The following is a 144,179-nucleotide window of genomic DNA, read 5'->3' as shown; positions in this document are numbered from 1 at the left end:
GTGCCACAGCCAAATGAATACTCAATAAGTCATCCATATGTGTTCATCGTGAAAGACATATATGTATACCTCCCCACATAAAGGGTGGAATAAAAGGGCAAAATAAAAGTATGCCTTGCTTGAAGATATAAGATGAACCAATAAGTAACTACACACTATAAGTCATCAATAAGTTAATCGACAAAGAAAAAACAAACCGTTGGTCTAGCAAGACCTTGCATACACTCATAAATATATATGAGTAGGAAAATGAAAGCAGATGTACTCATCCTGCAATGTGAATTACGCCCATTGAATTGTATCAAAGTGTTGAGAGTTGTGGTGCCATGAGCACTTGTAGAGCAAAGGTATGAGTAAAGGGCAAGCTGCCACATGGCATGGAGGAGATATCCCACATGTGAGCAAGCAAATGGATGTAAGTACCCTCACCTATAAAAGGGAGGTTCATTTGAAGTAATATCAATCAAGCACTTTGCACTATCTCAAGATTCTCTTTATGAGTCCAGGCTAATCTATCTTGGAACCTAATTGACTTGAGCTACATGTCATGAGCACTCTCTTCATCATGTCTCTGCATAGGTTCCATCCACCTTAGAGTGCTCCATAGATCCTGAGGCACACATGTTTTGTCATGGTATCAGAGCATAGGTTTAGCTCTCCAAGTTTAGCTCATTAGTAGCTCACTAGGATTGCTCCCATTCCTAGATCAGTTTTAGTTTTTAGATTGAGAAAATTCCATTCTTGAGAGACTTTGAGATAAATTTTTCGCCACTGTGAGATTTCCATCCATGTGAGAGAGACAGATTTTGATTGTTTTCATTATTGAGAGAAGAGTGAGAGAGCTTTCAAAGCTTGGATATAAGGAGAGTTCATTGAGAGAAAAAGAGAAAGGACCATCTACAAGTCTTGAGAGGTTAGAGCTTGCATCTAGCCTCAAGCAAGCCATCCAACACCAAAAGCCAACGCAGACTCCAGCAATTAGCCTCACCAAATGATGGCTAGATCTCATGGCACCTCCACAAACAGCTAGTCCACAAATGACTTGAGGCGATCTCCAACGCCCACGTGACTTCCATCGCCAATGCCCTCTGATGTGAGTGAGCTCCTAAGCTACTTCCAAACAACTTAGCATTGCCCCGACTGCAGCAGCCTACCTCTATGAACTTCACAAACAACCTATGGCTCTACAAGCCCCAGCAATGTCCATCGATTTCTTCCAATAGCTCTCGCATCAAATGATGCAGTAGCCTTTGTCAGCGATGCCCGCGCTCCAAAAGCCTCAGCTGAACGAGTAGTTCCAACACCTTGGTAATTGACTCAGCCTAAGCAGTGCCTCTATCAATGAAAACATCAACAGCCTGCAACAGTGGCGGGTCTCGGATCCCTCAGTGCCAACGCCTCTCCTCAAGCGACGCCACTAGATCGACGGACGGAGCCATCTCTTCTCCAAAGTCTCAGAAAAGACACATGGAAGATAGAAACTAACCACGGTTAGGTGTATTTGACCTTGGGTCAACCAATGGATAAGGTTGGTCAAGCTAACCTTGGTCAGATCAACCCAATATGCCATGGTTAAGTTAGAGTTAGGGTTAGTTAAGCCACATCAGCATGCACAGTCAGCAATGCCTTCTAAGCACACAGCCTCTTGCTAAGCACAGTGTGAGTGCAGCATGTGAATCCCTCTGCCACATCATCATCAAAGGCCTCTTCTTCACAAAAACTTCGACAAGCCGTAACTTGCAATCCAGGAGGAATTTGGAATGCTCCAAAAAGGTAAAGTGATCACCTTTTTGAGTTCTTCATGCCTGTCAAGTCAGAATCATTGTATGCGATTAGACATGTGATTAGACACTGCCAATATTGAAAGTAAATAATTGGTAAGACCTTTGCAACAAATGGAAAATTGACGCATGAATGCAAAAAGCATGCCAAAAGTACAAGTGCATGAGATGACCATAGCACAAAGCATGGCATCCACACATAAAGCATCAAGGCATATGGAAGAACAAAGCATCATGCATGAAGCTACACAAGGAAGAAGATTGCAGATTGAAGAACTAGCAAGTCAAATACATAGCATCGTCATCAAGCCATGAGCCAAAAGGTGATATCAATGGAATGTATTGAGAAACAAAAACCTTGCCAACCTTGCCTATATTTTGTAAATCAAACCTGACCACCTGATAGTAGCTATGTAAGCACCCAGGGGAGGATTTGATCTTGTAACTCACATCTGACCACCTTGCAGTAGCCAAAGGATCATGGCACCAAGGGGAGGTGTTGAGAGTTGTGCTGCCATGAGCACTTGTAGAGCAAAGGTATGAGTAAAGGGCAAGTTGCCACATGGCATGGAGGAGATATTTCACATGTGAGCAAGCAAATGGATGTAAGTACCCTCACCTATAAAAGGGAGGTTCATTTGAAGTAATATCAATCAAGCACTTTGCACTATCTCAAGATTCTCTTTATGGGTCCAAGCTAATCTATCTTGGAACCTAATTGACTTGAGCTACATGTCATGAGCACTCTCTTCATCATGTCTCCACATAGGTTCCATCCACCTTAGAGTGCTCCATAGATCCTGAGGCACACATTTTTTGTCACAAAGTACCTGTGCAAACCTACATATACTCCGGAGACACAATTGAGTATGATGAAAGAGAACATATGAGCTCAACTTGGAAACAAACGAGTGCCTCTAGCCTTCAAAACAACACATAAGATTTTGGAAGCTCCTTTGAATCAATCAGCTCACACTGAAAGTAAAGCTTGATATAGAATATTTGGCAAATCTCTTTAACCAAGATTCATGGAAACTTGAAGCTGCAGCTCAACTTGTTAGTAGCAAAACATAATAATACATGTATCATCATTGTGAATAAAACGTCAAGCATTAGTAATGTAATGGAATACAAATAACATAACCTTTCAAGTGGAATATCAAGGAAAAAGCAGTGTACTAAACTATGATGATATCATGGTTCCCAATCATTTACAAAATTAAAGGAAGTTGATTTATCTCTATACCAACAGGCAAAGAAAAAGTCCAACACATAGATGTATGTCATAGTGGTTAGTGAGCTTGGAATTAACCATCATCATCTCACTGAAAAGCAATCAAGTTTTATGAGGTACCCGAGTATAGATATTGACAAAGATCTTTGCTTGAAGGACGTTCTATGAATGCTAAGTAGCAAAGTACTTACACAAAGACTCAACATGCGATGCACTAAATAAGAAGTTGGTCAGTAAAGGATGTGCTAAATAAAAACTAGCTTAATAGATGTGAAGCATCATTGGCTTTTACTTTTGCAAAAGTAGCATGAAGCCATAAGTGCTAAGTGCTAAACTATTGTTTTTTTTAATGACCTAATAGAAAATAAAAATTTGTTTCATATGGGAGATAACCTTTTGTCCAAGTGATTTTCCCAATCAACTTTTTGGTCTGTTGAATGTATATAATTATCAGTAAGCACTTGCCTATGCAGACAATCCACCTCAAATCCTTACTCCATGACTATAAAAAACATAGCATTCTCGACTTGACACACTCTTCCAATATGTACATCTCCATTACTTGTATCGGATTAGATTAATAGCTAATTAGATTTTTCATTGTCAACATGAATGACAATGAAATGATGGTCTCTACTATTTGTAGTTAGACTATATTTAATTTGTTTGATATGTAAATAGATTTTTTGTGGTTAATATGATGCCATGTAGCAATTTATAATCTTTTATGATAGCATGGATGATGCTATTCTATATTGACATTTTGAACTTCCCAAAGCAAAGACGCCTAGTGTGTCAACACATGGCACCCCCACTAGAGACCTTGGAGGGGAAGACAAGAGGGGTACTACAAATCTTGCAAGGGGAGAGGAGACAGTTAAAATGGGAGGAGAGGAGATGAGAGGGAAGCAAAGCAAGTGAAGATGAATGCGTATGGAAGAGGACAATGTTTGAAAAGGAAGGGGAGGATGGGGGCGGGGACCAATAAGGGCCTATTCACTTGTCCAAGGGTGATTTGAAACCTCGTTAGTAAAAAAACCCAAGGTTTTGGTTTCTTTTTAGTGCATGTTTAGATGATTTGCAAGTTAGGTTACTATTGTTGCTAGTTTTCTTTAAAGTATCAACCCTTCTCCTGCTTGTAGACCAGGATCTATAGAGAGGCTGTTGGCTCCTTGACTCGCAATCAACCCAAAAAAAGAACCACTTGTGTGAACACCTTGACTTGCAACCGGCCTTATAAGAATTGCAAACCCATTGCCATACATGAAGAGGCTCTAGGATAAAGGAGCTAGTAAAGAGGCGGGTGCCTTTAAAATGTGAGCATCCCTCCTATTTTCTCCATGGAAAGACCCAATAAAGAGGCATAAAAATGGAAAAATATGCTTAAGTGTCAAGCTAAAGTTAAATTAGTCATACCAACCCGCCAGTGCCTTAGTATTTGGTACGTAGGTTTTCCACCAAGTTACTTTATTTCTCTCATTTTTTTAAAAACTTATATCCTTTCTCTATTGCCATTCATGCAATGCCCTTACATTTTTTAAAAAGTCAAAAAAACCATAGGCGCAACCCCTTACTCTATGGGAAAGATAGGGGTGCACGAGACTAGCCCCTTTACCCTAAATAGAAGAGCGCACAGTGTTAATGCTTACCTATTTGTCATACATTTGAATAATCCCATCCTTTTGTTAATACTTTAATAAAGTCCTTTCCTTCAAAAGATGCTCTCCTTTACTATCCACTCACTCTCAAACATCAAGTTCGTGACAAACCCAATGGCCTCAATGCCTCTCTCTCTCTCTCTCTCTCTCTCTCTCTCTCTCTCTCTCTCTCTCTCTCTCTCTCTCTCTCTCTCTCTCTCTCAAAGTAGGAGGACAAAATACGAAGAAAACAATAGATTCTATCAATTTAGAGGTGATTTACGCATAAGGGAGCAAGGAAATGACAAGTTGACGGTGGTGAATTTGCAACCAGCAAGGAAAGTCTATGAAGCAATCGAATTGGGAGAGGCAAATATTTTGATTCATGCTCGAAGGTAGAAGGAAACAAATGAAATCAAGAGAGAGGAATCGCAATTGGTGGACACCCTACCTTTGCTAAGCCTAATAGCAAAAATCCACCTCCTCTCATTTCTACAGCAGAGCGTGCAAGCATAGTTCAAGCCGTGCTGCAAAAAGGCTAAGTTATCGAATCGTCTCTATGGCCATACTCCTCCCAGACTTCAATGAAGTAGTGGATACTAGGAGCTATCCTACTTAGGGCCTTATGTCATGGAAGGGAAATACATAAGAAATAGCTATTTCTATTATGTTGTGCAAATGCACGATGGGAAATAGAAGGGAAATAGGTGGGAAATAGGGTGGGACCATGGGAAATAGCACTCCATACTCTAGACCTCAAGGTGCTATTTCCCACACTCTTGAGAACCATTGATGTGACATTTCCTTTATAGCATGTCTCATTTTCCCTTGGATTATTATGTGATGCATCATAGGAAAAACATCAGAATTAGGCTCTTTCAAGGGAAAAGCATCCAAAATAGCCACGATTATTTCCCCCTTTTTCCCCTCCATGACATAAGCCCCTTAGTCAATGCTACCGCTCAATAACGTAAATTATCCATCTATCATGAGATGGCCTAGGTTTTTCGCCAAACAAAATGCTCTCTCCTATGTAGAACTTCCAAAAATAGTGAGATGCAATTAACGAGTTGTTGCTACTCTAAAACCTGCACACAATCTCCACATTCCTACAAAAGTTGAACATGCCTAATTAATTTTGAAGCAACTCGTGCTGATTTGGAGCTCATTCTAGAGCAACTTGTGTTGATATGGAGCTATTGCTTGTTGTCATTTGGAGCTATTTTTGCAACCTTAAGATAGCAACAGTGCACAATGCTTTTGTTATCAGTGAGTTATATCCGTCAACTATTGTTATGTCTTGTTGTATATTTGCAAGAAACATCCAGGTACAAATTCAAGGGTCATATGTTTTTTTTTCCAAAAGAAGATAATACATTATAGAAAAGTACAAGAAGCTAAACATTATAAGGGGAAAATGTTGTGCTTGAGAAGAAGGGTGTAAGTGGAAAGTTATGCTTGAGAAGGAGCCTCTAAGAGAACATTCTCATGCAAGCAATTGGATGATTCTAAAATGCACTATTACATGTTTTCTTTCCAAAAAAGAGGGGGAGTATATTAAGATGTCAAAGTGAACTATTATAAAAAATACAGTTGTTCCTTTCAAGTATCTAAGACCATCACTACTTAGAGAATCTAGTTTTCCTCCTTTAGGATAGGCATGCCAGAACGAAAGGTAACAAAAACTACAATGGTGTCAGAAGAGTGCTTGGCATGTGTCACCTGTGCATCTCTTGGCCGCGCATGCGCTCAGGCTCATCATGACTCTGAGGGGTATCTTGGAGCGAGGCATTAAGCAGCCATTGGCTTTGCATGATGCTCTCCATTCGAACTCTGTGCGTAGCACTTCTAAATTTAGATATGGGGTACAGGGTGCTTGTATTGCCCATAGGGAATTAGGGGAGAAATGGGGTCTCAAAAGGGCCTGCAATTAGTTTTTCCTAATTTCAAGGGATAAGAGAGGGATTTGAGGTGTACCAATGAGAGTGCTAGAAGGTGTGGGGCAATGGTATGCTGAGGTGGAGGGTGGGCAAGCCTGCAGAGAGCCCCTATTGGTTGCTCCCCTTACACTAGGGAGCACCCAAACCATCCCACCCACCCCCCCCTTAACCCATGTTTGACCCTCCTACCAGGTGCACCTCCCCCACATGAGTCCAAATCTGCCTTCAATCATACGGTAGGCCCCTTGTGGTGGATTTTTCTTCTCCCCTCCCTCTTTCCAGGGACTCTACCCCCCACTGTTCTGGTCCAGCCTACCATTCCCTCCATTTTTGAATTGTGAGGCTGCCCTCCCTTGCATTTGCCCTCTTCCCCCTCTTTCTCTGCTCCCTCCTACTCTGGCCCACTTGTTGTAGCTCCTCTCTCTCTCTCTCTCTCTCTCTCTCTCTCTCTCTCTCTCTCTCTCTCTCTCTCTCTCTCTCTCTCTCTCTCTCTCTCTCTCTCTCTCTCTCGCTCACTCCCTCTCCCTCTCCCTCTCCCTCTCTCCTCTCTCTCTCATGTGCCTCTGCTGGTACTGCTATGTCCTTCTCCATCTCCCTCTTTTGTGCCTCTGTTAGAGCTGCTCTGTCCCTCTCCTTCTCCCTCTCCTGTGCCTCTATTGGTGCTGCTTTGTCCCTTTCCTTCTCCCTCTTTTGTGCCTCTATTGGAGCTGCATTGCCCTGTGTAGGAGTCCCATTCTTCCTGTTGCAAACTCTGCAAGCATGGTGAGGAGCAAGGCTACAAGACCATGAAATGTTGTGACCTCTTGTGTCTTCCATAAAACCAAAAATGCATTGGATGAGTGGATCCCTTGCACCTACAGCTTAAATGGCTAGATAGTGATGAAAGTATCGGCCAAAGGTCCACATAAGCTTCCCAAGAGCAAGAGAGGTGATATCTTACATGAGTGGAAGGGGTGCATCTTGAAGTTCAAGTTTGGGAAGAAAGGATGGCTAGTAAAAGATATGAGGCTTCCTCCATCATTCAATCAATCTAGGATATTATCACACCGTGAGCCTTTCTATCTATGTACCTTTTTCACCTGTAAGTGTAATGAGTCCATTTGGAAATTTTGTGTTTGGTTTCTAAGAGCCCTTATTCATGGCAGATGTTTATCCTTCAGACTTTGAGGAGTGGGAACCAGTTGAGTTATTTATAGGCAAGTTCACTACAATTCATGAGGATTTAGGTAAGCAAATGTATGCAGGGGAGAAGTTTGCCTCCTTGCGAATGAAGAATGTGTATTGGTATAATGCAACATAAATCACTCCAATGACATCATCAAGCTATGGTTGGTTTGCAAACCATTGCGCCACCAGTAGAGCAACAATTTGCATCAGAGTCCGATGACCCAGAGTAGACTTATGGTCCTTGACCCCCCTCATCATTGATGGAGAAGAGTCTGTATTCCTCCATGACATAGAGGTCCTTTTTGGACTACAAGAGGATGAGGCACTCGGAGTCCTATCTGGGTTTGATGTTGACACAAGTGTCAAAGATCCTGGGGTTTTTGGTTCCGAAGACCTGAAAATGAAAGAGTTTCTCTTGACGATGCTGGTTTCAATGAGGGGTGCAGACATGTCCATATATGATGCACAACCCTCTCATGCAGAAGCTTCCACCTCCAAGATATAGGTCCGGAGGAAGCTTCCACCTCCCAAATGGAACATCACATATCACCTGGTTCCATCAACATTGCAAATGAGGAAAGGATAGAAGCCAATGATGCTGTAGTGGTAGGTTCAAACAATATTGTTTATTTTGATGTTCTTTCGGTATAATTTGTTTTGCCAGTCTTCTAATGTTTGTTGAATTGTTGCAGGAGGCATTTGAGATTGATGAATTCTCATCTCGATGGGGTAATGTTTGTAGCGCATTTGGGAAGGATCATTTTGTGGCCCATTACCTTGGCGAAGTCGCAAAGCACCTCGTGGTCTTCCATAGAAAGTTTTCTCCTCAAGGGCTTGCAGAGCTGCTGAAGTGTAAGGCATTGTCATGCACTATCGGATACTCCAACATTACTCGGAATGCCAACAAAGTGATTTTGGTACACCGCATGACTGCTATCAATGCTTTTGGATCGAACATTCATGGCAAGGCATTGATGGCAACAACTATGTCTTTGGCAACATGAGAGGAGGATATTAGTGCTATTGCAATTTGTGGCTAGGTTTATATCTAGGAGTCCCCTATTCTGAATCTAGTCGAACTAACCAAGAAGAAAGATAGCCTGTGAGGCCTCTTGTAAATATAAACATATATTTCAATGGATACATCACTTTAATGACTACATGTCTTTCTTATATGTTAAGTCATCGTTGCTCATCATAAATTCATAATATTTATTCCACTGTATTTTTTTAAGTCGATGATGTGTTTTCTCCATCCTTTTAATTGTGTTAATTTAATGCATTTCTAGCCAATTTAGTATGATTTTCACCAATTTTGGGTATCCAAAGATCATTTCTGTCAAAACTTGGAGGAATTTCATCGTGGCACAGATGGGAAAAGTTTTTGAGATGTCGCGAGGAGCTCAGAATGCCCTAAACCTGCCACGATGTGAATTTGGGCATTCTGAACTTCAGAAGGGAAAAGTGTCCGAGACATGGTGAGGAGCCTAGAATGCCCCAGAATGCCCAAATTTATGCCGTGGCGGGTTTAGGGCATTCTGGGCTCCTCGCAACATCCTGACCACTTTTCCCTTCTACGCGATGGTGAAATTCCTCCAGGATTTGACAGAATTCAAAAGATACATTAAAATGAACAGTAGCTTTAGTCATAAACATGGAGAATTCACAACAATGTGATAGTGTACAAAATGTAGATATATTTTATAAAAAAATATCAGCCCTTGGGACTCAGATACAAGATTGTGCCTTCAAGGGAAGGGGGTACTCTAAGTCCTAAGGCTAGGCTCCAAGAGATTCTAGGGCTTCAAGCTTGGGTCCACTATCCATAGCCGCTTTGCTAGATCCATGTCTTCCCCCCCCCCCCCCACACACACACACATACTTCCCTTCCCCTTGCCCAACATAGGCTTGGATCTTGGGATGGATGTTACCCCCATGGTAGGAGGAAGTAGAGTTTTATTATCGCTAGAATAATATTATTATTTCTTTGCATTTCATGGACAGACTATGGGTATGAGCTTATGAAAAAGGAGAATGCTACTTTATTATGGTTTGATCACCCCCTTATTCCTCTAACTTGGTCTAGAGGGAGCTATTTGTGGATTGAGTGTATGGGTCACCCCCTCACTTAGCCCATGTGGCAGTTCCCCCTAGTAGAGATATGTTGTGGGGGGATACCTAATTAACAAATGTATTGGCCATAGTTCGACACAAGAATATTACCATGGGTATGGAATGTTTTTGCACCCCCTTTATTAGAGTTATTTGATCTTATTGGAGGTACCTTGAGAAGATGTTTGTGAGTATACAAATGGGGGTCTTTGGAAAAAAGGGAATTTGATCTCGTGGCCTTAGTGTGATACTATCCATGCAAGGAATCTGCCTTGGGCATGTGTTGATGCATGGCCCTTACATAGGGATTAATTGAGACAAAGTGTAAAGGAGAGCCAGTTTTCATAAGGGAATGACTAAGACTATTAAGCCTGCAATTATACTTGTTATTTTCTAATATGTGAAGTTGAGACTGTCAGGCTAAACGAGCCCAGTGGTTGAAATTGTGGCTGCCTTAATCTAGCCTGGTAGTTGAAATTGTGACTGTCCTAAATGTGTCCTAAATCAGCCCGATGATTGACTATCCTAAACGTGTCCAAAACCAACTCGGTGATTGAAATTGTGACTGTCCTACACCAGCCCGGTAGTTGAAATTGTGACTGTCCTAAACGAGCACAGTGGTTGAAATTGTTTTGCTTCTAGTAGCTTGATTAGTTCAATTATAAAATGATTAGTTCAATTTAGATTCATTATATTCTTTAATTAGACCATGTTTTTTCATGTACTATGTTTTCTCTTGTTTTAGTAGTCAAAAAGCAGGATCACTGTATTGTTGTTCCATTTAAAAGAGGGCTCACTGTTCTATTGTTCCCACATGTTGGGTCAGCATCTCAAGTTTAAAAGACGAAGTTGTATCTCAAGTTTATGGATCAGAATCTTGACATTTTAGTTGGGCAGAGGAGCTTTGGGCATTGTAAGCCTTGGTACATCAAGAAATTCAAATACAGGAATGTTTGTTGTAGCAAAACACACATAGACTTTGACCTAGACAAGCTATGAATGGCATGAGATCTAGTCGTGTTAGAGCATTGCTCCATGGGGATCAGTTTATAGGCCACCTGGATACTCATCATGTGTTGCAAGGGAGAGCAAGTTCTCTAGCCTAAGGTCTCTATGGGAGCCATTGGTTTGTCCAAAGGGAGACCATGAGTGGCACCGCATTGAATGCATTCGTGGCACATGCAAGCATTGCAATCTAAAGCTAAAGAAGAAGGCATTTCATGTCTATCCAAATGAAATGAGGGAAGACAACCATGTTTCTCTAAAATGGAGGAGATTTGAAAATGTCAATGTTGAAGGATCTGATAAAAAGATATGGTTGTACTATTGTACAAGAGCACTCAGTCGAGGGAACTTATAGGTCACATGGTTCAATCCATCCCAAAATATGTGCTTTACAATTTCATGGCCAGCTGGCAGGATAAGCAGTTCAGGATGTGCCTTGCCAATTTTCCCAATGACACTATTGTCATTGTCATAGATTTTGCTAAAAATTATTCATTTCAAGAACAAGATGAGATACAAACTACTCACTAGTACAACAAGCATATAAAATTCTTGTGCATATCACATACAGTCATTTGCTTGATTCTTCTACGACTGATGCTAATCTACTTGTGCTGACTCACAGGAGTCCAAGTCACTACAATGCACTTACCATTTCTACATTTCAAATGATAGGTAACATGACACCTTATTTGTGCAGCATGCTTTTCTACTACATTGGGAATGGCTGAAAAAGGAAAATCCCCATGCAAAAAATATAAAACAACATTGGGTGTGGTTAGATGGTGCTGCCTCTCAATTTAAATTAGCCCGTGGATTCTACTTTGTCTCAAGGTTCAAATCGCTAACTAGTCTACATATGATGTGGAATTTCTTTGTGTCTAGCTATGGCAAGGGTGAACATGATGGATGTGGTGTTGTTATTAAGAAAGCTTTGTTTAAACACTAATTAGCATGCCCTCAAGAAAATCTCAATGATGCCCATGATGTTGTAACATGGCTTACAGCCAACCTCTCCACCACAGGTGCACATTCAACATACAATAAACAAAGCCCTGAGAATAGTGTAGTATGCAAAGTGTTCCATGAAGTGAAAGTGGATGAAGTGCAAAGGAGAAGCTGACATGATTGCTCCATGATTGCGAGAAAATTAAAGGAGTTCGTGGTTTGCACAACATATGGGGCTTTTCAAAAAACCACTTGATTAAAACAAGAAAACTTTCTTGTTTCTATAGTGCATGCATCATAGGGAATCTTGACGATTGTGAGGACAACCATGGGAGTGAGTTCAAGTTTTTCCTCTACGATCAGATGGAGTGACAAACAATGACTTGCCATAGTTTGGGAAAAGTTTTGATGACCTCACTGACTTTCTAGAAGAGGGGGATAACTTTGCAATTGTCACTGCCTCTGGGGAGAACGAGGAAGGTGGCCCATACTTTTTGTTACAATGCACAAAACCTAAGCACAAGGTTGAGGAAGCATTTAAGGATAATTGGGGAACAACCTATGAGAAGTGGGATGTAGTAGTCAGAGATTTCGGTACAAAAAAACATCCAAGAGAGGTCGCATTTATGAATCGTTATAGAAGATTCCATAAACATTTGTGTACTCTCATCTAGTAAGAGCTATTAAGTTCCAGATGCGACCTGTACCCCACAATAAAAGAAGGGCAAGAGTGTCTTCAAATTGGATTTAGACATGCATGAGCACATCTTGGGGTGTCTTAGAGTGGTGGACGAGGACGAGAATGTAGTCTCATTACAAGGAAACAATATTTCACTTATTCTAGAAAATGGAAAATGTATTTGAGACTACGCTTCTTTTAGTAAATCCCAAACTAACCACCGTGCTTGTCTTTGTCAATCACAAACGATAAATCCCATGCTTGTTTTTAGTATATCCCAAATAATCACCGCACTAGTTTTATTAAATCGCATAATGAATCCACAAATCCTAAACGAATAAATCGTATGCCATTCATCTTGTAATAATAGAAGCAAACCACCATGCTGGTGGTTGTTAATATCCTAGTGTGCAACCAACCACCACACTACGACCACTTATCCTACACTACCGCTGTGCTATCCTAAAATTTGTTGCAAAGTGCTATACTAAAACAATCCCCTTTAGGCTAGTTATCTTTAACTGTCATATTTAGCCACCAGGCTACTTAAGACATTTAAGTAGTCCTATTTAATTGCTCCATTTTATTTCATCACTTCATCCACCTCATGTATTAAGCAGTTGTGTATAAAATCAAAATCCATCCGAGTTTACTTTGGTTGACTAAAATAACATTTTACTCAGGAAGACCTGAGATAATTTGTATATGCTCACAAAATATTACGCTCACATATTATTGACACTAAGAATAAACCAATTGTCTTTCCAGAGACATTTAAGTATTAACATGAAATCAGGTCGACACAAAATCAGGTATTACGAGCACCACAGATCATGGATGATGGCAGTCCAAGAAAGTCCACAAGTCCAAGAAATGCTTGCAAGATTTTTACTTTTTCAAAAATAAAATGACATTTTGCGGCTCAAGGAAATTCCAAACTCCTGACTATCTTATCAACCTCTCTATATCAAGCATCTCCTAGCTCTTTAGGCTAGCTTGATGAGCTATTGCAGACCTCATTACACACTTGGACCACCAATTGGTTGCTTGTCTCTGCCAACTTGTATGCCCATAGTAACTCCTCATTTTGCAAAGGGTCCTCTTCATCCTTGTATTGGTGCTCTATACAATTTCGTGCTGCCATCATGTCCTACTAAAAGAAACCTACATCATGAGCTTCACAAGTAACTTAAAGGAGTAGGAAAAATGATAGCTAGGGAAATTAATATTCACCATATTTGCTGACTCCAAGTCATATAGCCGATTTAAAAGCATGTCCTCCTTGTAGCTATTATACTCCCTCTTTTCTGGGTCTGGTTCTACAAGGAGGTCATCCAACATTGTTCTTAGATAGAACATGAGCATTCCAAAGTCTTTTGGGTATGCCATAAATTTGTATTAGGTGAATCAGTGTACAGAGTTTCAGGGCTAGCTTTCATAATGGGCTCTTAGTTGTGTCTGCACTGCACTTAAATAGGGAGAGATTTCATTGAGCCCGGCCTTCTCATTCTTCTTTCATACAACCTGACATGTCCACCTCTCATCATTTGGCTGAGGTGGGTAGTCTTCTCTATCAACGTGTTGGAACTCTAGCAAAAGATAATGTGTGAACAATGACTTCCATACATGGAGGTTACAAATAGAATCACAAATACATGGGGTGATGTCACAAGAATATATGTGAGGACCTATAATTACTCACCTACTAGTTACCACCACCAGGCTTGCATGATCAGTAAAGTGTAGTTAACTACCAGTCATTGGGCTTGCATGCTCAATAGAGTGCAGTTAATTACCATTCATCGGGCTTGCATGCTCAGTAGAGTGTAGGACAATAGGTTGAAGAAATGCCATTGCTACTATGGCTTTCCATCTATGTTCCTTCACCAGTTTGTATCGAAGAGCATGTAAATTTCAGCGATCTTTCTACAATATATAGATATCTAGATTGGATTATACAGACATATACATATATATATATATATATATATATATATATGTAGATATTCAGTCCGACATTACGGTCCTTGGCCTATCTTGAACTTTCCAGACTTAGAGCATTCTCCTGTCGTACTGCTACCATCATCTTAGCAACATCTCTTCCTCTCTCATTAGCATTATCCAACCACTTTATTTCAAATCTTCAACTCCATTTAATCGAAATCTTTCATCTCACAGTATGCTGTCAAAGGACACTATCTAGTCACATAGCTGAGAAAACATCACTTCAGTCACTTGGAATATTATAATATTGCATATATATACATATACATATATTATTATATGTATATATATTTATATTTATATATGTATATATGTATATGTATACATGTATATGTGTATATGTATACATGTATATGTGTATATGTATACATACATACATACATATATATATATATATATATATATATATATACATGTATACATATACACATATACATATATACATATACAAATATACATATATACATATATATGTATATATATGTGTGTATATATGTATATATATATGTGTGTATATATGTATATATATATGTGTGTGTGTGTGTGTGTGTATATATATATATATATATATATGTATGTATGTATGTATGTATGTATGTATGTATGTATAGATCTTAACAATTGCACTTACATTGAGAAATATGAAATCCCATAACTAATCCACAATTCCACAATTCCTCAACAAATGAATTGTATGCCATTCATCTTGTCCTATAATAATAATAATAGAAGCAACCCACTATGCCAGTGGTAGTTATATTCCTACTGTGGAATGAACCACCACGCTCGTGGGAGTTAAGTTAATATCCTCATAATAATAGAAGCAAACCACTGCGCTGGTGGCAATTAATATCCTAGTGCACAACCAACCTCCAAGTTGCAACAACCAACCAGTGCTATTATACTAGAATGAATCGCATTACTGCAAAGTGTTATCCTAAAATAGATACATTGCCCAAGTAAACTCTGGAGAAAATTAATAATTCAATAGATTACATACACAAAATAGTTAAATCTTCTATAACAAGCAATCCAAATGTTCTTCTTGTTCAATCAAAAGACTTGCAATATGATCCATGAATATTTGCAAGCTAAGTTCCTTCCTAGTTGGGAGTTAAGTTCCCTTAAGCTTTACCTCACAGGAGGAATTCTTGGTTAGAGCAATCAGTAGAGGTTAGTAATGCAAATAGTAGTGGGGAAAAGAGTATGGCAGACCATGAATTTTGAACCCTACCGCACAACAAGATAGGCATTTGATTTAACTACTGTGGCCATCAATACAACACTCTTGCTCTGTACATGATGAAGTTGCTTCTTGATTGCTTCCTCCCTCATCCTAAGGCTGTGGATGTTCTCTTCATCTCCTCCACTCTTTGCTCACTCTGTGCAACTACTTCATCTAATTCCCTCAACATCTCTTAAAGCTGCTTAAATTGCTCAAAAGCATCAACGTCGGCCATTTACAAGACTTCCACTCTATTTTGGAAATCTATCATGATGACGGACTGCTTTTCAAAACTTTTGAAAGCCACTGCAAGCTTGTGCAGAACCCTATGGTAATCTTGTTGCAGGGACTTGTAGCTTACTCTTTGAACTTCCACTAGTGTTTCTAGATAACAACCCCCACTATGGCTACTGCAATTTGCTCCACTGTGGCTACTCTTTGCATCCTTCCTAGCCTAGAGAGCTGCTTCATTGTCTTCTGCACCCTGACTTCTCTTTGCCCCATCCTTCCTAGCCTAGAGAGCTACTTCATTGTCTTCTGCACCCTGACTTCTCTTTGCCCCATCCTTCCTAGCCTTGAAGCTCTCTTGTAGCTCTTGCATCACCGCTCTGGTTTCTACATTCTCCCTTTTCAGTCCTCCATCATCTGGAATTTTTCAATGTTCAATGTGTTATGCATGTTGCAGATCCATTTGTAAAGAGCCTCCTTTTTTGCTCTCTGATCTTCAAGCTTCTTTTGCATCATTTACTAGCTCCTTGTCCGCGATGTCCCCATCAGTTTCTAACTTCTTCAAGCCTATCTCGGAGCTCCTTGATGCACTTCTTTGCTTCTTCTCTTCTATGCCTTTTTATTTCAACCATTTTTGTAGCAGCCTTAGCTTGCTCTCATGCCTGCAAGGCCGTCGCTTCTACCTCCTCTACCTTGGCTTTCGCACCCTCCTTGAGAATTTCTCAAGTTGCGCTACCTTTGCTGCATTAGTGGCTTTCTCTTGTAAAAAAGTCACCTTCTGAGACATCTTCTTATCGTATTGCTCAAAAATCACTTTGAGGGTAGATGTCAGCAGGTGCATTGCAACTCCAGCAGATTGAGATGACAATTTGGATTTTCCATCCATGCAATTCTTTAGGTTGGTTATCACTACGTTATCACACTCTTGGAGATCGCCCTTGACAAAGAGACACCACGTCCTTTCAATTGCTCCACCGATGCTTGAACCTGCCAAAAATTCACGGTTCCTCTCGTATCTACAAGAAAGAAGTGCATTGTCTTCTTCAGCACATCTTGGAGATCTATTGGCAAGCTAGAAAGTTTGACTCCACCATCTTTACTAATCTGAGCATTGGGGTATACATCTAGAATATCATGTCTCTTCCATTGCTTCTCAAAGAAGTGTGCTCGCAAAATTGCCTGAGGAATGCCTAGAACATTTTCAATCATGCTTGCAATGATGGTAATCTTCTAACCTTAACAGACTATTTGTCCCTCCTTCACGTTCACCTCCTATACCAACCTGGTGAAGTTGCTGAGAACATCCAAATAGGGCTTTTGAAGAGTGAGTGAGGAGCTCCTAAGATGTCATGATTTCAAGATCAGGGGAGGAGAGTCTCTCACACTATGCTGCAGAGGGGAAGGAAAGATTGTGCGAGGAGCACCGGGACTATGTAGGGAGGGAGGAAAGATCATGTGAGGAGTTTCAAACTATGCAGGCATGTTTTAGAGCTTGGTGTGTCCAAGGGGATCCATTACGAGAGGGGATATAAGTTACAAGAAGAGTGCAAGGGACAAAGAAATGGTCAAGAGGGATAGAAGACAAAACAGTGACAAAAATGGAATAGTGGAGGCTTAAGTTTGTAGTCCGAGTGCAAAGGAGAGAGAAACGGTTGAGAGGGAGAGGAGACAAAACAATGAAGGGAATGGAATAACGAAGGCTTAAGTTTGTAGCCCAACTACAAGGAACTATCAAGTTGAGAGCCACTACGGTGGTTGGCTCGAATTTTGATTAATTCAAGGCGGCAGTATTACCTTGCATGATAATGAGTGATTAGAGGTGATTAGGCTTCATGATTTACATCTGTGGTAATAATTGCCATCTTTCATTAGTGGTGGCATCTAGGATCACCAGCCACACGTGTGGTGGCAGTTAAGATTCCATCGAGATGGTAGTTAATTACCAGCCACTGCAATGGCCCGCAATTACTCACCTACCAGTTACCACCACAAGGCTTGCATGCATGATTACTGTGAGTGTAGTAAATTACCAGTCACTGGGTTTGCATGCTCAGTAGAGTACTAGAGTGCATGGTAATGAGTGATTAGAGGTGATTAGGCTTCATGATTTACTTTTGTGGTAATTACTTCCTGATGGTGGTGGCTTTCATCAGCCACCACGTATGTTGTGGCTAAGATTCCACCAGGCTAGCAGTTAATTACGAACCACCATAGTGGCCTGCAATCACTCACCTGCCAGTTACCACCACCAGGTGTCTGCTTCATGATTACTAGCCATGTTGTAGTTAATTGACATTGCCCATTTGGGGTGGCACCTAAGATTCCACCGCAATGGCCTACAATTAATATGGATGGAACATTGGGCCTCCTCGCCTCCAGCCACCATGGTGGCTCAAACTTTATAATATATAAGATTCGTGGCATTTGGCACTTTACTATGTTGCTCTCATCTACCCCTGCTCTACTACTTTGCTCCACATACCCTCCTCCATCTCTCTTCCGCCCCTACTCTACTTTGCTCCACACTCCGTCCTCCAACTCTCATCACTCATCTACTCCCTTGCTCATCCGCTCCACTATTCACCCACTCATTTTCACCAATCCTATTATTGTAACTACTACCACCCTTCGATGCAATGTGATCCTAATGTTATTTGCTTCTCGTATAAGGTGATTGTGTTGCACTCACTTGGATTAGAAATGCTAGCTCTAGTGGACACCCTGCATTCCCATGGTCGATTCCCCCCATATATGTATGTCACAACCTTGAATGACATGGTCATAGAGGGCCTCTATATCACTATGCTATATGGGTTCTCCCTAGACATCGATGAAGGCCTCAAGAATTTCATAGCAGAGTTTGTTGGGAAGGCCGTAATCTAAGCCCTGGAAATGTGCATGGCCTTCAGCCTCTCCATCGTCTCCTCCATTGGATCCCTAAAAAGACTTATTGCAACAAGTTGGGCTGGCAGTAATACTAAGTTGTACAAATTTTCTCTTGCTCAACAAGGCCCATAACCACTCAGCAATGGTTGGATGTAATCTTTTGGCCTCTAAGGCTCTTAGCAATCTTTTGGCTCACTGGATGTAATCTTTTGGTCTCTAAGGCTCTTAGCAATTGCTGAGCTTTTACATTTATGTAATCTCTTTTATCAATTTGAGGCTCTCAGTATGCACTGTTGTTAGCTTTTATATTTGAGTGGGTATGGTCACTAGATGTAATCTTTTGGCCTTTCAGGCTGTCAGCAATTGTTGAGCTTTTATAAATGCAAGATCCTCTGTTCAATTTTTTCTCAGTATAAGTTTTTGTTAATTTTTATATAACCTGTTATTGGATGTAGATGTAATATCTTTTACTCAATTTTCACTCGATGAATTATAGTTGATTATCTAGATGACAACACCGGGCCTCTAGTTGCCCTCATTTAGGATTTACTGAAACAAGGACTAAAATACTAGTAAAGTAGGACTACCATTTCCTTGGTTTAGGACCAAAATAGCACTAAACTAGCTCCAAAAGCCCACCGTTGTGGTTGCATGGAGATACATCTAGAAAAATACAATTAAACTTTTAGAAAGTGCAATTGATAATATGGCCCTTAAGGGTTCCCCTCTAGGGCAAGGGCCATATCGACATGAATTATACAATATCCAGGATGCCACTAGACAAATATGGCATGTCAATATGGCCCTTGCCCCTAAAGAGTACCCCTCAAGGGCCATATTGTCAATTGCCTTTTCCTGGGTTGCACAAGGAAATACATTTTCCTTGGTATACAAATATATAACTCCAAGAACTGGTGCGATCTTTGTCATAGATCTCCTTCTGTTTGCCAGCATGGTGGTCGTCATAGATCTCCTCCTATAATATGTAAAAAAAGGTAACGGGGAGCCATGACTCCAAGAATCAACCTTGAATTCTAGGTGATAACAGGTGGTTAGGCTAGAGACTATGCTATGACGATGTTCAAAATGATAGATTGTGTCTCATTATTATGCCAAGAACGAGCGTGGTGGTCTCTCCAAGCCAACCTTGAATTTTCATGATCTACATGGGTGTGTTGCCCAGTGACAAGTGGCAAAGCTATGGCAAAAGGCTGCGCAATGATAGGTGGTCAGTTTTGCTATGACGGTGGTGTTCAGAAAGATAGATTACATCTCATTATTATGCTAAGAACCAGCATGGTCCAAGCAAGCCTTGAATTTTCATGGTCTGCATGGGCGCGTTGCCTAGTGACAGGTGGCAAAGCTATCGACAAAAGGCTACGCAATGACAGGTGGTCAAGCTAGAGACTGCGCTATGGCAACGGTGTTCAGAAAGATAGAAGCAGTATTGCAAATGAATTGAGAACATTGCATAGCTTCTCAAAAAAAGGTTCTGTTCAAAATCCAAGGACTATTGGCCACTTTTCTTTTCTTTTTTTAATCTCATTGGTCCATCTCCAAAAACAATCAATTCTACAAAAGGGCACAAATTTATGCAACACAACTTTTTAAGATGAACTAGATACATATACTTTAGCTTTCATACTTGACTACACATGAATATCATCTTCAAAACACATGCTAGATTATTAATTTTATTTTAAAGGTTGCCAGAAATATCTTACATCCACAAAGTCACCTTAAGATGAACATCACACAGTATAGAAATTTAATTCAAATCAAATGAACATGAAAGATATTGTTATTTATATTATAACAAAGAAACGAAATGAAGTACATGTGAAATATGTACCAAATGGGAAATCCATATGACAATGAGAAAACCAAATTATTTAAATATCTTAAAATATGTCCATATATCAAAATTTATATGAAAAACCAAATGTCTAACTAAACATCAACACAATCTATGCCTGTCTTATCAACAGTGGTAGCATTATATCTTCTTGTACAATAGTTGAACCTATTCTAGTTTCCTCAATAGCTTCATGCTCTAACCCAACAAATTCACCAACCAGGGGAGATTGAGGCTCTGATGACAATGCATGCACCGGATCATTATTAATTATAATTTTTACGTGGCTAAGATTAAAAATGAAGCTTGGAAGATCATAAGCGACTCTCTAAGAGAGGCTTGAATATCATAGGCAATTTTTATGTGGCTAAGATTTAAAATCAAGCTTGGAAGATCATACGTGAATCTCTAAGAGAGGCAACCAAGGAAAAAACTTGCAAAAAAGAGAGGCGATTAGAGAAAAACTTGCAAAAAAACTAATTTTTAACGTGGTTTCATAGTCCGCTTTTTGCCCAAAATGTACCATAAACCCTTTTAAAATTCACAAATTATGACATAATTTGATGATATCATCGAGCCATGTCATAAAGTTCACCCTAAATTTGATGACATCGACTTGTAGCGAATGTTATGATGAAAGTCGATGATATCATCAAATTTTGGAATGAGTGTGATAGAACTTGATGATATCATTAATTTTTGTCATAAGTTATGACAAAAATCGATGATATCATTGAATTTTGTCATATGTTACATTATTAAATTTTGTCATAACTAATATAGAAATAGTAAAGCAATGATAACTTTTGAATCAGGACTCCATTTTGGGAGCTTTTGGCTCAAAATTTAGAGCACAAATGGCTCTACAATGGTGTCTTGGAACTTTGTTCTAATTTAAAGTTGAATGCACTCCTAAATTGGGTGCAAGGTAAGGGGGTCATTATCTACTACAAAATTTCCATCCAACCAACACATATACCATACAAGTACCAAGCAATAATCCTAGCATAAATATAGCTCTAATTGCCCATTTTCAAATCATATTATGGCTCATTGCTATTTTGCACCAACTTATGACATAACTTGATAACATCATCAACTTCTGTCATGAGCTATGAGTCATAATAGCATCAACTTTCCTGATGACCAATAGATGCCTTTATCATAGGATGGAGATCAAATTTAAACTTTCACAAATAGATGAGGATGCAATACATGTTGGCATTATCCAGGAATTACAAAATATGCTCTTAACGAGAAGAGAAAAATGCGCAGAGAGTATGATGGGTAGCTTCTTCTTTTATTTTGATATGATAAATTGCAATCATGTTAACTTTCTTCCTTGTGTGTACATTAGTTTAATGGAGAATGTGCTCAATTTAATGTATTCATGCAAATAGATTCAAGTCAAGAATTCCATTTTTCCAATGTTTTTTTTGTTGGGATGTATGCTAGGAAGCCAGTTTTTTAAAAATGTGTTAAAAATGGCAATTTTAACGGTATTAAAAAGAATATTCCATTTAGTTCTCGTTTCTACATAATAGTTATCACTTCATCTACAAAAATGTTTAGATTGCATCTCATTATTACGCCAAGAACCAGTGTGGTGGTCTCTCCAAGTGAACCTTCAATTTTCATGATCTGCATGGGCGCATTGCCTCGTGACAGGTGCAAAACTACTACAAAAGGATGCATGATGATACGTGGTCTGTGTTGCATGAAGCAATGTAGAGATGCACGATGTAGTGCAAAGCTACCATGTATTGAGCTCTACGGTGTTCATAATAAATAGATTGCATCTCATTATTACACTAGTGCGACATCATGACGTCAGGAAAATTTTTGGCGATAGCATAGGTTTGATCAAATGTTGACCCACTAGGCTTTATCCGTTTTTGTTGGATTTATTGCATAATACAGGATATGAAGATTTTGGGTAGGGTCAACTAGCCAAAAGACATGGGGCTTTGTAACATAAGGTCATGGTAAGCCGAGAAGAAAGATACAGGGCGTGCCATGATAATCCCTTGGCCAAGGACCCATTACTTGACCTATAATCCAAATATGGGCACACTGCAAAAAACGAAAGGACAACAAACCCTCGGTCTTGTACCATTTTGATTCAATAATGGAAAATCTTTGAATCTTGTTACATTTTCATTCTACACCTCACTTGCTTGTTTGGTTTTGTCGAGTATAACAAAAGAGAAGGGCAGTGTACTAAGCTACTAAACTAATGTGGGGACTGGACAATTGTTTTGGATTACTGATCTAAATGGTAAAGCATAGAGTTGTTTACATAAGGAACTTTTTTGTTCCTCTATTGAATAAACCCTTACTAAGCTCCTAGGAAATTTTTTAAGAAGGTTTTGTGGTTACATTGATGATAGCTATGCATAGGCGATGATTCCTACCCTCCCTTTATAAACTAACCATTGGTTGTTTGTACTGGATGGTGGCAGGTGAGTCCGTGCACTTTTCTACTAGGTTTTCTTGAAAAGGCCTATGGATGCTTTATTGGAATGAAAAGAAGGAACTATCACACTCTACTTAAAGGATATTATCATGGCTCTACTTTGGAGCAATCGATGAGCCACCTTGCTTTTAGCAACTAGGCTTTGGAGCTATTTTGTGGCCTAGTTTTGGACCTTTGAGGAGTAGAAAGTTTGGTATTTTGTTGTTTAGGATTTTTTAAAATAGCAAGCACAATTACCAACTTATGGAATGTAGTATCCTTGCACTTTTGGAGGTCTTGATGTGGAGCAGAGATAAAACATGGGAGTCCTTTTGTTATACATTTGTAATTCTTAGTTACAAAAAACTAAATGGTATGTGTTGGTGGAGAAGGGTCCATGGATAATTATTGTATGGAGGTGAAATGCTTCTAACTATTGACTCTTGCTGCTTGGTGGGGTACAGGCTTCAAACACTTAGTTCTTGGAGAATGCTTTTGATATGTTTTTATAAGGAAAATTTGGGAGTGTGGGCTTGAGCATTAAGGGAACAGTAGTGGATAGGGCACACGCATGCATGCACACACACGCGCGTGCACACACACACACACACACATCATACAGATACCACACAAAGACAAATACACAATAGAGAGCAAGAAAGAGAGATGACCTACAACGACCGACTCATTGCATTGAAAAGCTGCCTATAATAGATTATAGCAATGACCATCAATGGCAATGATGCAGCCCAAGAACTTGTCAATGCATAACCCACGCTTCTGAACTGCCAACGGGCTCATTTGAGCTAGTGGCCACATCACATCTTTCCCCCCTTAAAATTTGGGTTGCTCTAGCATGGAATGGCTTGATCAACTAATATGGGCTATTGTATTGGTTTTTCAGCTATCGATGATGCATCTTTGTAGGGCAGAGCTAACTGGCTCAACTATTTTATCACTTTGTAGGGGATGGGCCATGGTGGAAGAAACTATACAAGACCTTTTCTCCTCACGAGGCAGTGAGCCATCACCAAACTAGCTGAATAGAACTAAACTAGCATGTGTCCTTTGTTGTAATGAAGTTTTTGTGCCTTCTTCAAATGTTAAGCTGAATTTTACCTGAGGAATGATAGAGCATCGTCTAGATAGTGCACCCATTAATTATCCTCTTTGTGTCATACTATGATCAGGTTAATGAGACAAACTTTAACTAGAAACTTCAAGGGTTTCTCGTAAAGAGCCTCAAAGGGACTTAACTATGTAGACTCTTGTATTGCCATGTTATAAGCTGCTACTAGAAAGGGGAGTGAGATATCCCAATTGGAATTCTTTGGATCCTTGTACATTTTTAGCATTAGCTTTACTATTGTTTTTTTGAGCCTTTCTGTCAAGCCATTACAGTCGGGGTGATTTGGACTTATGAATCGCTTGTGATTTTGAGCATTTTTTCTACAATCTGCATGACTTTTGATTTAAAGTTCTTATGACAGTCTGGAACTTTGAAATCAAGAATGAATTTATATAGGGAAGTAGAAAACTAAAGTACGGTAGAAAAAGACTTTGTATTGAATAAAAATCGCTTACAATCAATTATGGAGACATAATACTCCATGTACGGCGCTCGAACAACCCAACCACCCTCGAGCTATTCTCATCTCACTCAAATTAAGGTGTTGCAATAAATCTCACTCTCATTCAATATGATACAACAATAGATGGAAGATGAATTTCACTCTCACTCTCAATCTCAGAGCTTCTTGGATATGCTACCTTGCTTCCTCTGTGTATTTTGAGTTTTTGACTTAATAGATCACCCAATTTAATTTTGACCTCTTCTGTAAAGTTGTAGATCTGAATCTCAGCTTTGTAACAAAAAATTGTCTTGATTTGACAATAAGTGCTTTGGGAAGCCGTGAGGCAATATCAAATGATGAATGAGAAAATTTGCTATGTCTGTTATGAAGATTGTTTTGAGGGGATGCACAATTGTCCACCGTGTGAGGTAATCGATTAGTACAATTATGTACTTGTTGTCTGATGCTGAAGGAGGAAAAGGGAAAATAATATCATAGGCAACCAATTCAAATGGTCGTGTGATAGAGATTTATTGTAGATCCCTGTCGGCTTGAGCATTGGTGTCTTAAAGGATTGACACACGGGACATGATTACAAATAGAGATGAACATCTCGTCTCATTTTAGCCTCAAGAATTTCGCCTTGAGCTTTGTAAGGACCTTGAGTAAGCTGCAAACCATGGAAAAGAGGCTAGCTGTAGTGGTCAACTATAACACCAACGTGCATAAGGGTGGCATCTCTATCAGCTTCATCCAACGTGACACTGGCCAAAGTAGCTAGAGTTGTTACCCTGCTAGCTCAAATCCAGCTCATGAAGCATCACAATGCCTCCCCCTCTGCATAGTCTGAGAGCTTCTCACACAATATTTTCTCCCCCTCTGAGCACAATGTGAGAGCCTCTCCTCCCCTGACCTTAAAACCGTGACATATGGGAGCTCCTCAGTCGCTCTTCAAAATCCCAATTTGGATGCTCTCACCAACTTCACCAAGTTGGTACAGGAGGTGAACATGAAGGAGGGACACATAGTCTATCAAGGTCTGGATATTAACATCACTGAAAGCCAAGATAACTATCGAATGTACCATCATGGAATTGGTGCAGATATCAAATTCTGATTGAGAATAGCATCAAAATTTATGGGCTTGAAAGGTGGCTTATGGTAATAGAGAATACCCTCAATTACTAAAGAAAGAATTGTGGAGGCTTCTTTGACTATAACTACTGTTGAATGAGAAGCACTTCTGGATCTTGGCTTTGTAGAAAACATAGTTTGTCAAGTGTGGGTAAGAGAAGATCGAGTTGGGGTATTGGCAAGAGAGTTTGTTGTGCTATCGGTGGGTAAGAGAAGATCAGGTTGGGGTATTGGTAAGAGAGTTTATTGAGCTATCGATGGGTGATCTTGAATGATTTGGGTCACCATTGTAGAACATCAAGCTAATGCATCTGCAATCTCAACGTCTTTTCCTGGACAACTAGCCTTCCAAAGGCATTGTAGATCCCCTCTTGGAAGTAGCTGTCATAATGCTTGGCATTGAGAATTAGAGTGGGATGGAATACCTAGGTAATCAGATCCTTACAAACTAGTACTATGGAGCCGTTAATCAGGAGGGTGTGATCACCATCATCAAATGTGTCGACAATGGATGTTGCCTCAATGGAGGAAAACTTGATTTGATGCCCTCACATGAGTTGATCATTCTAAATAATGGAGCCATTTGGCACAATCATGCACATGACAATCAGCCATTCAAAATTGGGGCCCTCCATGCACCCTCCATGCACTATGCAAAATGATAGCACTCTAGTTAACAAATGCCAAATTTTCATGAAAACTCCTACAGTTATTCAATAGCCATTGCCTTCACTCTCTCCAACTTCCCACCAGCACTCCCTTACAAACTTTTTTGCCTTATCAGGAATACATAGCTCCATTTCCCAAAACCCCTTTCACCATGTCTTCTTCGTGGACTACCCTTGAACAACCCATGACTATCAAGAAGATGCTACAAAAGTAGCTCCCTTGTGTCATTCCTCCCCATCCATTTGACTCTCTTTGACTGGACTCCGATGAGTTAGTCAATGCTTAAGGGCAACAAGCTCTAAGACTTTGCATAACTCACATCCCTCCCCCTCCGATCAACTAGACTCCCATGAGCTAGTAAATGCTTAAGAGCAACAAGCTCTAAGCATTTTCACAACTCACTGGGTCATGACCATGAGCATGCCATAACGGGGAGATGTGAAGGGTGGCAGTGTGGTAAGGCTTGAATCTCTACCATTGAATAGCTCGGGAATTAAACACCCTTGTAACTCAGCCAAATGGATAGTGTTGTTGGTGAAGACCTTGGTTATGTAGACAAGTCTGTTCCATCCTAGCTTGAGATTTGGCTTAAGTGGACCAAGCTTGGCATTATAAAGTAGAACAAGCATACGCTTTTTGAGATCCTTATGTACAATATACCTATCATGCCAAACTTTTGTGCTATTGGATCACCTATTGGACCATATTGCTCGAGCTTAGAGTTTGTTGAGATCTTTGAGCTGTTGGAGTCACCTATCAAGAGCATCTTGTTCTTTGATGTGTGTCACTCAGAGGCTCAAGACTAAAAATTCCAAGGGCACCACTACCTCAATTCCATAAGCCATTCTAAACAAGGTCAAATTCATCATTTCCTTCTAGGTGGTCATGTATGCTCATAAGCGCACGTGCAGCTTGGTATCCTAGTCACATCGGTGAGTGCTTATCATCGTGGTGAGGATGGACTTTGGGCTCTTCATGGAATCCTCTTGGCCACTGCACCATGGGTAGTAGGTAGTCATTGCACCATGGGTAGTAGGTGGTCACTACTCGATGGATGATCATGAACTTCTTAGTGAGGGCACTAAATACCTCATTCATGAAGTACATGACTTGGTCACTCATAAATTTGAAGGGCCAATGGTACTGCAAATTATATTTTCATAAATGAACTTGGCCATGCTCTTAGGCCTAGTTTTCCCTCAATGCCTTAACACCTACCCACTTAGTTGAATAATCTATGGCAATGATGATATACTCATTTTGGGTATACTGGGCAAACTATTTTTATGGTCCCATGAAGTCAAGATCCAAACAATAGAATTCTTCCCAAAATGCACTTAGATTGAGTGGCATGTGATGTGGTCTAAGAAACCTTTTGGAACACATCTCATCCAATGAAATGAGTATGGTGAGAGTGCTCTCAACGAAAGCAAGAACGGAAGAGGGAGAGAGAGAGATAGAGAGCCACACAAGTTTTGGTGTGTGCAGAACACCCTAATCTTCTTTTTCATTCATTTATATATGTGTTTGAGTATTGTACATAATCGGGGTAAAGGCACAGTGACCTTTAACCCCCACAACCTCCCACTTAAAGGACAATGTGCCTTTAAGGGAGAATGACCAGTGAGTACTCCATTGCCTCCATATGTGAAACTGAGTCATACAGATAGTCCCAAATCAGATGAGGAAAGGGCCATGATGGCCAAGGTTCCTTATGCATCAGCAGTTGAGAGTCTTATGTATGCTATGATAGCTACTAGACCAGACATTGCATTTGCACTGGGAGTTGTTAGCCGGTATATGGCTAATCTAGGAAAGAGGCATTGGGAGGCAGTTAAGTGCATCATGAGGCACATGAAGGGTACCAAGGAGATGTGCATTTGCTTTGGTCGAGGAGACATGTGTGTACTTGGGTACATAGATTCACACTATGCAGGGCATGTAGATAGTAGGAGATCCACTTCTGGTTATGTGTTCATCTTTGCAGGTGGTGCAGTGTCATGGATGTCTCGTGCACAGAAGTGCATTGCTTTGTCTACCACAGAGGCTGAGTATGTTGCAGCCACACAGGGTTGCAAGGAGGCTATATGGCTTGATTGGCTAGTGGGAGATTTGGGGATTCATATAAGTGTACCAACATTGCATAGTGATTCCATGAGTGCTATATTCAGCTAGCACGGATGCAAAGACCAAACACATTGAGGTCAGGTACCATTTCATCAGGGAGGTATTTGAGGGCAAGCGCATAGAGCTTGTCAAGGTTCATACAGATGATAACCCTATAGATATGCTGATGAAGAGTCTACCTAGTCAGCGGTTTGAGTAATGTCGTGTGTTGATGGGCATTGGATAGTATGCTCATTGGTTGTTCTCCCTTAAAGGCACATTGTCCTTTAAGTGGGAGGTTGTGGGAGTTAAAGGTCACTGTGCCTTTACCCTAATTATGTACAATACTCAAACACATATATAAATGAATGAAAAAGAAGATTAGGGTGTTCTGCACCCACCAAAACTTGTGTGGCTCTACGTCTCTCTCTCTCCCTCTTCCGTTCTTGCTTCCGTTGAGAGCACTCTCAACTGGTATCAGAGCCACACAAGTTTTGGTGGGTGCAGAACACCCTAATCTTCTTTTTCATTCATTTATATATCTGTTTGAGTATTGTACATAATCAGGGTAAAGGCACAGTGACCTTTAATCCCCACATATGGGAGTCTCTAAACAAGGGGCTCCACCACAAGCCCACTTAAAGGACTTTCCTTGCCATGATCTCTCCATTAAAGTGGCCTCTAGCAAGCCCTGTGCACCTCAATGAGCATGACTACTCATTCATGTGAAAGGACCCATTGTCTTGTAGGACCTCATTTACTTCTTGGTGATAGAGTTGTCTTGCACTCAAGATTTACCTCCAAGCCATCAATGCAAGCTGCCTATGCATGTCTTGGGGCAAATTCTAGGGAAAGGTTGCCTTATACTAAAAATGTCCTCATACTAGGTCTAGAGGATGTCAACTACAAACAATTGAGCATTTGGTAGCTCAATGTTGACCCCTGTTGTACTCTAAGTCTCCGGTACTCCCACCAAGATTCACACCTGGGTCACATCATGGTCACCTCAGCAACATGCCAAGTTGTTAGACCTTGGTCATACCTAGATGCATCATGTTCACATGTGTTCACATCTTGGTCACTCTTAACATAGTATATGAGTTGGACATGACATGACTTGACTTGGACATGACTTGACATGACTTGACTTGGACAAGACTTGACATGACTTGGACATGACTTGACTTGGACATGACTTGATATGACATGGACATGACTTGACAGTACATGACTTGTAGAGGACCTGAACATGACTTGGATATGATGGGAGCAATACATCACTGAAGAGTACCAAACCTCAACCTCGACCCACCATGGTCAAAGTTGATAAGAGGGAAGTACTGGCGCAATGGTGCTACACCTATTGGTGCACATGGGAAGCAGTCTAGTTGGCGTAATGGTGCACGGGGTACACCTATTGTTACACATGGGAAGTAGTCCAGTAGAGTGCACAGCTGCACAGGCGGTACTCGTTGGTGCACATGGGAAGCAGTCCCAACAGTGAAGAGGTATAGGTGGTGCACCAACCCTCGCAACCAACTAGTGTCAGCAGTGCATGGAATAGATAGGAGAACACATGGAGCATGAGATTCACTGACCCAGAATAGGGTGGAGTGTTGCGAAAGCCATCAAGGGCAAAGCGGCCCACAAACGATGGAATGGCTAAGGATGCAAGAAGACATCCAACAGGAAGAAGGAAAGGAGATTGGCAATGGGGGGGAGCAGAGGAGGAGAAGGTGAAGAGGGGGAAACGGGGAAAAGGGGGGACATTTTGGTAGGGGCGGGAGGCATGAGTAAAGGAGTGAGAGGCTAGAGTCAAGAGCTCGCCTCGTGTGTATCTTTTCCTAGTGTATCAATCATCTTGCTTTCTAATGAACTATGCTACTCCCCGTCTCTGCTCGCTTCTCTAAGATCTCTTCCCCTTGTGTTCTCCTCCCCTCCTCTCCCTTCACTTGGTACAATGGGCCCTGTGTCATGTGGTTGAAGTTCTTTTCCATTCATGTCGAGGGTTGGCTTTTATGATGTCATTCTGCTTTGGTCTTCTTCTTACTCACATCACTTCAACACTTGTACCGCTTGCACATAGTTGACACCATCGACTAGCACTCGCGTACGTACCATTAGTGACACCTATGGCATGTCTTACTTGCTTCTCGCACCAATGGCCCTAGGCCTTTGGTAATACTTCCGAAAGTGTTAGGATTCCCCCCCCTCAGACAGTTTATGGCGATCACGGTGGGACACTGCTGGTGATGAGTAGCACAAGTGAAGTGGTGATCTAGGGTCCTAGAGAGGGGTTTTATGCCGAGTAGTTCTGAAACATTTGAAGGAGCTAGGGAGAGAAATAGGAGGTACTGGAGGAGAGTGGAGAAAAGACTTTCGACAAACCAAATGCAGTACAAGAAGCATTACGTGCGATGTAAGTTTGTGAAGTCCTCAACTCGAGCACAAAGTGAGCCCATTGGAGCAGTAGCCAGAGCAAGTAACCTCATCGACACTCTCATTGACTTGGATCAACAGGAACCCTGGTGGTCAGGATCCAGACTCTGGAGAAGAAAAAGTGCAAAGCGGAGAACATGTGAAAGAACAGGTTACGAAGGACGAGGGCTCCTCAGGGACTCATCAAGGTCAAGGCAGCCCCTCTCCTCCTCTTGTAACGATGTCTTCATCAACCACCTCTTCTGCCGGAGTGGTGACTCCATCTGCTCCATCTGCTCCTGCCTCATCTGGACAAGCTGCTACCTCATCTGTTATGCATAGCTCTAGGCTCCTAGCTAATCCTTCTTCCACATCTATCCCAGTCAGGGGTACTTTTACTCCGGCCATACCTTTACCTGCCATGATGGTTTCATCTCCCTTTCCATCCACAGCAGTACTGCCTTTTCCACCACCCCCTCCCTTCCCTACTGCCTACTCATCCATGACTTCAACTCCATCCCCCTCTTTCCCAAATGCTCTCCCATCCTCTTTAACCCCTACATCTTCTATGTTTGCACCCTTTCCCTCTACAACATCGAGACCCTTCGTGTATGCAGGACCATCTGTGTGCACTTCCTCTATGGCTACATCAGTAGTGACTTCCCCATTGTGGTCCTCCACAGGAGGTGTTGTCGATGTAGTCTCCTCCTCTGGAGCACCCACACTCATTACCGCTCCATCGGGACTCCCTCCAACTCTTGCATCTACTTCAGCCTCTCGGGTGTGGATGGCCATTCTCACTCCTGTAGATAGAGCTAGACTTCTTGAGCTACTCAACAAGGTCCACGTGATGACTCAAAAGTTCAAAGGCCACCTCCATGAGGATGTGGAAGCTCATGTGAGGAAATTCCTCACAGCATGTAGAGCTAAAGGTGTGGAGAATGAGCATGCGTTCCTTCACATCTTCCCCTCGTCATTGGAGGATGCCATATGGTACAGTGAATTTCCCCTTGACCACTTCCAAACGTGGCAGACCTAAGGGAGGAATTCTTATGCACTTTCAAGTTGGAAAAATTCAAACACATGATTTTTTAAGAGTTATCCATTGATACCATGAAGCCTGGTGAAAGTATCTTGAAGATGTACATAAGGATGAGGGTCCTAGCCACAAAGCGCAAGTATAAACCACATTTGCCCAGAGATAAGCTCTTCACCCCTTTCTATACCGCCATGATGTCCCAGGCAGCCTCTGTAGTGCACATGACCTCATCCATGCCTGCAGCCTCTATAGCAGGGCCGACTTCATCAACAAGGCCGAGTTCATCAACAGGGCTAACCTCATCAACAAGGCCAACTTCATCAACAAGACCGACTTCATGAGCAGGGCTGACTTCATTATCAGTGTTGACTTCATCAATGATGAATTCAACCTTGCATCTCCATCTTGGCCCAGACATCACTATCATCTCGGATGGAGAGCCACTGCAATCAAGACAGGATTAGGAGGTTCTTTCCCACTCTCAGAGCTCCAGTGCCTCTTCTTCTGACTATGGAGGCTTAGATTACACCCCCTCTGCATGGAGACCACATTTAGAAGGGTCGGGTGGGCCAACAAAGATACAGAGCCCTTTGATAACCACCCCTCCTCTCTCCCACATTCGGGTAATGTTTAAACCTCTTTTGGATCCAAACCTCAAACTATCCTCGGTGTTGACATCTTCAGAGATCCAAACCCTCTGTCTAACTGAGTTCGACAAGGTCATCTTCCCTCCTGTGGATGTGGAACTATGTACAGAATTCATCAGATCTTATGACTCCATCACCGACACTTTTGAGTTCATGGGCTCCAAGCAACTTCTCACACCCAATTTGGTCTCACAGTACATGGGTTTCCCTGCTCTCCCTATTCAACCTCCTTCCAACAATTCACCACATCTCCTTTCATTCCTTTCACAGTATTCGTCTTGCTCTGAATGCTCTCTTCACCATCACTCAATATGATTTTGCATCCCTCTTCTATTCAACATTCCAGGCCACTGTTCGAAATCACACACACAGAGGCACACACACATGTACTTGTGGAGCTCACCTCACCTACCTCTTGCACCAGTGGTGGGCTACAACACCTGCACTTTTTCCTCCACCTTCACATACTTCACCTTCTCCTCACCATCCATCTTCTGCCCCTATGGTTCCCCACTTGAGATTAGCTCCACTAGCTCTTAGTGCAGCCCCAACATCCTCAACCTCTGCTACATCAGTCTTTGTCCCCTCTTCCTCTCCTATCTCCACACCCACTCTTGCTCCACCCACATCTGCAGCAGATGTTTCTAAGCCATCCCTTCTTGGTCCAACCTCTAGAGCTTTGTCATCTGTTGCTCATGCAGGAGTTGCCTCTCCATCCATCCCCTTTAAGGTAGATTTGAATTTCCCTGATGATGTTCTTCTAGTCACTCCTCTGCCCTCCTCAAGTCTCACCCACCGTGGCATGACATTACCACTTACCTCCCCCGCAGTCATGACCATCCCCCCTCCAATCATCTCATCAGGGTTAGTATGGTCAATAGGGTGCACAGGTACGGACATTGGCCCCACAGCTCAGGGGGGTCCATTGACAGTAGTTATGGCAGCAGGGACCTCTGCCTTAGGATCTCATGGTGGAGAGGCATCAGAGCAACATAGGTTATTGAACTTGAATCTTACTTTGGGAGCCACTGGAGACACGAAGACACCACCCCGGGTGTCTCGACGACTGACCCCTGATCCGAGTATGGAGGATGCTGAATAGGACCCACTGGAAACTCGACCTAGCAAGGTTATTTTTGATGGGGGGTAAGATACCTTTTCAAGTTGATTGTCCTCCACTGCCTCGGAATGATATGTTGGATATCTACTTTGCATCCTCCTCAAGAGATCTATTCACTTATGAGGCTCAGATAGAGGAACAGAGCCAGGAACACAAACGGCTTCTGTATGCATTAAAGCGGTCTCCTGTTTGCATGAGGAGGAGGACCTGGACCAAATTTTCACACTTCCCTTGCAAGAGACAATTGCTTTCAACAAGAAAGCATCTCAAGCTCCAAGTTGCTACCTAGACATCCACACACTAGCTTCGATGGCAGCTCTCAAGGACCCAGAGCAGGAAGGGATGAAAGTAGCCTTTGAGAATATGGCAAACTCATTGACATGGCTAACCGAATGACCTATTGAGATAGGTATGCATGGGCTAAAAGATGCCTTCATATGGCTCAGCGCATTATAGATGACAGCTTCATTCAGATGGGTGCCTCCCTCTTTAATACTACGGGTCAGGTTTGCAAGCTTCTGTCACAGAAGCAACACCTCCACTTGGAACATGAGAAGCAGGTAGCCAGCATGCATAAAGAATGGGATACAACATTATAGGTGAAAGAAGCAAAGTGGGGAGCAACTCTATAGGCAAGGGAGGCTGTGTGGAAAACTCAGCAAGACGAGTTCCAGTAGTGTCTTGCAGTGAAGGAGGTAGAGTGGACAGCCAACAAGAAAGTTTTGGAGGACAATCATTTAGCCCAATAGGCTGAGATCCAGAGGGAGCTTGCAGCCCTAAATGACAAATACAGCTCACTAGCAAAGGACAAGCATACTGTGGATCAATAGGTGGAGGTGGTGTAGAGTCACATGAAGCAGATTCTCGAGGAGAAGGACCATCTCCAAGTTTCACATTCCAAGTTGCAACACGACTTCCATGGGCTGCAAACTGAAAATGCTACTCTCAAATCTCGATGTGATCATTACAGGTCTGGCTACCACATATATAAATCCAAATATGAGGACATCTGCAACCTCATGGACACAGTGGAGGAAGAGGCAAAGACCACCCCTAGAACATTAGCACACCCACCACACCCTCCCCCTCCCCCTCCATGACCTTCATCCAGCAAGCAGTAGCTCCTGGATCTTTCATTTTGGCATTTCTTTTTGCGAGCTCTGTACATTTGGATTCTGCAGTTCTCATGTAAATAAAGGAATTTTTGAATTGTATGGTCATGAGCCAGTTTTATTTCAATATTACAGTTGTAAGGCCATGAGCCCTTTCCTTTCAGTTTTGGGATGTCAGCCACAAGGTCACTTTCTTATTTTCAATTTATACTTAACTTTCTCTCATGCTGACCCTCACTCATTCACCGAGACGGTGAATGATAGTGGCGGGGGATTTGTTGTACTCTAAGTCTCCGAGACTCCCACCAAGAGTCACACTTGGGTCACATCATGGTCACCTTAGCAACATGCCAAGTTGTTAGACCTTGGTCATACCTAGTCGCATCGTGTTCACATGTGTTCACATCTTGGTCACTCTGGAACACAGTATATGACTTGGACATGACTTGACATGACTTGGACATGACTTGACATGACTTGGAGATGACTTGACATGACTTGGACATGACTGGACATGGACATGACTTGACTTGGACATGACTTGATAGTACATGACTTGTAGAGGACCTGGACATGACTTGGATATGACGAGAGCAATACATGACTGAAGAGTACCAAACCTCAACCTCGACCCACCATGGTCAAAGTTGATCAGAGGGAAGTAGAGGGAAGTACTAGCACAATGGTGCAATGGGTACACCTGTTGGTGCACATGGGAAGCAGTCCAATAGAGTGCACAGGTGCAAATGCGGTACTCGTTGGTGCACATGGGAAGCAGTCCAACAGTTAAGAGGTATAGGTGGTGCACCAACCCTCGCAACCAACTAATGTCAAGAGCACATGGAATAGATAGGAGAACACATGGAGCACGGGATTCATTGACCCAAAACAGGCTGGAGTGTTGTGGAAGCCATCAAGGGCAAAGCAACCCACAAACGGTGGAATGGCTAAGGATGCAAGAAGACATCCAATAGGAAGAAGGAAAGGAGATTGGCAGCAGGGGGAGCAGAGGAGGAGAAGGTGAAGAGGGGGAAACGGGGAAAAAGGGGGACATTTTGGCAAGGGCGGGAGGCGTGAGTGAAGGAGTGAGAGGCTAGAGTCAAGAGCTCACCTCGTGTGTATCTTCTCCTAGTGTATCAGTCATCTTGCTTTCTAATGAACTATGCTACTCCCCATCTCTACTCGCTTCTCTAAGATCTCTTCTCGTTGTGTTCTCCTCCCCTCCTCTCCCTTCACCTGGTACAACGGACCTTGTGTCATGTGGTTGAAGTTCTTTTCCGTTCATGTCGAGGGTTGTCTTTTATGATGTTGTTCCGCTTTGGTCTTCTTCTTGCTCACATCACTTCAGAACTTGTACAGCTTGCACATAGTTGACACCATTGACTGGCACTCGCCTACGTACCATCAGTGACACCTATGGCATGTCTTACTTGCTTCTTGCACCAGTGGCCCTAGGCCTCCAGTAATACTTCCAAAAGTGTTAGGAAACCCCCCCCCCCTCAGACAACCCCCCTTGATTTTGTTTATTGGGGTAGTCTTGAGAGGCAATCTACTCCGACATGTGACTTCCCAAGCTTGTGGATTATTTTAAAGTTGAACTCTTGCAGGCATCCACCATACTAGCCTCCCTTGGATGACTATTTTGTTCATTAAAGAAAGCAATGCTTAGTGATCAACATAGAAAACAAACAAGTTATCATGAAAATAGTGCTTAAATTTTTGAGCATTATAGACCATGATCAAGGCTTCCCACTTGGTGGCATATAATTGCACTTGGGGGGGTCATGAGGTAGCAAAGATAGTTTACCAGGTAGTCTATGCTATCATTTGACTGTGCCAAAATGATACCGATTGCATATGATGTGTCATGTACATGGAAAATGACATCCCACCTTGGTTGTCATAGAATGGGTGTTGTAGTTGCTCGTTGCTTCAATGCATGGAGCTCTTCCAATAGCTCCTCATTCCATTAAAAATATACATCCTTTCTGGTCAGCTCATAGAGTGGCACAACTATCTTGATGAGGCTAGTGAACAAGCATAACTATGTTAGGGTCTTTGGTTATGGAACTTGCTCTACGGCCTCAATCTTGGATGGCTTGGTTTTGCACTCTTTTTTGGATGCCAACTCCAATGCAAAAGATGCATTTGGCCAGGTTCAAGGACAGGATTACCAAAAGCAAGCGACAAAAAGCGAGTGAGCCAAAAAAAGTGAGCGATAGAAAACAATAAAATATTTATAAATCCCCTATTTGAATATCAAAAAAATATAATTGATTCAAATGTGCATAAGTTTCCTCAATGGTAAAAGGTTAAATATGCATATAGCTTTAAGCCACTAACATTAATTTCACATCCCCCATAAGAGAGCTGATATGTTTCATTGCCAAGTCATCATTAGTCTCAAAGACAAACCCTAAACTTCTCTCTTTCCACCATAGTAATTGAGATCATCAATGCAACCTTCAATAAAAGTGGGGCATTCCAAGGAATCCTTGAATGGATTAGTCTACATTCCATGCATATGTAAATGCTTAGATTTATTAACTCTATTCACTCTTGGAACAAAACCCATGCTTCTTTGTTACTGCAAAAACATCCCTTCCCAATGATTCAGTCTTACATCCCTTTAGTCCAACTAGTGCAACAAATTGAACACAAATTCATATTTTGGCGCATAATATTTTACTAGATGGTGCAAAAAGGCATAATAATCATCTAAATCATGCCTTGCCATTTTATTTGATATGTAATGTGACCCCGTTTGGTGGACTTGTGAATCAAAAGATATAGGGATGTGAAAATTGCCCAAAAGATGGCATTTTCACATCCCTATATCTTTGCAAGTTGTCAAAATTTGGTTGTTTGACCCAAAAGATGAGTTTTTGACATCCTTGCATTTTTTTATTGTCAAATCCAAATGGCATAACATTACATATTGAATCAAATGACAAGGCACAATGTAGATGAATATCATGCCTTTTTGCACCATCTAAACAAATTACGTGCATCTGAATATAAAATTTTGCATTTTTAGTCGATTTGATGCAGCAAATTTAAAGAAAGGATTCCCATAATAGGGATCGATAAGACACTGTCTATTTTGGCCCCAAAAAAAACCAAATTTGAGCATCCTCTACCTTTTAATTGCGCTTAGGGGTTCACTCTTCATAAATCCATAAAGCATGTGTTAAAAATCACCCCTATTCTTGCATTTCTACATTTTCTCATGTAATTGGTTGAACCCCTCTATATGTTTACATTTTCAATCTTAAAATTGTGACACCCCTTCATAAATATACATATGTAAATTACCTTAAGTTGCTTTTTTATAAATCCCCTCATGCACATAAATTGCATGTAAGTACCCCCATTAAAAAATAACCCCTCAATACACTAAAATGCTATGTTACATGTTTATGAGTGACCCCCCAGGTAATTGCCAAACCCAAATGGGGTCACGTTAAAATAGTCCTTAACTTTGGACTCCTCAATTTCAAGAAATGTGACACATAACCCCTCCTTTTTGAATACTTTCTATTTCAAGCAATTATTTTTTGGGAAATAGATTCTTTCTTTGCTTGCTTGATTTTGGGGGTTTCCATTTTTCGAGCGAAAGCCCTTGAGCGATGAGCAGACAAAAGGTGGGAGGAGTCAAAATATATCGGCCCAAGTCATGTTTAGGGAGCACAAAATTCCAAATTATTTCAAGGAATATGTAAGTAAATATGAAATATTGATGAATAGAGATAGATATAAATATACCTTTATATAATATACGTATATAATGTCCAAGTGGTGACTTATTTTATGACTTTCAAATCTCCTTTTTTCCCCTTTCACCATTGGTTGGATCATGAAATTTTGAGCAAACATCCACTTTACAGTTCCTCAGGATGAGATAAGAGAAATATATAATGCTTTTTTAATAGACCCTCTACGTGTATTCTACCAAAGGAATATGGTTTGAAGAGCTTTGCCCCAACCCTATTCCATCAGCGGAATACCCTTGGAGAGCCTACAAAGAAGGGGTCATAACTTTTGCTCCTTAGCTCGGATTGAGGAGCTGTAAAAAGGGAAAATGTTCAAAATTTCATGATCTATGCAATGATAGTCTTAAAATTATAATTTTAATAGGTATGGAAGAGATAAATTGGAAATATCAAGATGTATATGAGAGTTACAAATTTCTCCTAATTCATACTCTGGAAGGAAGGAGTTCAGTAGGGACCACATTTCTTTAAAAGTACTTAGGTTTGGAGAATTGGGAATATTTTGAAAATCCCTCCCTTGCCTTCCCATATTTGACAATGTATTATAGATTAATTTATGATCGATTATAATGGCTTCAAGTATGAGGTTTTCAATACTCATCCAAGGAATATGGTATACATTGTTATATGAGAGCTTCTAAATACTTCAAATATGGGATTGCGAAAGCTAAGGGAAACTCTTTTAAATCAATTGAATTACCATAATACTCGAACGAGAGTATGGCAGGGAGGAATTTATAGGAGATTCTAAAGTGTTCACTATTTGTTCACATATAGATGATGTTCTCTAAAATGAGGGTTATAATGATACATAAGTAAGTATATGATTCCATAAATGAGAAATTCCTTTGAGAAATATACTAGCATGGTTGGTGTCAAAATTATTGCTCTAACTTTTTTGCTCGTAGGTTTTTGCTTAAAAACTGTGCACATCCATTGATTTTTCCGCCACTTCAATGAATTCCTGCTCGCTTTTTTGGGCTCACTCACTTTTTCCCACTTGCTCCATGGACTGCCTCATTCAAGGAAATCCTTATCTCCCCGCACTTATCAAAAACCTTTTTAAGGCAGGTGAGGGGTTTATTTGAATAACACACAAAAATTATCTAAGTTATCTAAGTAAATTGTGAGGAACTTGATGCAATACTCCTAGAATATTTCTACCATGAACCTCTAGAAAGTTCATGGTCCATTTATAAGAAAAATGGCATGACCTTGCACATATATGTGCCCCACTTGCTAATGAGTCCATATTTTGTTTATATTTTAGTGCCTAGGAAATTTGGTTGTAGCCACTGTACCCATCCATCCATGAGTACATCTTGTGGCTTGCTTCTTGGTCTAGGATACTATTAATGAAAGGGATTGGGAGTGGGTCCAGAGTGGTTTGAGTATTAAGCTTCCTATCATCAACACACCCCTTGAGTCTCCAACTCTTCTTAGGCACCACCACGATTAGAAACAACCAATCACCCCTATCAATTGCATAAATGGACCATGCTCTAGTCAATGTGTCTACCTCACTTGCTTGGCATAGTTGGAGCTCATTTTATACCTCTATTGGCATATGAGCTTTGCATATGATGCTAGGGGAATCTTGTACTGGTAGAGCTTGGGTGGAATATGTACAAGCTGGTGTCAAACACAACTTTGTATCTTGTGAATAATCTTTAATCTTTTGAAAGTTGGATCATGGTAACATTTTGAATTACCTTAACCATTCTAGATTGAGTTCCCATGTTAGTTCAAGAACCCTGTTCTATGCATCGAGTCAATTGGTCATCATCTTGGGCTCATCCAAATCTCATTCTCTATAACATCTTCCAAAAGGTGATTGGGGTAGAGGTGTTTTTATTCTTTGAGCATGTCATGTTGTAGCCTTTATTTGAGATCTATCACCAATTGGAAGATGTTGATTTCTCCCGTGGGAAAGATGTGCATTTCCATGAGTCTAGATTCTACATCTTATGGAATTGATCTTCCACTTCCAAGTCGCAACTCCTCGGGATCTTGCTGAGGCTCATTAAGATTTGTACCTTGGTGTCCCTAGTCTTGATTGTCATGACTTCTGATCCCCAATTATGAAGAAGTTTTGCACTTTTGAGCCATGGCTACCCAATAACAAGGGAATAGGTGTTCTTGTCCATGGTGGTGACTATGAGACTCCCTATGTAGTAGACACCTTTGACTGTAGCAACCACATTCAATAGCATACCTTGGGGATCCATGGGCATTTGGGTTGCTATGCACACTTGAAAAGGAGATTGCTTCAAGCTCTTGAGCTTTATCTTCTTTACTAAAGTCTCAGTAATGATGTTGACTCTTGATCCACCATCCACAATGACTTCCTATATGTGAAGAGCTTTCAAATTTTGCAGACACGTTTTGGAGGTCGGTGTGTCCAGGGGGATTCATTATGAGAGGGGATAGAAGTTGCAGGAAGAGAGCCAGGGAGAAAGGTTGAGAGGGATAGAAGATGAAACACTAAAGGAAATGGAATAGTTCACAACTTACAACTTTGGCAAATTTGGAGGCTTATTATGCCATTTAAGTGTGGCACTTACACATCTAGTGTTCCAAAATACCCAATTTACGAGTCTACGAATTGATATTGAGTGGAGGTGACCAATTCAAGAAAAAAACTCCAAACAAAGCCAGAATGAGCAACTACTTAGCCCATATTATTCTAGGAGATGGATGAGATTAACATGGCTCTCATCAAAGCTGCTATGTTCTTTTACATAGGCACTTGGCCAACAAAAGGAAGCTCTAAACCGCGGCCCTTTCTCATATTTGTAGAAACATCTCATCACAAGTTGGTTTAAGCAATAGTCTCAAAACTCCACTTTGATTAAATGCAAAGGGAGCCGCCTCGATCACAAATGATGACCCAATCATATTTTCAAAATCCTTTACATGTGTTGTTCCACGTCTCCTTGGGCAATCATGTGCCACTGACCAATTAAAGTGCTAATCACCTAAGTCCTTATTCCAAAGGTTCTATTAAGGCCCCCCAAAAAAGAGGTTTGCCAACCCTCTAAACATAATGGGGCTTCGAAGCACAAGTAGAACAATTCAAAAGACCATTTGCCAACCCCTGCCAACAAGAAGAAACAATTGGACCAAAGGTGATATGAAAATACGTGCTAACTAAAACCATCAACCAAAGTGATCACTCTCTAGATCCAAAAAAGGTACCATACAATCCCTAAAACATTACAATTCCTAAAACATCTAGTCTTCATCGACTTCATTAGCTATAGAAAACACGACTTTGTCATCTGAAGCTGAATCTTCCATGACATGCGGTGCTTCTTTGTTCTTCTCATCCCATTTTCGTTTGTAGCAATACTTCTCTAGATGCCACAATCTTACCATGGCAATTGTATCCTTGCTTGATTTTATTGTCACCTTTCAAACCTCTTTTTTTTCATTGGTTGTATATGCAAGTTCGCAGATCCGCCTCCATTCTTCTTTATTGCTAAAAAATAATGCAACTAAATCAAGAAAATCATGGCTCTTTACACTCAAGAATAGAATTTGTACCAAATCTAGACAAATCTAGAAGCAAGATTGTTTTTGCATCCTCTTCATAAACGTTGGAACCAAGAGTTGCCAACTATTTCATAACTGCTTGCATTCAATGTAAGCAAGTCAAGATTTTTTGAATCACTTCTACTAAAATTGAATAGTTCGTGCTTCAGAAGAGCTTTAGAATTCTTCATTTTAGTACCAAAGAATGACTAGAACTATCCAATTTTTTGACATATTCTTCATCCACATCCACATGGAGGGAATATTTTGGATCCAGCGCTCTCCCTAGCATGCCCATGGCCTTTTCATTTGCTTCCACAATAGAATTTTTGTCAACTTCACTACTATTGGATTTCATTTCTGAGCCCAAAACAACACCCCATGACCCTTTTGCATAAAATAAAGGTGAGTTGAAACTACCAGGAAGCAAAGTTTTGGCCATTGAACTCTCCAGATATCCATCTCCATGTCCTTTCCACAAAGATGTAGATGTATGGCTTCAACTATTCTACCAGACTCTCAATTGCTTTTGCAAGAACTTCTCATGACCTCACAAGGACCCTCTCAACACCAAGAATTATAACCACCCTTTTGTGAACTCATAGACCACTACAAGAATCTAAGTCGTCACTCAATAGAGTTACACAAGACCTCAAGAACCTGGCTTTGATACCAAATGTGAGATTTAGATGCTTGTAATACTCACACTAGGTATGATTCCAATCAAGTGCATCACATAAAATGTCAAATGAAATGATAGAGGTAAACATAGCAAACAACCACCTGAAATATGGACAATGCCAGCTCAAGTCAAGTTTCCATGGCTCGCAACTCATAGCATTTGATAAAAGACCCGAAGCATTCATAGCTCTCTCTCACTCAAGTATGGAAAGGTGATGCTTTCAAGATGCAATATTACATGGATTTGTAGCACAATTTTGCCACACCCCTATCATGTTTGTTGGCTACAAGGACCTGGCTCAAAAGACTCTCTATAGACGCTATGAGCAGCTACTCAGCACAACTCTAATCAAAGCCATTGTGTTCTTCTACATAGGCACATGGACAACAAAAGGAAGCTCTAAACTAACTCTTCTCAGTATTTGTAGAAACCCTCTAGAAACGTCTCATCATAGCTTGTTCCAAGCGATTGTGTCAAAACTCCACGTTGATTATGTGCAAAGGGAGCCATCTTGATCACGTATGCTGGCCGATCACTTGTTTAGAAGCCTTTGCACATGTTGTTACACATCTCCTCGGTCAACCATGTGCCCCTAATCAATTGGAGTGCCAATCACCTAAGTCCTCATTATTTTAAAGGTTCCATTGGGTCGCCCTAAAGACTCATATACTCCAAGCCTACCTTGGATTCCCATTTCTTCTTGGATTGCACAGCATCCAAGCTTTTAACAAGATGAATTTTATTCATGTGGCCTGCCAAGAGAGAGAGAAAATGAAGAGAGAGAGGAGGAGGAGGAGAGAGAGAGAGAGAGAGAGAGAGAGAGAGAGAGAGAGAGAGAGAGAGAGGTGAATCTTGCCCAATGTGAGAGATGGAGAGAAATGGAAGAGGAGAGAGAGGGAATGTTCAATGAATGCATGTCCAAATTTTAACAAAAACGTGGACGAGGAGAGAGAGGGAATGAATGCACTTCCAAAAAAGCAAACCCAAATTTGAAAGAGATGCTCTAAAGTCAACACACCAACCAATCAAAGAATTTGAAAGAAAAACACATTTGAAAAATGCTAGATATTAATTTTACTTTTGAAAGGGGACGAACCTTCACTAAGGCCTCCGACGGCAGGCCAAAAATAGGCACTACATTTCGAGTTAGATAATTGAACGATCCAAAAATGCGCATTGTTGGAAGACCGATGAGATCGCGCGATCCACAATAATCGTTGTGCAGGAGCCGATTGATGAAGCGCTTGGACGGTACACGTGGCAAGCCTAATACCTTTGCAGGTAAGAAAGTGCGTGGAATCCGGCTCGCAGCCACCTCATCTATTGCCTGATCCCGGACAGGACTCCGGCCTATGACCTGACCTGATTCCGGGCACTTTCCTACCCAGAATGTTCGTATTGAGAATGTCCTCCCGAGAATGTCCTCCTGCCATTCGTTCCCCTATATAAGATGATGGGGGCGTGAAAATGTGAAATTTGAATCCTAATGCTATGATCAGAAACTCGTTTGAATTTGGAAGATGGCTCAAGAGAATTGCAGCTCCGCGGTGAGGGTAGTTGCTCAAGTTCCTTTGATCGATGGCTCCCTCACACCTTACTCTGAATTTAGAGATAAATTCATGAGGCCCAACCTCCCTGTGCTAATCACCGGCCTCATGCACAATTGGCGAGCGTCCACCCAGTGGATTACGGAGAGCGGTACCCCCAACTTGGGTTTTATATCCAGTCACTTCGGCAGCTCAAACGTACAGGTTGCCTGCGATTTTTCAAGCCGCTGGCCTTCGATTGTTTCCCTTTGTTTTCGTTAACGTTATCTCTCAGTAGCTGCCTTGAGCAGGTTGCGGAATGCGGCACGAGAGATTTTACCGATCAGAAGAGACTGGACATGACTGTCTCGGAGTTTATTGCTTACTGGCACCAGATTAACGCAAATCCACAAGAAGGCAGCTCGCTCTCTTTGCTGTACCTAAAGGATTGGCATTTTGTCAAGGTAGTGCATAAATTTCTGTTCATGCTCTTTAGCGGCAGAGAAAATAAGGTGCTTGTGTTTTGATCAGTAATATATACAGTCGCCTAGATATTAATAACTTTTTTCCCCTAGATTTATGAGAACACTAGGATGTACAAAAGATAACAGTCTCTTTAAAAGGGACATACTGCCCAGGCTTCCACAGTGTTAAAGAGTAGAGCTATATTCTTTTTCATTAGCTAGAAATTCCAAGGGGGGGTCGAACTCCCAAGCGCGGCTAGCCAGGGCTACAGTTGAAGTAAAATGTCATGCGACCCCGCTCCATTTTGCCTGCCATGGAAGATTTTGACAGTACCCTTCCTAACCTTTAAGGTTGGCATCCCTTATCCACAGCTTTGGCCAAGACTCGTATGATGTGATGGGACCTCAGATGGCACTTGGATCCTTGATAACTCACATACTTAGTAAGACTCATTTTATTACATGCGTAGCTGACCATCGTCCTTCAGCATGTCCCAAAAACTCAATTGTAAGACCATGAGGCCCTAGTCAACCTGACCGCCTCTCAGAGCTCATCCCAAAAGTACATATAGCAAGCTGACATGGAAGGGGGATGCACCTCTTCATGGGGATGCTACCTATGAAGAGACGGTGGGGTAGGGCGATACATAACTCTGAAATCTGTCCACAGAGCTGTCATTAAGCACAACGAACGTCCCTAAACAGAGAAAATATGTTGGGTGGATATATTACATGTGAGGTCCAAATGCAAACTTTTGCAAGAACATGTGCAGTCAATATGCAGTAATGGTAAACGACGTGACGTGAAATCTAATGTCGAAAATGAGGGAAAGATTGTCTGGAAATGGCCGAAAGACTCTACTGTGGAATGGACAAGGGAAAGCCCTATGCTGACTCCAAATGACCTTGAGTTTAGCCAATGGCATCATGAGGCTGTAATCAACTCAATGTTAAGCTAGTTGGATCCGGGACTCGTGGAATTTGAAACTCAAAATTTTGAATCATCGATAGAGAATGATGTAGGTGTGCCTTGTATGGGTAGCAAGAGGACACCGAAATGATGTAGAATTGCCTAGTCCATTACATTATCTCGTAGTGCGAGGGAGGAAGACCTCAAATTTTCAAAAATAAAGCAATGCCCAAGCCAAGTAGCATGGGAGCAGCTCAAAGAACTAAAGATCACCTTCAGTGTAGGGCAATCAATATAGATAGCTCCAAACTGTAGAAGCATTTAAAAGAACAATTGCAGGAGGGCAACGAGATGGCGGATAGCCTTGCCACAAGAAATCTGTATAGATGAGGCGGTGACGGTGATCTTGGTCAAAATAAAGATCACAACTATGAAAGGCGCCATCATTGATAGAGGATTTGGTCCTAATATCATATTGGAGGATTTGAGGAAGACACAATGGCTGGAGCAACTGAAGCTGCCCCCCGTCTCCATTCCAAGTCAAGTTGGAAGATGATCCTCGACAGTTGTCAAGAAATCACAGGTCGGGGGAATTGGAGATTAAAGGCCAATTCCCTCAAGGTATGGAAACCCAACTAATGGAGATGAGTACAATTCAATAGGAAAAATTGATTTATTCTAGGTAGTAGTCAATCTCAAAGAAGATGAAAGATTGAGAAAATAGCGAAACAGTAGGTTATGTTCCCGTAAACTATACTGAGCATAGACAAGGAGAGCGTGCAAGTTGAGTTAAATCTGTTTATTGAGGAGAGCCTCTTAAAGTCCTAGTTAGTCACATCTTAACTTCTGAGTCTTTGCACAAGTTTATGACCTCTTGACAGAGTAACGAGATGTCTTTGCTTGTGATTACATGGATGATGGAATTGAGGGGTGTAGCACCCAAGTTTAGTCACGCCAAATTCCTATCATACTCGATTCGTGGCCTGTAAGTGTTGGAAGTTTAGGGTCAATGCCCCACCTGTGAAACCCCAAATAGGAGAGCAATGGGGCTCGACATCTACAGGATGTTAGGTGCAGGCTGTGCCACATGTGCACAGGTAGAGGAATTGAGCATGACTGGCACACGGGCAGCAGACAGTCTGCAATGTGGCCAGCAAGCAGGCGTCTTCCTGCTCCGGCCTTGATACAGGCCCCAAAATGGGCAGAAGGGCTGCTACAGGACAGCAGGGAGGCGTCTACATGGCATCACTTGTACAGTGTAGAAAAGGGGGTAGGGGCAGATTAGAGAAGGGGGATAGAAGATCAGAAGGGAGAGGGAGGAAGGGGGAGGAGGGACCCAGCAAGTAGCAGGAAGGAGGAGGGAGAGTAGATAGCATTAGAGGTCACATCAAAAAATCCCTACAAAAGGTGTGGAGATGGGCTTATATAGTCCCCCCCTCCACTATATCTCCTTTTTGCCCCTTCTAGGCCTCAACATCCCCTAGCCACCTAACCCTCACTAACTTGGCCCAATTTTCATTACAATCCACCCTTCCTAAAAAATAACATTGTCCTCAAAATTGCAAGTGATGGTTAGGCACCAAGGCCCCTGGCTGTAAAAAGGACATACGCCATCATGCATGCTCCAGGGTCAAAAGGAAATGTGAAATATCCCTTTGCCTTGGGTGTTGTGGTGCCTCCGCCGTCATGTGGGTGGTGATCTATCCTTGCATGTTCATCATCACAAAGCTCCACAATCACATATGTTCTGGATGTCCCCATGGATTTTGTTCTGCACACCCCATTGTGCTTTGCTGTCCACTTTTCTATAGCTGCTGTATTTGGACTCAAACAGCTCCATAAGTTTCTCTAATCCCCTAACATTCCAAGGATCTGGAGTTCTCACACATGAGACAACATAGGGCTCTCTTACTTGGATGCTTGCAGACATGTCTTTCGGATGTCTTCCAAAGATAACGTCTTTGCTGAAACATGGTGCATCAAGCCTCCAAACAGCGAAATGACCTGAGAGAGACAAATGAGGTCTGCTAGGAGTCATATAAGCATGGTCCCACAGTCGTTCCTTGCCGCCAAATACACCAAAGTCCAACCCCCTAACAACAGAATAATCAAACACATTGTTTGAACCTGTTTTGGTACAACAAGGAGGGGGCATTGGATAAAAACAGGCGAATGCCAGATCCTGTTTGACCTCAATTTGCTTTAGGCTGAAAAGGGTCTGCCGTGTTGTAATAAGAAGACAGTACAAACATGCACATCTCCCCAAAAGCTACCAGCCTTGTGCAACACGATGTGCATGTGCTGACCCGCAGTCTTGCGTATGCATGCATCTTTGCTATAATCCTCAAATACAACTAATCATGATCCAATCAAGCCCTCCAATGAGTACCCCTTCTTTGTTGAAATAGAGGCATGAGCTTGCATGTGTTGATATTCAAGATATGCTGCAACCAAATCTGTAATAGAAATACCATTCATTGGCTGCATGCTTCTGGCCCTTTTCCCACACAACACCAGCAAGTTGCATGGAACGTGAACATCAAAATTGGAATGACAAGGCCTAGTCATACATTCTCTTTGCAATCATTCCTTTCCAAGTGGCTCCCTTCAAGCTCAGTTGGTTCTTTTGCAAAGCTGTCTCTGCTTAAGCTCTCCATACAAGGCAAGTAACTTCATTGTTGATAAGCTGAAATAACTGCATGCGGTATAAGGAGGCATAATGCCCTGATGATAATATGCCAAAATTTGTGGCCCAAAAACCTCAGCAGCACACTGCGTTAGGAATGCAATCTTAATGGATGAATCTCGGGACTTGTCTTGCTGGCTTATGTCTGCAACTTGATGGATAAAGAGCTTTTCAACATATTTCTGGATTTCTAGCTCATAGTAGTCAACCTTGGTGAACTGTAAGTCCTGACATCACCCTCATAGTTTTGGTTCGTCATGTGCACATGGATGTTTCGCACTAGATTTGGGTTGTATGAGTATATGGTGATGCCTTTTGGGTCAACGAATGCCCTGGCTATCTTTAATTGAATTTTGGATGGTATCTTCCGACCTTATAGACAGTTCACAGGTAACTTCTTCGATGACATAATCATCTTCTCAAAGTCCGAAGAAGAGCATAAGGAGCATCTTGCTGTTGTTTTCCAAGAGCTATGTAATCATCAGCTCTATGCAAATAGCAAGAAAAGTGAATTTTTACTAGAAGAGATGCAATACTTGGGGCACATAATTTCCAAGAATGGAATACGGATGGATACGACGAAGATCGAACCATCCAGGAATGGCCAGAGCTGAAAACTGTGCATGAAGTCTGTAGTTTCCTAGGCCTTTCTTTATATTACAAAAGATTTATCAGGCATTCTGTTGATATTGTGTCACGGGCATCCACAGCCCGTGGCCATACTGGACTGCCACGCAGGCAGCCAGCACAGCAGCAGCCCGCACAGCAACCGTCGCAGCAGCAATCGCGGCAAAGGCACCACGCCAGCAGCCAGCCGGCTGCCACGTGGACTGGTCGGGGCCACGTCAGCCCAATCGGTGGGCAGCAGTATGGTCAGCCATTTCGGTCGGTCTATTTTGAGACCCAAGGGGGCCTATTAAAAGCAGCCTTTTGGCCTTCATTTATCATCCACTCCTCAGGCCTTCAAGCCTTCAGAGTAGCAAGAGTCAGGCCTCCCCGCAGTAGACCAGCAGGGTAGCCTCAGCCTCTTCAGGGATCTAGTGAGGATTCACCTCCTCTAGGTAGTCTAGTCTTCTAGTTTTGCAGTGAGGGTTTCAGTCCCTCCATACAGTTGTATTAAGCTCTTTGGGCATTCATTATTCAGTTGTATCTATTTCCTCTTCGGAGGTCCACTACATTCTCTCCCTCTGATTCTCTCACTCACATCCACAGCTCACTTTGTGTATTGAGTGCATCATCTTGCAGTGCAGTTAGTATTGAGCAGGAGAGAGAGTGAGGATAATTCATCTCCTGCTACATTGGTATCAGAGCTTCAGATTCTTTCTTGAGACAGAGGGAATTTTTTAAAGGGGGAATTTTGACCCTACCAAGAACTAGTGGTAGTACCATACTCCATTAGCCGCTCCCTCCCTTACTTCATCACGTATCGGGCCGGCTCTCGTCTTCACCCGCTGGTCTTTACACCTTGCGGCATGAGGGGACAATTCGTTTCCAGAAGTTGGGGGGATCAATTCAGTCAGGGACAGCCCCATCATTTATGGTCCAGACAAGATCCGGTAAGGACACCATGAGCACCAGTGAGCAGTCCAACACAGGAGGGGAGGGTTCAGTGCCTCCACCACCACAGAATCCTGCAGACACTTCCATGTCTGCCATGACAGCCATGTTGCAGGCTATGATGCAGATGCAGCAACAACAGTCCAAGACTCTCTTCGCCCGCATGGCCTAGCTTCAGGAGATGCGGGAAGATCGTGAGCAGGCCGCCAGAGAGTGTGAAAGGCTAGCTCGGGAGGCCAAGGAAGAACGCGATCGAGAGATCGGGAAGCAAAAGAAGAACGCGATCGGGAAGCTCGGGAAGCCGAAAGGGCAGCTCAGGAAGCAAAAGACGAACGCGATCGAGAGGCTCGCGAAGCAAAAGAAGAACGCAATCGGGAAGCTCGGGAAGCCAGGGAACTCTGGGACTGCGAGGCTCAGGAGGCCAAGGAGCTTTGAGAACGTATTGCTCGAGAAGAGAAGAACGGGATCGGCAACGCGATCGAGAGATCGGGAAGCAAAAGAAGAACGCGATCGAGAGATCGGGAAGCAAAAGAAGAACGCGATCGGGAAGCTCGGGAAGCCGAAAGGGCAGCTCAGGAAGCAAAAGACGAACGCGATCGAGAGGCTCGCGAAGCAAAAGAAGAACGCAATCGGGAAGCTCGGGAAGCCAGGGAACTCTGGGACTGCGAGGCTCAGGAGGCCAAGGAGCTTTGAGAACGTATTGCTCGAGAAGAGAAGAACGGGATCGGCAGCTTCTCATTTCTCTACTTCGACCATAGGGGGGAGAAAAGGAGAGACTTCCACCTCCAGCCAAGCCTTCTTTTCCAGGGAAGCTCAACTTCACACGGTACGATGGTAAGCAGGAACCCTTAGTGTTGACTTCATGGCTCAATCAGTTCGAAAGTTATTTTTTAGTGATGCCTACGAAGGACGAGCGGTGCATCCTAGCATCCATGCACCTCACAGGTGAGGCGGTCACTTGGTGGCTCAAGTGGCAGAAGGACCACTATGATGCAGACGAGGAGACATCTCTCTACTGTTGGACGGAATTCGTGAAAGATCTTCGATCAGGGTTCCTGCCACCGCAGTACTTGGACAAGCTTCGGAGTCAGTTCTTCGAGCTACGCCAGGGAGACATCAAGACGGTGAATCATTATGCCAATAAGTTCACTCAGGTGTTTATAGAGTTGCAGTTGGAGGACAGTCTGAAGCTGAGCAAATTTCTCCATGGGCTGCGTGCAGACATCCAGTGGTATGTCAGAAGTTTCAAGCCACATGATTATGAGTGTGCATATGAGCTTGTTCAGAATTTTGAGCTCATGCACAAGGGTCAAGGACCCAAGCCGCTCAATAGTAAGAAGCCCCCGGACTCCTCCGCCATAGATGGAGGAAAGAACGACCTATGCCAAAGAGAACCGCTGCTTCTTTTGCCATGAACAGGGGCACAAAAAGCAAGATTGCACGCATTTCAAAAAGCACCATGCCAACGGATCCATGTCCAGTGGCCCTTCTCCGGCCAAGACAACCTCAGTGGTTATAGAGGAGATTGAAGAAGATCAGTAGAAGGGGGAATCTCACCAATTTCCCTCCATGTTTCAGTTCTACGGACAAATCGGCGGTCAGAAAGTCCTCATCCTTGCAGATTCAGGGAGCTCGGAGGACATCATTGCTACCAAAGCTGCTCAGCGAGCCCGGTTGACTCTCACCCCGTCAGTTACCATTGCCCTCAATGGGGCATTCATAGGACAACATGCGGAGAGCAACCAGGTGGCCTCAGGGGCCACTCTAAAGATAGGAGGATGGGCCGACACCCGTAATTTCCGGGTCGCACCAACTCAAGCAGCGGACGTCATCTTGGGAGCTCGATGGTGGCACTAGTTTGAAGTTTGCCCAGACTATCAGAACCAGGGTTTGGACCTCAAAATTCGTACCACGGGGGTAAGTTCATCGCTTGTCTCAAGGACACTTTGCCTCGCCCTTTGATTTCCGCAATCCAGATAGCACGCGCAATTCGGAAGGGAGGAGAAGCATACATCGTCTATGTCAACGCGACCAATACGAAAGTTCCGAGTCGGACCCCTGAGTAGGAAGCTTTGCTTCAGCAGTACCAAGACATTTTTCTCACATCGAGCTTGCCTCCAGCCTTACCATCCAGTCGGCCAGAGGACCATCGAGCTGTTGTCTGGATCATCACCTCCCCGCAAGTATCCTTACCGTCTTAGCAAGACAATGGAGGAGGAGCTTGAGCAGCAGTTAGAGCAGTTGTTACTTAGTGGCTTCATCCGCCCTAGTAACTCACTGTATGCAGCTCCGATCCTCTTCGTCAAGAAGGACAATTCAGCTCGAATGTGTGTGGATTACCGCGCACTGAACAAGCTGACCATCAAAAGCAGGTTTCCCATGCCACGGATCGATTACATCTTAGAGCGTCTGAACGGAGCCAAGATGTTCACAAAAATTGATCTGAAGAGTGGATACCATCAGATCCAGATTCATGAGCCGGACATTCAGAAGACGGCTTTCTGCACAGAAAAAGCCTAGCATGAGTATGTGGTGATGCCCTTTGGACTCAGAGGGGCACCGGTATCCTTCAATCGTATGATGCTTCGAATCTTCAAACCATTGATTGGTAAGAGTGTTTTTGTATTTCTCGATGACATTCTGATTTTCTCGAAGGATCCAGCACAGCATGTGAAACATGTTCAACAGGTTCTTCAACTTCTGAAGGACAACAAGTCATACATCAACGCCAAGAAAGGCAGTTTTTTCTTGGAAGAGGTACATTACTTGCGCTACATCATCACTCAAACAGGTGTTCGCCTGGATCCAGCCAAGGTGAAGGATATTATGGAGTGGGAGGTGCCTACCACATCATAAGAGATTCGGATGTTTATGGGCATTTGCCAAGCCTACCGGAAGCATATCAAGGATTTGGCAAAAATTGCAGTACCCATCACCGATTTTTTACAAGGACTAAAAGCTAGGAGAAAGCCTATCACCTTTACTCCAGCAGCTCTTTCAGCCTTCGCCCAACTGAAGGAGGCAGTTACTACAGCACCGTGCCTAGCATTGGCACAATGGGATCAACCCTTTGATGTACGGACGGATGCCAGTGACTATGCCATTGGAGCTGTTCTAGAGCAGAACGGTCACCCTGTCGCATTCGAGGGACGCAAGTTGCTTCCAGCAGAGACTAGATACTCAGTCTATGACAAGGAGTTATGTGCAGTCATCCATGCCCTCAAAACATGGAAACACTTTCTCTATGGTCAGCATTGGCACAATGGGATCAACCCTTTGATGTACGGACGGATGCCAGTGACTATGCCATTGGAGCTGTTCTAGAGCAGAACGGTAAGCCCGTCGCATTCGAGGGATGCAAGTTGCTTGCAGCAGAGACCAGATACTCAGTCTATGACAAGGAGTTATGTGCAGTCATCCATGCCCTCAAAACATGGAAACACTTTCTCTATGGTCAGGATTTCACAGTTCGCACAGATTATCAAGCCTTGCGATGGCTTCAGAGCATGCATGCCACTCAGTGGTCCTATCGACAAACCAGATGGAGCCAGACTTTTCAACAGTTTGGCGGCATGATCGAGTATCAGCCCGGCTCAGAGAATGTGGTGGCAGATGCTCTTAGTCGACGAGGGGGAATGGTCACCTCTATTTCCATAGTCCAGGAGTCTTCTATTGAAGAAATGCGCAACCAGTACCATACAAATGCGGATTTCAAGACACTTTGGTACAAAGTCATGCTTGACGAACACCCAGGCGACTATGCTATACATGACGGGTGGTTACTCTTCAAAGGCTGACTTTGTGTGTTGCCCTCATACCGTCCTACCATACTCCATGATATGCACGATTCTCCAACAGGCGGACACAGAGGCGTCTCAAGCACTCTCGAGAAGATAGAGTGCAAGTTTTTTTGGCCTCATTTGCGCAGTGATGTGCATCAGTATGTGTCTCATTGCCAAGTGTGCCAACAAGTGAAGGTATCTCATGGGAAGCTACCTGGATTACTCCAACCCCTTGAGATTCCGAACCAACCCTTTGAGCAGATCAATATGGATTTTGTTACAGACCTTCCACCGGCTATTGGTACTAGGAACAACATGTGCCTGACCATCGTGGACAGGTTTAGCAAGTTTGTCATGCTCATTCCATGCAAAGGTACCATCGATGCATAGGACACAGCTCGTTTATTTCTCCGATGGTGGTATCCGATGTGTGGCATATAGAGAAACGATAGAGAAACCATAGGGTTTGCAGTGGAGCGATCAGAAAATAGACAATACTCAGATACAATTGAAGAACGGAACTCAGAAAACATAGTGCGTGTCGGTAATATGAAAAACTGAATACAAGAACCTCAAGCCGTCGTGTCTGAAGGACCGTGGCTGAGGTGAATCAGAAAGATGATTCCATGTAGAGAGACAGTAGAAAAGATAGCAGCAGAGGGAGCGTAACGCAGTCCTCCATGTAGCTCAATGATGACGAGGATGATGGGAGCTGGAGCTGCCCTAGGAAATGGCTGAAACCAGCATGCTCTGAGGAAGGAACCTTCAGGCTATCTGGAATAGCAATATGATGAAGAAAAGGAGCTGATCTGGGGCAGAAGGAGCTGTTCTGTAGCAGAGGAGCAGAAGGGGACAGATCTGGAGTAGGATGGGACAGATCTGGAGTAGAAGGAGCTGATCTGGAGAAGAGGAGCAGAAGGGGACAGATCTGGAGCAGGATGGGACAGATCTGGAGTAGGAGGATCTGATCTGGAGAAGAGGAGCAGAAGGGGACAGATCTGGAGCAGGATGGGACAGATCTGGAGTAGAAGGAGCTGAGCTGAAGTAGAGAAGCAGATCTGAGCAGAGGAGCAGAAGTTGTGACAGATCTGGAGGAGAGGATGGAGCAGCCAGGAGGCATGAAGGAAAGGCAGAAGAGGAGGCAGCAGAGGAGGCAGAAGTGGAGAGGAGAGGTAGATGGAGCAGGCGGGCCTGCAGCAAAAGATGGAGGAGATGAGGAGCAGCTGCAGGTCCTGTCCTGTGCAGGAAGAGTGAGGCCTGTGCAGGAAGAGTGAGGGCAGAGGCCTCTTATAGGCCAGACCTAGCTGGTCGGCCAGCTGGTCGGTGGGCCTGCCAGCTGGTCGGCCAGCTGGTCGGTTGGGCCTGCCAGCTGGTCGGTGGGCCTGCCAGCTGGTCGGCCAACTGGTCGGCCAGATCTGGTCGGCCAGACCAGCTGGACTTTCTGGCCATTTGTTTGGCTGAGAGAGCTGGCCTTTTGGCTGGCCTGTGAGCTATTTGATTGCCCCGTAAATTGGGAATTGCTCAGTTGCTGAATATGGCATGCCCCGTATAATTGTGTCCGACAAGGATTCCAAGTTTACCAGTCAGTTTTGGAGAGCCTTGTTCGACAACTTTGGTACCAAGCTCAATTTCTCCAGCAGTTTTCATCCGCAGACCGATGGCTAGACAGAAGTCTAACAATAAGTTAGCTTTTGATATTCAGAAATGCTATGTTGCGGATGCTCAGTCCCGTTGGGAACAATACTTACCCCTCGTTCAAGGGATCCTCAATGACACCCATTCTTCGAGCGTGGGTCGGACTCCCTATGAGGCAGCTTTCGGCAAGAAGTTCAAATCCCTTCTCACTAGGACATCGGAGAAGGTATACGAAGCCGATTGCATCACATAGACCTATGAGCAGATCATGGAGTCCGTAAAAGACCGCATTGCCAAAGCCTAGGAGACCTACTGAACGCAAACCAACAAGCACAAGGGTGATGTAAGCTACAAGGAAGGGTAGTGGGTTTATCTGCGGATCATGAAGAAACGTCTCAAGCAAATTGGAAGGAAATGTCCGAAGATTTCTCATCGAAGTTTTGGACCCTTTCCAATCATCAAGGTGGTGAACGATGTAGCCATGAAGTTGCAGTTACCTTCGACATGGACCATGCACCATAGTTACCAGGGAACCCCGTTCCGTAGCTGTGGACCGTTGGAACGGCGTTCCCTTCAGAAATGGTTATGGAACGCCTATGGAACGTCAAACTTCTGTAACGGCTACGAAACACTGGAGAACACCTATGGAACGTCTAGGGAATGTTCCCTATGCCATTCCCCAACCTAAGTCTTGTCTATCATTAGGATCTTGTTTATGTCCTCACTCCAAATTTGGAATCCCGATTCATCTATCATCAGGATTTTGTTTATGTCTTGACATCCCGACTCCAAATTTCATCCAAAAGCCGTTGTACAGATGCTTTTTATTGAGTATGGTGATGTGGCGTTCCCTTGCTGTTTCCGTCCCCTAGAATTTTGGCGTTCTCGTTCCCTAGGGGGTTGGCGTTCCGTTGGCGTGCACGTTCCCTAGTAACTATGCCATGCACCCAGTATTTCATGTGTCTTGGCTCAAATTATATAAGGGTCCGGCACTCACCACAGTACCAGATGTGGAGTAGCCTCAAGTTGTAGATGAGACCGAGATCGTCTAACCAAAGCAGATTTTACTTCATCGGTTCAAAAGGGGAACAAGAAATCGACAACAAGACTGCCCCGTTTGCATTTGCTAGAATATTTCACCAAAGTCTGTATCAGTGGCATAGTGCTCCCTCATGTCTTTGAGATCCCTATGATAAGCAATTGTCACGTTATTAACCTAGGGTCTTCGACACAAAGCATCAGCCACTCTATTTTGTGCTCTCGAAGTATGGACAATCTGAGAATGATACATTGACAGCATATTTTCCCACTTAATATCCTTCTTGAAGTGCTTAGTCTGAGTCAAAAACTATCTCAGACTTTGGTGATCAGTCTTTACAGTAAAATCTGCACCCAAGAGATAGTGTTTCCATGTATTAATGGCATGAATCACAACTAGCAATTCTTATTCACAGATTCCCAAGTATCCCTCGGCATCCCAGTCTCCAGCTTTCGTAAGCCACTACATGACCATTCAGATGCAGTGCAACAACCCCAACACACTCTCCACAAGCATCACAATCTACATCAAAAGGTTGCGATTCCCAAGTATCTCACGGCATCCCATAGTCCCCGGCTTTCATAATCCACTACATGACCATTTTGATGCAATGCAGCTCCAACACTCTCTCCACAAGCATCACAATCTACATCAAAAGGCTGAGATACCGATTAGGAACTATCAGAATTGACTCTATAATCAGCTTCTCTTTGAGTGTAGTGAATGTTTTCTTCTGCAAAATAAACCATTTGAAAGCTGCATTTTTCTTGATCAAGTCATGAAGTGGAGCAGCAATATGTAGCGGGAGATAGACTATCCTCACTCTCTCTCCTGCTCAATACTAACTGCAACTGCAAGATGATGCACTCAACACACAAATGAGATGTGGATGTGAGTGAGAATTAGAGGGAGAGAATGTAGTGGAATAATGAATGCCCAAAGGGCTGAATACGACTATATGAAGGGACTGAAACCCTCACTACAAAACTAGAAGACTAGACTACCTAGAGGAGGTGGATCCTCACTAGATCCCTGAAGAGGCTGAGGCTACCCTGCTGGTCTGCTGCGGGGAGGCCTGACTCTTGCTGCTCTGAAGGCTTGAAGGCCTGAGGAGTGGATGATACATGAAGGCCAAAGGGCTTCTTTTTATAGGCCCCCTTGGGTCTCAAAATAGATCGACCAGAATGGCCGACCGTACTGCTGCCCACCGATTGGGCTGACGTGGCCCTGACCAGTCCACGTGGCAGCCGGCTGGCTGCTGATGTGGTGCCTTTGCCGCAATTGCTGCCGCGACAGTTGCTGCGCGGGCTGCTGCCTACGTGGCAGTCCAGTATGGCCACGGGCTGTGGATGCCCGTGACATCCCCTTCTGCTGAAACTCGAACTAGGGTAGAGAGAAAGCCGCCTTGTAGTTTGCAAGGAGGTCTAGATAGCCTACAAAGATGGGTATTTAATGAAGGATGATTGTTTATGCATCTCAAATGGGGTTTTCCCTGTAGAGCTATGCACAGTATTATTATATGCAAACTCCACCAATAAAAGACACTTTTCCCAATCTGAGTTTTAAAAAGCAAACTCCACCAGTAAAAGGCATTTCAAAATATCTAACACTATTGAATTCGCTTGACCATCTGTCTGGGGATGAAAAGAAGAAGAAAAATGTAGATTCATCCCCATATTATCAAATAAGTCTCTCTAGCATAGGTTGGTCATTCTGGCGTCTTGGTCACTAACAATGGACTTTGGCATTCCATGATGCTTAACGACCTGTGTCATAAAACCCTTCGCCATATAATTTGCCTTTATAGTTTTGCGAACTTGAATGAAATGAGGATGTTATCTATCAACGATAGTCCAAATCCCATCATTTCAAGATTTTGATCTTGGCAAATCAAAAATGAAGTCCATTGCAATACTGTCCCATGGTGCCCGAGGACGGGAAGAGGCATAAGTAAGCTAGGTGCCTTCCGCCTGTCATATTTGACCTTTTGACAAGTGAGGCATTATGTAACAAATGGTGTATATCTTTTCACATAGCTGGCCAATAAAAATACCTCTCTAAAGCCTAAGTGATAGCTGCAATTCCTCTATGCCCAGCATATGGAGATGCATGGCATTCCTCCAGAATATTTTGCCTGATATTTCATGAGATGCATAAACAATCATCCTTCATTAAATACCCATCTTTGTAGGCTATCTAGACCTCCTTGCAAACTACAAGGCGGCTTTCTCTCTACCCTAGTTCGAGTTTCAGCAGAAGGGGATGTCACGGGCATCCACAGCCCGTGGCCATACTGGACTGCCACGTAGGCAGCAGCCCGCGCAGCAACTGTCGCGGCAGCAATTGCGGCAAAGGCACCACATCAGCAGCCAGCCGGCTGCCACGTGGACTGGTCATCCTCATTTCATTCAAGTTCGCAAAACTATAAAGGCAAATTATATGGCGAAGGGTTTTATGACACAGGTCGTTAAGCATCATGGAATGCCAAAGTCCATTGTTAGTGACCAAGACGCCAGAATGACCAACCTATGCTAGAGAGACTTATTTGATAATATGGGGATGAATCTACATTTTTCTTCTTCTTTTCATCCCCAGACAGATGGTCAAGCGAATTCAATAGTGTTAGATATTTTGAAATGCCTTTTACTGGTGGAGTTTGCTTTTTAAAACTCAGATTGGGAAAAGTGTCTTTTATTGGTGGAGTTTGCATATAATAATACTGTGCATAGCTCTACAGGGAAAACCCCATTTGAGGTCATTTACGGAAAGGTGATTTTGCCACCTATCTTGAGGACCAAAGACGAGATATTTGCAGCTCATCAGTATGTCAAAGACCTTCAGACAACTTTCAGCCAGGTTCGGACAGCAATAGAAAGGTCTCAAGGAAAGCATAAGAAGGCTGTAGATAAGCGCAGGAGACAGCTAGATCTCAAGCGAGGTGATTGGATACTTTTAAAGCTCGAAAAGAGCCAAGCTCTGCAAGCTTAAGGCAAAGAAAAAGTCTATGCAAAGTTATCTCCTAGGTATTATAGCCCTTTGGGGGTTACAGATGAGATTAATGAGGTTCTAGGCTGAGACCAAGACCTAGCTAAAACCCTAAGATGGAAACACTAACCTTTTGTTCTTTAGTGGGTACCAGTGAACAAGGATGTCATGACAAGAGAAATCACTAGTCGGTGATTAGTAGACATTAAAACATTATTATATGTTATACGCTGATGGTGTAACATGTATATGTATTTATGATGGACACCAACTGATTTGTTATGGCGGTGGATCATCTTAGTAGACAGGACTAGTCGAGTTGGAGCCACTGCTTCAGACGGCATCGAATTTGGACATGTGACACTTATTCTATTAATAAAAATGTGCACACACATGTCTAGGTCCTAGGGGCAATAGGAAGGGAAGGGTGCATTAAGGTGCATTGAATGGTAGATGCATGGGTCATAGGCTAAGGGTAGGTGTAAATGGGAAGATGGAACTTGAGTGATCTCAAGGAACATTAATTAAAGGGTATCACCCTTTCATTGTGAATCTCACGTAGCATTCTTCATTCAGCTTGCATTCATCCGCCATCTTGCACACACCTTGCATGTAGGTCGAAACAGAAACAAGTACTCTCATGAGGGTGCTCTTCCCCTTTGGAGGGCCAATTGGCATTTAAATTCTGCATGCATTGCACACATTTGCATTCGCGAGAAGTCTGGTTCTTCACAAAGGACTTGACTTCTAACTTGACCTAACAGTGAGAGATTGACCTATGTAGCTCGTGCCTGACTGTCCCTGGACAAGGTCTCACAATGGGGTCACAGCATCTCGCACACACCTTGCATGTAGGTCGTGTTGTATCAATTGAGATCCTCGTAGATCCCATTGGTTAGCTACCACTTCCCTTAGCTGGCAAACGGTTGGCAAACGGGCGAGTCCTAACAGACTCGCCCTTCTTGCACTTCTTGCAATGTATTGAAGCCCTCTTACATAAGAGGCCCATCGACAATCAATCAATTACCATTGCTGAAACCGGCCTCTAATCACTCAGAGGGCAGTGGAACTAAACCTTTAATCACTTTAGCACTTATTTACAGCTCACAAAGCATATATCACAACCATTAACCATTGCATGATCACCATTTGGCATTTACCCATTTGTTCACAAACAAAACCACTGAAAAAGTGATGGAGGCTAGAATGCCCCTGCTCAACAGACATAGACAAGTGCACCCGATTGGCCCCAAACACCGTGGCGCCCCTTTCGGTATTTCTTTATATTTCACAGTGAAATGATTACAAGTTGCATCTGGGAGACCTTTCCTGCAACTGAGCACACAGCCCCAATTCACTAAGCCTTCGCAAGGCTTTCAAGCATATAACACCATCACATAAGTGCACTTAACCCGTAGGCTCAACCCAAAGGCATTCTCTTTTCTGAGTGCAATTCCATTGGCTGTCCAGATGCAATCACACTGCACCCCAGCTGCACTCTCTTTGAGTGGTTTCCAGATGGCATTCACAAAGCTTTTCAAAGCTCCAAAATAAAATCAGCAAAGTACCCAACCAAGGAATGACTCATGTAGCACTGCCTGGGCACCTGTGAGCCAAGAAAGAGGCGGCACACAAGGCCAACCAATAGCTTATGGCAAAAAGAAATTGCAGTAGCAAAATCACAACTCACCAAGCCCTGAAAACTCGAACCAAGTCCTCAATCGCCAAGAGGACATAGTAGCCAATGCCCAATTGCATGCTCAGCCAAAGAGGAGTGCAAAGGCATGAAGAAAGAGCATTTACAAGAGCCGACCAGCAAGAATTCCACTGAAAAATGCGAAAAGAAGCACTTTTGTCGCGAGGAAGTGGGAGTTCTTGGGCTCAAAAGAAGCGTGCTTCAGAGAGGAATGCATTGAGAAGGTTTTGGAGAAGTTTCATCGCCGGAAAGTCCTCCAAAACTGAGAAAAACCAGTCAACCAGCGCGTCGGACCACTCGAAATTCAATAGAAAGCTGTAGCTTTGCAAGAGGAGAGGCCTAGGAGGCGGTAGAAGAAAAAAGGTCCAGAAAAAGCCACTTTTGCAAATTCGACCAGCAAAAGAAGTGCTCAGCTTTGCCCGTTCTACCAAACGCACGGAGGGAAAAGCATATCACTACAAAGGGGAGGCAGAGGGGAAGCCATCGGGCCAAACGGAAGTCGAGGAATCCAAACGGGTGAGGAGTTATGAAAAAAAACGGAATTCAGCTGAAGGAGGCTGAAAAACCAGTCCAAAATCTCAACAAAGGGAGGAGATGAGAGAGAAAACCACACATGTGAAGTTTAGAAGGCCCAGGAAGGTCCAGGAATGGCAAAGGAGCATGTAGAAGGCACTAGAGCCACCTGGAACTCTAGGGGGGCCACTGAAGGTACATGGCCCTCTAGGGGGCCCATTAAAAATGCCACATCATCATTTCCCAACAACCACTCTTTTAATTCCTTGAAATGCATTTGGGCCTAGGGATTAATTACGCTTATGTGCTAGGCACCATGCTGCATTTAATTACACATTATTAAGCGCACGCTTGGACTTTTAAAACCAAAGTTGTCACGGTCTTGTAGTACATTAAAGTACTTAGAATTTCACGCCCCCGTGACATACTCCTCTCTTGAAACAGCAAACCACAGTTTGCTGTCCCAAAACACAGGAGCGAGCATGAAATATAGCATAAAAGAGTATACAAGAAAGCCGCAGCTATAGTATACAGAGACAGTGAAAATATGGCTAGGAGAGGCATGCATCCATCCATATATATTGCTCAAAATCTATGTGATCCTCGGCGATCAATAGTCAAGATGCATCAATATCATGAAGTCTCACAGCAGAAATACTGTCAGCTCAATATCTCGGATGAAACATACAGTGTCATCAAGCGACCTCATGAAATCATAGTGAGCCCGTCTGTACTGAGGGAGTGGAGGTGCTACCCCCCTCTCGAACATCAGGTAATGCTCCAGACGCTCGCTCTGCTGAACTACCTGTAGGAGTCGGCTCTAATTGGAAAGCATCAAGGTAAAGCTGCAATATCCTAGGTGAATCTGCCAGTTCACCTTCCTCCATCCATTTCGCATCAAGTGATGGGTAATTTTGAAATTTTACCAAGTAGCGACAGATAACTTTACCCTTGAGCTTTCTATCTGTGTGTGCCAGAATCTGCTCTGGGACTAGAAGTTCATCCTGTTCTTCCACTTCAGGCTGCACCTCATCAGGTACATCCTCGGGAATATCTCCATGATATTGCTTTAATAAGCTCACATGAAAGGCATTATGTATCTTCCAATGCGGAGGCAACTTCAGCCTGTAAGCTACCTCGTTTATCTTTTCAGAAACCTGGAAAGGACCATAGTAACGCATGTTCAGCTTTGTGTACAACCTTTCCTTGCCTTTCTTATTTTTCAGCTTTGCCTTCTGAAAACGCAGCAAAACCCAATCACCTTCTGTGAATACCAATTCCCTGCGGTGCTTATCTGCGGCTCTTTTCTGCTTGTCTTGACTTCTTTGCAAGGCATATTTGATCTTCTTGTAAGCCTCTTCAAGGCTTTCCACAAAACGATCAGCTTCGAAGATTTTCTCTTTTGGATGCAAAATGGGAGGTATCTTCCTAGCACCTTCCACTATTTCAAAAGGTGCTTTACCTGTGGATGTGTGCACCGTATTATTGTAAGCATATTCCAGCAAAGGCAAATAATGCTCCCATTTGCTTTTGTGGTCTGAGACATAGCATTTAAACATATCCAAGATGGTAGAGTTTTCCTGCTCCGATTGTCCATCAGACTGAGGGTGAAAAGATGACGAAAAATTCAGGGTAGTGCCCATATTTTCAAACAGTCCTCTCCAAAAGAGGCTGGTCATCCTCAGATCTCTATCACTGATTATGGATTCAGGCATCCCATGATACTTGAAGACATGCTGCAAAAACAATTTGGCCATTTGATTTGCTGTAATTTTCTTGCTTACTGGCACAAAGTGGGCTTGTTTGCTAAACCTGCAAATTATTGTCCACAATCCATCATGTCCAGTAGGAGTACGTGGAAGATCAAACACAAAATCCATAGCTATGCTTTGCCATGGTCTATCCGGAATTGGCAAAGGGTGTAACAACCCAGGTGCCTTCTGCCTGTCAAACTTTACTTTCTGACAAACCATGCATGTTCTCACATATTCTTCCACATCTTTCCTAAAAAATGGCCAATAAAAGTATTGCTCCACTCCTATGTCCTGCATATGGAGGAGCATGACTTTCCATTATGACTTTCTGTCGCATCTGATCAGTGACACAGAGTCGTCCATGCATCAAAATGAAACCCTCTTTCAACATATAGTGATCATGCCTTTGACCATCAGAAAGCTGTTCATAAATAGTTGAAAAATCAGCATCATTAACATATTGATCTTTCATCACATCTAACACATTGTTGTAAGCAATGCTCACTGCTGAAACACTGGGTTTCTTGGAGACTGCTTCAGGCTGTGGTTTCCTGGAAAGTGCATCGGCCACGACATTTTTGTTACCCGGCACATGTACAATTTGAAAATGAAACATTGAGAGGAAGTTAGCCCATCTCATGTGCTTTTTAGATAATTTTCTCTGTGTGAGAAAATATCTAAGTGACTGATGATCAGTTTGCACATAAAAATCAGCTCCAAGAAGGTAATGTTTCCATGTGGTCAAAGCATGTATCACTGCTAACATTTCCTTCTCGTATGTTTGCCAATATAATTCAGCATCTTTGAGAACTCTACTCTCATATGCAACCACTCTGCCATCCTGCATCAAAGTGCCTCCTATGCTGTTCCCACATGCATCACAAGTTACAGTGAAGGGTTTTGCAAGATCTGGCAAGATAATAACGGGTTCAGAACACAATTTTTGCTTCAGCTCTTCAAAAGCTGCATTTTCCTTTGGTCCCCACCGAAACAGTACAGCTTTCTTTTGTAAAGCATGCAAGGGAGAAGCAATTTCTGCAAAGTACTTTATAAACCTCCGATAGTATGAACACAACCCAAGAAAGCTTCTGACTTCATGCAGATTTTTCAAAATTGGCCAACTCCTTATGGCCTCAACTTTTGCAGGATCCATTTTGACTCCATCCTTTGACACTATATGACCGAGAAAATGAATCTCATGCATAAAGAACTCACTTTTCTTGGTGTTTATTAATAGCTTGTGTCTTTTTAACTCTTGAAACACAATAGTGAGGTGTTTCCTGTGCTCCTGCTCATTTTTAGAGAACACAATGATGTCATCGAAGAAAGTGCCCACAAACTTTCTGTGTGCTCTAAAAATTCTGTCCATCATTTTATTGAAAGTGGCAGGTGCATTAGTCAAACCAAAAGGCATCACAAGGAACTCATATAAGCCAAATGAAATGTGGAAGGGAGTCTTGTAGACATCTTCAGGCCGTATCCTTATCTGATGGTATCCACTTTTAAGGTCAATACGATTGAACGTTGAGGAACCTTCCAACCGATCCAATATATCATCAATGCGTGGAATTGGAAAACGGTTCTTAATTGTGACTTTATTCAAAGCCCTATAATCAATACACATTCTCCAACTGCCATCCTTCTTTTGCACAAGCAACACAGGGGAACAGTAAGGAGAATTACTTGGCTGTATTAATTCCTTTTCCAAGAGTTCCTTCACTTGTGACATTATCTCTTCCTATTATGCCTTATTGACACGATAGGGAGGTATATTAGGCGGTGAGCTTCCTGGAATTATATCAATTTGATGATCCTCGGGCCTCTTGGGAGGTAATTCTTGAGGAAGTTCATGTGAGAAACAATCCTGAAAATCTGAAATAAAATCAGCCCTTTCTCTATTTAAAGCAGAAAGAGTAGAGCCTTCCTGAACTGGTTGGCTGTCCTCTTTGACAAAAATCAAGTATGCTGAAATATGACGCTTTATTACATTGGAAATACAAGAAGCTAAAACTATAGGGATGGACTCCCCTTTCAACTTTACATCAAGTACATGATTTTTGCCTCTATGAGTTAAAGAAATCTTCTTGTTTCTCATCTGCACATCAGCCCCCACCCTGTACATCCAAGGCATCCCAAGCAAAGCATCACACTCTGGCAAAGGCATAATGTAGAAGTCCTCTGCATCCTGATATCCCTGGATATGCATCCTCAACTTGCCAATGATAGGAGTGACAGGTGTGTTGAGTTCAGGGTTGGCCATATCACACATGCCGGATGGCCCCATTTCCCCAGGCTCGATGCTAAGCCTTCCTGCCATATCAGGAGTTATGAAATTTGCCTTTGCCCCAGAATCAAAGAAAAACAAACAATTCTGATTTCTGATTTTTCCCCATGCTCTGCACATCTTAGTCTTTGTCATTTCCTCTTCATCATGTGCATGTGGCAAACTCCCAATCACATCTGGAAGAAGTCCTGCAGAAGGTTTCGGCTTTTTGCCCTTCCGATCAGCTTGTTTATCACCATTCTTATCATCATCTGACCTGTCTCTTTTCTTGAATGGGCAATCATAAGAGCGGTGTCCCTCTCCTTTGCATATAAAACATTTGTTTTGCTCCATGAGTGACTTTTTCTCTTCATCAGATAACTTGGTACGGGGCTGTTTATTAGGCTGTCCACGCCTTTGACCAGCTTTGAATTGGGCTTTTCCTCCCTTTTGAAATGGTCGTTTGCCATAATTTTTATTTTCAGATTTGATGTCCTTATCCTGGTGTTTGGCAGCCCATTTGTTGTCTTCTTTCTTGCTGTCCATAAAGCCCAAATTCTTCTCCTGCATCCATGCATATGCTGTCCTTGCATTCTCAATTAATTGAGTCATAGAACCCACCTTGGTTTTGATGCAATAATCACGTAGCTCACTAGGCAATCCACAACAGTATCTCTCTATTTGCTCTTTCAAAGAAACATGCCTGTAAGAGCTCAATGGCAGCAAAACATCCCAAAACCTCTTGGTGTAATCATCAAGATTCTTGCAAAGTTTGTATGACAAGCAAGCGTGCTTCAGAGAGGAATGCATTGAGAAGGTTTTGGAGAAGTTTCATCGCCGGAAAGTCCTCCAAAACCGAGAAAAACCAGTCAACCAGCACGTCGGACCACTCGAAATTCAACAGAAAGCTGTAGCTTTGCAAGAGGAGAGGCCCAGGAGGCGGTAGAAGAAAAAAGGTCCAGAAAAAGCCACTTTTGCAAATTCGACCAGCAAAAGAAGTGCTCAGCTTTGCCCGTTCTACCAAACGCACGGAGGGAAAAGCATATCACTACAAAGGGGAGGCAGAGGGGAAGCCATCGGGCAACGGAAGTCGAGGAATCCAAACGGGTGAGGAGTTATGAAGAAAAACGGAATTCAGCTGAAGGAGGCTGAAAAACCAGTCCAAAATCTCAACAAAGGGAGGAGATGAGAGAGAAAACCACACATGTGAAGTTTAGAAGGCCCAGGAAGGTCCAGGAATGGCAAAGGAGCATGTAGAAGGCACTAGAGCCACCTGGAACTCTAGGGGGGCCACTGAAGGTACATGGCCCTCTAGGGGGCCCATTAAAAATGCCACATCATCATTTCCCAACAACCACTCTTTTAATTCCTTGGAATGCCTTTGGGCCTAGGGATTAATTACGCTTATGTGCTAGGCACCATGCCGCGTTTAATTACACATTATTAAGCGCACGCTTGGACTTTTAAAACCAAAGTTGTCACGGTCTTGTAGTACATTAAAGTACTTAGAATTTCACGCCCCCGTGACAATTGCTTTCATTGAGTTTTTTCGTCTCTTGCATACTTAAGCTCCCTGGCTTCTGTTTGCACGATTATGTCCTCTTCCATCGTTTCCACAATGGTTATGGGCCCACACATTCGTCTCTGCTGCTAAAGACCTCTGCGCACACAACCTGACTCTCTGTTCAACACAACTCCTTAGCTCTCTTCGCTAGGATCCCTCTATCTCCACCCGACCCATCCATAATGGCGTTTGACCCGATTGCACTCCTCAACTCCCGTGTACTCGAACGTTTGGAAGGCTCCACCAACTATGGTTTATGGAAGTGGAAGATCCGCATGGTGCTCGAAGAAAAGAACTTGTGGCGTATTGTCACAGGTGAAGAAAAAGAACCTTCCACAGAAGAAATCGGGAGCCACTCCAACATTCCGACGCCCATCCCACTGCCCACTTGAGAGGCCAATGGATCATCCACCCCTGTAGTGACTCCTCCACTTGCTCCAGCAACGACCATCCGCATTAACACCCTTCGTGTCGAAGATCGAGCAAATTTCCTAGCAAGAGAACGACAAGCCAAATTGATCATATGCTTGACTTTGGGAGACATACCCGTCAGCCAAGTCCAAGAATGTGACACTGCGCAAGATGCTTGGACGATGCTCAAAGAAACCTACGAAGTGAGAAACGTAGGAAGTATCCTCATGCTCCAACGAACCTTGAGCTCCCTCAAACTCAAGGAAGGAGAAGCAGTCGCCCCCCATCTGGAAAAGATCAAAGGCTTGGGTCGGCAACTAGAAGCGGCTGGAACGCCAGTCCCTGTCAATCAACTGGCATTCACCATTTTAGGCAGTATGCCTAGCTCCTACGACTCGCTCATCATGACTATCGAAGGCAAAGGAGGCTCCCTCACCATGTCCAATGTCAACAATCGATCGCTTCAAGAAGAAGCACGAAGGAAAAGCGCGTATCTAGTCGAAGAGCATGCTTTAATCGGGGGCCCTCCGATCATCAACAAGAAACTGCAACAACCTAGTAGGTTCGGCAACAGCATGCACAATCTCATATGCATCTCCCGCGATAAAGGTACTAAGCCTGAACCCATCTGCTCTTATTGCAATGATCGCGGGCATTATGCCAAAGAATGTCCCAAGAGAACTGAGGACATGCTCATGCGAGACCAGATGCGTGCGCATCTGGCCCAGACTCACACATGGACCTCAATCCACCCAAAGCCCTCGTCGTTTTGCTTCAGGCAGAAGTACTCGAGGCATCTGACAACTCAAACACAGTATGCATTGGCATCCAAGAGGATACCAGAAGAAGCTCACACCATTGATCAGTACTGGTATCTCGATTCAGGTGCTAGCTGCCATATGAGCTTCCTTCGACATTCACGCATTCTCCTCGTACACCACTCTCCCACGGGCGAAGACAGTTGTGATTGGAGACAATGGCTCCATTGATGCGATCGGCAATGGCTTGGTCCATATCTCCCTCCATACTGGAGAACACACAGTCGTTCTCCATGTTCCCCAACTCGTCAAGAACCTACTCTCTGTTGGGGTCTTTGACAACCGACGGCTGGAAGTTCAGTTCAAGGGAGGGCACTGCCTTCTGCTCCACAATGGTGCTGTTTTTCCACAATGGATCTGTCGGGGAGGCTTGTACCAACTCGATGCCACAATGGCTTATCCTTCTCCCATCACCGCCCTTGCAGCAGTCGTCCCAGCGCGACACAATTCTCTTTGGCACAGAAGATTCGAACACACAAACACAACCAAACTTGAGTGCATGGCCAAACATCAACTGGTCGAAGGTTTCGAATACGAACGCAGTCTTGACCTCACATTTTGTGAAGGGTGCATCTATGGGAAGCAACACAAGGAACCATTCCCTCGTCATCCCATCCATCGTGCCAATGACATCCTCGAACTAATCCACAGTGATGTATGCGGCCCCATGCAGCTCAACTCTCTCGGCAGGTCCAGGTACTTTGTAACGTTCATCGATGATTACACACGTTTTGTCATCGTTTTCTTCCTCACACACAAAAGTGAAGTCCTTGCAAAATTCAAAGAATTTAAATCACTGCTTGAGAATCAAACCGGGCACCGCATCAAACGACTACGCTCAGACAATGGCGGTGAATACCGAAGCACCGCATTCACTGAATTCTGCCACATCGCCGGGATCAAAAGAGAGTTCACCATCACCCACACCCCTGAGCGGAATCCCGCCTTCTCTAAATGCAAGAATCGCATCATCCTTGACATGACACGATCCATGCTCCATCCCGAACGACTCCCCCTCTTTCTTTGGGCCGAGGCGGCCTCCACAGCAGTCTACCTCATCAACAGAATCCCGACCACTCCCATTGACTTAACGACCCCCTATGAGTTGATGCATGGTCGCAAGCCACATCACCTCCGTGTCTTCGGGTGTAAAGTCTTTGTACACGTGCCGAAGGAGCAACGAGGCAAACTAGACCCCTGTGGCCAAGAAGGCATTTTCGTTGGCTACGCGTCTAATGGCCGCAGCTACAAGATCTACCACCCAACCAATCACAAAATTCAATTCTCTCGCAATGTTCTATTCTTAGAACACGACACACCCCCTTCCACAGCGTCACCCACAGATCCCCTCCCTGAATCTTCTACCCCCAATTATGTGCACTATCCTATTACTGCCCCCTCTCCGCCACTTGTCTCTCTGACACCCGACTCTACACCTACCTCCTCTACACTTCCTCCTACCCCCACAGATGCGCCCCCTTCTGACCTTGAGTTCCACCAATGCCCTGGAAAAGCACCCATGCCGATGTCACCTCCACGTGCACTACCCACACCTCCAACATTTGGCAAAATCAGCGTCTCCTCCGATCTCCCCCTACACGTTTACCTCGACTTACCCCCCGCATCTCTTTTTTGCTCTTCCTCCCCACTCGATGCCTTGCCCCCCCCTGGTTCGTCGATCAATACGCACCTGCAATCCACCGATCCGGTTCGATGAGACTGCCTACCTTGCTGGTTCCCCAGACACGATTGAACCAACCAGCCTCCGTGAGGCCCAAGCCTCAACTCACTGGGCACAATGGGAAGTTGCTCTGGGCGCAGAACTCCTTTCCATCCAACGGAACCACACATGGGATGTGGTCCCGTGTCATGTGCACGGATTGGTATCCGACGTGTACTGGGTACACAAGACTAGCTTAGGTAGCCTGGGGAGGCTTAGAGCTAGGCAGGCTTGATTCTCGGGTTGAGTGGCAAGGGTACGAACTAGTTAGAGGTCTTCGCTATTTTTGGCGCTTGGGGGCCCGAGTCTATATAAGGGGCCCAGAGGTTCAGTTCTCAGGGAGCCGATGGGAGCAAGTTTCGTTCCCAGGTGCTAGGTCATCTTGGATTGAGTCGCGGACGCGCGCTTGCATCAAAGCGTAGCCCAAGGCCCAACAGTAGATCCCAGGCTTCACAGCACCACCTGGTGGTATGGGACACCAGGCTGGTTAGGATCTGGTTGGGAGTTCGTGCCAGTAGCTCAGCTCATGGCTCGGAGGGAACATCTCTTGATTCGGGATCACATCTTGTAGATGTCATGGTTGGGTCGTGAGCAGCTTGCTCAGTTTCCTCACGTTGGTGTGTTCTTGTGTTTGCTTGCAGATCAGAGGTTTCAGGAGTGCTGGAGACGCGTCAGTTTGTATCAGAGCCAACTCCTGAGGTAGGAACTTATGTTCCAAGAATATTGGACGATTTTTTTCCTCAGGTATGCCCTAATTTCGAAATTCATGTTTATCATGGTTAAGGGTGACGGTTAGATGGGGAAAGAAGGAAGGAAAGACAGAGAGAAGGGGTGAATTCGCAAGTAGCAAGGTGGAGTGGAAGAGAGGCCATGAGAAAGGTCGTCAGTAAGGGGAAGAGCTTGGGAGCAGTTCGTTAGTTGTAGGCGTTGCTGCAGGAAAGAAGTAGGAGCGAGTTTCAGAATAAAAGCAGAGAGCAAGGACGGGATGGCAGGCCGCGGGCAACCTTCAGGATGAGAGTAGGGAGTGGGTATTGATGGCTGGAGTGAGGATGGAGGTGCGCAGCAAATGACAGTCTCGAGGGACTGGCTTGGGCGCGAAATAGGCTGGGGAAAGCTGCATCCAAATTTGGGCTGGAAAGCCAAAAATAGCAAAGACCTCTAACTAGTTCGTACCCTTGCCACTCAACCTGAGAATCAAGCCTGCCTGGCTCTAAGCCTCCCCAGGCTACTTGAGCTAGTCTTGTGTACCCAATACATGTCAGATACCAATCCGTGCACATGACATCCCCTTACTGCCCGGTCGCACACCCATTAGTTGCAAATGGGTCTTTAAAATCAAATATCACCCTGACGGAACAATCTCCCGTTTCAAAGCACGACTCGTTGCCCGTGGCTCTACTCAATAGCAAGGCATCGATTACATCGACACGTTCGCTCCCGTTGTTCGAATCTCCTTTATCTGACTTCTCCTTGCTTGGGGTACCATCCATCACCTCCACATCCACCAGCTTGACGTCCAAACGGCTTTCCTCCATGGTGATCTTGATGAAGACATTTATCTTCAACCACCCCTAGTTACGCCCATCCCGCTGGCATAGTCTGCAAACTTCGCAAAGCCCTGTATGGCCTCAAGCAAGCATCGCGGTCTTGGTACCTCAAAATCGATTCCTATTTCCTTCAACGGGGCTTCCAGTGCTGCTACAGTGATCCCAGCCTTTATTTTTGGACTGCCTCTGCATTCTTCCTCGCTGTTGCACTCTATGTCGATGACCTCATCGTTCTTTGCAGTGATCTGCAACGCCTTGAGACATTCAAACAGGATCTGCAAAATGAATTCTCCATGACGGATTCTGGTGACCTCCATTATTGCTTGGGCATTGAAGTTCATCGTGATCGACAATGTGGCAAAACCTGGCTCCATCAGCAACGGTACATTCATTAGATGTTACGCAAGTACAACATGAGTGATTGCGTCCCCCTCAGCACACCAATGGATCCTAATGTACACCTCTCCACCGCTATGTCTCCTTCCAATGCTGACGAACGTCACAACATGGACACCATTCCTTACAGAAGCTTAGTCGGCTCCCTAATGTACGCCATGGTATGTACACGACCTGACATCTCCACTGCCGTCACCAAGCTTGCACAATTCATGATCAACCCCAGCCTCGAACATTGGGTTGCTGCTAAGCACGTACTCAGGTACCTCAAAGGGACTTCATCCTTCGGCATCACATACTTGCACCAAACTCCACATCTCTTCGGATATGCGGACTTTGATTGGGCCGAGGACTTGGATGATCGACGCTCAACTAGTGGGTTCGTATATCTCCTTGCAGGGGGTCCAATCTCTTGGTCTTGCACTAAACAGAAATCCATCGCTCTTTCTTCCACAGAAGCAGAGTATATCTCTGTTTGTCACGTTGCAAAAGAACATGTTTGGCTCCAAACACTGTCCAAGGAGCTCCGTAGTCAATTCAGTTCTAGTATTCTCTACAACGACAACCAAGGCTGCATCTCCCTCACCAAGAACGGCTGCCACCACAAACGCAGCAAGCATGTGGACCTATATACGCGACCTCATCCAATTTGGAGCCCTGCACCTACAGTACTGCCCCACAGAGAACATGCTCGCGGATTTATTTACCAAACCACTCGCCAAACCACATTTTGAATTCCTGCGTACTGGCATTGGTCTCACAGCTACTCCATCGACTCTCAATTGAGGGAGGGATTGTTGTATCAATTGAGATCCTCGTAGATCCCATTAGTTAGCTGCCACTTCCCTTAGCTAGCAAATGGGTGAGTCCTAACAGACTCGCCCTTCTTGCACTTCTTGCAATGTATTGAAGCCCTCTTACATAAGAGGCCCATCGACAATCAATCAATTACCATTGCTTTCAGTGAGTTTTTCCGTCTCTTGTATACTTCAGCTCCCTGGCTTCCGTCTGCACGATTGTATCCTCTTCCATCGTTTTCACGAGGGCGCTCTTCCCCATTGGAGGGCCAATTGGCATTCAAATTCTACATGCATTGCACACATTTGCATTCGCGAGAAGTCTAGCTCTTCACAAAGGACTTGACTTCTGACTTGACCTAACACTGAGAGACTGACCTATGTAGCTCGTGCTTGACTGTCCCTGGACAAGGGCTCACAATGGGTTCACAGCATACAACAAAATATCCTATAATAGGACATTTGCATTCATCTGCCATCTTGCACACACCTTGCATGTAGGTCGAAACTGAAACAAGTACTCTCACGAGGGCGCTGTTCCCCATTGGAGGGCCAATTGGCATTCAAATTCTGCATGCATTGCACACATTTGCATTCGCGAGAAGTCTGGTTCTTCACAAAGGACTTGACTTCTGACTTGACCTAACACTGAGAGATTGACCTATGTAGCTCGTGCCTGACTGTCCTTGGACAAGTGCTCACAATGGGGTCACATCATATGACAAAATATCCTATAATAGGAATTATTTGCACTTTGTCGATGAATCCAATTGTCACCTTGCACCCAAGTGTAGGGGTGCATGTAATAGAGACCAAGGTTTCTAAGAATTGAAGGATAAGTGGTACGGTCTCTTATCTTGAGGTAGTTGAGATGGGATTTGATTTTCCATGTTCATGTTGATGTATGTAGATTTGCCATAGGAGCAACCTTAATCCAACTGGAAGGGAAGGTGGATTTTCCAATTTTCTATGCTTGCTAGAGCTTGTGCTACCCTAGTGCAACTATAGGAGCACCCACTTCGTATGGTGTACAAGGCATAAAAAGTAGGGCATTATTTGCTCGAAAATCCTTCTCTCTTCTATGTGGATCATTAGGTCAGGGGAGCTGGTTGCTGATCTTACCTGCCAATGTTACAATCAAGTTAGGAGTATCAAACGAGTTAATTGATTCCTTTTCTTGAGAAAATATTCCGAGACAAGTGGAGATAGAGAGCACTCAGAGTTTGGCTTACGCTTTTATTGCAGATCAAACATATCACCAAGGAGTTGTTGGCATCTTGTGGAATGGATATTTGGCCTAAGAGAACCTGGTTTTGAAAGAAGCCCACCAATGTGTGGCCAGAAGCCATTTTGGAACTGAGTTGACAGCTTAGAAAGTGATGCAAGAAAGCCTATGATGGATAAGTTTGCTCCAAGATGCCCCTAAATACTGCAAGCAATACAGTGCCTGCCACAGAGTAGATATCTTTTGCTTAATCATATGTTGTTGCAACTAGTTGACGTTGGAGGCTTTCCAAAGAGGTGGACTCGATGTCATGGTCAATCAGGAAGGTTACCCAATCAGCTCGAAACAAACATATTATTGTAGCAATAGATCATCGTACTAAGGGGTCGAAGGGAAGGCACCCTGAGACAACCTAGCTCTGAGCTTGGCCTGGTTATTTGATAGTATTATTTATTGATTGGATGTCCCATCGAGTTTGTGAGTGACCAAGGCACTCATTTTTTGAACAAAGTGTTTGCATTCTAGTAAGTTTACGATGATGTATAGTGCAGCTGCACCACAGGTGCAATGGTTGTTGTACTCACGTATAAGACTTTTGAAGCAATTCTTATCAAGATGGTGTATGCGAACAGAACTGATTAAGTTTAATTGCACATCACATTTGGAATACAGCACAGACTACAAGTTAATTGCCTCACATACAACCTTTAGGCTAACTTGTGCTGATGTGGCAGCTTGTAATTGCTGTCTGCATGGCAAATCTGTCAACAGGGCTTCTTGTGTGGCTGCCTGGGTGGCTGGCCAGCCATGCCATTGGCTGTGGATGCCCATGACAGTCTCAGACGTTTTTTTTTAAAGAACCAGAAGACTTCGGACAGCAGATGGTTGTGCATTGCTGAGTTTTGCAACAATTCGACTAAGCATACCTCTATTGGCATGTTACATTTTGAGGTGGTTTACGTCTGGAATGTTAGACTGTGTTCCACATTTTGGAATCAGCTTATTGCCAACCAAAGTGTTAGGAGGGACGAACTGGAAAGAATGGAAGCTATCCTACAGCTGGCTAAGGATCATATGTCCCAGGCACAAGCTAGAATGAAAGAATATGCAGATAAAAAGAGAAGGACAGTGGAGTCTCAGGAAGGTTTTTGGGTATACTTGAGGTTACACAAGGCTAGATATATTGCACTCAAGTGCAATAACAACATTCACTTGCTCTCAAGTATTATGGTCCTTCAAAATGGTGAGAAGGATTGGAAATCTTGCTTATCAGTTAGAATTCCCACATCTGGTGGATTGATTTTCATGACCCGTTCATATCATGCCTGCTCTAATTACCCAGAGGATTTGAAAGCTGAATTTCAGACAAATTTCTAACCTGATGTAAACATATTCCCCTCTTCACAAATAACAAGACCTAGTTAATCTCTACCTTTTACGGCTAGTGAACCAAGAGAAAATAGCCTTTACCTTGAACCTTGCCAATTGCCATGTAACAATTCCAACCTCCACCTCCCACAAGGGTCATGCTGTGAGCATGAAAAGGGCATTCTATCTGAATTTTCAAGGCAACCTTGGCAGCACGTGGCGGAGGATTTGAAGGATCCCAACCTTGAGTATGTACATGTAAATGTGGAACCGACATTGCATGAGTCTGCCCATCCATTTATAATATGCATCCTTTTTCCATGCAGTAACACACTTTTCTTATGCCATAACGTCGATGACACAACCTCAATTTAGATATAGTATAAGGCTAAGCTTTGTTTTCCACAAGTTTAACTTTGACAATTTCAAGGACTCTTGATAGAGTTTGTATGTCCTAAGCAATGAGATTTATGATCAGTGCTAGCTTCTTGAAATCAGAACAGGTGTCAATAGTCTATGATATGCAGCCTAGGATAATTAACAGGCTATGATATGCTTATGTTGCATATGGTATGCTTTACATGCACAAGCTTTTCCTATGAAGATCTTGCATTTATCGTTTTTTGTTGTTACTTTGTTTGAGACTGTTGATGACAACTGTTTAGCTTATATTAGTTTAAAGTGTGAAGGAATACCGGGTGACAATCACCTTATAAACATACAATATGCCTTAATTTTGCAGGACTACCCTGAATATTGTTCATATACTACCCCCGAGTTTTTTAGGGATGATTGGTTAAACTTCTATTTGGAGTGCTACAAGCTACATTTAGCTGATGAAAGTGAGGCAGAGAAAGATGGTTGCTGCTCAGACTATCGTTTTGTTTACATGGGGCCTAAAGGTATCAAAAAGAGGGGTTTTCTGCTCAATTGCAGGCTTTCATTATCTATAGTGTAGAGCTGGAATCTAGATACAATATGAGCGTTTGATTTAAAAGTGTCAAATAATTTGATTGTTGATGATATTTACCTTTGTTATAAGTGGGGAAGCTCCTCACATCTATGAGAGAAAAAAGAAAATATTAACGTCCGGCAGGAGGCCTCGCGGGCCTATGGGACAAAGTATGGAATCAAGTAACTCATACAGACCACCGTGGGCCGGGGCAAAGGGCTCACTAAGGCCCTTGCTGAGTACTAAAATGCTATACTAGTACAAAATAGCAAAATAGCATGAGGGTGGCATGAAAATATCAAGTGCTCAGAGCTAGAGTCCCAAGTGCATGAACCGGCTCCACGTATCCAAGCTCCATGGTGGCTCTCTGATGAGATGCAAAGAGCTCACGTATCTGCATTTATCGGGATGTCTCTTGTGGTGGTGGAGGGCGTGGTCTCCTCGATTTCTAGATCCGATGGGCTATGTCAAGGGTGACGCCTTGCTTGGGTCAGTCTCCCCTAAGGAGAGCTGAAATAGTTTGAATCTCGATCGTGTGTGCTCTAGTAGCCTGTTGTGCCATGTACGGTCTCTGTGTCCCTCGCCTAGCAGTGTTGTGTCGGTTCTCTCCACCGATCCATATATCTGTTATGTTGGCTAGCTCCTCTTCCTCTATCCCAGAGTGCCTCGGGGTTAAGTCAAATGCATAGAATTCCGTGACTTGTCTCTGCGCTTGGTCTACCTTAGTACCCTGTGGTGTGGTGGTCCCATCCTGTTGCTCTCTGATGTCGTAGTAGTGTCTCCCTGTGTCGTCACATCTCCATCAAGTAGAGCCCAATACAGACCTGGTCCTGGAAGTGGACCAGTCGTGAGAGTGGGCCAAAGTCGTACCCCTCTTGAAAAAGGCAGTGGTAGCGCCCTCAGATCTCATAGTAGGCTGGGCAGACACAGAGAAAGTGCTCCTCTATCTCGACCGCCCCCATTGTGCACAACGTGCAAGTCCGCTGCTCTCTGGGTATGCGTGTAGCTCTCCTTGTCTCGATCCTCAGCTAATGGGATGAGACCCGCATCTGCTGTCCAATGGCAATCCTTAGTGCGTGAGACTTCTATGTCCTCACGATACTGAGGTCTAATGATGAGCCCATCCTCCGATACTCTTAGAAAGTGGTCATAGTAGAGCTGAGTCTTGGTGGGGAACTCCTGTTTCCCCCCCCAAGTGCAAGATGTGTGGAGCTAGAGGAGATCTAACCGTATGATGCGGTTAATCTCATCCCGTGGGATCAACTGGTCCATTTGAATGCTGTGACTGGCAAACCATGAATGCTGATCCATCTGAATGCTATGATGATTGGCAAACCATGCGGTGATGCATGCAAACCATGTTGTACCTACACCACTCTCTGCCAATCGTATGGAGGACTCTAGTGCCAGCCTTGGAAGTCTCTCACGAGGTTGGTCCCAATTTCTATGGAGGAAATTCACTGTCTGAAAAATGGCATGAACTTGGAGAGGGGTCATGGCATGTACTATCTGATGGGGGACTGAGGGCTTACTCCGAATCATCCTAGAGCCCATAATCACATGTAGCCGCTCAAATCTCCTCCATTTTGCTACTGAAATATCACACCCCCAAAAAGGTGCTACATACATGGCAATCGGCCTCACTAGAGTGTCGAAAAGCCAACACTTCGTCAGTGGATCCTGGAAGTGCGCCTGGAAGCACTATCGCTCTAGTCGGGCCAAAGCACCATGCCCTCGTGTGATTCGCGCTTTGGCGTGGGTCATCATCCTGTGAAAACCACCCAAGTATGTATAGGATTGCACAATCTCCATTGGCTGACTCTGGTATGTAAAGCTATGTTGGTGAAGCACTGTGTAAGAGGTGTTGAAGATCATGACCTTGGTCTTCCCAAGGTTAACTATCAGATCTCTCTCTCTGTAGAACACCTCTAGGGCATCTAGATGTCTATGTAGTCCCTCTGCCGAAGATGACAGGAGGACTATGTCATCTGCATATAGTAGAATCTGTATCATCAAGTCTACTAGTGGTGCTCCCTCGCCTCCTAGACGGTCTATGAAAGATGTAATCTCATCAATGTAGAGCCCGAAGAGAGTCGGTGAGAGAGGGCATCCTTGCTTTACTCTGATTGTGCTCTCAACCCAGTCTGATAGGCCTCATGGGGGACAAACTCTCCTTTGACGGACTCGTATAGGCTTACCACTCCCCAGATTAGAACCTCTGGAATCGGCATATCCTGTAGTCTCCTGATCATGTGGGATCGCGGGACAGTGTCGAAGGCCTTCCAAAAGTCTACAAAACAAGCGTAGACTTTCTGGCGTCTCGACCTTGCCTTCTCAATGATAGTCCTCAGGGTGAAGATGTGGTCTAGAGTGGAGTGCTGTCTCCGGAAACCTACCTGCCCTAGAGCACGCTTCCCATGTGCCTTTGTATGGCTGCTGATCTCCCTCTCCAGTATTGATCCATAGATCTTGGCTAGCGTCGTGTGGCCAATCATGAGAGTGCGATAGTTCCCAGTATCCATGGGGTCACTTGCCTTGTGTATCAATACTACGGTGGTGGTGCTCCATGAGGGTGGGAAGCCGTGACATATGGTGTGGTTGAACATCTGTGCTAGTACCGGAGCCTCCTGTCCATGATCGAAATGCTCAGTCCGTAGCCTCTCATGATTCTGTGCTCTCTGGTTATGAAGCTGGCTGAGTGCAGCCCGCACATTCTGTGCAGTGAACAAGTGGCAAGTGGTGGGCCTGGGCATAGTTGACATATTAGGTGGTGCCTACATCGGGACATCATAGAGAGAGCATGCATAAGTGTGCCAAACACTTGGGTCTGTGATGGGTATAGGTGACTTCCCCTCCGATAGAAGCCCCCTACCAATGGTGCGATCCCCCCCTCGAAATGAACTGATCACATCATCCATTCTGTGGGTGAGGAAGGCCCGCCGCTTACAACGATGTGTTAGTCGTCGCGTGAGATTCGATGTGCCTCGGGTTATGTCAAGTGGCCAAGGGCTCGCTCACGTGTGAGGTGAGCTCTCATCTCTCTGCACTCATCATCATACCAAGGATTCTGTGGCATCTTTCCTAGTGAGGCACGTGCAGATGGAGTCGTGGGGAAAGACCTGATGGGTGCGTCCATGACTACTGTGGCAAGGGTGTTTGAGGCGTGGGCAAGGTCTACAACATCCACTTGTTTCCCACATGGCGGAGGGACAAGCACAGTGGACTACCTATTGGGTCCCTTGGCCTTTACCTCACGGATATACGACTTTATTGTGCCCCCTCCCCCACTCAGTGCTGATCACTCGTACTTAGCCTTTTGTATCTCTACCACTATGCCAGTCACAAGGAGGGTCTCCCACTCATGTACAAGTTGACTTTGATTGTGCCTTGGACCCCATCTATGTGAGCAACCTGGCGAAGGGACTTCCAGCCCTACTACTTGCAAGACCACCGGATGATGGCCGTCTCTGTAGACCAATGTAAATGATCAAATCATGAACAGCCCCTAGCTCAAGTAGATCTCGTCCATACTCTTTCACTTGTGGTGCATCTGCAAAGTGTCTCACTATCCCGAGCTTAGTTGCATCTAGTTCTGGTACTATGAGGGAATCCGATGTAAAGTCCAGTAGGCCCACCTGCCTATTCCTTGTGTGTGCATTGAAGTCACCAAGAAGGAGGATGTCCCCCTACCTGGAGAATTCAGTGATATCATCTTGAATCGACTCATACAGGCTGTGCCCTTCTGTGGTGACCTCACGTGCATAGGCTGAAGTATCTGGGGGGAGTAACACACTGCTATGAGAATTGGTCGTGGTCTGGTAGCTGGACTCGTATCCACATGTGTCGCGCATGCTTCTCTCTCAGTGCCACTGATATGAGAGGTCTCATGTGTGATCTAAAGAGGATAGCCACTCCCCCCGAACCTCGCACACCAGTGTCTCTTCTCGTCTCCTTCCTATGAGATGACTCCCATGTATATCCTATCACAGTGGGCAGTCCTCTCTCGGGGCTCTCATGTGTCTCAGTATAGAAGACCATGTCTCTGTCAGTGTATGTCTCCGAGAAACCACCTGGATCAGACCAGACTGTGCCATTGCAATTCCACACTGCAATTCTCAGTCCACTTTGTGTCCCTTTGGCCGTCATAATTCACCCTCTTCTTTCTCTTCCTTTTCTTCCTTCTCCCCCCGATCCTCATCTCGTCTCTCTCGGATGATCACCCTATCATCTCTGTATGCATCCCATTTCCCTGCTTCTCTCGCTGCCATGACGTGTACCATACCTTCCCTCCGGTGTTCTTGCTGTAGGAGGGTGAGGTCATCGTCGTCTAGGTAGATCTGGGTTCCTTTCAAGGTCATCCTTGTGCTCATGAGGGTCTTCCTATCCATGGCTCTTCGGAGCTTCATCACAAGTGGCCTTGTGGGTGCATCGGGCTTGCCAACTCTCCAAGCTGTCTCACATGTTAGGTTCACACACATCTTGGTGAACAAAGCATTTGCATCTGCGATAGGAGTATCTCCTACTGTGAGGCCTCGGGCTAAGACATTTAGGGCTTTACTGTTTCTCCTTTTATCCTCCTCTAGAGCATCTGAAATGAACTCTTTCTTGGGGACAGCAATACCTTTCTTGACCACATCGCTCCATTCCAAGATTGCAGCCTCTCCTTTCTTGATTTTCTGGGTGAATTCAGCATGTTTACCCTTCATAGTGTCTTGCAAGAATCCCAAGTCTTTTCTGAGTTTTTCATTCTCAGATTTCAGTTGATCTATGATCTTGCATCCTTCTTCTGAAGTCCCCTTTGCCCCTTTGAGCTGCTTCATTTGTTCCCTAATTATGTTCAACTCCTCGTGTAGGGATGGCTGAAGCTCCCCTTCATCTCCTCGTGTATTTGCCTTCAATTTTACAGTCTCGTCTTGAAGACTAATCGCATGAGCTTCCAAGCTCTCTATCTTGGATGTAAGAAGACTGTTTTTCACGTCCATATCTCGCATCATATCCATCTGCATTTTCCCAATTTGTTTTGCCCATTTTGCCTGCATCTCTTCTTGCCATCCCTTCATGTCGTCATTCATTTGAGCACGTATGTTTGAAAACTCATCCTTCTTGTATTCTTCCAATTTCTTTTGTAAGCATTCAATTTCAGCATCTCGTAGCTTACATACCTCTTTGATAGTGGATAGACATGCTTTGACATTCCCATCCTCTACTTTCTGCCCTTTGGTCCAAATTATGTTGTATTTCCTGTCTTTGTCCCCTTTGGTTTTCTGATCGGGTGAGCTTTCCATGGCCTCTTTTTTTCCTCTGATTTTACTGAAATTTCTGCTCTTTTTTGCAGGCCCTTCTTGGTTGGACTGCCCACCACCTAAGGGCTGCCCATAGCAAATCTTTCTTGATTTTTTCTCAGGTCAGGAGTCGGTTGGAGCAGAGGTATAGGGCTGGAGTTGAGGCATGAGGGCTGTGAACAGCTCCCTTGTCCTGGTCAGAGCCCTCGTTCTGGCTAGGCAGGGATTGGTGGCAGCCCCTTGACCTGTTGGCCGGCCTGGAGCAGCCCTGAGATGGCAACACAGCCCACCTGAGCTAGGACACTAGGTACGGGGGGCTAGTAGCCTGTGCGGCATGTGTGGGTCTTTGTGGCTTGCATTGGGGTGGTGCGATAGATGGCGGGGGTGGCGTAGCAGATGGCAGGGGTGGCGCAACAGGTGGCAGGGGTGGCGCAGCCGATGGTGGGTGTGGCGTAGCAACTTCTGGTGGCCCGACGGCCTGCTACCAGCTGCGCAGCAGCAGGGGGCCCACATGGAGGCTAGCAGGCAGCCCACGGGGGCCTAGAGTGATTACGCGGGGGCTAGGAGGCAGCCCATGGGGGCCTAGAGGGTAATATTTCTTCAACAACATGTATCCACTTGCGTGGTAATATTTCTTTTTGTTTTTCAATAGTATGCTTATTAAGAAATAAAATGTTTTCCTACTGTTCAGTTATGGTCAATGGGGACTAGGTCTAGCATTTGAGGGTGGACCCCCTTGCTTGGGGTTATGGGCATTAGTGACCCACAAGAGTGATGGCCTCTCTTTAAGAGGGACATCTGGAAACCACACCCCACCTGAGTACCCAAACATGGGACCAATCAAATGCACATATTGCATACTAACCTAGGAACCATTCAAGAGAATGTTCCTTGAGCTTTGGGTGTGGGCTTGGCAGCATGCCAAGAGTAATGGAGATACAAGATAAGACGACAAACAAATGAGCTTAGTATGGCTCAATTATGACCTTAGAGTACATTAGTAGATAGTCCAAGCTGTTAGGAACCTGTGAGTGCGATCAAAATTGAATTTTGACAACTTTGAAATTTTAGGGTTTTTGGGAGTGGCACGTGGCAGATTGCCACATGGAATCTAAGCTGGCAGGTCAGTCCACCTGTCCCACACATGTGGCAGCATGCATGGCAGGGCATGCAGGCCAAGTGTCTGGCCCCAAATCTGGTAGATTTGGGGCAGGTTGTGGGTTGTCCTCTTTGGGACTGCAGCCCACCAAAAATCTGGGACGAGTGTCCACCTTCCACTCTGGGGCGGGGGGGGGGGGGGCTGAGCCTATAAAAGAAGGCCTCTCCCCTTCATTACCTACATGAAGAAAATCTTCTCCCTCTTTTTGGTTGATGCAGCAGAACCTCTCCAGCTCCTTGGGTGCAGCCAGCTTCTCCCCAGGCCATTCTCTCACCTCAACAGCACTTTCTCTCTCTACAGTAGCATACTCTCTCTCTACAGCTCCTGCCCCTCCTCTCCAAAAATCTGCCCCCTCTCAGCTCTTTTGGAACAGCAGCAGCATCCTCTCTCCTTCTCCTAGCTTGGAGCAGCCACAGCCCCTTTCTCTCTCCTGCTGCAGTCTTTCTCTCTCTACTGCAAAATTTCTCTCTCTACTGTTCCAGCCCCTTCCCCTTGCATAAATATGCCTTTCTCTGCACCTCTGGAACAGCAGCAGCTCCTCTCTTACATCCATTCCCTTGGGGACAGCATTGGCACTCTCTCTACAGCTATCTCTTCATAAAAGCTCTCTCTCTCTAGCCTACAGGCTGTTTTTTCTGAGCTGTTCTCATTCCAGTCCCATTTCCACACTCTCCTCACCCAAGGGAGCTTCAGAGGCATCAAGGACTTCATCTGCAAAAGGGTCAAGTCACGAAGGGAGTCTGTATTGTCAAGTTTATCTCATTTACAGCACTATTTCATGTTGTTTCTACTATCTTTCTAGAAACTAGTGCTTGCCTCTAATGTTGGATGTAAGTGGTGATTGTTGCAGGCTTCTTCCTTGTGGATTGGGCAAGCCAAGAGTTGAAACCTGAGCTTGGAAGTCCTCCTTTCTATTGTCTACCTTGTACATATGCTCTTGAGTCTTGTATCTAGATCCTAGGCTTTCACTGAGTTCATCAGTTTGGATGGTGCATTGCACCTTGGTCTTGTATCTCCATTTTCAAGAATAAAGTGAGCCTGGATAAGGGTGGGCCCCGTCTTGGCCCCTCAATCATATTGCAATTTCCAATGATATCACTTTGTGTTTAAGCTGTATAAGTCTTAATTCCAGCTTAATTGCAATCTCTTAAGTTCAAGTATATGTGTTTGGCAACTTGCAATCATTTCATTCAAATGTCCTGCAAAATCCGTTGTTTGAATTGATAGAAAGCACTGAGTAGTTTACAGTGCGCGTGCGTGCGTGTACATACATACAATGAGTTGAATGGGTGGAGCTCTAAGCGGGCATCTGCATTGAAGTCTTCAAAAGACTGAAGGGTCTGTGAGAGTGAAAAACCATATACAATGAGCTGAATGAGGGGAGCCTCTAAATGGGCATCTGTACCTAGGACTAGTACAACATAAAATAAAAACAATTGTAGGATGTTTACCTGTTTCTTCAACATTCTACATTTGCTTTTGCAGTACCATAGAAGTAACATGCCCTGGTGTTCTTGATAGGGCCTTATGCCCTCCCTTTTCACTTGGTGGACCTCTACGGTCCGTTAGATTCTTATTACAGTCAAATCACTCAGACGCACAGCTTAGATTGCAATGTATCAAGTCCCACATTCAATTTGACCAGTGGGGTATATAGTCTGAATACTATGAGGTTGACGACTTGGCATCTTGTGATGATTAATCGTAAGAAAAGATATAAAATAGCTGTTTACAAATATTTGCTTTTGTGTAGGGGACTATTGTCTTCTTAAATATAAAATTGTTAATATCATTGTAGGAACATGGACACCATTGCATGCAGACGTATTCAGGTCATATAGCTGGTCGGGTAATATTTGTGGGAGGAAACTTTGGCATCTTTTGCCTCCTTCAGAAACTTGCCTTATCTATGACAGGCAGGTTCAGATTTTTGTCCTTTGCTCTTTACAGATTCAGTGATTTGTATTGACTTCTAAATGTTTGCAATTTGGTCTGCAACTGAGTAGCTTGACTCTACTATCTCCTGTTATTGCCTTGAAGGTGATATTATAATAATGGTTCATGTTCTACATCTAACTACCCTTTAATCAATTTAACTGTCATTGCATTAATCTACAGGAACGGGAGAAGCACAGTGTATGATATATATGGAGAGATATCATTGAAAGAATTTCCTAATTTTCACAAGGTTCCCCATCTACTAAATGACTGAGAATCTTTGTTATTAAGCTGTATTCAGTTCCTGCTGGCACTTTGTGTTTCAATTTAAAAAAAATATTTGGAGTGCTTTATACTCAAGGAAAATTGGAAATGTATACGATTGCATTGATGTGATCTCTTATAAGATTGCATTTGAAATTGACAGTTTGAGACACGTGAAAAACTGTTCTCAATGACAGAATGTGCCAATTTCAGGCAGGCTGGCATGAGTGCATACAAGATAGGGGACAGATCCTCTTTGTACCGAGTGGATGGTATCACCAAGTGACAAACCTTGTAAGACCTATCTCTGGTGTCTATCATGTAGTTCTATGTAGTTCTATTTTGCTCCTTGAGTGAATAAGAGAAATACATCAACGAGGTTGTCTTTATCAAAATTTATTTTTCCAGTCAGGAATGGGAAATGGAACTTAATGGTAGAAGCTGCGGACATTTCTGCTCTTTTACTTGGTTGAAGATCCATGGACACCTCTAATGAATTTCCCTCTGACAGGAGGATACGATCTCTATCAATCATAATTGGTTCAATGGTTGCAACCTTCAGTGGGTGGTTTGTGCCTGCTCCTCTATGTTTCAGTTTGTTTTCAAACCCTTTGAAGGCACATGATCATATCGATTTTAATGTCTCCAAGGTCTTTCTATAGAAGAAGGCATCTGCTTTGTGGTGTGCTTATTTGGTGTGGATGAACAAATAATTGTGTATGCATCTGCGTTTATGTAGGGGATTTAGGGCTGATGTTTTTCGTGCCTTCATGTGGATCGTATTCCTTTTGCAGTGGCAACTGCTTCTCGATGACTACAAAGAAACTAAGGAATCCATAGAAGATATCCGATCCATTTCCGACAACTTTGAAGAACTTTGTGAGAGAAATCTAGCAGCAAACTCAGGTTTGTGTGTGTGATTTTGAACTATCAAAGAAAGCAAAGGCAACTTCAGCAAGCATCATATGGATGCAATAAGTATCAGTTTCCACTGTGATAGACATTCAAAGAGATTAGCTTAACTGATAAATTGAAACTGAATGCCTGCTGCTAATTCTATGTGTGAAGTTTGTAGTAGATAGAAGCGTGAGCATTTGGTGTTGCTTCAGAATCTCTGAATAAAATGGAATACAAAGCTTCCTCTTTGCTTTCTAGGTCAAGGTGACAGTTTTTTATCAGAATTTAATTACATCAGAGCTGTCTATTGAGGGGCTTTGGCAGGCAGTCTATAGGCCTAATGACCAGTAGATAACTGCCATTATATTGGCTATAATTGAATTTTAAGAACTCTCCTTGGCCTACATAAATGACAGAAGTTATGATACATGCACCGCATCCTTTACGATACATAGTAGGCATGATTGTCTAACTTAGCTCTCTCATGGAAGGGAACAGAATGTGCAGATCATGGGTGTTTTCATAAGTAAGGGATAGCCTGGAATACAGGCCACCCAGGTCACTATAACAGAATCCTTACTGATTTAAACTGATCGCATGCTTCATTTCTTGGGAATTTAAATGAAAGCTCTTCAGATTTCTAAGCAATCATAACAATAATCTAGACACAGATACATGTAAAGATTACTCTATTTTATTGCTAGATATTGATCGGTCACTATAACAGAATCCTTACTGATTTAAACTGATCCCATGCTTCATTTGTTGGGAATTCAAATGAAAGCTCTTCAGATTTCTAAGCAATCATAACAATAATCTAGACACAGATATATAAAGATGACTCTATTTTATTGCTAGATATTGATCTAGATGAGGCAGGGGTATCCTGAGTATCTGCAGACAGGCGAGCCCTGATCACATCCCATGGGCATGCTTTCTTGGACATAGGTAGGATACATGACCTTGTCATTTATAATGTCTGAACCAATGGCCTTTGTCGGGTGGATTTCCACATGCTTTTTTTTTTTTTTTTGGGGGGGGGGGGGGGTGTTTCTTGCATAGTTGACTACCTCATGGCATCCCTTGCTTTCTCCCACATATCACTGACTTCCCTATCTCGCCATCACCACCAGGAGCGGACAACACCTATCTTCTCTTTAGTATATCTATTCTCTGTCACACAAGGCACACTACGACACCACTTTGATCATAGCCTCTACCTTCAGTACTCCGCACACCTTTCCATTGTACTCACAGATCTCAAGGACATCCTGCCCCTAGAAGATTGAGCCAGCTTTGAGCACCCGCTCCCTTCATAAAGCCACCTTGCACACTTTCGCACACCACCTGCTCCCCTTACTTGCCGTCCCTTGGCTCGGTGGTACGATGATGAGTATAAGGCTTTATGCTGTTAACTCAGAATTGAGACTAAGGATCTCCTTTGAGTGAGGTAGAGACGACACGCCTGGTCAGTTGGAAGAAGCAAGCTTTTGTTCGCCATAACAAGGAGTTAATAAATACTCTGTTTACTAACAACTCCAAGGAGTTTTGCAGATATGTGTCCAGTGTTATTTCTAGATTTTCTTCTCTAAGATTTTATAATCCTCTCTGCACGTTTGGTCTTTGTATACACGTAATCATCTCAAGAAGGTATATTTGCATTTGTACGTTCTTGTTGCATAGGCTAGAAGACCATGTTTTTCCTTCCCTTGTCTCCCATTTGGCATTATTTGATCGGGTGTGAGGGCATCAGCCCCATTGAGCGTGTCACTTTGTGTCACACCTTTTGCATACCTACATCTTTGTACTTTCTTTTTTACATCATGTCTAGTTAGGAAATCACAGTAGCACTTTGCATTTGCTTTATCAATGTCCATGGAGGACCAACTTGATATGCGGAGATTGAGAGTCAATACATCCAAACAAAGAGAGAGAGAGAGAGAGAGAGAGAGAGAGAGAGAGAGAGAGATGTATTACCGTTTTTGGAAGGCCTTGCGGGCCTATGAGACAAAAGTATAATCCAAGGGTAACTTATACAAGCCACTGTGGGCTGAAGCAGAGGGCTCAAACTAAACTCAAAACTCAAAAGCTAGTACTCGTCTCTTGCTATTGGCGGGGGATGCGGTCTCCGTGATCTCTGTATTTGGTGAGCCATATTAAGAGTGACGCCTCTACCCTCGTGCGGTCCCCTTCGTGTAGGACTGTGATGGGCTGTACCTCCATTGTCTACCCCACTGCATCGTGTGTGGTCCTTGTATTTTTGGCCCCGTCGCTCTTCGTCAACTCTTCCCACTGGCTCATGCTGCCCTCATATCAGCTATCTTCTCCTGTACTTGCTATGTCTAGTGGCAAACTCGGATGCATAGAATTTGTGACGTGTCGATGAGATCGATCTATATCTGCCTTTTGTGGCACTATCCCCTCCTGTTGTCTGACTTGACACAATAGGGCTCTCTATGTGGTCGCATCTCCATCAAATAGAGGCCAATGCAGACAGATTGTCCTTGGATCTCATAGTAACTAGGCAAGTACATAGGAAATGCTCCTCTATCTTCGCTATCGCCAACGTGCATAACATGCAGATCTGTTGCTCTCTAGACGTATCTGTGGCTCTCCTTGCCTTGATCCTCAACTGATGATACAAGACTTGTGTCTGTCCGATGGCAGGGTGTGCGAGACTCGCTTGTCCTCCAAACACATGTGTCTGATAATCACTCCATCCCTCGATACTCTCGAGAAGTGCCGTGGTAGAATTGGATCTTGGTGGGGAAGTGTCCCCCCCCCCCTTTGCACCTCGAAGTCTAGGAGCAGGTCCAACAGTATGATACAGTTGATCTCATCACTTGGGACCAAGGGATCAAGGGGCCATGCTAATCCCTCTCTCGGCTAGTCGTATAGGTGACTCTAGTGCCAACCTCGGTAGTCTCCATCTAGGTAAGGCCAACACCGTGTGAATATAAGTGGCCGTTTGGAAGATGTCATCAATCTAGAGTGGTGAACTCTGTCTTCACGTTCTGATGGTAGACTCAGTGCTTACTCCGAGTCATTCTGGATCCCATAATCACCTATAGCCTCGAGACAAGGGACGAAATCTGAATATCTTCTTTCCAAATGGGGGGAATTGGGAGGTGTCTAGCACACACTGAGGAACCTACTATTGAGATGAGATAAAATTAAGTTATTGTAATAATTTTTTTAAAAAAAAGCAAGATTGCATCAACATGGACAGGATGGAGCTTTGAGCGTCAGAGGAGCTCTCATCATGTTCATGAATAGTCGAAGCTTCGTGTGGACCTGACTAGGGCCATCAAGAGTCCTACGTCTGTGGAACATGTCCGAGATTTGTGACTGGCATCTTTGTCTCCTCTTCCTGTGGGGTATACTCGTGGATGATGCAAGCCAGCCTGCCATTGAGATGCTGCAATGAAGGTACTGCGGATGAGATATGTGCTCGTAGGGCTTGTATCTCGTCTCCAGGTGACCTGGCATGCCTGAAAGTCAAGGTCTCACTCTGGCTGTCTCTCAGTCACATCATCTGCTGTAACGAAGAAATCTGTGATCTCGATCCATGGTTGCTCTCATGAGTCTAGACCTGAGTTGATCTGTAATGCATGCCACTTAAAAAGCGTGTGTGTAATGCATGTGCATTGTGTGCGTGCAACAAATGTATGTGTTAATGCGAAGCCCCCCCCTCCTCAACACACACACACGTGCGTGCGCACACGCACACAGAGAGAGAGAGAGAGAGAGGCTGTGTTATGCTTTTTTTAATGATATGTTTTCTTCTTGCAGGAATGAACCTACATGATTTCTTAGCTTTTATTACCAGAATGACAGGTTTCTTCTTCTCATTTCTCAGGCACAGTGTTGACAAGAGAGACCCCTGGGGATTATGGAAAGCCAAATCTTTTTTAGAGTCTTCAGAGATGGAAGCTGTTTTAAAGAATATGCTTCGGCAGTTGCTCTTCAACCTGGGTTCGATGGCCACTGTGGTGGAAGACATGGAATATGCAGATCTGTTTAAGCAAAGCTCAATTGTTCTAGACAAAGAAGGAAGTGGGAATTGTGAAGAATACAAACTAAGGGACATGGGAGAAGTGAAATACCTAATGAACTGTTGGGATGATTTGCATCCACACTCCGAATTTGTAAAATTTCTGGCAGAAATCAGCAGTGAATGTGTAAGGGACATGAAACATGAGACAGTGGGTACGTTGGGTTGGGCTTTACCTGATTTTGAATGTGAACAAGGTTACACTGGCACAGATAAAGAACAATATCTCAATGGGACTGGTTATGAAGATCTGATCAGAGGCTTTGTACAAGGTATCCTGAAAGATGTAGCTTTTATAAATTTAAATAGACCTAAAGAATTGGCACTTGTTATCAGAAATGTCGTAAGCCACCTGAGCCAAAGAATGTATGATGATACATTACATGAAAATTGAATGTTTTGCAAAGACATGGTGGGAAGATGATTTTACATTACTCAGGTGCTCTTGCAGTTTTTTCAAGGAAATATGCTCACCATATCTTCGTCTTGAACAGTATCAACCAAGGGAAATCATCAATTGCATGACAATATTGTGACAGTATTAACAGAGAGCAGAGAGAGAGAGAGAGAGAGATTAGCCTTAGCACAATTGTAGGTCCTCTAAAATTCCTACTGTTTGAAGTCAATCATAGGAAATGGAAATAAGCTTAAGAACCCAAATTGCACCCATTTCCAAAAACTAGCAATACTTGTGTGTACATTTACCAATGTAAAGCGTTGCAAAGGCAGTCCTCACCCCAATGAGGTTCCTTCTACTAGATATTTGAGGTATGTGGAAGAAAAAACACATTTTTAAGGGAATGAAGCCTTTCTCAAATAGCTGCAATATTTGGGACAACTGACAACTTGTGCAGATGGGAATGAAGCCTTTTCCTAAGATCAGCATTACTTGTGTGTTAACATAAAGCTCATAAGACATTCCAAAAGATGTCTTTGCTTTGATGAGGCCCCTTTACTTGGTAATTGAGGTATATTATAGCGCAACTTGTATGCTAGGGCATATGTGACATCTTCCATAGTTCCCCCCACGTGGGTCTTGGTTCTCTATCTACATGGTCATGGTTCATTGAGTAGGTTTTCCAGATTGGTGTCTCGAACAAGTAAGGCACGCCTTGTCACATCAAATATACTGTTTGGAACGAAATGAGGAGGAATTTGAGCAAAGGGCCATGGAGATGATGCAAGGACTGCGGGACTTGTATGGTTGCTTTCTTGCTACATTCCAACCTCAATTGAGGCTATTGCAAGGTGGTTATGAATCTCTCTCTCTCTCTCTCTCTCTCTCTCTCTCTCTCTCTCTCACACACACACACACACACACCTCTCTCTCGCCATTAAGCCTCCCTAGCTCCCTTCTTTCTTGCATTCCGCCTCCAATCCACACACACACACACACACACACACACACATGCATGCACGCACGCACGCACTAGTTCAACTCTTAGAGCAAGGATTACATGTAGGGTAGAGAAGATGTGGGCTTAAAAAGAAATGTCAAAGGTTAACATAAAGTAATATATTAGTTGTAGGTTGGCACATATAATGTGGAGTTTGAAATCGGCCTTTGAAAAATCCAAAGGACAATAAACAGTTAATAACCAGCAAATACCTAGTTTCCATCCATTTACAACTTTCCACAGTAGAGCAAAACAACTTAGAACATAACACCTAAGAGCTAGGTTGCCCTCGTCCTGCACCAAACAGCAGATTAGCCCTAAATTTAGTGCTTCTTTTGGTATTTCTTCATCTTTTATTCAGATGGCATCCAAATACAAGAAAGCACTATCGTTTGTCAACCTAAAAACAGCCAACTGAATAATCCGTTCATAAGGACTTCCGTCTTGCTATGTAATCACAGAAAGGCATCCCAGTCCATTGCAATATCCTACGACACTCCATTTTTAAATTTTGATTGAGGGTTCTAACGTGGCAGCTTTGATAACCATCAAGGGAGTCCTGGCAAGAGAGAAATCAACCAAGTTTGTCTTGGCATCTTTGTTACTTGTCAAGGGATTCTTGGCAAGACAGAGGCTAGAAAAACAACCAACTGGTTGTTTCTGGCTAACAAAAAGGCTAGTTGCAACAAAGCAATAGGATCTAAAGGTTCAGAGGTAGTAGGAAAACTTTCGGTAAGCAATCAACTCATTTGAAGGCTCAGAAAACCTTGGAACAATAGTAAGCATGAAAACGAATCTCCTTGGAGCAGTTGTTTGCCACTTTGGCAAGTGAAACACAACAAAAGCAACCTTGGAAGCCTATTGGAGAAAATTCGTCAAGTCAGGGGGCCCTAGATGGCTCTTGGCAAGTGCAAATCTAATGGACATCATGTTGGAAGACCTTAGAGTAGTCCATAAGGATGCAAATTTGAAAAGCGACTGGCCATGTGAGCTCTTGGCAGATTGTGAATAAGAAAAACACTCTTGGTAGGCTCTTGCAAACTACAAACCAGCTAATCAGCCTCTGGAGTGTGCAAATCAATAAAACGACTAGCTTGGTGCTTGAATCAGCCTTGAAAAAGTGCTTAGAAGTGAACTAGAAGGCTTCCTGGAAAAGTGTGAATCAGCATACAGCTCCTGGGAAGGCTTTACTAGATTGCGATTTGATAAAAGAGCTCTTGGGGAAGAGTGCTTTTGCAAGTTGGGACTTGTCAGAGTTGGCAAAGCAACGAAACAGACTCCTGGAAGGTGTGTGGATAGCTGGGGAGCATGCAAAATGAGGTTTTGAGCTAAGATGGAATTAAACCAACCCTAGCTTAGCCCCCAATCCACTTGGGCCAAGAATAGCTGCCTTTGCTTGCCTTGCAAGTCAATGGGCTTTTATCCCTCTCTAACCCTCAGATCCTTTGCCTTGGCCCATGGAATTAATTGTAGTGAAGTGTCCTTTATAATTTTAATTAGTTTGAGGCAAGGTTAGTCACTGTAAAAAATTAGAAATTCACGTTTGCGTGACAGACCTCCCTCTTGAAACATAGCAAACATCCTCATTTGCTAGTTCAAAACAAGTACAAAAATTTTAAAAATGAAAATACTGAGTGATCGACTCTGCCAATATTACAAGTACCTGGTAGACTCTGACAATATTGCAGGTGGCTGTTCAGATATGTGCTTGAAACTCAAGTGAAACCTTAAAGGTAATTATCGTCAGCACAAATTCACCACTTAATCAATTGGAGAAGAAGAGCACAATCACACCACGAAACGACAGCAGACTGGATACAATCTCCCCCCCCTTAGATGAGTGGCTCACGCTTCCTCATCTAGAGTATTTATGATATTTCATAAAAGCACCAAGGAGCCAAAATTATCCCTCTCTTCCAAAATGAGGGATTTGCTTTACATAGCCTTCTTAGGGCCCAAAAATGAATTATGTCCATTACAGAACATATTGCTCAAACTTGCAATAATAAAGGAAATACAAAATTGGCCCATGGCCATATATAATGCGTTGTGCAACACCTTGATCGGTACCCTCGCACTAACTCCAATCCTCGCTATGAGTTCCATCACCTATACTCAAGCCGCCAATTACATTAGTTACTAGCAATCGATTGAACAAATCATCAAATCATCCGATCCCAACATAACCGCACTCAAAGCATAATAATTAAGCACAACACCAATAACACTAGCGACATCAAAATTAACATGGAATCACCCACAATACCGACCATCTAGCATGGCAAAACACAACCTAGCCAGGCGTCCCTAACTAAACCACACAAAGTATCCACTAGGACCCCCGCCGCGTCCGATGCGCTCGTATGGAGTACTTTGCCATAGTCACACTTGACTAAAATAATAATGTCCAAAGCAAGATATACCAGAAATATAATTTCCATAACATCTCTCTTGCTTGGATTGCAACTGACCTTAGTTGCGTGTTTGATTATAGGAACTAATGAGGTCTGGAAATGTTCGAAAGAACCACTTAGGCATCCACTGAGCATCATCTCTCGGATGATTCTTAAATTTGAGCAAGTATTTTAGTATAGACATTTCCTTTTTGGGTCGAGGTGTGTTGATGATCAATAATGCGTTCAGGTTCTAGAATTTCTTCTTCATCAACAATCAATGGAACCTCTTCATAAACAGGATGAATAGGTAAAGGTCCTTTGAAGGGCTTTAAGAGGCTGATATGAAAAGCATTATGTATTTTCCAATTATCAGGTAATTCAGGCTATAAGCTAGATCATTGATTTTTTGAATCACCTTGAAAGGTCCATAAAAACGAGGGGACATCTTGATTACTAGCCATTTCTCAACACTCTTCAATCTTATTTTCTCAATCTGAAGAAGTACATAATCACCTTCTTTAAAAAGCATGTGTTCCATTTCTTATTAGCTTGTTTTGTGTACTTCTCTTGCACGATTGCAATGGCTTCTCGAACCTCTTTGAGAATATTTTGATAGTCATGGGTAAGTGCATATGCTGCCTCGACTCTATGGGTCAATCGTGTGATAGGAATAGGTAAAACCTTCCCATAGATAATCTCAAAGGGTGCTCTTCCAATTGCATAATGAGGAGTATTATTATAAGCAAACTGTAAGAGATGAAGATATTTGTCCCAAGTCTTTGGTTGACTTCATAAGCTCTTATCATATCTAGAATAGTACTATTTGTAACTTCAGTTTGTCCATTCGATTCTGGATGAAAAGCTGATGAGAAATCTAACTTAGTGCCTAGATTATAAAATAATGCAGTCCAAAAATTACTGTAAAACTTCGAATCTCGATCAGACACTATAATCTTTGGCAAGCCATGATGAACAAAGATATGCTTGATGAATAAATGTGCAGCTTGTTGCTGAGCTATTAAAGTCTTCTTGCATGGGATGAAATAAGCTTTCTTACTAAAGCGATCTACTATCGTCCAAATCATATCATTTTGATTCACTATAGTACAAAAACCTGTTATGAAATCCATAGATATTTGTTCCCAAGGTTGCATAGGAAACTTTCCTCTATAACTCTTGATCTTATGGCAAGTGATGCATTTGGCTACAAACTTAGCCACATCTTTTCTTATAGTAGGCCAATGAAATTCCCTCGCTATCACTTGTAAGTGGCAGTCACTCCCCTATGTCCCATATATGGTGGTTGGTGCATTTCCTCCATTACAATTTGTCTAAAGGGTTGAGTGATGCATAATTTCTTTTGATAAAAGAGGTATCCATCATTGCATGAATAGTCCAACATAGGATTTCAATTATTATTCTCTAATTTGTTCCATATATCGAAAAAGTCTGGATCCTCTTGATAAGAATTCTTCATACCTTTGCAAAGGCTGGGTCTCTACAGCAGTGATGTGATTAATACTTGGCTTTCTGCTAAGAGCATCAACAACTACATTTTCTTCTTTAAGTTGATATTGAATCATGGGCTGAAAACTCTGTATAAATTATGACCACTTGATGTGCCTATCGGATATTAGTGGGGCTGAGTCAACAAATGCTTGATACTTTGCTGATCGGTTTTGATAAGAAACTCAGCTCCCATCAAATAATGTTTCCACATTCGTAAGGCATGCACAACAGTGGTTAATTCTTTATCATATGTGCTATAATTGCATTCCGCTGGTTTTAATTTTTGGCTCTCATATGCTATTGGATGTCCATCTTGCATAAGTACGGCTCCAATTCCATATCCACTAGCAGCGATTACAACTACAAAGAATGGTCTAGAGAAATCAAGTAGTTGCAACACAGGAGCTTGTGTGAGAGCTTCTTTCAAAGCTGTAAAAGATTTATCTTGACACTCGGTCCATAAGAAATGCTTAGCTTTTCTAAGAAGGTCTGTCAATGGATGTGCAATGTATGTGAAATTCTTGACAAACTTTCTGTAAAAGCCACACAATCCCAAGAATGATCTTAATTCGTGTATATCTCGGGTTTTAGGCCATGTGACTATGCATTCAATCTTCTGTGGATCCAATCGAATCCCATCGGCGGATACAATGTAACCCATATACTCTATCTGATCTTGAAAGAAACTACTCTTTTCAAGATTTATGTACAATTGATTTTCTTTCAAGAGTGAAGAGACTAGCTTTGGATGTTCCTTATGCTCCTTATTGTCTTTGCTAAACACCAGAATATCATCGAAAAATACTACCATACAATCTTGGTGTTTAAGAAAGATTGGGTTCATCATTCTACTAAAAGTAGCTAGAGCATTAGTTAGCCCAAAAGGCATAACTAGGAACTCATAATGTCCCGTTTGAGTTCTAAATGCAGTCTTGTATATATCCTCTTCTACCATACGAACTTGGTGATAGCCAATATTGAGATCTATCTTACTGAAGACCTTGGCCCCTTTCAATTTGTCTGAAAGATCATCAATCCTAGGGATTGGATATTTGTTCTTCACTATGATTCTGTTTAGTGCACGATAGTCTATACACATTCTATAGGTTCCATTTTTCGTTTTGAATAATAAGACAGGTGCTCCATAAGGAGAACTGCTGGGTCTTATCAATCCTCTCTCTATCAACTCCTCCACTTGCTTTTAAATTTCCTTTTGCTCTAGCTAGTTGACTCTATACGGAGCTTTGCAAGGTGGAGTATTGCTCGGTAGGATTTCGATCCTATGATCTTTAGGTCGAGCACATAGTAGTCTAGGTGGTAAATCCTCTAAGAAACAATCAAAAATTTGAGAAAGAAACTTTTGGTGGGTAGGCTTAGTGTTTGACTGAGTAGCCGTTACTGTATTCACCAAAATTAGATATGTCTTCTCACGTTTCCTAATTGCTCTCCTGGCTTGTGTGTGGTTGAGTAAAGGACCTGATCTCAGGTTTCATTGAGCTTTTCAAACATATTTCTTGTCTGTCCTCCTCAATCCACATCTGGTGTGAATCGTAATCTATCTTAGGATTATATTGATGCCTCCATGGCATTCCTAAGATGATGTCCACTCCCTGTAAGGGTGCCACTAGAAAGTTTCATCTATCCTTGTAGGGTTTGATTGAAATTTCAAGATTCTTGACTTCTTTAGTGCAATTGTACTTTGTCTTGGTAAAGTAGCTTTGACCTTATAGTTGGATGGGAAAGACTCTAGGTTTAGCTTTGCTAAAGCTCTTTCCGAAATGAAATCATGTGTACTACCATCGTCATGTAGAATAACAACCTCTTTTCCATTAATGAAACCTTTCATTTTTAGAAGAGCATGACAATTATACTTACCTCCCTCTTGCTTGGCTGCTTCGTCGTCAATCATGTGCACTTTCGCCGTCGAGGTCTTCTTTCTTTCGAGACATTCAGTGACTATGTGTCCCACCTTGTTGCACCTAAAACACCTTATTTCTTTCTTCAGAAAATTTCCACCGTTCAGCTTCGAAGAAGAATTTGTCTTCTGTGGAAGAAAACTATTTAAAGAAGGGCTTTTTATCAAATATCTTTTTCTTATAGAAGGGTACATGTTGTTCCAAATCTTTCCCTTCCTTTGGGATCCCATTCTTCCTCTTACAATTCATTTGCAAGAGAAATCACAGAGTTCAGTGAGCGGTGATGAAACATGTTAATCTCGGCTCTCAACTTAGATTTTAGACTTGCCACAGACTTCCTGCGTTGATCTTGCTCATTAACTTTCTCTAAGGACTGTAACTGGATCAACATCTGCCAAAACCTATCAATGTATGTGGAGATCGTTGACTTATCGAATTGCTTGAAAGTATGCCACTGTTGTCTGGCATTTGCTTTGAAATGTGAGGGAAGGAAATCTCTCTTGATGAGCTTTTGAAATGACTTCCAAGATTTTGGTTATCTTTTATTGTGCTTAGTGATGTTCCACCAAAGTGCAGCACTCTCCACTAAATGATTTGCAGCACATTTAATCTTATCTTTTTCAGAGAATTTCTCCCCTAAAAAATAATTATCTAGCTGACTGAGATCCAAGACAAGATAGTGCGTGCTTCTTTCTTTCCATCAAAATTTTGAAATGAGAAAGCTTTTCTACTTGTCTTACTCTCCTTTCTTGAATTATGTGCTCTCAATGTGGCTTTGACTGTCCTGATAATAGGGTCATCATCAAAATCATCGTTGAATGACTCATCATCAGATGAATGCCTCTTCCTTTTCTTACCATTGATTTTCTTTTCCAATCTCTCCCTATGCTCACGCTCATTGGCCAATTGTGCTTGAAGTGCATCTAATTGCTCTTGAAGCATGGGTGGTTGTGGCTAATGTGCCATGATAATGCAATAAATACAAATAAAGTGGAGCATAGAAAAATAAGGATACTAAGTGTATGAGAAATTAAACGGATGAAAAAGTGTGATTCAAGTGTATGGTAAGAAATGGATGGTGGAAGATACTAAGTGTATGAAATATAACGCAAAATAAATCACTTATCTCACTCTTTGATCGGAGGTAGAAAAGACTAGAGTGGGAGATATGTGACCGATGATGTCACTTGTAGTCGTCTTGATTTGGAGATTCATCAAATGGATGTGAAAACTGCTTTTCTTAATGGAGATCTTAAAGAGGAGATTTATATGGACCAACTAGAAGGGTTCATACTTCTCGATCAAGACCATCTTGTTTATCACCTTCATCATGCTCTTTATGGTCTAAAACAAGCTTCCCGTTCTTGGTACATGAAAATTGATCAGTTTTTAACATCTCAAGGTTTCAACTCTTGTTTCTCTTACCCCAACTTATATGCCAAACCTGATGGTGCTCTTTTTGTCATCCTTGCTCTTTATGTGGATGACACCACTTGTTTCCAACAATCTCGATTTCCTGCAACATGTCAAGAAAATCTTATCCTCAGCATTTGATATGGTTGATCTTGGTGACGTTCATTCATGTCATGGTATTCAAGTTCAGCAATTTCGTCACAAGGGAATTTTGTTACTTCGCCAAACAAAATTCATTCAAGATGCAGCTCAAAAGTTTGGCTTGACGAATGCTCACTCTATGACCACTCCTTGTCTTGTGAGCATTATAAAGAATACTCGATCAACTCATGATGTTGAGGTTTCACATCAACCCTATGCGAATCTTGTTGGTTGCCTACAGTTTTGTCAGGTTGAACACTCGACCAGATATTCTTTTTACTGCTAATTTTCTAGGTCAATATCTGGATGCTCCCTCAATGCAACATTGGTCTACATCAAAACGTGTTCTAAAACCGTGCTTTCTAAAAGCGTAAGAGAACCCAAACATCTTCTTTGAATTTTAGCTCACGATGATGACAGTCGGTGGTTCTCTTTTGCTTGGCCTGAGATCTCTGGAGAGTGATCTTGATTTTCTTGTAAGCCTTATCCATGTTTTCCACAAATTTATTTGCTTCAAAGATTTTATCTTTGGCGTGCAGAATAGGTGGAGCCTTCATGTATCCTTCTATGATTTCGAACGGAGCCTTTCCGGTAGAAGTATGCCTTGTGTTATTATAGGCAAACTCAACTAGTGGCAAAAAATTGCTCCCATTTTGCCTTGTGCTCTAAAACATAGCACTTCAAGAGATTGAGGGCAATGCAATTCACGTCCTTGGACTGCCAATCAAACGATGGATGAAATGAGGATTAGAAATTCAGCATGGTCCCCTTGTTTTCAAACAAACCTCTCCAGAATAAACTTGTCATCTGCGAGTCCCTATCACTGATGATAGACTGTGGCATTCCATGGTATTTGAAAACATGAAGCATGAAAATCCTTGCTATCTGGTCTACTCTAATTTTCTTCCTCACTGGAATAAAATTAGCCTATTTACTAAACTTGCAAATAATGGTCCAGATACCATCATAACCTGATAGTGTACAAGGAAGATCGAAAATGAAGTCCATAGCAATACTTTGCCACGGTCTATCCGGAATGGGGAATGGCCATAGCAGTCGAGGGGCTGTTTTCCTATCATACTTCACTTTGTGACATGTGATGCATATCCTAACATATGCTTCAACATCATGTCACAAAGCTGGCCAATAAAAGAAGTGCTCAACATGCTTCATAGTTGCGTCTATTCCTTTGTGTCTACATAAGGCAGAATATGACTTTCAACCATCACCTTGGCCCTCATCTACTTTGTGACACACAAACGGCCATGTAGCAACCGAAAAACTATCTCGAAGAGCATAATGATCATTTCTTTGTCCCTCAAACAACTGATCATATATCCATGCAAAGTCATCATATATAGCATATTGTTCTTTCATGGCATTAAATTCATCATGATAGGCAATAGAGACTGCAGAAACCTGTGGTTTCTTTGATACAGCATCAGGCCTTTTGGAGAGTGCATCTACAACCACATTCTTGTTTCCAGGGACATGCACAATCTGAATATGAAACATAGACATAACATTGGCCCAATGCATGTGCTTCTCAAATATTTTTCTCTGTGTGAGAAAATACCTCAGGGAAGCATGATCTGTTTGAATGTAAAAATCAGCACCCAACAAGTAGTGCTTCCATTGTGAGAGGGTATGAATTACATTCTTTTCATAAATCTTGAAATTCATCCCCATAGGTTGTAACACCCTTCTCTCATAAAGCAACGACCTTGCCATCCTGCATAAGAACTCCTCCAATGCTATTCCCACATACATCACACTGGATAGCAAAGGGCTTTCTCAAATCTGGCAAGTAGGACATGGTCAGAACACAACTTTTCTTTCAGGTCTTCAAAAGCTGCAATTTCTTTGGAAGTCTAGCAAAAAGATACTCATTTATTTTGCAAAGTGTGCAGAGGTGAAGCAATCTCAGCAAAATAACGAATAACCTCCTAAAGTACCAAGAAAGCTCCGTACTTCCTGAATGTTCCAGAGGAGTGGCCAATTCTTGATTGCTTCAACCTTCGTCAGATAGAAGCATGGAAAGTCAGGTAGAATTTTAAAAGTAGCTATGATGATACAAGTTCCTTTTCAAGAATACCCTCATCAATATCAAGAAACTTTTCTCAAATATTCTAGATCTCTATAAGATGATTGGCCGTAATATCACCTTCACGAGTCTTCAATTTCACAAGTTCCTTCTTGAGGTATTCAACTTTGGCCTCATTCTTTGTTTGGTACGAACATCCCATACACATTGTGAAGTCTTACATGACTAGATGTGAGGAATGGTGGATCTCTTGATAGACAAAGCGATCAAAGACAAACTTGTGAGGAATGGTTGACCTATTGATAGAAAAATTGATAAACAAAGAGATCAAAGAAATGGTATGGGCATCACATGCATCTCCCATATTTTCTAATCTTAATTTTGGTAATAACAAGTTTTGTAGCTTGTTGAGCATAGTTGATTGAAGTGATAGGTGCAATATCTATAAGATGGGGACCGTGGTTCCATATTAGGTTCATCCCAATTAACATATACCCACAAATATTTGGAGCCAACAAATTCCAAACCATAAAACTCTATGATGAAAACTTGTCAGCATCTAGCTTGAACTCATGGGATAAACCCCAAAGCATAAAACTCCATGATTACTTGCTAGCATCTATCTTGTCCTCATGGGATAAAGCCCAAAAACATCTTATGCATTTTTAAACCATATTGCCAACTGCACAATTGACTGTAAATATTGTCTGCCAAGTGGACTACAAGCCCAAAACCTGACTGCCTAAACGATTGAATGCATCAAAATGAATGCAAGTACATGCAAATGAATTCCTAACTAGAGGCCACATTCATTCAAGGTCGGTCAAGTTTCAGTTTTTTAGAAATTTTCATTTACAAAATTTGGAAAAACAAGGCGGACCATACATAAAAGGGGAAATCTCGTACTATGAGAGCCCATTGTGATAGTCCTCCAAAAGCTCACTATTTTTGCAGTAAGGGTTATTCGTGTGGTGAAGAGTCCTCCGATACCATGTTTTTTTGTGAGATTCTAGACTTACATTAGCCTCCACTTATAATCATATTATTTTCTATCCATGCATCTTTAATAGGTCATATCTTCTTGAGGGACATATTTTGTGTTTTCTTATGTCCCTTTCCTTGCATAATCTCCAAATGGCATCATAATAGCATGAAACAACCACAACCTATCTATTATGAAATTTCAAGCAAAGATCATTCCTTGATCTTTGTAGGTGTATAAGTATCCTTGGCAATAACTTTTGGGTTAAAGATTACTTTATAATCAATTGTATTATCTTACAATCGTTTGCTATTCGATATTGAAAAGTAATGTCTCTTGTTTTAGAATAAGGAAACAAAGTATTCTTTTAGGGAAAAAAAACAAGGAGCCACACTCTCATGCCATAAAATGAAAATTCATTAGCTCGCTACACTCCAACGTCATGCTCTACCTAATTAAACAATAAGCAGCTTGAAGAACTAGATAAAGGAGCTTTCCTACAAAGGGTCAAGACCACCATGCCCAAAGAGCCCTAGATACAAAATGACTCAAAGCTTACCACCTACTTACACATTTTTAAAAATGGCTGGAATGTGGTACTGAGTAGCACAAAATTCTAAATGCAACCTTAAAACGTTCCCTACAATCCACCAAGCTTATGTGAGGACCAAGTTTCAATGACCACACATGCATAACACAACCAATATCTTGGTTTATGTAACATTCGACATTTCTTAACTGAGCCTATCATAGGACATGAATTTCTAATTTTTAGGAATTTACAATGACTGACCTAGTCTCAAACTTATTAAAATTACAAAGGACGTTTCAATGCAATTAATTCCATGGGCCAAGGTACAGGATCTGAGGGCTAGAGAGGGGTAAAAATCTAGTGACTTGTAGGGCAATAAAATTTTAGCTATTCTTGGCTCAAGTGGATTGGGGCGTAATAAGCCGGGGCTATTTCAACTCCATCTTAGTTCAAAATACCATTTTTCCTGCTTCCCAGCTATCCACACACCTTCCAAGATCATGTTTTGTTAATTTGCCAGCAGCCAGAGCCCTGAGAAGTCCCAACTTGTAAAGCACCCTTCCCAAGAGTTGTTTTATCAAATTGCAACCTACCAGAGCTTTCCCAAGAGCTATCTTTGCTGATTTACACTTTTCCAGGGAGCCTTCTAGGATAGGCATTTCACTTCTACGCACTTTTTTAGGGCTACTTTAGGCACTAGGCTAGTTGTTACACTGATTTACAGACTCTAGGGGCTGATTAGCTGATTCGCAGTTTGCATACTCTAGGGGATGATTCATTGATTAGCAAAACAGCCCTGCCAGGGTTGTTTTACTAATTTGGAATCTGCCATGAGCTCACCTGGCTAGTGGATTTTAAGATTTGTAACATTTTGGCTACTCTGAGGTCTTCTAGCAGGACATCCATCAGATTTACTCTTGCCATGAGCCATCCAAGGCCCCTTGACTTGGTGAATTTTCTCCAGTAGGCTTCCATGGTTGCTTTTATTTTCTTTCACTTGCCAAAGTGCCAGATAATGCTCTAGGGAGATTCGTTTTCATGCTTGCTGCTATTCCAGGGTTTCCTAAGCCTTTAGACTAGTTGATTGCTTCTTGGAAGTTTTCCTACTGCCTCTAAACCTTCAGATCCTATTGCTTTGTTGCAGCTAACCTTTCTGTTTGCCAAGAGAAGAGGCAAGGTTGGTTGTTTTTCTAGCCTCTGTCTTGTCAGGACTCCCTTGACGGGTATCAGAGGTGCCAAGTTAGAACCCTCAGTCAAAACAAAAGAAGGGATGCCATGGGATATTGCACTGGATTGGGATGCCTTTCTGTGACTGCATAGCAGAACACTAGCAGGACAGATGTGCCTGTGAAAGGATTATTCAGTTGGCTATTTTTGGGTTGATGCACGACAGTGCTTTTCTTGTATTTGGATGCCTTCTAAATAAAAGATAAAGAAATACCAAACACTTATTTTAGGTCCAATCTGGTGCTTGGTGCAAGATGAGTGCAATCTAGCTCTTGGGTGTTGTGTTCTAAGCTATTTTGCTCTGATGTGGAAAGTTCTAAATGTTGGAATCTAGGTACTTGCTGGTTCCTAACTGTTCACTACCCTTTGGATTTTTCGAAGGCGTGTTTCAGTGGTTCCATTGTCAGGATATCACCATCTTCTTCAAGAGGGTGAGCCCGTGGTTTTGTTTGGGTTAGGATAGCAAATACTAGTTGCTGTAATAAATTTGTAGCCTAGATATTTTTTTTCCAGCCATGGCACATAGCAATGATGGTAAGAGAAATAGGGATCTTTTGATTATACTACATGGTGGGAGGAAGATGAGGAATAGCCAATTTTCTTAAATACCCCTTGAACGCATGTGATATATACAGTTTCTTAATAGTGCACCCGCCGAGAACGCATGTGATACATAGGGTTTCTTAGTAGTACAACCCTCGAGCAATAGTCCTACACCAACAGCTCTAATTGCAGGGTGAATTTTATCTAATCAAAAGGTGTTTGGATGAGTTTCTGGCAATCCTGAAAGATTTTTTCTCTCTTTCATTTACTAACCATGGCTTTCATTATCTAACTTTAACTCTCCCTCCTCTTTTTATTTCTTCTTATTCTTCTTCTTTTTTATGCTTAACACGAGTACCCACTTAACCATTTGAGCCTCCCAAGTCCCAATGTAATATCAATTTTAATTTAGAGGACTCTCCTAGAACATACAGAGACCAGTGCCTAAAGATTTCAGCAGAGGGCCTCATTGATCCACCAGGATACACACGGATCCAACACCCCCACTCCTTAGGGATATCTATTGAAAAGTTCCATGCCTCATCAGAGCGACTCTATATTGAGAGTGGTTGGGTGGAGGGTATACCTAGAGAGGATTGCATATGCACCCTATGTGATCACCTGGAGATCGAGTCAAAGGAGGACTATGCTTTTAGATGCCCTATGTACTATGAGATCAGAGGTCGCTATCACTGCCTCTTCAGGGATGATTTCGAACCCCTATCCAATCTCCTGTTCGACCCAAATCAAAGATGTTTACCGGCCTTCATCCATGATGTTGTCCGACACAGAGAGTGGTTGCTCAAGACATGTAGGCGAGATCGAGATACATAGTTAGACTCCACTCAGAGCATGATCATTGAGTTTTTCCCACCATCAGATAGCATCGATCAATAGGACCCACAAAAAGGGCAGCTGTGAGGACCCGAGCCAGAGACACATCAGATTCGCTAAAGGGCTGAGGCCCAGATCACACTAAGGGACCTTCCCTCCACGCTTATCAAACCAGAGACATGACCTACAAGAGTGACATTGGCCCTAGTTTGTTGCATGACCATAGACAGTAGACCACAATAGGCCACACACGTTGATAGCCACCAGCGCTCCATCATACGTTTTAGGCTGCCATAGTAGCCTCGCACATCGTCAACCCCCTCTTACTTTTGACATCTCCACCAATTTCTAGATGATCACCACAGTGCTGCGAGCCCCTCCCCTCCCCCATCCTCTCCATGGGCTCAAAACAGTTCTCTCTATGTATTGACATCATTATGATTAAGGAGTTTTTTTGTATTCATCATGGATGTCGATGCCCACTTAAAGGCCCCACCCCTTAGTCCATTGTATCAGATTCTTTTAGTCTCATAGACCCTTTGGTTTTCCTAAGACTTTTAATAAAATCTCCCTCCCTCCCTCCCCCCCTCCCTCCCTCTCTCCCTCTCTCTCTCTCTCTCTCTCTCTCTCTCTCTCTCTTACACACACACACACACACACACCTCACAAGCAGTATTACACACACTAAGGGAGCTGGTGGAGATCATGCAATCCTACACTTCTTCACGGGACTAGTTTTCATGATGATTTGTGCAACTAGGGGCATGGCTTACCAGAGGTCACAATCAAGTCTTGAATGTGTCACTGTAAGAGATCCTCTCGAATGACCTAGTTCGCCTCGTGATATGTGAGCAGGATGGAGGGGACCTCAATGCTCTACTGGAAGGGGGTAACTTGACTATGTGGAGCCCTAGGCTCTCAAACCATCGTGCATACCAACACCTCTGATTACCCTTTGCCGCCAATGCCATGGAGGAGCATAAAGCCAATGAAGGAAGCCTACGTCGCCTTGTGGTGCAAAACCCATAGTGTCTAATGTGGTAGAGATACGTGATAGCTTGAAATGTTGCATCGAGCCGAGCTGGGGATGCTGAACTCAGCTAGGACTTATTAATGTGGAACTGAAGGCTTACTGTGGATCATCTGTGAAACCATCAGAACCTAAGGCCTCTCAACTTAAACCCAATCTATCTCTAATGGGTCTTGCTACATTTTGGTCTTGTGACTAGTATGCAGCTTGCGTTGACCGTTGCAATTGAGGATACCATGGTGAGCGAGAACGAGTAAAAATCTAATAACCATGCCAATAACCGATGAGGGACATGGTGTTGAAACATTTAATCATAACATACTTATCAAATTACAGCATGTGAGAATTTATCCAACTATTTTAATTGTGGATTGAGCATGATTGATTAAATTGAACAAGATTAGTAGCTTGAATTGTTAGCTGGTTGCGGAGTGCACAAAGTGAGTTGCTTGTGCAAGTTGAAGGACGCAAATAGAAAAGACAAACTCTTGCAAATTGTTACAATCAAGTTGAAGATACATTTTATAGGAACTTCAATAAACTATATGTACAGTCCAAAGATACTACAAATCTATCAATCAAAATTGTGGTCATATGGGTCAAGCTCAAAAAGATGCATCAACAACATGTCTTTATTTCCTCAATGGGTTGCATTCCACCTCGTCATTTATATTGAAACCGTGCATTTTTGTCAAAACCTCTTTTATGGTAGCTCGCTCTTTGGAACAGCCCTACATTGAGTTACTACAATCAACCAAGAGATTGATTGCAATGTCTCCCTTCACTGAGTTGTTATTGAGAGCTCCTGCAACATCTATGAGAAAGTTGGCACCTTCTCTAAGTATCCAACCAACTCTCCTCCTTGTTAATTTGTGGCTCGAAGCGGTCCCTCCAAAAAGCTTATGGAGATCCCATAAGTTGGTTCTTGCGACCCTCAAGTAATGCTACTCCCTTGACAATTGGTCTCAACCCCACCCACGCGCTTGCAGCATCAAGAGTAGATGGGCGGAAGGGGGCCCGAGGGCATACCTCGAGAGGGTTGCATCTGCACCTATGTGATCATCAGAAGATTTAGTCAGAAGAGACTATGAGATTAGAGGTCAATATCCCTGCCTCTTCAGGGATGGTTTTGGACCCCTCTTGTTATTGTAATCTTGTTAAATTTTTTCCAAAATGTGAATTGCAATACCCCTCCTTTTGAATGTACACCTCGAATACCTCACTAATCTCTTGAAATTAGGAAACACTAATTGGGGGCCCTTTGGAGACCCCAATTCTCCCCTAATGAAAAAGACTTTGTCCACCTCTTGGAGAAAAAAAAAATCATCAAACTCTCACAAATCTCCTTCTACAAGGGCCCTACTGCTACGACCCTTACCTTGTTGTACTAAATCAATTTCAATCATGGGATAGTTTGGTTGCACTTCTAGCCATTAATTTGTCTTACTACAACATTGTGTTTTGAATTCGGGGTATTTTTCTTGGTTTTTCTATAGTTGTATCTTCTTGATTGCTTCCCCATGTCCTAAAAACAAGTCACCACTCTTGGAAATAGCTCGTGTTAGATTTTTACCACTCGCCATAGTGTTGTTTCCTTCAAGCTTATTTGTAATAGTTATCTATAGTTTAAAACAACATATTGTGGGCAATTGCTCATATCCCTCCACAAGGGAAGTTTCCTAGCCTCAACAAAAAAAAAAGAGAAGCAATTGTGTGGCTTGCAATCCCATAATTTGGCCACTCATCCTAGGGATTATGCCCTGTTATAAACAATGTCTCCACATTGAATTTTCGCTCTAAAGCTACTCTGAGTGCATCAAATTTAACATGATTGCTATGATAGCAGTAGTGAAGTTTTGGTTGCATAGTTCGAGGTTATGATTGAATTATCAAAGATTACATTTTCATAATTTCTATTCCCTTAGAGATTGGGTAGATTGTATTTGAAGTTTTGTTGGACACTTCATATAATCAATTTTGCGGTTAGTGATTGGAGAGGAGACTTTGTGTGTAGTTACATCTCTCTGGTGTTAGAATGGTAAAAATCCAAGTTTTTGGCATGCTTGCATTAGAGGATAAGATTGATGCGACCAACTTCCCATCGTGGTCATATATGATGCACCATGTGCTTGTAGCTAAAGCAGTGTGGGTTGTAGTAATTAGTGTTGAGATTTGGCCACAAGCTTCTCCTTCCATTGTCACTACTATCACAACCTCTGTAGTGAGTGGTACTAAGCTTTGTCCATCTTCTCCTTCCATTATCACTACCTCTATAGGTGGAGCTACTACTTCTATGCTAGGATCTTCTATTTCTATAGGTGGATTCATGTCAATGGCACATACAGTTGCATCTTGTTGCACCAGCTACTCAAGATCAAGAGACATGGGATGGAATATTTTGTAATTTTAGAGTCTGTTATGTCCACCAATGTGTGTGTGTGTTTAGATTTAATAGTTCCATCAATAAATAAGGCATACAATTAATTCCACCAATTGGATAAAAAAGCATTGATTTGGAAAAATATAACAAAATAAATAAAACTAAATTGAAGTACAATATTGCAATACAAACTTTTATTTAAAAAAGGAAAATAGCAGGAATGGCAATATAATTTTTCTAAAGACGAAGAACTAACATGCTTAAAATTATCCAATGAAAATGAATTAAGTATATGGTACGAGCCCGACCAAAGGCTAGTTGGGAGCTTAGTGTGTGTGTTTAGATTTAATAATCCCATCAATAAATGAACCATACAATCAATTCAATCATTTGGATAAAAAAGCCCTATAAATAAATACAACTAAATTGAACTACCTTTTGACAATATTGCAATCCAAAACTTTTATAAAAAAGAAAATAGGAGAGCTAGCAAAAGAATTTTTCTTTATAATGAGTCTGCTGACTAGAATTAGTAAAAAAAAGTCGAATCTGCCCGGTAGTCCAAGCTTCGAGGTCAGGGTCTACTTACCTGCTACCATCCAAGAAAAAATAGGTGTTGGAACATCATAGTCTCAATTAGGTAGACAGGTAATGCATGTATTCCTCGGCGTGTTATTGCTTTACCTAAGAACATAGACAACCATCTAGATTCATAAGAAATTTTTTGAAAATACCATGCCATATGTTGACTAAAGTGTGTGAGACAATAAGGAGGGTAGTCCCCACCATTACAAGAAAACAATCAAATGGGGGGTAATCCACACCCTTAGGTTAGACCATCTCAACAAAATAGGGTGATAAACCAAAGAGGAAAAAGAACTAAACAACTAAGTCTAAAACCCAATGGATGTGAGGGAGATAAATGTGCTAGGTAAAGTCTTTTTACATATACATTACCAAACTTACATGACAAAAGAAACTAATTAATTGATAATTAATCTCATCAAAATTTGAATGAACTCCAAAGAAGTAATAAGGAAACCAAAAAGGGGGCTAGATAAAGCTTTTATTTAAAAAATCAAGCCAATAAATGGTCCTATGTTTTAAAAAAAGAGAGGGTAAGAGAGCATAAAAAGGGCTAGAGAGAACCTAAAATAAAGGAGAAACCTAAAATAATAAAAAATTAAACGATCAGGAAAAAATAAATTATAATACAACAAAAGCACTAAAATACTTTAATCCAAAACCGGTATGCTAGTCAAAAGACTTTTCAAATTAAAAGTTAGAAACATAGCAAAGATTTTCATCTAGACAAGACTTTTAAAAAAATAAAATCTAGAAACATATAAAATAATTTCTATATATAATTGTTTATATATAGAGAGATATATATCAATATAGGCACATTTTCATCATTATAAGGTAATAAATAAATACATACATATTTTCAAACATCCTAAAGAAAATTAGTGATTTAAGTAAAGGAAAAAGTTTGTTTAATTAAAAAAACCTAAAGAAAGAACAAATTTGAAATAAAATATAAGACCTCTGTAAATATACATGAAATATAAAAGCAAAAAATGCACTAATAAAATGCTAAGACATGACGAGGGAAGGACATGTGGTAGTAGACAAAGTATTGTGTAGAGAAAAAATGGATCAATACGATAAGTGTCAAAAAGTGATGTCACATGTATAAGTGTATCCCAATTCCAGGGTAGGGTGGTACCCCATGTTTTTGCACATAAAAAGTAATAATTAGTACTCAAATTAAATGAAATTAAAACATTACCTCTTGAAAATTATTTATCTCAAGCCAAAAATTATCCAATGATAACATGACTACAAATTATACATAATAAAGAGTTATCCAATCAATGTGAATTAATTGTATGGCAATAGCCCGACCAAAGGCTAATTGGGAAATCAATGTGTGTGTTTAGATTTAATAGTCCCATCAATAATTGAGCCATACAATTAATTCCACCAATTGGATAAAAAAGCATTGGTTTGGAAAAATATAAATAAATAAATAAAACTAAATTGAAGTATAATATTGCAATACAAAATTTGTATTGAAAAAAGGGAAAAAAGGAGGAATGGCAAAATAATTTTTCTAAAGACGAAGAATTAACATGTTTAAAATTATCCAATGAAAATGAATTAATGTTATGGTACTAGCCCTAGTTGGAGATTAGTGTGTGTGTTTAGATTTAATAATCCCATCAATAAATGAACCATATAATTAATTCAATCATTTGGATAAAAAAGCCTTGGTTGGAAAATATAAATAAATACAACTAAATTGAGGTGCCTTTTGACAATATTACAATGTACAAAACTTTTATAAAAAAGAAAATAGGTGAGCTCCCAAAAGAAATTTTCTTTATAATGAGTTTGTTGACTAGAATTAGTACAAAAAAGTCGAATCCATCCAGTAGTCCAAGCTCTGAGGTCAGACCGGCCACCATCCAAGAAAAACTAGGTGTTAGAACATCATAGTCTCAATTTTGTAGAAAGGTAATGCATGTATTCCCTAGCGTGTTATTGCTTTACCTAGGAACATAGACAACTATCTAGATTCAGAAGTACATTTTTGAAAATACCATGCCATATGTTGACTAAAGTGTGAGAGACAATAAGGGGGGTAGTCCTCACCATTACAAGAAAACAATCAAATGGGGGTTAATCCACACCCTTAGGTTAGACCATCTCAACAAAATAGGGTGATACACCAAAGAGGAAAAAGAACTAAACGACTAAGTCTAAAACCCAATGGATGTGAGGGGGATAAATGTGTTAGGTAAAGTCAATTTACATATACATTACCAAACTTACATGACAAAAGAAACTAATTAACTGATCGTAACTCTCATCAAAATTTGAATGAACTTCGAAGAAGTAATAAGGAAACCAAAAAGAGGGTTAGATAAAGCTTTTATATAAAAAATCAAGCCAATAAATAGTCCTATGTTTTAAAAAAAGAGAGGGTAAGAGAGCATAAAAAGGGTTGAGAGAACCTAAAATAAAGGCAAGAAAAAGAGAAACCTAGAATAAGAAAAAATTAAATGATCAGGAAAAAATAAATTATAATACAACAAAAGCACTAAAATACTTTAATCCAAAACCGGTATGCTAGTCAAAAGACTTTTCAAATTAAAAGTTAGAAACATAGCAAAGATTTTCATCTAGACAAGACTTTTGAAAAAAATAAAAGATAGAAACATATAAAAGAATTTCTATATATAATTGTTTATATATAGAGAGATATATATCAATATAGGTACATTTTCATCATTATAAGGTAATAAATAAATGCATACATATTGTCAAACATCCTATAGAAAATTAGTAATTTAAGTAAAGGAAAAAGTTTTTTTAATTTAAAAAACCTAAAGAAAGAACCAATTTGAAATAAAATATAAGACCTGTGTAAATATACATGAAATATAAAAGCAAAAAATGCACTAATAAAATGCTAAGACATTGATGAGGGAAGGACACATGGTAGTAGAGCGACAATGTAGGAGCAAGGGAAGTAATTTAGTTTCCCAACAAGTATCATTTTATGTTGAACAAAGCCACAAACACAGCTCCGAGGCAAGCACTACAAGAGCCAATCTACGTAAAGAGAGCCAGGGTTTATGAGAGGAGACAATCACTGGCAAGATGGGAGAACTCAGCATAAAAGCAACACGGGAGAAGCTTTGAAAGCCTGAAAAAGCTACAGAATGTTTGAGGAAGGTGAGAGAGAAAGCAAGGTAAAGTAGTTCTAGAGTGCAAGGAGTCGTCAAAGAATAGAGGGGGTTGAAGTCACCTGGAGAGTGTTAAGAGTTGTGGGGAAACAATGTTAAGTTCTAAATTGTTAGAAGGCTAGGGCAAGGGGGTTTATAAGGTAATGAAAAAAGGGGCATCAAGCAGCATAGTAAGGGTTAGTTATGAAGATTGCTAGAGGAGAAAAGGGAATCGGGGTGTGTGTGTAAACATGAGAAAGGGACTCGAAGGGGGAGTGTGTAAATGTGTATGTGTGGGGGGGAAATATATATGACTAAATCAAAGAGAAAAATATGTTGGAGAAGGGGGAAGTATGGAAGTGTATGAGTGTGTGTGTGTGGGGGGGGGCCGGAACCTTGGGCAATTTGTGTGGGCTTAAGAGTGTGTATTTATGGGAAGTGTGTGTATGTGTTATTAACTAGGAAAGAATTCAATGCATGAGACCAAGTCTTCATTCTATCCCTTTGACTCATGGTAAGCATTTCTTCTTAGGTGCTATTTGCCTTGTTCATGATGATATAACTTATGTTAGCATATATGTTATTAGCACACTTGTGTTAGCACATTGTTATTAGCACGAACATTAGCATCTTTGTTATAAGCACAATTTTTGTATTAACACAACTCTTATTATTAGCATATTGTTATTAGCACAACGTATGTTAGCATATTTGTTATTACCACAATGTATGTTAGCATATTTGTTATTTGTTAGCATACAGTTATTAGCCCAAATGTTAGAAAATGCAATCTTCCTTGATATAGAGAGATTGAATTGAGAATATCTTAAAGTGAGAAATGTAGGGCTTGAAGTCATCTATAACTTTCTTTCAAAAGTTAGGTCAAGATTGACCTATAACTTGCTAGAAAGTCCATGAATTAGTGGAAATTGGAATGAGTTGCAAATCTTCAACCACAGAAGGGGAATCATAATGAAGGTCACTTGAGAAAAAGGTGGACAACCTAAGCTCATCCTTGAGCTTTTCTCCCAAAATTCCATGTAGAAAAAAAATGATAAGCTCAATGGGATATGGCTTCAAGATGGAGAAGATAGGAGAGTCACATGATCACGAGGATAAGTACAAGATGACCAAGATAAATGCTCAAAACCTTTCATACTTTTCATGAACCAATTACACACACATCACTCTCATTTCCACATCATCAACATTGACATCAATCAAGCTTGACCTATACACACTCAAAGTTCACTTGACACTTCACATATTCAAACAAACTCTCTTTGACACCGCTCTCAAATACACACAAATTGTACACATACTTAGTGCAAAACATGAACACATGAGCAAGACCTATGGTGGTATGCAATATGTTGACCTTGATCTGAGTGAAGTGGTTTTCAATTGTGATTTTTGCATATTTCACCATGCTAAGTTGTACATTGGAAAATACAATATGAATGTAAGACCAAGGGAGGAGATGTAGTTTAAAAACTATGCTAATAGGGTAGGTCTCAAGAAAGAATGGAGCCATGAAGGGAGAGAATAAGGGAGTCTAGAGGATATGTAAACTAAATGTAAGAAGAGACAAATTCAATCGTGTGAAATAGAGGATAGGGATAGCATCAAAACATAAAGATTATATGAGTTAGAGTAGATCTGATTTGGGAGCTATAAGCATGAAGCATGAAGTATGCATGCTATGTGTGATTTTAGTAAGAACATAACAAGGAGACCATATGTAGAGCAATTACCTTAGCCTTACAATAACATTTATGACTACTTCTAGTAGCATCTACTAGCAATACCTACTCTAGCCTTCTACCACGGAGTTTGTGGAAGGACTCTAGTATGAAGTTTTATAGCAAGCCTAAAGCTTTTAAATTATGAAAAGAAGAACTATGTTGAAATTTTTTTATTTTTTTGTAATTTTTAATGAAAGAAAACTATGCCACTACGCTCCAAATGGATCACTGGAACTACCATCATCCTTCTATTTCTCTAGTTGTCACTCAGGAATATGCTCAGTATTGATGCTGAACAAAATGAGCAAAATAGCATATTAATGACCTTGTTGCTCAAGCTTTTGATTCTCATATTATCTCTGAATCTAATATCAATACAACTCTACATATATATTTAATGTAGTAATTTTAACCAATGGAAGTACTTGCAAAGTTAACTTATCTTAATCTCACCACTAATGCAATATGATGATGTAAAGAGAAAGGGAAATACATGTGGCTGCACAAACAATGCATAAACTTGTTTCATTTTTATTTTTATTTTTTAATAAAAATGTTTTATTTAAAAAATACATGTTTTGTAATTTATACTCCATCACTAAAGCTATTGTTTTTTAGGTTGTGATCGAGAGCTATGCCATGAATGTAATGTGTATTATCTAGGTGCTCACTTATAATGTCTAGTAGTAGTAGACCAATGAAGTCACTAATGCATCCACATACTCACATATCATGTGTGGTAGTAGATGCAATACAATCACTAATGCATCCATGTATATATTCATTTCTTAAGGATTCAACAAAACATAAAAGTAGACATTGTCTTCCTATAATGTTGAGTGACCATTTTATTTATGAGGTACATTTTCTTTTTTCAAACCTCCACTATGTACAAACAAATCTCACCACCAAGGTTTAGAACATGTTCAACAATATTCATGTTTTTCAAATTAGAGGCAATGCAAAGAAAAAATGGGTAGGTATTGATGTTGAAAAAAATATGGAACAAGAGTTAACTAGCATATTCATGACTTGCTCGAGCTTTTGATTCTCATATTATCTATGCATCATCATAACTCGACATCTATATTTTATATAGCAACTTCAACCAATGGAAGTACTTACAAAGTTAACTTGTCTTAATCTCACCATTAATGCAACATGATGATGTAAAGAGAAAGGGGAACATGTATAGCTAAACAAACGATGCATAAATTTGTTTTATTAAAAACAATCCATGTTTTGTCATCACTATGTCTAGGGGGTGAGGGATCATTGTTGGCTAATTTGATGATGCAGATATTATTGTATGCAAATGACATAGTCCTCCTATCTTCCTCACCAATATGCCTACAGAGGCACTTGAAGGACCTAGAGGTGTGTTGCAGAGAGAGAGAACTGACAGTCAACCTTGGTCTTTAACACCTCACGAACAATGCTTCACCAACACAGCTTCACTTATCCAAGGGAGCCCATGGAAATTGTTTAGTTGTACACTTAACTAGGGGCAACCTTTGCATGTCCAACCTTCACAAAGATCCACACAACCAGGGTGCAACTTACATGAGGGTAGGGAGCTCTAGCTTGGCTAGTTTCAGGCACACTTCTAGGGCCTCCTGATTAAGGGATGGCTATTCAACACATCAGTGAGCCCAACGACCATGTACACGGCACCTTCTGGGGGGAGATGACCTATCAGCAACTTGGTGGCGATGTTTCGAGAGGTTGCAGGTGACTATGGGAGCTAGAATGATTTGGAGCAAGCCCTCAATCCCCTACCAGATCATACAAGTAGAGTTCGGCATAACATCGCTCCAGGTTGATGCCATCTTCCGAGCAGTCATTTACCTCCACAGGGTCTAGGCTTTATTTAGAGAGAGATTATCAAGATTGGCACTAGACTTATCTATCTGACAAGCTAAGAGCGTCAGGTTTAGCATGGCTTGGCATGCATACATATCCAAACAGTTTTACAGCTAGGGCATCCAGATGGACTGTCTCCCCCCCTTTCAGTACATCTTAGATGCCCTTGACCATCTAATCCCATGGGAGGAGATCAACCATATTATACAATTGGACCTACTCCAGCTTCATTCGTCATGGGCTTTTAGGGGGGGAGGGGGGGGATCAAGAGTTCCCCACCAAGATCCGGTTCTATCGTGATCACTTCTATCAATGGATAAAGTGATTATCATACCCTAGTACTTAGAGAATAGACGACTCTCACATGCTTTGAGAATCGCCTAGGATGGATGTGGGTCTCATCTCATTAGTTGAGGATTGAGGTAGGGAGAGCCACTTGTACACCCAAAGAGCATCGGGTATGTACACTATGCACATTGGAGGTGGAGACACAGAATCAATTCATGTGCACTTGCCCTATATATTATGAGATCCGAGGAAGATATCATTGCTTAATTTGGGAGGGACATGGGTTTGGGCCTTTCTCCTAGCTCATCCAGTTCCAAGACCAGAGGTCTTAGCAAGCCCTCTACATATGCCCACAGTGGCTTGTACATCTCTCTCTCTCTCTCTCTCTCTCTCTCTCTCTCTCTCTCTCTCATGCACACGTGCTCCAAGCATGCATGCAAACATGCACGCTGAGGGTGTACATTCATGCACATGGGCATGCACACATATGCATGCATGCATATGCACATCTGACGTGTGTGCGTGCGTACATGTCTCTGTGTGTGTACGCATGCACACGTGTGTGCACGTGTGCATGCACACATGCATGCACACGTGACGTGTGCGTGCATGCATGTGTGTGTGCATGGGTGCGTAAAAATATTGACAAAATGTGTTAGTTATACAGTGCAAAAGTACATGCTTGCCTAAAGTATCTTGAGTACATTAGCATATATAATCAAATAAAATTTCCAAGGAAGTTTAATTATGTCATGTATTGAGTGCCTAATAGTGGTAAGAGGCCTAGGGTGCACTATTTAAGGGTGCAGTGTATATGATTGAAAACAACAGTGCATTGATTCCAAAAGAGGACAAAATTTCGCTACACAAGGTACAAAATGCAACCTCATGCAAGATAATTTGAAGATGGAAAAGAGAGGTGGGGTTACCAAATGGCATCTATGATTCAAAAAACACCAATAAACGCTAATGTTTAATTAAGCTTTAATAATGCAAGGATAAAGTGAAATTTTGAAGCTAAGGGTAGATACACAAGAGAATGGATCTAATTTAGATGGGGTAAATTTGGAACATCAAAAGCTTATAACATAATTGGTTGGAATAATTATAAAAACAAGTTTCATATGCAACCATAAAGCAAGGCCTTACAAACAGGAATGTTTTTTACAAGTCAATAATAATGATGAACATTTGTAGTTACCGCTAAACGACATGAGAAACATAGGCACTCAATCCAATAAAGGCATGTCAATCCATGGACAACAAGCTTATTTCTTTCAAGCTCTACAAAAGTTGTGTTGCTCAGTACTTCAAAACACTTCGAGCAAACAAGGTGAAGTAAATCAATGATTTAAGTTAGTGTAATGATTTTCATCTTGATGGGATGATCTCAATTAGATTCAAAATGACTTATTACAAACATGAATTCTCTACCAAAATCATGGATGAATCCCATCTAAATCTACAAGGCCATAAAAACAAGGCTCTTTTTACTTGCAATATAGTTTTTCCTACAGTGGTTCTTCTTCAATTACAGATGTTATAAGAGCATAGAACAACTTTCAAAAAACTTGTGTCAGCTGACTGGTGCAAGCATTGCCTCTGTCACTGCATGCGCACAACTTTTATCTTGATTCTTCATGATAAGTGAGTACCCTCATAAAGAGTAATATGATAAATTGATCCACACACGTAGAATTATTATATTTTGAGTTTCCAACACTTGTGCACTAACATTACCTGTTTGCTCTGCAATGAATTAAAAAAGGAATCTCTTCCAAATGCTAAATATACCATTAAAAAATAGTGCTGAACTTGCATTCCTTGGGACATTCATCATTTGGTTTCAATCCAACTGCTTCGAACCTTGAGATGACAAAATCAATTACAAGAGATCATACCGCTCGATATCAAACAGGTTATGTAAGAAGTTGATCTCAAGGGGAATCACAAAAATGAGATAGAACAATCGGGAGAATTAAAATCTCTCCAAGCATCAGGCGATCCTTTTTTGCAAAACACTCCACCCCACTAAAGCTTTAATCATTAAAAAATCACATTGGTACTGTTACATATTGAAATATTTTACCTACAAGGGAGGAAATCAAGAAAATAGAGGATCAGATGAAGGGCACAGCATCTCTATGCATGGAGGTACAAATAACAAATCTCCAAATCACAATAACATAACTCATTAAGATCAAACATGGAATCTATGTGCATATTAACTTATCATCATCGAACACCCTCCCAAATAAGCGCACATATATAAGAGCACAACCACAAATAAACAAAAGGGAAAGGCAACCATACTGTCCACAATTTCTACCCATTTGCAGCACCTCAGTAGCAGACATATTTTAGGCAGAAAAACCAAGACATTGAACAGACTTCAGCAACCTCCTCAAAATTTCTACTACACAGGAAGATCCATAATCTCTCATCTTGCAATGAAATATGTCCATCGAAGGGATATTTCCGATGAATTTCCATCCTTTAGGGGACACACGTGCTCATGGACCTTCACAAACAGTTGCTCTCACAACTCGAATGTGAACTATTGACAGTTTCAAGAGTTTCACTCATTCAACCAAATCCAGTCAGAAGCACCTGAGACAGAGCTCCCTCATAGCATCCATAAGCATATCCCTTCAAGCATCCATACATGTTATACCATGCTCAAAGTGGATCTCAATCCCACAGGAAATCAACTTGTGCTAGGTTAATTTACAATACTCAGAGGGTACAGAGCAGTTTCTATCGTTCTAACAGCTACCTTGATTCGTTCTTTCATACTCTCATTATCACACTCAACACCTTTGCTGGCATAGTCAACCGTTGCAACAACTCCATCAACTGTCACCGTGAATTTCTCAGTCTCTCTATCCAATTTCACATTTCCAAACAAAGAGACCAATATGGAGTGAATTATCTTCATGCCATCTTTCTCCGATTTGGCCTCCTTGAAACCATTGACACTAGGTTCCGATCCAGAAATTGGATGTGAATTCAACTTTAAGATCATGGCAACAATTGAGTCTGCCACCATGTCACTGACTGGGTCTGAGACCCATTGCAAAACTACAAAATCTGTACCTTCCTGTATTATGGTGACTTTATCATGTACTTTCAACGAAGTGTTTTCTGCTTTTGGCAACATCTCTATTCTCTCACACATCTGCTGTAGCCTATGCCGAAGTACTGCAAAGGACCCTTTGTACGGAACTGACTGGCCCTGCATTACACTGCCTGTAGTCAATTGAGTGTAAACATGCAGGCCTTCTGGAGCCATAAGCTGGTAGGTGAAGCCCTTCCTGACTAATAAACCGCTCACTGAGTCTCCTTCTTTTGGAGTCTTCTCTGCCAATCTGCCAATTGCCTTGGCTGTCTTCTCCCCCTTGAAAAACATCTCCACTGTTTGGCAATTCTTAGGAGACAAAACATTTACATTCTGATCTGCAAACTGGGTTTGCAGCTTTGCTTTCAGGCGACCCATCTCGTTGGCCTCTCCATGAACTAGAATGATATTAGGAGGCCTCAGCTCATTCAAAAATGTACTTGTCTGATTGAAGTCTGCATGCGCAGAGAAGGAGATGTAGTGTACACTCATATTCAGGGGAACCACCAATCCACTCATTAATGTCACCTCCTTGGGTTCACTCAGGATTGTCTTAGCAAGAGTACCCTCCACTACATATCCAGGTATCACGCAGGAATTCTTTTTGTCCTGGCACCATAAATCAAAGAGTTGTCTTGACATCCCACTCTGAAGAATTCCCGGGCTAGCCATAACCACAAAGGTGTAAGAAAACAATACAACGTCTGTGCTCAACAGATAACAAGATCTCGTATGCAAGAGAGAAAAGCAGATAGTATGGAGAATAAAAAATTTGATTACTGTAAAACTGATACAATAGATGGCGCTGCCTCCTAGCCGTGCGCTCCTGTGTGAGAAGCTTTGATGGCGTGCTGGAAACAGTAGAGGACGGAGGTTGGATGCTAAGGAATCAGGGTTGCTGTAGCCAGTGATGATTATGGGCTTCACGGGCTTGCTCTTATATAGCCATCAGTCGTAGTCGGTTAGACCCAATTGGGAGACCGACCCAGTCGGCCCAAAACGGCCGACTCGGTTCCGAAATAGGCTACCGACCACACGTTAGAGGTCGGTTCCGAAATAGGCTACTGACCACACGTTAGAACCGTGGCGCAGAATAGAGCAACCACCTACGGTTACCGTGGCCCAGAGCCCACCATCCGAGATCATCTGGGGCTCCAAACGGGCCCCGCAGCCCGAGAGTGGACTGCCTCGGGAAATGCTCCGTCTTCCCTCAGTGCGGTCAGCCATGGGATGCCTTCCCGCACTTGCATGTAGCCTAGTTGGCAGTGTGCCAACTCTATCTGAAGCCGTCCAGCCATCAGGCCACACATGGCCCCCATCTGGTGTCCAAACCAGGACCTACCGGATAACCGAGCTACTCAAATGCTTTCTCCTCATATGGGAGGCTTACAAGTAGAGTTAGCTGGTTCCCGCGTAGTTACACGAGAGTGGAGCATTGATATCTAACACCGCCCCTCAATGTCCATCCGCAAGTGAACTTACTTTTTTGACCCAATGCCAAGTCGATGAAGATGCCTCTCCAGCAAGTCTCTTCCAAGAGCCTTCGTGAAGACGTCCACAGCATTCTCTGTAGTCGGACAGTACACCAAGTCGATCTCTCCATCCATGATGAGCTCACGTACAAAGTGATATTGAATCTCAATGTGTTTTGTGCGAGCGTGGAACACAGGGTTCTTTGCAATTGCCATGCAACTCTGATTGTCACATGATAACTGCGTAGGCTTGTTCTGCACTACACCCATGTCCCCCAAAATCCTCCTCAACCACACTGCCTCACAAGAAGCAAAGCATGCTGATTTGTACTCAGCCTCGGTAGAAGAAAGAGCAACTGTAGGTTGCTTCTTGCTGACCCATGACACAGCTCCAGATCCTAGTGAGAAATAGTAACCTATCACTGATCTCCTACTGTCCACATCTCCTGCCTAATCCGAGTCACAGAATCCGGTCAAGATAATGTTGCCCTTGGTATAGGTGATGCCATAATCAAGTGTGCCTTTGATGTATTTCAGCACCTGCATCCTTGCCCTCCAATGGTTCTCTCGGGGCTTATTGGGAAACCTGCTTAGTACACCAGTCGCAAAGCTGATGTCCGACCGCGTGTTGCACAAGTAAATCAAACTGCCGACAAGCCTTCTGTACTTCGCTTCGTTGACCAGTGGTGATGAATCCTCGTTTGAGAGCTTCACGTCAACCTCCATAGGGGTACCAACTATCTTGCACTCAGCCATGCCAAATGCCTTCAATATCTCTCCAGCATACTTCAGTCGCAAAATTCATGTCCGGCCGCGTGTTGCACAAATAAATCAAACTGCCCACAAGCCTTCTGTACTTCGCTTCGTCCACCAGTGGTGATGAATCCTCGTTTGAGAGCTTCATCTCAACCTCCATAGGGGTGCCAACTGTCTTGCACTCAGCCATGCCAAATGCTTTCAGTATCTCTCCAACATACTTCAGCTGTGAGATGAAGATCTGTTTTGACTCTTGCCAAACTTCAATCCCCAAACAGAAATGCATCAGTCCAAGGTCTGTCATTTCAAACTCGCTTGTCTGCGAGATCTTTTCTTCACGGTTCCCTGTTATGACAAGGTCGTCCACGTAAAGGACCATGATCATACACCTACCTCCTTCTCTGTAGATATACAAATTTGCATCAGATGGGCTCCTCCTGAACCTGTTTTGCAGAAAGTAGGCATAAATCCGCTGGTACCACACTCGTGGGGCCGGTTTCAACCTGCCGTAAAGTGCCTTCTTTAGCTTACGGACTTTACCTGCTGAACCAGGGATCACAAAACCTGGTGGTTGTTCCACGTATACCTCCTTCTCGAGATCTCCATTCGGAAAGGCGGATTTTACATCCATCTGAAACACGGGCCAACTTTCCTGTGCTGCTAAAGCCAAAACACTGCGAATTGTGGTTAGTCGAGCTGTGGGAGCAAAAGTATCCTGATAATCAAAACCATATACCTGTGCGAATCCTTTTGCCACGAGCCGAGCCTTGTACTTATCCAACGTGCCATTGGACTTGTACTTGGTCTTGTATACCCACTTGGTGCCGATTACCTTGTGTTTTGGTGGTCAATCCACAAGGTCCCAAGTTTTGTTCTTCATTATGGAGCCATACTCTGACTGCATAGCCTCCATCCACCTATCATCACCCTGTGCCTCTTCAAGACACTTGGGTTCTTCAGCACGGATCACCTCTATCATCAAAGCGTAGTTGACTAAGTGTTCTTGCGCCCTTCTTTGCTCCTCTAATCTCTTAGACCGGTGGTTTTCGAATGGTTCCTCCTCAATGGCTGGAGGTTCTCTTCCGTCCAAAAGCTGCTTTACCCACTTCGGGAATGGCCGTTGCCATTGTGGTTCTGCAGACTCTTCTTCCTCTTCTTTATCTTGAATCCTCCCAAGCACCGTTGGGGGAGTTCGGTTTGCTGTTGGTGGTTGTACTGGATGGATATCCTGGTCGTGGTTGTCTGGGAAGGAATCATCCTCCTCCAATTGATGCGGCTGTTCTGAGAAGACCACATCGCGACTTACTATTACCTTCTTGGCAACAGGATTATAGAGACGGTAACCCTTCGCCTCTTCACTGTAGCCCAAGAAAATACACTTCCGGCTCTTCAGTTCCCATTTGGTCCTATTAGCATCAGGGACATGCACAAAACAGTCACATCAAAAAACTTTGAAATGTGCAGCTGAAGGTTTCTTACGAGAAAAGGCCTGCAGTGGAGTCATCCCGTTCACAGCCTTCGTGTAGCTACGATTCAGAATGTAAACTGCCGTGTTACATGCTTCAGCCTAGAAAGTCTTTGGTAAATCTTTCCCTTTCATCATACTCCTGCCCATTTCATAGATGACGCGCATCTTGCGCTCTGCTACTCCATTTTGCTGTGATGTATGTGGCGGGGGTTTTTGCCTTTTGATCCTGTGACTTTTGCAGTAACTTTCGAATTCACTTGATGTGAACTCACCACCTCTGTCTGATCTCAACTTCTTCACCTTCCTCCCCGTTTCTTTCTCGACCATTATATGCCATTCTTTGAACTTACTAAAAGCCTCATCTTTAGTCTTCGGGAAGTATATCCATATCCTTCTACTGTAGTCGTCAATCAGCGTCATGAAGTAGTAGGAACCACACAAAGCTTCCGTCTCCTGACCCTGCTTCACTTGAACCAGCTTCAGCTTCATCCAATATTGCCACAGAATCCACCTCTTTGAGAACAGCCAAGCACTTTTGCTTCCACCCTTCAAGGCTCTCCCGAACATTTCAAGGAACATGGGGCATGGCCATGTATCTTTATTTGGCACATGCAAGATGGTCCTTCACACGGGTGACACTCCCCGATTTGACCTCTCCACAATACAAACATCTCCACTTCTTAGATCCACCGGACCCTTACGTAGTTCCCCACTTTCTCTACATGTTCCCAGAATGGATCCGGAGCCATGTGACCTACGAGTGAGGAATAGAAAAATTGGAGCTGAGAACTTGAGTAGAAGAGGCTGTTTTGGACCTGAGAATTTAAAAAAGTGGGTCGAGCAGTGAGAGCAAGCAGATAAAGAGGGTGTTTTGGAGCTGGGAAGACGGGGCTTTTTGGAGCTCAGAACTCAGAAAAAGGGAGCTGAGAAAAAGGGGCTGTTTGGGAGCAAAAAAACTAAAAAAAAAGGGCTGTTTTGGAGCTGGAAAAAATGCTGGGACAGCCTGTTTCAAGCTAGCCTTGCCAATGTGTGCAAGAGGGGGAGTGGGAGCTGCCAAAGGAGAGTAAGATGAAATGGCTGGAGGGGAGCACTCAGCAAATGAACATCGCATGCTCTAGGTGGGAAGCAAGAAAGAAATGGCAACGGGCGCCCACAGACTGTTTTGGGGCAGAGGAAAATGCCTATCCTGAAATGGCATTTCTGTTTCAGAAAACATTTCCGAAACGCCGTACCGTTTTGGGAGCCCTGAAATGGCATTTCTGGAGACTACGCAAGAGGGTGAATAGATTGTTCGAGAATATGCTGAGAATGTATGTGGATGAGAGTCAAAAGAATTGGGTTAAGTTATTGGCTCTAGTAGAGTTTGCCTATAACAGTTCATGGCATTGATCTATTAGGACGTCTCCATTCAACGTGTATGGACATGATTGTAGCATATCAATTAATTTATCTGGTCCCACAAATAGGGTATAAGTCTCTACAAAAATCCTTTGAAATTAAGGAAAAAGACTTTTAAATGATCAAAGAATGCATGAGCATTGAGAATATACATTTTTCGTATTTTTGCCATCAGAATATTAACATCGGTCATTTTTTAAAGACAAATATATATGGGAAGACGATTCATTTTAATAAAAGCGTGTATTGGTAAAAGGATGGTCCAAAGATCAGGAAAAATCCTTTGAGAGTAAGGAAAAAGACTTTAAAATGATCAAAGGATACATGAGTATTGAGAATATACATTTTTTGTATCTTTGTCATCGGAATATTAACATCGGTCAAATATATATGGGAAGACGATTCATTTTAATAAAAGCATGTATTGGTAAAAAGATGGTCCAAAGATCAGGAAAAAGCAGTTTGGACTTGGCCTTTTTGCTTGGATTTCTCTCAAAATTCTAAAACGCAGATTTGAGGCCTAAGATTTGGAGATAAAGACGAAAGTTGTAAGGAAACAAAGAACAGTCAGAAGTCGTCTTATTGATTATTTTCAGATTACGCACTATTTGGGAGATACAGGGCTTTGAACTGGGCTGTTTTTCTAGTGTTTATTTAAAATAGCGAACTGGGCTGTTTCGTAGATACGCACTATTTCGTAGATACAGGGTTCCGAAATAGCGAACCAAAGCGATGGCTTTATTTCTGAAAAGCAAGGTTGTTTTTGGGAAAAGTAGATTCGGAAGAAGCTTCATGCGTGCAGATTTTGAGGCGAATTGAGAAAGACTCTTAACCAAGATTGAGATTGAGATTGAGATTGAGACCCAGGTTTCAAGAATAGATTTTGAGTTCAAGATTGAGATTGAGATTTGTATTTCATCTCCAACTGTGATTGAAATTAGGATTGTGATTGTTTTTGAAAAAAAAAAAAAAGGATTGTGATTGTGATTGTGATTGAGATTGTGAATGAGATATCGGAGGTAGAGCATGGAGTGACAGGGTGGTACATCTCTCCTCAACGAGAAGTGTTTCCTTTGTGAAGGTCTATTTTTGGAATATAGAAACTGTTTCTTTTTTAATTTTCAAATTGTGATTTCATGTGGAAACTCGACTTCTGTAATTGGGTGCCTCACAGTTTTGGAGTTCAATAGTCTTGAGTGTTAGGTGGTTGACTGTCTTAACTCCCATGCACGTAGTGTTACCTTTTTTTTTAGTACGCGACATATGGTATGCATCTATTACTCAAAGCTATGGTTTTTTTTTTAATGGTCTATATGATTCCATGGTCTTGTTCTACGACCTTTACACCGAGGCACACTTGGACTTGCCTATTCTAACCGAGGGAGGCAAATTTTACTATTTGCTTGCTCTTATGAACATCTTCTATGGTGTGAGTATCGTTATTTTACTTATAGATTTGACATATCCATCGTTATATTTTACTTATAGATTTAGCATAGCACAATATTGTTGAATTTTATAGCGTACCAAAGAAGAAATTTTTATGCACATAGGAACACTATAGATAGATTGGGTTTCGGTGGTGCACTCCGACTTCCCCGCAAATGGATTTAAGGCCAATTTCAATATTTAAATAGCAGTCCACACTCCTTTCACAAATTAGGGTGTACACGTTATAACTGATGGAGGAGAGAACCATAGTCAACGCATCTAGTGCGCGAAGCACATACGATTCGGGACTACACAAGCTCCTGAGAAATGAAAACGAAAATCTACTAAGGGAGAGAAGCATTACAAGTACAGTTTTGCCTTTGTAAGTCATGTAAACACAGGAACGACCAACTTCATTGCCTGCTCCGAGAGAGGAGTGATATCGAGCTTGTCACCTACTCCTTTGATAGAGTCTTTGCGCTTCAAGGGATTGGCAGAGCTGATAGAGTTCATAGCTGCAAGTGAGAGGAATTCCCCAAGGAAAAGGCTCAAGGTGCCTTGAATTTTAAGGAGGTTCTATTCTATAGCTATTCACTTGTTAACATGAAACGAAATGCACTCTCAGCCCCTTCACACCACCTACCCTCCCAATCGAATTCGAGGATGGATGCCGCGCCTCGTCACTCGTGGTTCATATCCGACGGGCCCGCGGCCACCAGTATTACACGTTTTTTTATGAGTGGCCACCGAGTGTGGTCGTTCACACCACCCGTTGGTTCTCTCTTTATTGCCAAGCTGCATCTAATATTATGTCAAGGAAAAGCAAACATTGGCTTGTGGCTTCAGTGAAACCTTGCAAAAGAACCACTCACATCATTTCACGGCCCTTTTTTGGCACGTGCACATGGGTTGGGCAACCTCCATATGCCGCCCACTATTTTCTTGTGCAAGTGGGCGGGACCACTTTTTTCATTATGCCACCTAAGACCAGTGCCCTCCTTCACATACATTTTTTGAGGGTGGGCAGCGAGTGGTCTGAACCCACCCTAATTTATGTGATTAGTGTAGCGGTTGGAGGAGATCGAATGAGCCAATCATGTAACAATTGGGGGAGTTGGCCATGGAGTATGCGGCCTTCATGGGTCGGACACAAATCTTTTGTATCAGTGTCCAGGCCCAATCCCCTAATTGGGCCAATTAGGACAGCAACCCTTCATAACACCTTTTGGAAGATGGCCAGTAGGTGATTTGAACCCAACGTAAGTCTAAAAATCACTAATAGGCTTGCCTTTAGAGGAAACGTCAAAAAACAAAAAAAGTGTATACCTTACATCCGTACAACTTGGAGATTTCTTCCTCACACAATTGCTCCATTCAAGCATGACCGTTTCATAACAAATCCTTGATGGTTCAAAAATGATTCCACATATAGAACATACATACATGTGTGTGTGCGTGCGTGCTATGTACATATGTAAGTATATATATGTTGTCGTATATTTATTTACAACACACACAATGTTTTTTTTTTTTTAAATCCATTTGTATTATATTACAACAAACTATGAAATTACCCCCCCAAAGAAGAGGGGACAAGTAGTTACAAGCTCAAAATATCTCATTATGGGACAAAAAAGTACGATAGTCCAGATCCCGTGCATGTAGGCAATCAAAGAATGATTGAAGGACATGATCTTTGCTTTATACATGCCTACGCACTATTGATCCTGCTACTTACTAGCTACGCAATTCTTCTCTTAAATATGTTTTTGCAACATAAAGAATTATGGGTAAGAACCTTTGTAGATTCGAAAATGCCTACATATTTCCTATCTCATCATCTTCTTTTTAGTCAGAATTAAACTAACACTCAAGCCAGTGAAAGTGCTTTCCATAGTGATATGGAGCGGGGCACCATGGCTTAGCAACACTGCGTGAGTATCCTCTCTTACGTGATTTATGTGCAAATCATCCACTAGGTCAGTTCACTATCGCTAGGATCAAAGAGGTTTTCTTGCAATATTGATGTTCCTCCAATGTGGTCTAAGTTCTTTTTATCCTCTAAAGGAGCAATGTGTTTCCTTAATAACTAGTATAATCCCTAAGTTGTTTATACCATTGCAAATATGGGCAATATATATTTTTATGAATGTAGCGTGATACCTCACTTACAATGGGAAAGCTAACTGAAAGTCATAAATGTTTAAGATGTATTTGAGCAAATATGGAGAGAGGAGAGGAGAAGAATGGAGATGAGGAGAGAAGGTACAACTAGAGAGCACACCACAAGTTACTATAACTGTACACAAGATTTAGTTGAAAATAAAGAATATACAAAATCCCTTTAGGGTTAGGGTTAGGATTTCCAACCCTTTCCTTTTTAGCACTCTTTAGTGTTAGTGCTATGCACATATGATCACATGATGTTGAGATGAATCCTCAACACCTTCCCTTAGGATCAATATTATGAAGTAGGCCTTCCCTCAAGATGATGATTATGGGGAAAGAAGGACTCAACATTACATTCCATCGCACCCCTTTAATGGGAATATCCTTCCTCTGCGTGTCGATCCAAGAGCTTGTCGATATTTCTCAAACAACTCTTTCCCAAGTGGTTTGGTAAAGTTGTCTGTAACATTCTCTTTGTTGTCACAATGTTGCAATGTGACATCACCAAGTAACACTCTTTCTTTAATGAAGTGCTCTCTAACATCAATGGGCTTTGTCTTGGAGTGACATACTAGATTCTTGGCTAATGCTTAAGCTGATTGATTATCACAGTATATTGTTGTTGTCGTCTATTTCTGACAATAGTCTTCTAAGCCATATAGCCTGACATGCACCTATTGTGAGTGCCCTATATTCTGCTTCTTTTTTTAAGACAAAGAAATAGTTGGCTGCTTGTTTGACAACCATGATATAGCCCCTTGACCAAGGAAAAATGCATATCCTTGTGTGGATCTCTTGGACTTATGATCTCTTGCATAGTCATTGTCACATTATCCATGCAACCTTGGATGATTTACTATATATTCTATTCCAAACTGTCTTGTGCCTCCGATGTATCTCAATACTCTCTTGGATGCATTCCAATGAGACTATTTTGGATTTGCCATAAACTGTGCAATTGAACTTATTGCATAACAAATATGTGGCCTTGTGATAGTCAAATATATAAGAGATTCAATGAGCTACCGATAGTACTTGTCATTGATTATAGGCTATTCTGGATCTTTTGTAAGTTTCAAACTTTGTTCCATGGGAGTGGTTGCAATCTTGCAATCTGCCATATGAAACTTTTTAAGGAGACTATCAACATTATTTTTCTGGCTCATGAAGGTGCCGTCATAGTCTCTTCAGAACTCAATACAAAGATAATAATTCATAAGTCCAAGATCTTTCATGTCAAACTCTACAGATAGGTCTTGTTTCAACTTCTTGATGAAGCTTTCATTGCTTGCTGTCATAATCAAATCGTCTACATACAAAAGTGCAATAGTGTTATCTTCCCCTTGAACTTTGTAGTATACAATATGATCTGCATTAGACTTCATGTATCCTAGATTAGCAAAATACTTGTCAATTCTGCTATACCAACTTTTGGGTGATTGCTTTAAGCCATAGAGACTTTTCTTGAGATGGCAAACCTGATGCTCTTCCTTGGTTCAATATACCCTATTGGTTGCTGCATGTAGACTTCCTCATCAATTAATCATTGAGAAAAGCATTCTTGACATCTAGCTAGTACAAATTCCATTTTCTATCGCTAGTGATATCAAAAAGCTTATGGAACCCTTCTTTGCTACTGGAGCATAAGTCTCATAATAATCTTGACCATATTGTTGTGCAAAATCTTTTGCAACTAGTCTGGCTTTGTTCCTTTCAATGCCTCCATCTAGATTGTACTTCACTTTATAAACCCATTTGTTTGCAATGGCGTTCTTTCCTGGTGCAAGGTCACGTAATTTCCAAGTATTGTTCATTCATAGCAGTTTGCTGTTCTCGCTTGTCAATTTGCATCTTTAAAGTACACTGGCTCTTCTGTAGCCATGATGGCAGTCTCACAAGAGCATAATTTGTAGTTTTAATCTAAATTGCTTTGTCTTTCTGAGCATATGACAATCTGGCAGGTGGTTTGCTTTACCTAGTAGACCGTCTGAGTCGCTATTCTTCTCGTGGGTTCTCTGGCAATTCTCGCTCTTCTTCCTCAACCTTTTCTGTAGGTGATTGAATAATCTGTGTGACCATCTCCTGTGTATTTGATCTTTCCATTCTGATTCTTCATCAAAACTTAGATCTCTGGAGATTATGACCTTTTGGTTGATGGGATCATACAACTTGTATGCTTTGCTTTCTTCTCTATAGCCAACCATGATGCATTTATGTGACTTCACATGCAACTTTTTGCAATGATCATCATGTATATGGGCATATTCTATGCAACCAAATATGCGGAGATGCCCAATGTGTATCTTGTATCTAGTGAATGCCTCATAAGGTGTCATACCTTGAATCATTTTGGTCAAAAGCTGATTAAGCAAGTAGTTTGCAGTGGCAATTGCTTTTGTCCAATACTGATCCAAAAGATGCCTGTCATTGAGCACTGCTCTAGAACTGTCTGTTAAGTACCATTCTTACTTTCAACTATTGCATTCTATTAAGAAGTATTTGCACATGTTCTGCAAAAGTTCATGAATGCTGAAGACATGTATTCACCTCCTCTATTTGATCTCATGACTTTGATCTTTCTGCTTATATGGTTCTCTACCATGGCTTTGAATTCTTGAAATCTAGAAAAGACTTCAGATTTCTCTTTCAGAAAGTAGACCCAACAATATCTACTATAGTCATCAATGAAAGTCGAGTAGTGTAATGAACCATTAATGCTGTGCATATCCTCAGTTGCAAGATACATATTCTAAGGTTCATTAGCATAATGACCGTGACTTGAATGTCCACCATGGTGATTGCTTCTTCCACATAAATTCCATCCATTGTTGTTGCTAGATTGACCTCCTTGTTTGTACTGCTTCTTATGGAAATCTCTTTCATAGTGTCCAAACTTATGACAGTAGTTGCACTGAATGTTTAACATGACATGTTGCTGGATGCATTCACTCTTCCTTAAAATATTCCTCTATTGGATTGATTTCCTCTTTGATGATGATGCTCTTGTTCTTGCTGATTCTGATGGACTTTGATGATGATGACCACTTCTCTAAGATGATCTATCTCTGCCTCTGCCTCTATCTGAGGCTGTGAATTCTTGATCATTCAAATGACCTTTGCATCTTCAATGGCCTAAGTCCTAAGTTCTTCACCAAGTTGCACTGATTGTAACTCTTCCAGTGTGGGAATTTGCCATTGAATGGCAATACCTTGGACTAGATTCTTTTATCCCTCTCCTAGTCCATTCAGGATGACTTGAACCATCTTTGTAGGATTCATGGTCTCTCTTGCTGCTATGAATTTATCGTTGCAATCCTTGATTCTGAATATGTAAGCATGACTGGTTTCATTGCTGTTGCGAAAACTCTGGTTGATCTGGTTTCTTAATGTGGGAAACTTGGATGTATTCTTAGACTCATAAAGAGCTGCAAACATATAACACCATTGTGGATTTTTTGGGTAATATTCCCACCTTAGGAAAAACATTTGGAATCTTTGAAAGATTCTACACAAAAAGTGGCCTTTGTAAAATAAATTAAAGAAGTACTTTACTCATGAGTAAAGGCTTTTCTAAAATGAGCCAAAAAACCCATACTTCTTTAAACACAAGTTTTAAAAAACTCCCAAGAAATGATATGATTTCTAGAAGAAACTAATTTCAATATAATCATGGATCTCAAGTAGAAAGGTGATTGTGCTATTATTTAAAGTAAAGATTATACGCTATGTTTTAAATTCAAACAAACCATTGAAAAGTGGTTATCAAAAATTACAAAAAAATGTATTTGACTACATTTTCAAAATTGATTGCTCGTCATTAGTTTCTAGAGCATCACCATCATTGGTTTGGTTTCATCTTAAATGATGAAGAAGAAGCTTCTTCTTCTACACTATCGACAACAACATTGTCTTGTTCCAAATGAAGGCAATGACTCTCCTCTTTATGCGACATCATTTTGATTAACACTATTTGAAGAGAAATTATGACATCCTACAATTGAAACCTTAATATGACTGCTATTTTTGGTAGAACAAGGCTATATGTTTTGGAGAAGACTCATTTGCATGCTCAGTTAGTCAAAGAGAAACACGTAGATCTTGATTGTAGTGAGGACACTCTTATAGTATTTAACATGGTGAGGTACTCATTTCTTCAATGCTTAAAAATATTTCTAAATATTTTATTTTTAATTATTTATAAATGTCCATGGTAATAAGTTATTGTTTCAATAATATTTAATATCAAATTATCAAATTACATAATGGTGGTAAAACATGAAGAGCTTATAAGTTATAGGTTAACCTAATGTCAAACATCATGTTGATGTATGAGCTTGATGTTCGACATCAAGCTTAACCTTCAACCAGATGTTCGACATTGAGTTGAAGGTTCAACTTAATGTTGAAATCAAGTTGAGCCTTTAACTTGATGTTGGGCATTGAGTTTAGGCTTGAACTTGATGTTCGACATAAAGTTCAAGCTTCAACTTGATGTTTGATATCAAGTTGAAGTTTGAACTCGATGTTCGACATTGAGTTGAAGGCTTACCTCGATGTTCAACATCAAGTTGAAGGTTGAACTCTGTGTTCAACATGGAGATAAAGCTTTAACTTGATGTCAAACATCGAGCTCAATCTTCAACTCATGTCAGAACATGTTTGAGTTCTTACTTGTATGCACTTTTAAACATTATGAAATACAAAAATGAATCGGCTTTCATAAATCTTTAGCTTCAATTTAGAAGGCTCCGAGGATATAGGGCTATGGGATGGGATGTCCTTAAGTGAAATTTTAATCTCCAAGTTGATGTTTTGCATCGGCGAGTTGGAGCTTAACTTGGTGCAAAAGTGAACAAATACATTCATAACTACCTTTCAATTGTTTGTGCTTTTTGCATGGTTTTCTTTCTTCCTCCATGTAGCGTGTGACCTTGCAAGAGGCTATGAAATTTATATGAATGAAGATACTCAAACAATCAAGATGAGGATGGACTAAAATTGTGGATTGTGAATGGAAAATTCCCAACGTTTTGTCGTTTGTTCTACATCGACTTTTGATTCAAAACTATGGGTTGCATCTAGTCATTTTTGAAAGCTAAAGGAGAGTGCAAGAGGGGGTAATTTTCATGTTTCTTTGCCAGAGGGTAGAGGTTGGCAATTTCCTAAATTGACTTATTTAGCGAATCACATTTCTACATTGTGTAGAAGTGATGGCTTCAAAAGAGAAACTTATTTGTTGGACCAAACTGAAAAAAAAGACTGCAACCCATTACGGTACATAGCGTTGTTCCTGGTGAGCATAGTGATTGTGATGTCTTCACTCTCTTTTTCATCTAATCTCTCTTGGTGCGTGCACCCAAGACTTTGAGCACACCTAGGTAACAAAGATCCACAGTGCACTACTCGTTGATAACTTCGAGATAAAAAACCAATTATGCTTGGCTTTATAGACTAGACACTCCTCTCTCTTGGGTTTCCTTCATTGATTCATTGTAGCCTTTCTCTCGCATGAATTCCTAGTAAAAGGAGTCATTTGAAAGTGTTCTTTTCCAAATTTCAATGCACAAAGTGTCACGAAAGTCAAAACTTGAGTCTTTATGCTATTTGTACATTGCATTAGGCGGAAGTGCAGCTATAATGAGTTAAGAGCATCTCAAAATGAAAAAAATGAAGGTACCTGTGCCTATGGGACTTTTGCTATTTGCTAAATGCCCATTTTGGGTCCATTGTCATTGAAAAGAGAAACCTTTCTATCTCACGCTAGGAACTATCATGGGAAACTATGATAGTGCTATTAGGGAACTTTTGGATCATATGGTGGCTTTGGGTTGGTTTGTTCTTGAAAAAGAACAATATTTCTCTCCTCAGCCCGAGCTCTAACACGAGAAGCGATATTGAAAACTTTGGGCTCCTAATTATGGTGGTTGCAAGATCTTGGACATGAAATATCTCAAGAAGGAATCTTAGGGTTGTAAACCATTGAAAGTATCTACCAAACGTACCAATCCTAAGGTGAACCTCTAACTGTGGCTCTTCTTGATCATGGAGGTATGGATTGAAATGAAATGCCAACCCATCTTGCCTTGTTTTCTATCTTTCTTCTTGAGGGATAGCGACTACATGATTTGGTTTAGGAGAAATGCATTTGCAAGCTACTACGTTGCTTTCAAAGTGTGGCATAATTAAAATGCTAGATTTGATGATGGATTCTCCTCAAGATGATAAAAATACATGTAGCTGGAAATATTAAAATCCCGTCTACCTTAACTGAGAAGAATTTTGGGGATAAATCAAAGACACAATCATCTAAAAATCAAACTATAATAGTGAAATCAGATTGGTTAGAATCACTACCTCATCCTGATAAGAAAGTGGAGTACGCAATTTGGGCGAACAATAATGAGGAGTGTGAGGTAAAGTGTGATGGCCAAATGGAATTTGTAAAAATGTTCACATCACAACTTCTGGGAAAGGTTCACACCTCATTCCAAAAGCTAAGCGACATTCACACCTCTTTACATTACCTGGTATTGTCCTAATACGCTTGTAAGGAACAAACAATGTAATTTCCAATGTATCAACCATGGGAGATACTATAACCATGATTTGTGCACACACGAAAAGTGCTCACAATTTCATAGCATTACTTCTAGGAAACGATGGTGGGACATAGGGATCTTGATTTTGTTAAGGGTCTTACAAATATGAATTGTTTAATGAATTTGTGAATCTAATGTCACACTATTGATTTGAAACTAAAACTCGATTTGTCACATCAAGTTTGAGTTTCACATTTGTGGAATCAGGGCTCCAATGGGCAACCATCCATGCAAAGTAAGTAATAACCATTAGGAGATGCTTGCTTCACATCCTTTACCTTCATGGCATGGATGCCCTTCGCCTTCAAGGTATGGATCCGCTTTTGCTTAGTAAGTAATTAGGGCTTCAGTGGGCAATCATCCATGCAAAGTAAGTAATAACCATTAGGAGCCTCTTGCTTCACATCCTTTTCCTTCATCGCATGGATCCCCTCCCCATTGTATAGCTAGTAGAAACCTTTCCCAATTCGATAGATTCAAGAGGATTGAGTTTAGTTTAAAGATAGCTGTATCTATTTTTGTGTGATTATTGTGCTTTCAACTTGTATAGTGGAATTTCTTTTTGCCACTTGCCACTTGCTTCTTGTGTTTGTCTAGGCCACGGCTGCACTACAAACCACCTTATACAACCATTGGAACAACAATGCCATTGATCCAAAAGACTAAACAAGCATGTGATAGAAGGTGGGGAGTGCATGATCCATTGCATTCATCTTGCTCGTTGTGCGCAGATAGATAAAAATCAAGCCACAAGCTAATTCTATATGCATATCTTGTGACATCATGTAGGGCATCATCTTGGTCATCCGGTCTTGAAAACCTATGGCTTTGAATTGCTACCCGTTTCTAGTTATCAAAGTAGTGGTTTGGCTAATGTGAATAAGAGCATGGACTCTTACTTTGTTTCATACTAAATAATATAATTAATTTGAAAGGAAGCCATCATAAAGAGATGGTAACAATGTGTGAAAATTCTAAATTCTCTTTTGGAACTTGTGCCAGCAAATAAATCTAGCTGCCTCATACATGTTATTTAAAGAGAAAATGAGCATATGAGCCTTGTAATAGGATGTGATCAGTACATGGTTGTGATATGCACATTGAGCCAACCTCTTACTCAAAGAAATCATACTAATAGATTTTCCCAAAGCACTAGTCCCTACTCTAAGTGTGGACAAGTATTCTAGTACCTACATGTAGTTCAGCAAGTGCTTGGCCTTGGTATTTGTTGTTCCATTAAATTATCTGTCCAACATTCCCAATTTTGAATTTTATTTCTATTTGCTCACCATCCACTCTTTAAATACTCAAGCTGCTAGTGCCATCGCAATCCCCAGCCCAAATTTCTATTTGCACACCTAGGACAAAGAATTTATGTGAGACGCCATGTAGATATAGGTATGCACCTTAAACACACTATTTCTCCTCAAGCAGATGGATTGCAATTTAAGAACGAAGTAGAAGTCCAAGGATTTGCTATGCTTATTTGCAGAGATATCCTATGAAAGAACTACTAGTCCAAGCCTTCAAGTAATTTTATAATGAAGCATAGTGATATACCAATCACAAGGTATGTGGAGTAGCTTTACTTAAGAATAGGTGGATTTTTCAAAGTTTATTTTTATTGCAAATACTCTTATTTGTAGTACCTTTTCAAACATCTACTTTTTATTTTTACTTTCTTGCTTGAAAAAATAAGATAGTTTACTAAAAGTTTTTAGGGTTTCTAAAAATAAAATGTGTACTCTTATCTTTAAGAAATTATAAAGGTATCTAAAATACGGCACTTTCAACAATGAGAATGTTGATTTCTAGCAATTTTTTTAAAAAACACCCTTTTTTTGGCAATTTTTAAGGGAATCTTTAAGGAGAAACATTTGCAATTGCCCAAACAATCTACAATGGTGTTATATCCCATGCTTCTTTGGATGTCTTGACTATGTTGAGATGTCCAAGCATGACATCTTGCACATTTTGTTTGCATATTTGTATTTCTTGTCCTATTCTGCATGTGCTTGGGCAATGGCAGGATCTATTGTAGGTGTGGACATCATTGGTGTAGGTGTAGACCCTTCTGCTTATGCTGCGACAATGGTGGGAGTTGTTGTTGCTGGTATATTGGATGGTCGAGGTGTAGACCCATCGACATACTCCCATTTTTCTTAAAGTATAAGAATTATTTCCATTTGGTATTTCTATGTGCTGTAATTGGAGTTGTCCACCTTAGCAGATGCCTCCAAATTGAGGTTGCTAGTGGCAGACATGGTGTAAAAAATATACTCAAAGTGCATGTGAAAAACACTGACTGAATCAACTGTACTGCAAGCTGTTTTAATTGGAGTTTTTAGGTTTGACTTGTCCTTGAGTAGCCTTGAGTGTTGTTGAGAGTAATGTTTTTCTAAAAAGTCTCTCAATGTTCTCTCATAAGAGAACTTTGAACTCCTATCTCCCTCTCAAATCTTCTCTTATCTCTCTCACAAGAAGAAATGCAATCGATGGAAATTTCCAAAAAATGAACGGAAAGTATATCACTCAATAGAAGTGAAGATCACTCAAGAGAAACTCTCAATTTCTCAACCTCTCACACTCTCACAAAGATGGAGCCTCAGCAGAGGTACAACCATGCTCTGATACCATAAACAAATATGGAGAGAGGAGAGGAGAAGAGCAGAGATGGTGAGAGAGGGCACAGCTAGAGAGAAAACCATAAATGACTAACTGTACACTAGTTTTATTTGATAATAAAGAATATATACAAACCCCTTTAGGGTTAGGGTTAGGGTTAGGGTTTCCAACCCTTTTCTTTTTAGCACTCTTTAGTGTTAGTGCTATGCATATGATCACATGATGTTGAGATGAATCCTCAATGGTATTAAATTATGTCAAAGTTAAGATGATAATGCATAAGCATGGCATCTCACGCAATAATCTATATCATTGCAAATCTAGGCAATATATATTTCTATGAATGTAGTGTGATACCTCAATTTACGATTGAAAGCTAACTCCATGTCATAAATCTTTAAGAGTTATTCAATAATTGTCATATGATAATGCATTTGCATGGCATCTCATAGCAATTGTTTTTTTCTTTATCATCCCTAGTCAAACCTTAACAAATTGTCTTTTATATACAAATTTCTAGTTTCTGCTCCTTATTATTACATATGCACTCTTTTATTATTTAGCCTATCCTTATTGTAATAACTTGGCAAATTGTTTCCTTTACCTCAAGGGTCTAGCTTATGCTTTTGATTGTACTCGTCCTTACATAGTCCCTTCCTTTCCAAAAAAGAGATTAGTTTTCCCTCTTCTCCCTGCTTCTAAAAATAGTTGTTTCTCATAGTTTTTTTCACCTACTATCAAAATGGGGTGAAGGTCTCATAGGTCAATTTCTCATAAGTTGCTCTTTCTTCCCTTCTTCCTCACTCTTTCCTCTACATCCTTAATCTAAAAATTGCAAATTTTCATAGTTGTTAAGTCTTAGGTCTCTTGGTTGACCGTTGGTGCCTATTCCTTACACTCACACACTTACTACTCTACCTCTTCCTTCTCACAATGACCTTTCACACTCATCTCGCTTTTACCTCCTCTTTTATACAACCCATTCCACACTTTCTCTCTCTCATTCTTCTTATAAAACTCATCAAAATAGCTTAATCTCAACCCTTAAGCTTCTTAAACCAAAATGATACTCTAACTTTCCATCTAGTTTAACATTCCATATCCATCATCATTCTATATTCCTCTATACTCTTCCTATGGCCATTTGACGCTCAATCAACCTTCATTATCTACCTATTTAAACTTCTCCTTCAACTCCCATCTCCTCACAAGTTCCCATCTGCTAGTCTTTCTCTCCATAATCCAGGTTGCCACTAACAAAACCTCCACACTCTTCACGTCAGACAATTCTAGCTCTCTCAAGCATCATACAATGTCAGAGCTTTTCTCAAAATGGACTCTAAGGTATTTCTTCATCTCCTTTATTTATTCTAACTCAAGCCCTCACATCTTCACCTATTTACGACACTATTTTATCTCTTTTACTTGTCCTCATCTCTTCTATGATGCTTCATCACTCAACTTCGCTTCTTTGTTTCTTCTATGTTGCTTTTCCTTTTTCTCTACTCCTATGTACCTCTCTGCCTCTCTATTAGATATGCTCAATGCCCCACCCTCCTAGTAACCACCAGTGGTCCAAGGTGCTCAAGTTGTAAGGCCCCCATATGCGGAGAAGCCATGTGTGAGCCTAAGACACTAGATGGATCTTGACTTGCATGTCAAATGAGGTCTATCAATGAGACCGTTGATGGTAGAAAGGTGATTGTGTGGGAGCCCCTTATTCTTGCTGGGGCCTGGGGGCCAGTTGGCCCCCAGCAGGGGGGTCGGGGTTCAGGGGTGAGAGCCCCCGAGGCGACGGTATAGGGAATATTCTTGAATATTCCATGGATGACTAGTCGGTTCCACCGACTAGGTTGACTAGTCGGCTCCACCAACTAGGTTGACTAGTCGGTTCCACCGACTACCTTGATCTGACTACCACCCTCATAGCTATAAAGAGGCGACCTCCCCAATCCATTGCATAAGATCAGTTTAGATAAAATCAGATCTTCCAACTAGTAGCTCTTCACCTAGTATCTGTCTAGATCGCCATCTAAGCTCCACTGTGGGAGTGCACGGGTGGACAGAGCCATCATTTGTACTCTCCAGTTTGCTGTGAACTCTCTATTATTTGTTCAGTTTCTGTTCTGCTACGCCGTGTAATTTAACACTCTCAATCCATTAAAGTTACTTCTCTTCCCCTTCTTCCTCATTTCTGCTCCTGACTTCCTTGTATTCCTCTTCAGCAGTTTTTAAGTATAACTTCTTTTATAAAACCCAACTCTCTGTACTTTTTTACTTTCCGTCCTTTATGTCTTTTCCTCTCACTCACTCTTTCTCTGTGTGAAACTCAAACAAGCTACAATACCTGCATAATTTGTCGATCCTCTCACTATTCCTCTATTCTCACCCATTTTACTCACGACTATTCTCTTTACTTATTGTAAAACTTACATAGCTAAAATTTCACTTAAATTAATATTTATTTAAATCTCACTCAACTTATAGAACTAAAATCTCACTCAAATTACAATTTATTCAGCCTCTTATTAACTTTTGAAGAATTACATTATGCAAAAGCTTATTATGCAAAATGACTATATTGTAAAAAATCGATATGTTTATAGTATCTACTTTACAAATTCACTTCCCTCTTATTTTATGCTTTATATTTTCACTAAATTTTACTCAAGCTTCTTTAAGCATATAATTTTGAGCATTTTTTAATCAAAACCCTGATCACAAGGGAGGGATGCCTATGACACTTATCTTCCCATTTAAGTTAAAACATGTTCTCACTCTTGTTTTTCTTGTTGGTTGGTGATAGATATTCAAACATCCCTCTTCAATAAAAAATTAATCATGCTACTACTTTTGAAGCTCACTAGTCACCCTATTGCCTACAAATTCTTTTCTTGTTTGTGAACATTTGTAACAAACATTTTGCAAAAGAGTTGTTTTTTTCCATTTCTTATTATGTACTTCTAAAGCATTCTACTTGTCCCTTACAACAATTCTTATATTGAATAACTTGTAAAAGGTGTCTTTGTCCACACACACACACACACACAAACACAAACATTCTTGACAATCAAACACAAGAATTGATGTACTGTAACAAGTCAAAAAGCTCGTGGCTTGTTATGATCAAAGACTGATTCTCTTTATAGCCAGGTCCAACAATATATTTTTTTTAGCTTTTAATGAGTCATAAGGCTAAGAAAAAAATGGGATAAAAGCATTAAATTATGCTCAAGAATGGATGTAATTTATAAGCCAACCTTTTGCATAGCATTTAATGAGTCTAAGCACTCGTTGCTAGTTATGGTCAAGAAAGGATATTCCTTATAGCCAGTACAAATAGCATGTTGCTGACTATTAAGGTCAAATATGATTAGCAAATATCCCGTGACTTTTGAAAGGGAAACGAAAAGACCAAAGGACCCTTCCTTTTCCAAGCACTTAAGCAAGAAAATTCTAAATTTTCTTTTTCATGGTGAGAGCTTTTACACACAAACATGGTGTAAAACAATTTGATATTCCTTTCTATAGAAGTTGGAAGTGGCTTGCAATCATGTAATTTGAAACTTTTGATGACTTTATGGGTATATTTTCCTATGTGAGCACCATGCCATTGTCATCTCTCCATGTTTTATGCCAAGAAATTAATGGAGCTCTCCCATATCCTTCATGTTAAATAATGATTAAGTCGACCCTTGACCTATAATATAAAATAAGGTGACTATTAGTATTGGTGATGATCAGGATATCAACATGAAGTACAATACCAACAATGTGTTTTGTTGTGTTTTTAATATGAAATGATGGATCTAAGTCCCCATTGCAAGAAAGTTAGTGTGAATTGTTACAAAAATTCCATTGCAATAATAATGAATTTGAATTCTTGCATTCCAAAGATGTTGCTTGTTTCAATCCATAAGGAGATTTTTCTAGTTTGCAAATGTATATTTCTTCATCTAGGTATCCATTGAGAAAAGCATTTTGAACCTCCATTTGATACATTTCTTCATCCAAGTATCCATTGAGAAAGAATTCTTAACATCCATTTGATATATAGGCCAAGCAAAATGTGAAGCAATGGCAATCATTGTTCTAAACATGGTCATATTTGGAATGGGTGCAAAGGTCTCTACATACTCTATTCCATATTCTTAAGCACACCTTTGGCAACTAATCTAACTTTGTTTTTGTCAATTGCTCCGTCTAAGTTGAGTTTAAACTTTTAGATCTATTTGCAACCAATAGGAATCTTTTTGTTGTGTGGTAAATCTATCAATAACCATGTTGATTTTCCATGAGAATATTGTATTTGTCATGCATGGCATGTTGCCATTCTAGAACTTGATTTGATTATTTGAATGAGGTAGGTTGGTTCATATATCTCCATACTTTGGCTATGAAAGCAGCTTGCTTTTGTATGTCCATCTCTATGGCTCTTTATTTGTGTGGCTAATCTTTTCCATTGTAGCTTGAAAGATTTTGGACTGTTTATGATGATTTCGGTTGTTATAGTGTCTAAAATTTCCTATATTTTTATCTTAGCTTAGCTTATTTAGATGAATGCTTTACTCCTGTGGAAGGTTATTCAAAACTTGTGACATTCTGCAAGATTCTAGGTATACTTTGCTATTTAGATGAAAGCTTTACCCCCATGAAAGGTTATTCAAGAGTGACATTTTACAAGATTCTAGCTAGACTTGAGCTCATCAAATAAATATGATTCCACATGCCTCTTCCAAGTATAATCGAGAATTTTATTTTCATTCACCATGAACCTAGATCGTTCTACTATGACTCTATTAGATTTCCTTACCTCCATTTTGCTAAGGGCTATTTATATTTTGGATGCAGATAATCAAAACTTAGCTTACTTCTCTATTGTCATACATGAGGATCTTTATGTACTTTTTAGTTTTCCTTTCTACTAAAGCATTAAAATATTCAAATCAATTGAATGCATCTAATTTTCTCTTGAGAAATTAGATCCATGTCTTCTAGAAGATGATGAAATATAAAGATTTGTTTAGTGGTAAAGTTTGAGACATAACCCAAACAATAGAGTGGATGATCTAGAGTATGTTAGTGCTCATAGACTAAGAAACGGTAAAAGATTGATGATTCTACTTTTCTATTCTTTGCCATGTAGCATGCATGATTCACATAGATCTTACATGTGGAAGGCCTCGAACCATGTTCATTTACTTACGTGAAACCACGCTTTTGAAATTGTGGTGTCCAATCCTCTTGTGCCATGGTGTGCTTAAGCAAGCATCATGATTCTGATGAAAAGCTATCAAATCTCTTTGAATGGGAACCATTGAATAAATTTTAAAATCTATTCCAAAAATTTCACCTTTGCAATAATTTTATTTGGATTGTACAATTTTCAGACTAAGCAAGCAAACTTGTTGAAAATTATTTCCGTATCTCTTTCAACAATTCGACCAACTAATAAGAGATATTAAGCCATTGTTGGAACAAAGAAAGCATCTCCTATTATTTTTGCAATCCCTTTATCACTATCAATTTGGATACTTTCGATTCCTACAATCTTGTGTTGGGTATATTAGCCCATGATTACATTTCTTTTGCATTTTGTTTGGGTGCATTCTAATAGCTATTCTAATATCCATTCTTGTTCATTAGACATATGGTTACATGATTTTGTGTCAAACCATTAAATACTTTTATCATTGTTGAAATGCTTTAGGCTTTCTACATCCGAACATTGAGAGAGAAGAGCTTGATGTTGAAATGTTGTCATGGGGTTGTTGACTTTGATTTTGCACAAAAATGGTAGATTGTATTTGATTTGGACAATAATGCTATTGCTGATTTTTTTTTTTGTATTGTACTATTCATTAACAATATTCATTTCTTTGTTCCCACATTTAGGTTTCTAATGGCTCGAAATGCCATGGTAGTTGCAGCTACCCATAATTCTTTTTAATGTGTTGGATTGATGGCCTCCTCTGCTATAATCACCTCTAATTATAGGATTCCATGTCCCCTCTAATTGGAATGAACATGGTGCTAAAGTGATGGCAATGATAATCCTTGTTAATTTTTGAAGTGTCTACTATGGTAATGTGAATACTTTCCTTTGGCATTGTGTCTTTGAGCAACAACTTGGCTTGTGTCTCTTTCTTTTTGGAAACCTTTATCTCCAACAAATAATGCTTACTCATGATTATTCCATTTTTGGTAGAATTTCTTCTCATCCAATCTTGGAAAAGAATGTGACATATACTTTCATATGTCATTGGAATATCTCTTGTGACCATGGTTGTCACAAATTTCTCATAATTGTTGCCAAGGCCATTCAATGAATCTATAGTAGTATGGGCAATGGAAAATGACATTCTCTACATAGTGATCTTGCATGCACAAACACCCCAAAGCAAAAAAAATGCACAGGGTGGTAGCACGTAGGCCATCGGATCATGTAGTCATCTATGATGGGGGTATGGTAGACCATGCATTTTGGACATGAATAGGCATCCGATTTAACTATTGCGGCCATCAATACCACATTCTTGCTCTATACATGATGAAGTTGCTTCTTGATTCCTTTCTCCCTCATCGTAAGGCTGCGAATGTTCTCCTTCATCTCCTCCACTCTTTTCTCACTCTGTGCAACAACTTTATCTGAATCCCTCAGCATTTGTTGAAGCTGCTTAAATTGCTCAAAAACATCAACATGGGCCGTTTCCAAGACTTCCACTCTAGTTTGAAAATCTCTCATGATGGACTGCTTTTCAAAACTATCAAAAGCCATGGCAAGCCCATGCACAACCCTATAATCATGTTGTAGGGTCTTGTAGCTTACTCTTTGAACTTCCAATAGTGTTTCAAAAAAACAACCCCCACTGTGGCTGCTCTCTACATCCTTCCTGGCTTGGAGAGCTGCCTCATTGTATTCTCCAAACTGGATGCTCTCTACCCCATCCTTCATGTCCTTGAAGCTCTCTCGCAGATCCTGCATCAGCACTTTGGTTTCTGC

The 144,179-nt window shown here is 41.7% G+C and overlaps 1 protein-coding gene and 1 pseudogene across 2 annotated transcripts; one reads left to right on the top strand and one right to left on the bottom strand.

The window, feature by feature from the left end:
• The first annotated feature begins 44,291 nt into the window (after positions 1-44,291).
• On the top strand, positions 44,292-90,615 carry LOC147893697 (arginine-specific demethylase JMJ20-like). 2 transcript variants are annotated; one of them, XM_087386079.1, is made up of 9 exons: positions 44,292-44,715; positions 44,802-44,954; positions 76,363-76,522; positions 84,812-84,929; positions 85,132-85,201; positions 85,429-85,509; positions 85,727-85,783; positions 86,010-86,121; positions 89,905-90,615. In XM_087386079.1, exons 1-9 carry the CDS (start codon positions 44,485-44,487, stop codon positions 90,558-90,560), a joined length of 1,638 nt encoding a protein of 545 aa, XP_087242205.1. In that variant the 5' UTR covers positions 44,292-44,484; the 3' UTR covers positions 90,561-90,615. The 2 variants fall into 2 exon arrangements, with proteins under 2 accessions (XP_087242205.1, XP_087242206.1); XM_087386080.1 differs by having other exon boundaries at positions 89,972-90,177.
• Positions 90,616-118,485: 27,870 nt separating this feature from the next.
• On the bottom strand, positions 118,486-132,547 carry LOC147893696 (cleavage and polyadenylation specificity factor subunit 3-I pseudogene; annotated as a pseudogene).
• Between the last annotated feature and the right edge of the window lie 11,632 nt (positions 132,548-144,179).

The sequence above is a fragment of the Dipteris shenzhenensis genome, chromosome 15, assembly GCF_047967505.1.
Source record: "Dipteris shenzhenensis isolate YYH24624 ecotype China chromosome 15, Dip_SZ_1.0, whole genome shotgun sequence".
Taxonomy (NCBI): domain Eukaryota; kingdom Viridiplantae; phylum Streptophyta; class Polypodiopsida; order Gleicheniales; family Dipteridaceae; genus Dipteris; species Dipteris shenzhenensis.
Note: the sequence above shows the minus strand (reverse complement) of the source record. Positions and strands in the feature narration are given on the sequence as shown.

What these genes read in the sequence shown, in the direction of transcription:
- LOC147893697 (XM_087386079.1), top strand. Translation starts at nt 44,485, where the DNA reads ATGGCTCAAGAGAATTGCAGCTCCGCGGTGAGGGTAGTTGCTCAAGTT. An exon ending in AGGATTGGCATTTTGTCAAG is followed by an intron (nt 44,955 to 76,362) that starts GTAGTGCATAAA and finishes TTAATTTTGCAG; the next exon opens with GACTACCCTGAATATTGTTC. An exon ending in ACTTGCCTTATCTATGACAG is followed by an intron (nt 84,930 to 85,131) that starts GCAGGTTCAGAT and finishes ATTAATCTACAG; the next exon opens with GAACGGGAGAAGCACAGTGT.